We start from the raw sequence: 144,179 nt of genomic DNA, 5'->3' as shown, positions 1-144,179 counted from the left end.
ATCATTCCTGCTTCTCCAGATTTACAGATTTTGTCATTCAGGGAAATAGAAATTCAGTTCAGGGTTAATATTTGCTACCACCATATAGTGGATCCATTCTTTTCAATCCGTTGACATTTTTCCCCCCTCTTTTTTGACTGCACCATCGGCATATGGAAGTTTCCAGTCCAGGGATACAACCCATGCTGCCACAGAGATAATGCCAGACCATAAACCCACCACACCACAGTGGGAACTCCTCAATCCATTGACTTTTCTTCAAGAGCTGGCTTAATTAAAACCTCAACAATGAAGTTCTGAAAGGGAGTGGTATTTCCAGGTTGTTTGTGCATACAGTAACCCTTCCTGTTCTTGGCTGCTTGCAATATTTATTTATTTATTTATTTATTTATTTATTTATTTATCTTTTTGCCTTTTCTTGAGCCGCTCCCACAGCATATGGAGGTTCCCAGGCTAGGGGTCTAATTGGAGCTGTAGCCACTGGCCTACGCCAGAGCTACAGCAACGCAGGATCCGAGCCACGTCTGCGACCCACACCACAGCTTATGGCAACGCCGGATCGTTAACCCACTGAGCAAGGCCAGGGATCAAACCTGCAACCTCATGGTTCCTCGTCGGATTCGTTAACCACTGCGCCACAACGGGAACTCCTACTTGCAATATTAATTGTTCTTGGTCTGTTGGCATTTTTATGATGCCATGACTCAAATTTTACAGCTGTTTTACCAGGCTAATTTTCTTTTCTTTTTTTTGTCTTTTTGGGGCCACACCTGTGGCATATGGAAGTTCCCAGGCTAGGGGTCAAGTCAGAGCTACAGCTGCTGGCCTACACCACAGCCACAGCAATGAGGGATCCGAGCTACATCTGCGACCTACACCACAGCTCATGGCAATGCCAGATCCTTAACCCACTGGGCAAGGCCAGGGATCAAATCCGCATCCTCACGGATACTAGTCAAGTCTGTTACTGCTGAGCCACAACAGGAACTCCTTATCAGGCTAATTTTCCATGCTGGATTTTGTCAACCCATCCCAGACACAGAACAGGTTAACTCTGAGTCACTAGTGATGTGAACTGCATCCCCTCCACCATCCAGGAAGCCTCTGCAACTCTGCTATTCTGCAGCAGTCTGGAAACAGGGGTCCAGGGGAGAAAAATGCAACACAAACAGTTCTCCCGAGGAGTTCCCTGGTGGCTCAGCCAGTTAAGGATCTGACATTGTCACTGTGGTGGCGCAGGTTTGATCCCCTGCCCAGGAACTCACATGTGCCACAGGTGTGGCCAAAAGAAAAGTTCTCCCAAATCTTTTCTCATGTAATTACTGGGAGATGATAATTCTGGGTAATTCCTTTTAATATTTCTAACTGTTATGACAGCTATAAAGAGTACCTATAACATGAATTGGATAAATGTTGAATCATACACCAGCTCTCCACCGTAATAAGTTAACATGGCTGAATTAATATCCTTCCCTTCTCTGATAAAGGTCCTTCTTGAAATTGCATTGTAATGTGGCTCAGATCGAGGATTTTATCTTCTGTTAGAGAAGCAGAAAGGACTGTGATATTTAGCTATAAAATATTTCTCTTGCATTGAGAACTGGAGCCACCTCTTCTTTAATGTCCCCAAAGGCAAAGAATTCTTTTTTTTTTTTTTTCCTTTGGCCACCCCATGGCATATGGAGTTCTGGGGCCAGGGATCAGATCTGAGCCACAGTTGCAATCTACACCACAGCTGTGCCAGCACTGGATCCTTAACTCACTGTGCCAGGGCCAGGGAGCCAATCTGGGTCCTGGTGTTGCAGAGATGCCACCAATCCCATTGTGCCACAGCAGGAACTCCAGAACTCATTTAAAAATTTTTAAAAATATCTTATTATAGTTGTTTTATAATGTTCAGTCAATTTCTACTGTATGGCAAAGTAACCCAGTCATACATATAATCATTCTTTTTCTCATCTTATCTTCCATCATGGTCTGTCACAAGAGATTGAATATAGTTCCCTGTGCTGTACAGCAGGACCTCATTGCTTATCCATTCTAAATGGAATAGTTTGCATCTACTCATCCCAAACTCCCAGGCCATCCCACTCTTTCCCCATTCCCCTTGGCAACCACAAGTCTGTTTTCTATGTCTGTGTCTGTTTCTGTTGTGTAAATAGGTTCATTTATGCCATATTTTATTTTATTTTATTTATTTTTTTAATTTTAATTTTTTGTTGTTGTTGTTGTTGTTTTTTGTCTTTTATCTTTTAGAGCCACACCCGTGGCATATGGAGTTTCCCAGGCTAGGGGTCGAATTGAAGCTGTAGCCACTGGCCTACGCCACAGCCACAGCAATGCCAGATCTGAGTCACGTCTGCAACCTACACCACAGCTCACGGCAACGCTGGATCCTTAACCCACTGAGGGAGGCCAGGGGTTGAACCTGCAACCTCATGGATACTAGCTGGATTCGCTTCCACTGTGCCATGACGGGAACTCAACATTTGTGCCATATTTTAGATTCCACATGTAAGTGATATCATGTGGTATTTATCTTTCTCTTTTTGATTTACTTCACTGAGTATGAGAATCTTCATTTGCATCCACGTTGCTGCAAATGGCATTATTTTTAAGCATTCATATATTTTTAAGCCGCGCTCTGATTTGACCTTTCACTGTAACCCTGCAGATAAACCAGGTTGGGCTCCTTCCTTTGAGCATCTTTTTTTTTTTTTTTTGGGTCTTTTTGCTATTTCTTGGGCTGCTCCCACGGCATATGGAGGTTCACAGGCTAGGGGTTGAATCGGAGCTGCAGCCACTGGCCTAGCCAGAGCCACAGCAACGCAGGATCCAAGCCGCGTCTGCAACGTACACCACAGCTCACGGCAACGCCGGATTGTTAACCCACTGAGCAAGGGCAGGGACCGAACCCGCAACCTCATGGTTCCTAGTCGGATTGCTAACCACTGCGCCACGACGGGAACTCCCCTTTGAGCATCTTAAATCCTGTTGCCTTGGCCGGCAAGTCCTCCAAGTGGACACTGTGTGCAAGGAGCACGATCTCTCTGTGTCTGAATATGAGAAAGCTGAACACCAAAAATTCTCAACCCAGGGATGCCCAACATCCAGTATGACTGAGACCACTCCCCCCCATCCCCCTAACAGGGGGCTTTCAGGGCTGACACTGAGAAAGTGCCAGGACAACTAAGAGGAGCTGGATCCTTAATGCCATTAGGTATCTTGCAAATCAATTGCACTCTGCCTTTCTTGGGGCGTCCCCATAATAGAAGTTGAAAAAGGAATTCCAGAACACAGAAGGTAGGCCAAGGAGGAATATAGAGGTGTGGGCCCTTTTTTTATTTGTTTTTTTTTTTATTACTCAAATGAATTTATCACGTCTGTAGTTGTATAATGATCATAACAATATGATTTCACAGGATTTCCATCCCAGAGCCCAAGCACATCCCCCCAAACTGTCTCCTCTGGAGACCATAAGTTTTTCAATGTCTGTGAGTCAAAGAAGTTCAGTCTGTCCTTTTTTCAGATTCCACATGTCAGTGAAAGCATTTGATGTTGGTGTCTCATTGTATGGCTGACTTCACTTAGCATGATAGTTTCTAGGTCCATCCATGTTGCAAAAAATGCTGGTATTTCATTCTTTTTAATGGCTGAGTAATATTCCATTGTGTATATGTACCACATCTTCTGGATCCACTCCTCTGTCAATGGACATTTAGGTTGTTTCCATGTCTTGGCTATTGAAAATAGAGCTGTAATGAACATAGGAGTACATGTGTCTTTGCGAGTTGTTTTCTCTGGATAGATGGCCAGGAGTGGGATTGCTGGATCAAATGGTAGTTCTATTTTGAGTTTTCTGAGGAATCTCCATTCTGTTTTCCAGAGTGGTTGCACCAATTTACAATCCCACCAACAGTGAACTAGGGTTCCTTTTTCTCCACTTCCTCTCTAGCATTTATTGTTTGTAGACTTTTGGATGCTGGCCATTCTGGCTGGTATAAGGTGGTACCTCAGAGTGGTTTTGATTTACATTTCTCTAATAATGAGTGATGTTGAACATCTTTTCATGTGTTTCTCGGCCAATTGTATGTCTTCTTTGGAGAACTGTCTGTTTAGATCTTCTGCCCATTTTTTGATGGTTTTTTTTTTTTTTTTGGTATGGAGCTGCAGAAGGTGTTTATAAATCTTGGAGATTATTCCCTTGTCAGTTGATTCACTTGCAAAGATTTTCTCCCATTCTGTGGGTTGTCTTTTTGCGTCGTTTAGGGTTTCCTTTGCTGTGCAGAACCTTTGAAGTTTGAGTAGGTCCCATTTGTTTATTTTTGTTTTTGTTGTCAAAACTCTGATAGATGGATCTGAGAAGACGTTGCTGTGGTTTATGTCAGAGAGTGTTTGGCCTATGTTTTTCTCTAAGAGTTTTATAGTGCCTGGTCTTATATCTAGGTCTTTAATCCATTTGGAGTTGATTTTTGTGTATGGTGTTAGGGAGTGTTCTAATTTCATTCTTTTCCATGTGGCTGTCCAATTTTCCCAGCACCACTTAAGAACAAGCTGTCCTTTCTCCATTGTATATCCTTGCCTCTTTTGTCATAGATTAGTTGGCTGTAGGTGCGTGGGTTTAATTCTGGGCTTTCTATCGTGTTCCACTGATCTATATTTCTGTCTTTGTGCCAGTACCATGCGGTTTTGATGACTGTTGCTTTGTAGTATAGTCTGAATCCCAGGAGCCTGATTCCTCCAGCTCCATTTTTCTTTATCAGGATGTCTTTGGCTATTCTGGGTCTTTTGTGCTTCCAAACAAACTTTAAAATATTTTGTTCGAGTTCTGGGAAAAATGTCCTTGGTAATTTGATAGGGATTGCATTGAATCTGTAGATTGCCTTAGGTAGTATAGTCGTTTTGATAATATTAGCTCTTCCAATCCACGAGCATGGTATATCTTTCCATCTATTTGTGTCATCTTTGATTTCTTTCATCAGTGTCTTATAGTTTTCAGAGCACAGGTCTTTTGTCTCTTTAGGTAGTTTTACTCCTAGGTATTTTATTCTTTTGGATGCAATGGTAAATGGGCTTGCTTGCCTAATTTTTTTTTCTGCTCTTTCATTGTTAGTGTATAGAAATGCTATCGATTTCTGTGTATTAATTTTGTATCCTGCAACTTTGCCAAATTCGTGGATGAGCTCATAACAGTTTTCTGGTAGAGTCTTTAGGATTCTCTAGGTATAGTATCATGTCATCTGCAAATAGTGATAGTTTTACTTCTTCCTTTCTAATTTGGATTCCTTTTATTTCTTTTACTTCTCTGATTGCTGTGGCTAGGACTTCCAGAACTATGTTGAAGAGTAGTGGCCCTTTTGTTTTTGAACCTACACTGAATGATGTATCAAGAAAGCCTCGGGTACTGGGTCGTTGTGCTGTACAGCAGAAACTGGCACAACATTGTAAATCAATTGTACTTTAATAATAACAATAAAAAAGGCGTTTCCGATGTGGCTAATATCCATGAGGATGCAGGTTTGATCCCCAGCCTTGCTCAAAGGGTTAATCTGGCCTGGCCATAGGCTGTGGTGTAGACCGGCAGCTACAGCTCTGAGGACCCCAGGCCTGGGAACTTCAATATGCTGTGGGTTTGGCCCTAAAAAAAAGAAAAGGAAAGTCCCTGTCTCACCCAATGTCCTCGACAAGGTGACTGAGAGCAGGAAGGGACATTGGATGGTTACCAGCTTGTCTGCTACTGAAGTCCCTCCAATTTTGAGGCTTCACACAAAAATGGAGTTAAAATTCTAATCTACATTCTCACATTTTTTTTCTTTTTGACAGCTGCACCTGCAGCATATAGGTCGAATGCGCGATGCAGCTGGGGCCTGGGTCTAAGCTACGGCCACGGCTACACCAGATCCTATGTCGCAGCTTGTGGAAATGCCAGATCCTTAATCTACTGAGGGAGGCCAGGGATGGAACCCACATCCTCACGGACACTACTTCGGGTTCTGAACCTGCTGAGCCACAGCAGGAACCCCTTGTTTTAGTTTTTAAAAAATTTCTTTCATTAGAAGTTCCCTGGTGGCTCCTTGGGTTAAGGATTCCAGTTGTCATGGCAGTGGCTCAGGTCACAGCTGTGGCTTGGGTTCTATCCCTAGCTTGGGAATTTCTGCATGTTGTAGGCATGGCCAAAAAGAAGGAAAAAAAGTTACTTTCTTTTAGCATATGTACACATCTAAACAAAGCCAGAAGCCAAGGAGGAATTTAATATGGCTTATGGCTGGGGTCTACCCTCACTGGTCTTAGGACCCTCTGGGCTCCAGCCATATGGTCCTGGAAGAGGAAGTTTTTCTTTTCTTTTTTTCTTTTTGTCTTTTTGCCTTTTCTTGAGCCGCCCCCCCTCGGCATATGGAGGTTCCCAGGCTAGGGGTCCAATCAAAGCTATAGCTGCCGGCCTACGCCAGAGCCACAGCAACGCCAGATCTGAGCCGTCGGATCCTTAACCCACTGAGCAAGGCCAGGGATCGAACCCACAACCTCGTGGTTCCCAGTCGGATTCGTTAACCATTGCACCATGACGGGAACTCCTGTTTTTGTTTTGTTCTTTGTCTTTTTAGGAATGCACCTGTGGCATATGGAAGTTCCCGGGCTAGGGGTTGAATAGGAGCTGCGGCTGCCGGCCTATGCCACAGCCACAGCAATGCCAGATCCAAGCCAAGTCTGCAATCTGCACCACAGCTCCCAGCAACGTTGGATCCTTAACCCACTGAGTGAGGCCAGGGATTGAACCTGAACACTAGTCAGATTCATTTCCACTGAGCCACGACGGGAACTCCAACGAGAAGATGTTCTAATCAAGAGTTTCTGACTGAGGAGTTATGAATGTAACACTTAATACCTCTGAAGCCTGTTCTCTTTGTGCCTACATTTGGACTGGCCCAGATCAGCACAAGCTTATTAATATTCTGACTCACAGACTTTGGTTCTAAATAATAAATGGTCTTGAACATTTCCCAGGTAGTTTTATTTTGTATCGTATATTTTATCCAAACTTCTTTGAATTATTTAGTTAGAATTTTCAAAGGCAGTAATCATGCCATTTACCTCTTCTGATGTTCTCACTCAGCAGGATCCTAAATTATTCCAACATTTTGCATCAACAACAGAAAGACAGTCCTATGTAAAATTTAGGTCACATCAAAATTTTCTGACCCAATAAAAGAGTTAGTTCTTGAAAAAAATCCTTCCGGGCAATTATAAATATGTCAGAGTAATGTAAAAGTGTGGCATCTGAAATGGAGTCCAGAGTAAGCATTTAAAAGTGGCTGTAAGTTATTATAGTTACAATGAAGTGTGTGCTTACATATAAATACTCCTGTGTACTCTGGCGAGCTGACACAATCACAACCCCATTTTGAGAAGTTCTTTAGAGATGAGAGCCACAGCGAGTGAAGCAAGGTTTTGAAAGGGATCAGGAAATTAATAATAATATTGAGAATACGAGTTTGATTGGGTTGCAGGAGAAGATGGAGAAGCGTGAACTTCTTCCTGCTCCTAGTCTTGAGATTACACGATTTGTCAGCCCAGTCTGTGATGCACTTGGATTTATTTATTTTTTTCCTTTTTCACAGCCTCAGCTGTGGCATATGGAAGGTTCCGGGCCAGGGGTGAAATCGAAGCTGCATCTGTGATGGCCTTGGCCACTTGTGGCAATGTCAGATCCTGAACCCAGTGAGCGAGGCCAGGGATCAAACCCGCATCCTCACCGACACTATGTTGGGTTCTTAACCCACTGAGCCACCATGGGAACGCTGCACTTGGATTTTATATTTACTATTGATGGAGGTTAGAAAGACGACTATATAAAATAAATAAGCTACAAGGATCTATAGTACAGCACAGGGAATATAGTCAATATTTTATAATCCCTAGACATGGAGTATAACCTTTAAAAACTAAATCGCTAAGGAAATTTTAGATAACAAGTGTACATCAACTATACCTCAATAAAAAAATCATTAAAAGGAATTGGGGCCCCTAAAGTGGGATAAATCAAGAAATTGTCACTATCGGTACATTTCAGCATACAGTGGATGTTTTATTTTACGTGAGCTATATCTCTATGACCCTCATGGGTCAATAGCAAAGACTTTAAGGGTCATAGTTTGTAGACACAATTGTTCACTTGTATATGTTTATTGAACTTTCTTATAAATACAATTGAACTAAAACAAAACTTTTTCTCCACTGCCCCCTGACAAATGGGTTGAAGACCTATGGATGCTCAGGCAACACATCACTCATTCCTATGAGTCGACTGGGGCAGGGTCCAGGCATGGGAGAAATTTTCAAGTTTGGGTGCAACAGCTAACATCCACCCAGGGCTGAGAACCACTTCCAAAGGATGGAAGTTGTGTTTTGGTTCCTCTGGCAAGGAAAAAAATCTAGAAATAATAGATTTCTAGGTTTCTTTCCTAGAAATCTGCATCTTCCTTGCATGGGAGCATAGAGAAGTCTGCGTGCTTGGTGGTAGGTAGCTGAGTTTTCCCTGGAAGAGAGGATTCTAGGTGTGCCACTGAGGGAGGGGGAGCCAATTTATTTATTTGTTTGCTTGTTTATTGATTTTTTTTTTTAGGGCCACAGCCTCAGCATATGGAAGTTCTTGGGCTAGGGGTTGAATCAGAGCTACAGCTGCCCACCTACACCACAGCCACAGCAACTTGGGAACAGAGCTGTGTCTGCAGCCTACACCACAGCTCACAGCAATGCCAGATCCCCAACCTGCTGAGCCAGGCCAGGGACCAAATCTACATCCTCATGGATACTAGACACATTCATTTCCACTGTGCCACAACAGGAACTCCTATACTATGTGTTCAATAACTCAATCTCTGCCGTCATTTATAAGTGAAGGCCAGATGTCTGTTCAGAAACTCAACATCAACATGACAGGGACCCAGAGCTGGGAGCAGAAGCTGAGCTTGGGGTCCTCCTTCGAGCCCCAGACGACTAGCAAGGATGCCTGGGCTCCAGGAGACCCTGTGCTCTTACAACGGAGGTGTTACAAGCAAAGATGTTCCCATCTGGCTATGATGAGCCACCACTCTGCCAAAACCTAATAGTGCAAAAGGCCAGCATGTTGGGCTCAGAGGAAACAAGTGTGTTTGATTACAACAGCCTTCTGTCAGGGATCCAGGGATTTCGTCTGGTATGCCACCTGCTAAGCTGAGAGAGAACTGCTGGGCCACGGGGCAAGTCCTGGATGGGGAGGGAGGACACACAGTATAGGAGGTGATGCTGGGCCACAATGCATGGGGAGAGGGGGTCAGTGGGTTGTGGAGCTGGAAAGGAGGATAGATGTAAAAGGCAGATCTGCTTAGCTCCAGATCCAGTCTTTTTTATGGCTGCTCCCGTGGCATAGGGAAGTTCCTGGGCTAGGGGCTGAATCTGAGCCTCAGCTGTGGCAATGTCAATTCTTTTAACCCACCATACTGGGCAAGGATCAAACCTGTACCTCTGAAGCAACCTGAGCCGCTGCAGTGGGGTTCTTAACCCACAGTGCCACAGTGGGAACTCCTGCAGAACTAGTCTTGAGTATCTGAATAATGTGCACCACTCCATGCTTTATTGAACTCACTGAGACACAGAGAATTGAGTTCTCCAGCTAAAACACCAAAGGAGGTCCCTAGAGACCCTGTGTCCCTGTCAGGCAGGACCACCAAAAGGACCTATGATGGACAGATTGTGGGACTTAGGTAGGAGCAGGAGATCATGCCATTTAGAATCATCCACTGATGCTGTGCTGTGGGCATCCCATATCCAGACCAAAGCGGTCCCTCTCCTTAGCACACCGGAAAGTCCCAGAAACTCTGAGATTGTTCTGTGTGAGTAAGAGGTAAAGCAAACTTTCCTCAAAGGGTGCACCTAGTGAAACCTGGCGGGGTGAGACCATGCAGTGGTCTGGTTCCTGTTTCTGTGGCTCAGCATTAAGTCAGGCGGATGCTGCTTAAGCTTCCGGCCAGGGGGCAACAGGTGGAGTGAGAGTGTGGGTGCACTGGGCCAGCCTCACCATCACCCAACCCTGCCTCAAACCTTCTGAAGACTCTGCCCTGGTTTCCCATTTTTATTTACTTCTTATTTTTTTTTTTTTTAGGGCCACACCTACCTATGGAAGTTCCCAGGTTAGGGGTCGAATTGGAGCTGCGGTTGAGGCCTACACCACAGCCACAGCAACACCAGATCTGAGCCTCGCCTGTGCCCTACACCACAACTAGCAGTAACGCTGGATCCTTAACCCACTGATCCAGGCCAGGAATTGAACCCATGTCCTCACGGACACTATGTTGGGTTCTTCTTAACCTGCTGAGCCTCAATGGGGACTCCTAGTTTCCCATTTTTAAATGCCACCAAGACTATTCAGGTGATGTTCTTTCTCCTGATGCAATAAAGTCCAAAGTACATAACTGCGCTCAGTCATCATGTTATTGTCAGTCCTTCTACTGTTGATACACAAGGGAATCCTTCTCTGCTTCAAAGTCTTTACATGCTTGAAATGACACAGATGCCAACCCAGAGAGCGATTTCAAAAGGGCACAGATAGGCGTTCCCTTGTGGCTCAGTGGGTTAAATATCCTGTGATGTAACTGTAGCAGCTCAGGTTGCTGATGTGGCGCAGGTCCGATCCCTGACCCCGGAGCTTCCACAAGCTGTGGACACAGCCAAGGAAGGAAAAAAATAAATAAAAGGGCACAGGTAACAGGTATCCTAAAGGAAGGAGGGGGGAGAGCAGGTGGACTGGAAGCCTTGATGTCTGGATTTTGATGACCATGAGCATGGAAATCTATGACTACAGGTGAAAGCAGTAAAACCAAGTGATGGAAAATAATCATCATGAATATTCTCTTCATTTGGCCAAAATTTGGGGAAAAAAAAGAAGAACCCCATTGGGTTCCACTGTCTCACGCAGTTGATGTTTCTTGGAAGTCCTTATTTCATTTTTGTTTCAAAAGAAGTTGCAGAAATTAACCCCCATTTTCAAGTAACATGACAAGGACATTTGTAAAAGCAAATTTACCGAGAATTATATTAAAAGGTTGAAATCATTTTTCTTCTTGTAGTCAGGGTCTGAGTTATTTTCTATTTATATGCAAATGTAAGATTCCTGAGCCTATTTATTTATTTACTTTTGGCTGCACCTGAGGCAGGCAGAAGTTCTAGGGCCAGGGATCAAACTTGAGCCACAATAGCGACCTGAGCCATAGCAGTGACAACACTGGATCCTTAACCCACTATGCCACCAGGGAATTCATATTATTATTATTATTATTATTACCTCCCTGTGGCATATGGAGTTCCTGGGCCAGGGATCAGATCCCAGGCACAGTTTGACCTAAACCACAGCTGCAGAAATGGTGGGTCCTTTAACCAACTGTGCCGGGCCAGGGATGGAACCCATGTCCCAGCACTGCAGAGATCCTTCCGATCTCATTGCATCACAGCATGTAATCTCATTTTATTTTTTACAGTTCTGGAATAGTATTTATTTCTTAAAAGCTTAGATGAATGGAATCCTGATACGATAGTGAAACTATTCTGATTTCAGATTTAGAAGGTACATTCCCGACTCCAAATGGCCACAGACCCGACATTTGTTCATTTACATATTCAGATATGATACATTATTCTATTTTTGCCCCAAGAATAGAGCGATGTATTGATTTTGAAAACAGCATTGAATTTTATTTTATTTATTTATTTATTTTTGCTTTTTAGGGCCACACCCTCGGCATGTAGAAGTTCCCAGGCCAGGGGTCCAATCTAGCCGACCCACACTACAGCCGTAGCAACATCAGATCCGAGCCGTGTCTGTGACCTACACCGCAGCTCATGGCAACTCCAGATCCTTAACCCACTGAGCGAGGCCAGGGATTGAACCCGAAACCTCATCGTTCCTAATCGGCTTCGCTTCCACTGTGCCACAATGGGAACTCCCAAAACGGCACTGAATTTTAAAAAGAAGCATTTGCCTCTTAGCAGCAAAGCTAATGGGCAGACTCACCGATGTTGTCTTTTAATTACCTGCAACCTTCTGTCTGTTTAATGACTTTTGAGTGAGCATCCTTTCTTAGTCAGTTAGTGTTTTCCCTGGTAACCCTTGAATCGGACTTTGCTTCCATTTGTGCTGTATTTTAAGTCCTTACTGAGAGAGCAGCTTCCAATTAAAATGATTGCTAATTGCAGGTTGTTAATTAGCTGCTGCCTAAAGAGAAATTACAAAACAATTTGGTCCCTGCAGAGAGATGAGTGACCAGAGAACAACTGCTACTTAGGGACAGTGTGGTTTTTCTTTAACTTCCCTCCCACATACAAGAGCTCCAGTGATTACAGCCTGTTTAGAATGAGGCAGGATAGAAACAGGAGAGAAAGCAAGGCAGTGGGGTCTCCTAGTCTTTCACCTTCAGAAAAGACCAGAAAAATCAAAGAGGGGTCCGAGACTTCTGCTGAGGACCAACCCCAACCCAGCCTGGATCCGGTCAAAAGCATCTTAGAAACTCTTCAGAACAAGAGCCCCCAGGGACACCCAGTGACTGTGTCCACAACTCAAGCCTAGGTCACACTGGAAGGCAATTATTTGACCCCACTGGTTTTCAGGGCTGCTGTTTTTTATTTTTATTTTTTCCTTTTTTTAAAATAGCTGCATCTATGGCACATGGAAACTCCCGGGCTAGGCAATGCTGGATCTGAGCCTTAACCCACTGATCGAGGTCACGGATTGAACCCACATCCTCACTGACACTATGTTGGGTTCTTAACCAGCTGAGCCACAATGGGAGCTCCTACTTATTCTTTATTAGAGTATAGTTGATTTACAATGTTGTGCCAATTTCTGCTGTACAGCAAAGTGACCCAGTCATACATACATATATACATATATGTTCCCTTTCATATATAATCTTCCATCATGTTCTATCCCAAAAGACTGGATAGAGTTCCCTGTGCTGTACAGCAGGACCTCATTGCTTATCCATTCTAAATGGGATAGTTTGCATCTACTAACCCCAAACTCCCAGGCCATCCTAACCCTCCCCCTCCCCCTTGGCAACCACAGTCTGTCCTCTACATCCGTGACCTGTTTCTATTCCGTAGATAGGTTCACTTGTGCCCTATCCACACATAAGTGATATCATATGGTATTTGTCTTTCTCTTTCTGACTTGCTTCACCTACTATAATCATCTCTAGTTGCATCCATATTGCTGCAAATGGCATTATTTCGTTCTTTTTTATGGCTGAGTGGGGCTGTTACTAACACCACCTGAATTTGCTTTGTTCTCCTTCCCCTTCTCCTTCCTGGCCAGCCTTAGTTCTCATCAGCCAGAGTTCTTTCCAGCAGATGATAAATGAGAAGAAAATCCATTTGAAATGAAGGAACATTATCAGGACATGTGTACTTAGTGACTTGCCTGCAAATGTCATGTCTGTGTGTGCAAGGAATTCATTATAGCGCTCATTTTAATTTAGTCTGATAAATGCAAGGATTCACTCCCAACACACACAGGAGATCCCAGGTGAAAACAACAGCGCACCAGAGGCCAACATAGTGCCTGACTCTCCAGAGGTTGCCCCCTCTTTTGAACTTGCTTACAGATGCTTCTGTAAAAGAACAACCTAGAGCATGCTTTCTGTCTTACTATTATTTTAATAACTGGCTTACGAAGAAGGTATTATACGTCAATACCAGAATCATCAGAAGGCTTGGGAAAGCAAAGACCCTAGAGTTTCTGAGGCGGTGGGTCTAGGACCTGAGAATTTGTATTTCAAACAAGATGCTGCTGGCCCAGAGACCACGCAGAAATCCATTGCTCTAGGTTATGCTGGGCATTTCTGGAAAGCAAATACTTCCATTGGAAGATATGGGAAGTTGAAGCTAAAAGTGTTTTTCATTGTTGCTTTCAACACTGCCTGATATAAAAGGGTCCTTTGCAAGCCCCTGTGAATAGAATCTGTTTGCACGGGATATAAGCAAGGGAAAGGACAGCAACCCTGCTGTTTCTCATAGGAACTCAACTTGAGAACTGGGAGTGACATTGGAGGAGAAGGGACTAAAGCCCACAGAAGGAGGGATGAGGCTAGGGGGCATTTAATTATGGAAATCATACTCATTCCTTTGAGAGATGATTTGAAAAATAAATAAGTAGAATGTAGTAGCATCCCAGCCTTTGGGGTCACATTGTCTCAGGATCCTGGCTCCATGACTCAGCTGGCCTGGTGACCTTGATCCAGGTCCTTAAAAAATATAAGCCTTAATTCTTTTTCCAAAAAAAAAAAAAAAAAAGAAAAATGGAACTAACAACAGTACTTATATTGCAGAGGTGTTGTGGAAATTGAAGGGACCACTTGGCTGCCCTTATAGCCAGAGCTCAAAAGGTGTTGGGTACCATCATCGTTATCCTCGCCTTCATCATCACCACCATCATCACCACCACTTCCATCTTCTTCACCATCATCATCTTCATCAACGTCATCGTCATCCGTCTCATCATCACCACCATCCAGCCCTCCATCTGAGCCGATTTTCCTTCCCCATCACCACCATATCATCACCATTTTCAAGGTATTAGCAGGAAAATACAGGTGAATTTATGTATAACCTTAGGAGTTAGGAAGCCTTTCAAATATTAGTGAGGGAAAATTTTGCTATGAAAAAGAAGAAGTCTATTCTAGAATAGAAAGAAAATTATTTTTCAAGTAAGATTTTACTTAGTTGTGACATAGCTACTCATTTACTTATTTAATGATTCTTTTTAATCAAATAATCATGCTAATGAGTGAATATGTATAAAAAGAGATGTGTTTCTTGGGGTAAAAAAAAAGAAATGAGGTTGTTTGAGCAGATATAACATAAGGAAAATTGCCCCACATAGAGGGCTGGATTTTCTAGAGATAAAGTACAAAGGAAATGAGATTCTAGGGGTGGCACTCATGAGAAATCCCACCATTTGATGGCAAAGCACAGGATGGTGAACCTACAATTGAGCCTGATATTTTGTGACCCCAAAATTAGGTCATAAAATCCAGTGGAGAAAGAGGAGGGTGTAAAAAATAAGTCAGTCCCCATTATCCAAGACTCCCAAAGTATAGTCTGCAATCTCCTCTCCCCACTACACACTTCTAACTTGCCTGGAGTTTAAAAAAAATTGTTCAGCAGAATATTTTCACCTTTGCACCTTACTTTGTTTCAAACCTTCCTGCTATCTTGAGCATCCTTTACTGTTCCCCAATTTGCTCTCCTGTAAAATGCAGATAATAATACCTGCCCTTAAGTGTGTTGAATAAGGCATCTGAATATGCCTGGTTTATCGTAATGGGGTACAAAGGCTTGTGGCTATGGTTATTATTACCTTCTCCATGATCCGCTTCAATTGTCAACTTCCTTGTGAAGCTGGCAGCTGCAGGGGAATGGTCATCTCCTTCCTTGATGTGATGGAGAGTATTGACCAGAAAGGTAATCTACAGAATGGAAGGGGAGAAAGAGTATTGTTATATAAAATGAGCATATCAAAGTGGTTTGGTTATCATTTTTGTAACAATGCAACCATAGAGAAGGTATTTTGAATCTTCTCTTAAAACCTGAGAAGTGTTACATAAAGGAATGCAGCAAAAACATGTATTGCGCAGAAAGATATTGAAAGAAATCTGCGGCAGAAAATAGAAGGGCTGGGGTTTGTCTGGGTTGAGACACACCCAGAAGCTTCATACCAGGTTGCCCTGGCAACAGGCATCTCCTGTTATCATAAGAAAAAGGGCTACTCAGAAGTGACAGTGATCGGGGGCAGGCGGAGGGGTGGGGGCAGGTGGTGCAGAGCAGCACGTGGTCTGTCAGCTCCAATTTAGGGACAGTTTGAGAGGGGGTTTCAGAGTAGTTTTCAGAGACGATGAAATTTACAGGGTCTGGTGAACAATGAAATTGTTTGATGACATCCCTGGGCTGCCACCTGCTCATTAGGTCTCTAGAGCACTGAGGATGATCCCACACGGTTGCCCCTGTCCTGCCTACATCAGTATGAACAGACCCCTTTGGCTCCAAGTAATGACACTTGCAAAAGGCATCTGAATTATGAAAGCCCAGCCCTTTCTTGATGGGTACTACATAACATAATGGAAAAGTTTTTCATCATCTCACTGATTGCCTAGTTGTTTAATTCTTTGGCTTCCTAATGGAGCCAGCATGGAATTTTATTGCCTGTACTTCTGTATTAGATAATAAAAGGGACAGGAGCCTCTGATGGCCACATCAGATTAAACAGGTTGATTTTTCCATATATATTAGCTCTTATTAATGAAAGACAGGATGTCTACTCTCAACAGGTGATGGCTCTCCACAGCTGAGCTGCAGAAGCTCAGAATATGCTTTACATGGATTCGGCCACTGGTTAGTAAATTGTGGTCTGAAGGTCAGTCCAATTTGCCACCTAGATCTGTATGATACAGGAACAAAGAAGGATTTTTCCATTATTAAGTGGTTGGAATTTAATCCAAAGAACACAGTATTTTGTGACCTTTGAAAGTAATGTGACATTGACATTTCAATGTTCATAAATAAAGTTTTATTGGAACAGCCATGCTTCATCATTTAGGGATGGTCTATGGCTACTTTCATCCTCTAAGAGCAGCCCTGAGCAGATGCAACAGATATCTAAGCTTTTGACTATATGACTCTTTATAGAAAAAGTCTGCCAACCTAGATTGGGGAAATGGCTTCTGAAATCTCACTTCCTTTCATTTTCAGGAGTAATTTCCCCTCTTCTTTACTGATTGATTAATTCAGAAAAATGTGAAGGATCCCTGGTTTGTTCCTAACACTGGGCTCAGACCCATGCCTTCATGAGGAGACAGTGATGAGCCCTGATGATGAAAACTATAGTCGAGGACCAGGTGAATGAGCATCCAGGGCGCAGGCTTTGATGCATCCTCATTGTCGTTGGAATGCACCCCTCTACTCACACACTCAGCCAAGTGGTCACACCACCAGTATTAACCAGAACTGCTTGTCCTCATTAACACAGCACTTTGGGGACACTTGGAGAATATAAGAAGGGAGTAAGACAGTCCCTTCCCACGTGGCACTGGCAGTCAGCTGGACAGTCCAGTGGTGCAAAATTGAGATGAGTGATGCAAGATCATTGGGTAATCAGGGATTTAATCATGTCTTTATAAAGAGTAGGGAGGTCTTTAAATTGTGTCTCAGCTATTAAGTGTTCGCAGCACTAAAGAGTCATTCGGTGATTAGGAAATGCCTGTGGTCCCCTGAGGCACCATGATCTTTTCATTCCTTATTTCTGGACTAGAGGTCCTAATTTCTTTGCTTGGACCATGTCGGCTCAGTATAGGCATTCTTTACCCTGAGAATTTCCCGCTGACCAGCAGAGTCTGCATTAAGACCTCCTCCTTTAGGATCTCATAGCTCTCGGGTCATTTGTCTGTGAGACACTCATCACTGTTGGGTCGACCATTGGCTACATCTTTCATGACAGATGCTGCATTCTTTGAGGAAAGGGTTGAGTTCTCTTCATCTTTGCATTTCCAGGACTTGGTAGAGTCACGACGATACAGGAATAAGTAGTTAAACTGTTGAGGAATGAACGTGACAATGGGGTCGCACATCTGGAAGTTTTCAGGGAGCAGGCAGGACACACACAGAGTGAGCGGTCTGGGTGCAACAGATGAGAGAGAGTTCTGGGGAGGTGAGTGAACAGCCCCACTTAAAGGGGCAGTGGCTTTTTGACCCTAGCTGGTTGCCGCCAAGAGGCCAAGTGGGCCTTCTAGGGTCCGACTTTAGTACCAGAGAGAGACCTCCATTTACAGGGCAGCACTGACCTGGCAACATAATCATCCTCTCCATCTCTCTCATCCACGTGTCCAAATAAAAAGCCAGGGTAGGTTCCCATTAAACGTATTTGACTATTAGTATTGCTTTACTTCACCTTCTTTGGAAATACCATTTAAATTACAGTCAGTTTTGTAGTTCCCACTGTGGCGCAACAGGATTGGTGGTGTCTTTGCAGCACCGGGACTCAGGTTCGATCCCTGCCTGGCACAGTGGGTTAGAGGATCCCGCGTTGCCACGCTGCGACATAGGTTGCAGCTCTGGCTCGGATCAGATCCCTGGCCTGGGAACTCCATACGCCCGAGGAGCAGCCACAAAAGAAAAAAAGATTATAGTCAATTTTATAAAGAAGGTGGGAGGTGAGGTAAGCCCAGAAAGACAAAGCAAAGAGAAAGTCTGACAGTGGTAAAGTTTGGACGTTGCCAAATGGATGGGCAAAGGGTAGCTGACTTGGCCAGCCAAAGAGCTGAAACAGATCTCAGCTCTGGGGGCAATCCAGAGAAATTAAGTTCCCCCAGCAGAGCTCCCCAAAGTCTCAGGTGTTTGGGCACCGTGAGCAATTTTTTTTGGTCTTTTTGCCATTTCTTGGGCCACTCCCGCAGCATATGGAGGTTCCCAGGCTAGGGGTCTAATCGGAGCTGTAGCCACTGGCCTACACCAGAGCCACAGCAACATGGGATCCGAGCCGAGTCTGCAACCTACATCACAGCTCACGGCAACGCTGGATCCTTAACCCATTGAGTGACACCAGGGATCGAACCTGCAACCTTATGGTTCCTAGTCAGATTCGTTAACCACTGCACCACGACGGGAACTCCACCATGAGCATTTATTAATGGAGACCTGGGTGCACCTGAAAACAGGAGGATTATCCGAGTGTCTCTAGAATCTCATGGCAATGTTTCCTACCCTCTCCAGCAACCAAGAAGCTGCCCTCCAACTCCCCAGAAAGAGACTCCAAGTGTCTCCATGGAGACTTCAAGCTAATGGTGAAATCAGACCCCAGGCCATCTTGTGGAGGGGGCCTCACAGTGAAAAGAGAGCTTAGAGCAAATTGGGCTCCTCAGTGAGGACATCCCAGTGCCCCCAGCACCACCGCCACCCACCAGAGCTCAGCTCCAGAAAGCAGGGAGCCAGGCTCACCAGTTTTTACTTGAACTGTGCCTTAAGAATGATAAGAGAGTTGCTGATGATGGAGTTCTTGTGGCTCAGGGGGTTACAAACCCTATTGGTATCCATGAGGATGTGGGTTCGATCTCTGGCCAAACTCAGTGGGTTAAGGACCCAGTGTTGCCATGAGCTGTGGTGTAGGTAACAGATCGGCTTGGATCCTGTGTTGCTGCGGCTGGGGTGTAGGCCGGCAGATGCAGCTCCGATTCGACCCCAAGCCTGGGAACTTTTATGTGCCATGAATGAGCCTTAAAAAAAAGAAAGAGAGTTGCTGGTGAGAGAAGGGAAATGTCATTGCAGACAGAAGGAAGGACATGGGCAAAGAGACCAGGACATTGATGGGAAGAATGAGCGTGTGGCCTTGGTGGGGACAGCATGAATCTGTCAGGGTGCAGAACCCAGATGGGAAGAGATGACCTTGAGACTGAGTTCAGGGTCTTGGCTGTTGGATGCAGAACCCCCATGTCTCATTATCTCTAGGCTCCATGTGGACAAATAGTCACCACTGTTCCTCTAGAAAGTCCCATGAGTGGGTTCAGTGTGGGGTCACATGCTGACCCCTCTGGGAAGGACGTGAATCAGCAGTAGAGAAACACTTTGCCTCTGGTCTGATGGCCGAGGGTCAAATGTGAATGACCTGAACCTGACATTTCAGTCCTAAACGCATCTGCTAAGTGGATTTCAGGAAGTTAGAATGTCTGATGAGAGAGAAAATTGTCATTTTGCTAATGACTCATAAGTGAGCCAAACATTACCTTTCACCTTTTCGGCTGTCTTCAAAGGAAATGCTGTTAGTTGTGGTCAGAAAGGAAGAAATTCCAAAAAAGGAAAAAGAGGGAGTTCCCGTTGTCTCTCAGTGGGTTAAGAACCTGACTTATCTCCATGAGGATGTGGGTTCAATCCCTGGCCTCGGTCAGTGGGTTAAGGATCTGGTGTTGCCATGAGCTGTGGTGTAGGCTGGCAGCTATAGCTCTGATTCAACGCTTAGCCTGGGAACTTCCATATGCTGCAGGTGTGGCCCTAAAAAGACCAAAAAAAAGAAAGAAGAAGAAAAAAGGAAATAGGCACACACATGCATGTGAGCATGCACTCATACAGACACACACACACACACAGGCACACGCACACACACGCACACACACAGGAGAATGGCTCTGGCCCTGGAAACCATAGGAATCATGCTGTTTGCACAAAGACAAACAAAGGGTATAATGATATAAGGACATCTCTGACATGGATGCTGATGGTTCGATGAGATTAATCTCATTAAGCACAGCCTGCTGGATTTGGATGTGCCTCCTGCCTTCTTTCCTGGCAAAGACAATTACCAGGGAGTGGGCACAGGAAGATCAGCAGTGTTAATAAAATGGTTTATTCCCTTGCCCTCTGCTGGCTTCAAAACGAGGAGCTGTCCAGCCTCAATTGCTTCCCTTGGCTGGGTGGAGAAGGGAGCGCCAAGGAAGGAGCACGGCTGGTCATGAAGGGGACTTCAGAGGCATGTGCTTCTTGCTTCCAAGTCAAAGCACTCTTTTCAGCCCAATGGGCCATATTGCAGCAGAAGGGTAGGCTGGCACGGCTGATGTCTGCTCTCCACGCCTGCTCAGCGCCATTTACCCTTCCCTCGCCTCATCCCTCCCCTCAAGTTCCCTAACAGGAGATGCAGAGACTGCCACGAGAAAGTACATCTCATCCAAAAGGGACAGTTGCTACTCAGTGGGCATGAGGTCCCCATGGTGCCGCAGCCCTGATTTTCCGAAGCAGAGATCCTGAAATTGAAGCCCATGCATTGGAGGGCTGAGCCAAGAGTGGGTGAGAAAGAGAGACTCCTGTCCCTGCAGGAGCCTCTTGATCCAGCAGTGCCTAAACCCAATTTCAAAACATTTCAGTTACAGAGCCAGTTAATATCCTTGTCTTTTTTTTTCCTTTTGATTAAGCTGGTTTGAGTTGCTTTTCTGCCTTAGCCACACAAAAGGGATGCTTTTCTGTCTCTAGCCACACAATCCTGACGTCAGGGTGATGAGAGCTCAGTATGGTAGGCTGAAGATTGAGACAGCCAATCAAACCCTGGGGACAGCCAGGGACAGGAAGTCTTCAAGGGAGTGGTGGCATTTGGCTTGGATGGGGCTTCATCATAGAGAAGAGGCATCCAAAGAGAGTGAACAGTTAGAGTTAAAGCAGGGGGTTAGCAAAGCCAGCTTACCAGGATGTTTATATAACTCATTTTGCTCCAGACAGTCAGGATACACATCTGCTGTCCTAAGATGGTATTAACAGTACCCCTCCCATTGCTTAGGATGAACCCAGGTTCCTGATGCCCTAATTCCCCACTGGCCCATATATAGGGTGCAGCTTTCTCCACATGATCACCATGCTGTGGGTTCTCAGCTCTATCCAGGAAAGCCAAAGAAAGAAGGAGAGAGGAGTTCCCACTGCGGTTCAAGGGGATCACCACCAGGACGCAGGTTCGATCCCTGGACCTGCACAGTGGGTTAAGGATCCAATGTTGCCCCAGCTGTGGTAAAGGTTGTCGCTGTGGCTCAGATGTGATCCCTGGCCTGGGAACTCCATATGCTTCAGGAAGGCCAAAAAAGAAAAAAAAAAAAGAGAAAAAGAAGGAGAGAGAAAGGGAGAGAAAGAGATCCTTAAAGTGAGCCAGGAATGAGCTCATTGTGGAACTAGATGAGGGAAATGTGCCTTCCTGAAAATAGCAGTGCTCAGAGGGCAGGCTGTGGATGGAAAGGATGACTCAAGTTGTGAGCGGCATGCTGGCCAGAAATCTGCCTCTTTGAACTAATTATTGTCTGCCGCTAAATGACAAGCATTAAAACAATAAAAGTAAACTCCGTTCAAGGACACATGTCAAAATGGAGCAATTAACATTCTGAGAGGTCCATTAAGTGCAGGAGGTTTGGGAGAAATCTTTTCTTGTAAACTCCTAATCGCATTCGGCATTTCAGAGCCAGGGTTACGCGTCATAGGTTGGCTAATGGCTGAACAGCACTCGGTGAATACAGTGTGGTCCAAGAGGCCAGGGTCAGTGCTGGGGACAGTGTGTGGCTCTGCAAAATATATGCTTCCTCAAGCTGTGTGTGTGTGTGTGTGTGTGTGTGTGTGTGTGTGTGTGTGTGTGTGTGTGTGTGTGAGAGTGTGAGATAGAGAGAGAACTATTATTTCACTCTGTGCATGAACATATGTCATTCTGTGCATGTGCTGTTTTCTTCTAAAGAAAGGTTGTACTGTGCAGGATAAATGTGTAAAACATCATTTTAATCTCATGATGAATATAATAATATTGCAATCCAGGGTGTTTTAAAAACAGCCTGAAACTATCTTCTAAGGATTGGTGTGCTTCTTCAGAAATATCGGTGAGTACCCTGCACTCTGCGTAACTGAAACAAATTATTTTTTTTCTTCCTTGGATTCCAATTCCCTGATTCTCAAAATAGCACCCTGATTTTCCATGGTCAGATGGCCTCTGTCACACAGGAACTCCAAATGCCCACCTCTTCACCTCCCCCCCAACCCACCTCACCTCTGACAGGGTGGAACGTAACCCAGGAAGAGCCCATCTGTGTAGTCCATCAAATGGGCAATTGTGATTGGCTCCATGTGATCATGTGACTCAGCAGAGTCCCATTTGTTCTTCTAGGACCACTTGCCAAGGGATGAAGGCACATGGGAAATAAAGCATCTCTCTACAACCACAGGCCTTGCAGGAGTCTGCTGCCATATGGGAATTTCAACCTGCTCTTGGCATTTGCCACAACCCAACTATTACAGAGCTTAGCTCATCCAACTTAGGTTACAAGCCAATTCCTGACAGAACAGGCAATGAAGGCTCAAATGCAGATAATGTAAAGCCTTGCATTCGCATGAAGACTTAATTAATTGCACCAACATTTCCAGCATTGATTTTTCCTACTGAAAATCAGTTCGTCAATTAGCAATTCCTTGCCAGGCACAACTTGGAAGGCAGTGTCCTGAACAGACATAGGAGAGAATCAAGCAGTTCACTGAAACCCTCTCTGGTCTAAGGAAGTGTCCCCTAGGTTTTCCTGTTGGATAAACACACCTTAAATCTGGAAGAGAGAAGAAGCAAGGTCTCTCTGCATAAAGCCTCAGTTTTGTTTCTCTCTGAGATTTGAGCCTGGCCCAGTGGCTTAAGGCAACTGGCATCCATCACAACAACCCTGAATGATCCACATCCAGGCACAGCCTGAGGCTGTTTCCCCTTAGGGCAAGGTAAAGAGCTTCTCCCGTCTCGCTTCCCCCAGATCAGAGCCCTCGAAGGTTGCTGGAACCCTCTGAGGCAGGAAATGGCTTCTGCCCCAGGGAACCTCCCCTCAGGATGAAGTTTGCAACACCATGGTGTCCTCTCAGGTGGGCTGTCTTAAGAGAGCCCGGGACCGTGGTAACCAGAAAAGAGGAAAGGAGAGCATGGCTAGAGCCAGAATGTGTCTAAACTGTGGAATGTTCAGTTTCAGGGGCCAAACTTAGTGGGTAGTCTATTTTCTAGAGCTAAACCATGGATCAACTCTTAGTAAGCTATGCTTTAAGAGACTTATTCATCTATCAATTTTTTAAATACATGGAAGAGACTTTTTTTTTTTAATCACGGTATATTCTTAGAATAAAGGTACATAGTTTTCTAAATATAAGGTACATAGTTTTCTAAATATAATTTTCATTGAAATTATGTATGTATATATTTACGTGTGTTGCCAGTTCCACTGTGAAATGCATTTCTCCTTGTGGATTATGATAAAGAAATTAGAAAAGCATGAGACTGACCAGATGCTCCAGTCCTTTGCTTTCCTTCCTTCCTTTCTTTTTTTTTTTGCTTTTTTTAGGGCCGCACTCTTGGCATACGAAAGTTCCCAGGTTGGGGGCCAACTCAGAGCTGCAGCTGCCGGCCTACACCACAGCCACAGCAATTTGGGATCCAAGCCACATCTGCGACCTACACCACAGCTCACAGCAATACTGGACCCCCAACCCACTGAGCAAGGCCAGGGATCGAACCCGAATCCTCATGAATACTAGTCAGATTTGTTTCTGCTGCGCCACAATGGGAACTCCACCTGATCCAAACTTGGTCATCCTCTAAGATCTAGACAAAGTCTTGCCATTTCCAGCAGCCTCCCTTTCTGCTCAGGCTCAGATTGGCTCCTCTGAATGTTCTGAACCAGCCAACTTTTTTTTTTTTTGGCCACGCCTGTGGCACATGGCGTTTCCCCGGCAATGGATCATTGAACCTGCGTCACAGCAGTGACAACACCAGATCCCTAACTCTCTGCACCACAAGGGGGCTCCTGATCCAGCCAATTTAAAGCCTTGATTTTATATTTCCGTGTGTGGGTTTTTTTCTCTCAGCCTAAGTCTTCCATCAATCATCGATCAATAAGAGTGTTTCCTCTCCCACATGACCATTCCTCCTTCTAGCAGCTCCTCTGACGTAACAGAGCCTGGTGGCAGATGCTGAAGCAAAAATAACCTCAGGCCAGGCTGGGAGGCAAAGGAGGGGAGAAGAAAAGACCCCTGTGGCACAGACACGAATTGCCCATGAGAAGTGAAGGAAGGGTTGTCATTTCCACAAAGACATCCACTCCCTTCCATTTTGCTTCAAACACATGGACCGCTCGTTTTCAAAAAAATGTTCTCACTTGGATAGTGACATTGACACATGGAATATTGCAGTCTTCTCTTAGCTCTGCTGTAAGAAAATAACACCTCGAGTGGAGTGATAAATGGCACTGATGCTCAGCTTCTATGACAGGGAACAACAGGGAGAGACGGGGACTGTGACAAGGTAGAGAATGCATGACTGCTGTTACTCAGCGGGCGTGGAGGACTAGGGGGATCATGCATCAGCTTTCCCAAGGAGGCCACCGGGATGTCCTATGAGCTCTAAGGGCCTGATCCCTGCTGGGGACGTGCAGAATCGATACTGACCGAAGGGACAGACTATAACCCAGGGACAAACCCAGGGTGAAGGCAACCTCTAGGTTTTTGCCTGGGATGAAAAGTGTCCTATTTCAGCAGTATGTGTGCCTGAGGTGTCCTAACTCCTGCTTTGATCAAAGATATGTTGCTTCTTAAAGAAATCCACCCAAGCAAAGCAGACTGCTCTTACCCAGGGATTATATGAGCTCCTGTTAGCATCTGACTGTATCCAGACCAGATAATTATCTGCATATATATATAGCCTTTTGTCCTTTTTTAGGGCCACACCCACGGCATATGGAGCTTCCCAGGCTAGGGGTTTTTTTTGAAGCTACAGCCGCCAGCCTACACCAGAGCCACAGCAACACCAGATCTGAGCCGCGCCTGCGACCTACACCACAGCTCACGTCAACGCTGGATCCTTAACCCACTGAGCAAGGCCAGGGATTGAACCTGCAACCTCATGGTTCCTAGTTGGATTCGTTTCTTCTGCGCCATGATGGGAACTCCTATCCGCATATTTATTCTCATCCTGGACACTGCTTATGTTATGTTGTCAGGTGCAGTGTCTTAGTCTCCTTCCTTCCTAGTTATATGAGGTCCTTTCAAGGTTGAAAGAACAGTTATTTTCCCCTCTTGCCCAGCTCTATTCTAAGCAAGTTCTGGAGGTACTGGAGCTTCCTTACCAAGTAACAGAGGCCTGGGCCGCATCCACACTCTCCCTGTAGTGTTGGACATTGATAAATCCAGCCATTTATATCCAAGCTTCACAGCCTTCAAAATTGCCACAAGGTTTTTTTGGAGGCGTCGGGGGGCACCTGTGGCATATGGAAGTTCCCAGGCTAGGGGTTGATTTGGAACTGCAGTTGCCGGCCTATGTCACAGCCACAGCAACTTGGGATCCAAGCCACATCTGCAAACTACCCCACAGCTCATGGCAATGCTGGATCCTTAACCCACTGAGTGAGGCCAGGGATCGAACCAGAGTCCTCATGGATATTAGTTAGGTTCGTCACTGCTGAGCCACAATGGGAATTCTGCCACAAGGTCCTCAAAGACCAGTCCGTGTAACTCCCTTTGGGCATGGGGCATTTCCTGGAGGAAGGTGAAGCTTTGGAATGGAGAAGTGTCCATTCCTGGTACAACCACTATGGAGAACAGGATGGGGGTTCCTCAGAAAACTAACCATAGAACTACCATATGATCCAGCAATCTTACTTATTGGCATGTATCAGGCAAACCTACAATTCAAAAAGATACACAAACCCCAATGTTCACAGCAGCACTATTTACAATAGCCAAGATATGGAAACAATCTAAATGTTCATTGACAGGTGAATATATTAAGAAGAAGTGGTATAGATATTCAATGGAATATTACTTAGGCATAAAAAATGAGATAATGCCATTTGCAGCAACATGGAGGCAACTAGAGATTCTCATACTAAGTAAAGTAAGTCAGAAAGAGAAAGACAAATACCATATGATGTCACTTATATCTGGAATCTAATATATGGCACAAATGAATCTATCTACCAAATAGACTCACAGATATAGAGAACAGACCTGTGGTTGTCAAGAGGTGGGAGGTGAAGGGAGTGGGATGAATGGGAGTTTGGGATTAGTAGATGAAAACTATTCCATTTAAAATGGATAAGCAATGAGGTCCTGCTGTACAGCACAGGGAACTCTATCCAGTCTCTTGGGATAGACCATGATGGAAGTTAACACAAGAAAAGGAATGTGGGGAGTTCCCTGGTGTTAGGATTTGGTACTTTTATCCCTGTGGCCTGGGTCCAATCCCTGGTCCAGAAACTGAGAACCCACATCAAGCTATTGCACACTGCAGGAAAAAAAAAAAGAAAAGAAAAGAAAAGAAAAGAAAAAGAAAAAAAGGAATATACTATGTATGTACAACTGGATCACTTTGCTGTATAGCAGAAATTGGCATGTTGTAAATCAACTAATTAATACAAATTAAGTAAATGAATAAAAATAAGTGTCCATCCTACATGGTGTGTTGCACTGGGCTCTCCAATCCCTCTTCTGATGCCCAGTAGGTGAGAGTGTAACAGAAACAAACCTGAGCCATCATGGGACCTATTCCTTTAGCTCTATCTCTTGTGCTCTGTTGCCTGTGCATAGTCATGCTGCCTCTGCCCCTTTGGTAAAAGAATGTTGCCTAAAGCCTGAAATATACAGGCGAGCCCATTCTCAAGGCTCTGACCTATGAAGGTATAACACTTTCCCACATAGAGATAGAAAATTTCAGAACATAATAGTGGTCTCATTGGAGGTTTATGGGAACATGGTGGATAGCTGCAAGAACAAAGGATTCCTGTACCAAGAAGTCTGCAGCCAACCAACCATGCCCTTCCCTATTAGTATAAAAGAAACTTGACCAGCTATCTCCCTACCCACCCACCCACTCATCTACACATCTATCAACCCTCCTATCCACCTATCCACCAATCCAACCATCCATCCATCCATCCATCCATCCATCCTCCAACTGGTTATTAATATATACAAAGCTCAGGATATAAAGATGAACACCTTAATTTCTGTCCTCAAATTGCCCACATTCATAGACTTTAAACATGTAATTACATAACCAGGATGGTAAATATTAGTCACATGCTCATTCAAGAAACCTGAATTCTAACATTGGTAAGATGGTTCTTTGGGACACTACCACCATGTTTTCAGTCTGGTATCTTTTTTTTTTTTTTGTCTTTTTGTCTTTTAGGGCTGCACCCACGCATATGGAGGTTCCCAGGCTAGGGGTTTAATCATCGGAGCTACAGCTGCCAGCCTACGCCACAGCCATAGCAACGCCGGATCCTTAACCCACTGAGTGAGGCCAGGGATCGAACCTGCAACCTCATGGTTCCTGGTCAGATTCATTTCCACTTTGTCATGACAGGAACTCCTCAGTCTGGTTTTTTTTGAATGAAGTCACCATCCCTTGCCAATTTCTCATCTCTCAATTTATTGTGCAGCGAGCTGTCCTAGCTTGGCCTGGGTACCAGGAGCATCCTTTTTCCCAGATGCTGCCTTTGTTTCTCACCCCTGGTGGCCTCTGTCATTACACACCAAGCCTTGGAGTACAACATGAACCAGAAGTGAGACACTGTTTTCTGGGCAGAATTACTGAAAAGAACTATCATTTTGGTGAAAGTCCCTAAGTTCATCGGGGCCTCCCCTTGGAAAATAAATCTGGGTGCCCAAGCTTCACTTCAGAGAGAAGCTGGCAGGAACATTTCTGTGGGAGGCTGATTGGGGTCCTAACTGTGAATTATGGCTCAAGAGAGGGGAAGTTATGAGACTGGATCAGATGCTGAAACCACATGCTACTGCTTTTCCTTATCAGCACAGCCCCCGGACGCACATTACCCAAGAAGCAATGATGCAGTTCCTTCCATTTTTCTTACTTTTACCTCGTCTTGGGGATTACGGTATTAATTCAGGCATGAAATTTGAGGCGTGAAAATCAACTTAGGGTCAAATTTGGTGACCCAGGGATCAATATCCCATTTGTTCACTGCTCATTGTCATTTGGTTTGGTGGTGCCTTCTTTTATTTATTTATTTTTAATTTTTTTGTCTTTTTTTTTTTTTTTTTTTTTTTTTTTTTTTACTTTTTAGGGCCGCACCCGCAGCATATGGAGGTTCCCAGGCTAGGGTCAAAGTAGAGCTGTAGCCTTGGCCACAGAAATGCCACAGCCACAGAAACTCCAGATCCAAGCCACATCTGCGGCCTACACTGCAGCTCATGGTAACTCCAGATCCTTAACCCACTGAGCAAGGCTATAGATCGAACCCGTGTCCTCATGGATATTAGATTCGTTTCTGCTGTGCCACGATGGGGACTCTGGTGTTTTTGTTTTTTTTTTTTTTAATTAATTCAAAGGAGCCTTTTTTTTTTTTTTTTAATGGCTGCACCAGTGGCTTATGGAAGTTCCTGGACAAGGGACTAAATCCGAGGCTTAGCTACGACCTATGCTGCAGCTGCAGCAGTGCTGGATCCTTTAACACACTGTGCTGGGCTGCGGTCGAACCTGCTCCTCTGCAGTGACCCCAGCCACTGCAGTCTGATTCTTAACCCACCGTGCCTCAGCAGGAACTTCTCAAAGGACATTTCCGAAAATGACAAAATCACATATATTCACTGGGAAAAGATTAAATTAAAACTAAAACAAAACAAAACAAAAACAAAAAAGGAAGAAAACAAAACCCTGAGAAAAGACTACTTAAAGATAGTAGAGTCCTGATTAGCCAAACCCCATCCCTGTTTCTTCACAAGTACAGGCAAACACACACACACACCAGCTAGAGTCAATCTGACCTTTGATATTTAGCTAATTAGCTAATCCTCCTATTCCACGTCTTTAGGAAAGTTCATTATCTTCACTCCAAATTTCCATGAATGCGAAGGGAATTAGATTTCATTATGTTGAGTCACTCCATGATGTCTTTGGGGTGCCTAATCTGAGCTAGGTTCCCGTCCAGGCCCTGGGGTATCCACAGCGGGCAGAAGAGACCTTCCCTCCTGGGTCTTTCCCTGCAGAGGAGATGTTCTGGCGATTTCCAATGCTGTGTCCTACTGGCCTCTTGGTTTCTCTTCTAACTTCTATTCTTGTTTCGCTCTCTACTGATGTTCACAGGGGACAGAGCCACTTTGACTTGATTTCTGTGCCAATTGTAATTTGCTTCCCAGCCCTAAATTCACCCTTTGGGCTTGGCCTATGTGATGGCTAATGTGATGTGTCAACTTGATTGCGCTAAGGGGTGCCTGGATAGCTGGCAAAACATGATTTCTGCTGTGTCTGTCTGTGAGGGCGTTTCTGGAAGAGATGAGCTTCTGATTCAGGAGACTAAGATCACTGTCACCAATATGGATGGTCCTTAGCCTCTCTGCCGAGGGCACAAATAGAACAAAAGTCAAAGGAAGAGCAAGTTCTCTCTTCCAGAGATGGGACCCCACCTTCTTCTGCCCCCAGTCATTGGAGCTCCTGGTTCTCAGGTCTTGAGACTTACGATGAATTATGTCACCAGCTTTCCTGGTTCGCCAGCTTGCAGACAGCAGAGAGTAGGACTTCTCTGCCTCTGTAACCAGTGGGGCCAAGTCCTATACTAAATCTCCTCTTCCAGACATCTCTCCATATATTCAATGGGTTCCATGTCTCTGGAGAACCCTGTATAGTGGTGTCTGCAAAAACAGATCTGGGCCCTTAATTTTCTTTTTTCCCTTTACCAGCTGACTGAAGCTTTGTCCATAGAGGGCGCTGGAGAGACACTGCAGAAGAAATCCATATTCCTTGTTTACAGGAGAGAACAGCAGTAGAGGATGAGGGGGCAGGGCAGGCCCTTCCAGTGCGAGATCAGGAAAGGCTTCTGAGAAGTTTTTAGCTGGAGGAACAAGGTGGCAATATAGGGGCAGAGAGCAATAGCAGTTGACCATCATGTTTCCTTTTGCAAAATGAAAATGAAAGTTCCCAAGTTGTCTAAATTCAGTGTAATTAGCTCTCTAGGGTGATAGTTTGTGTGATTACATAATTTAAAAACTGTACCTCTTGGGTCATTCCAGAGAGTGGATAGTGTTACCATTTATGTACTTTTTTTTTTTTTTTTTTTTTTTTTTGGTCGAGCCCGCAGCATGTGGAAGTTTCTGGGCCAGGGATCAAACCTGCCCCATAGCAGCTACCTGAGCCACAGCAGTGACAATGCTGGGTCCTTAGCCCACTGAGCCACCAGGGAACTCCCAATGTTTAATTTCTACTGTCTTCCCTGGCAGTTCTCTTATTGGTCTGGGTCAAAAACAAACAAAAAAACAACAACAAAAAAAACAAACAAACAAACAGGAGAGGTGGAGTTTTTATTCAGTCTTTTTAACCTGGTGGAATTTACCAGAGATAGATTTGTGGGGTCAGAGGTTTAATTATCCTTGAGTTAAATCAACCCCCTTTGGCAAACCTAGTTTATATCATTCAATTAAACAAAGTTGTTTGTTTTCCAAACATACTGTCCACCAAATAGCGTTTTCTAATAAAACTTAGGTTTAAAAATCAATAGTCCTTCTCTTCATGAAATGAATCGTCAATATTATAGGAACATTATCTGCTTTTTTGGGGGGAATAAACTCATATGAATGATGACATGCTATAGAATAAGAATAAATCTGATTTAAATGTTAAGGTAAAGGTAGAATATAAATATTTGCTAGCATTTTCTTTTATTTACCTGACCATTCACGTCAATAGCTTCTTATTGTTTTAAAGTTGTTAGAAAATTCTGTGGCTTTGCCTTTCCTTTTAATCGGGGCTGATTTAAGAAATTTGTAGCTGACATATAATTATTGTCCCAATATATTTGTTTATATTTTGTTGCCAAATCAACCTTTCTAATCAAATACTTTCACCTCTGTCATTAAAATTGTGACATGTTTCCTGGCTTTTTCCCAAAAGCAATCCTCTGAAAATTACTGTATATCCAGGCAACCTATGTTGTAGGTTGAAGGCCAGTATTTGCTCCTGCCTTTGGTGTGAGCTGGAGAGTGGATTTTAAGAAAATGTAGCTAGTCCCTAACAGCCAAGAATGGAAACCAAAAACATGAGAGTAAAGAAAGGAACCCCACATCTTAGGGTGGTTTGCTTCCCACAAATAATAGGATACCCAGACAATTATAGGTAGTGTTGGGGTTATTTCCTGTCTATGTTTGGTTATATTTATTATTGCTGCAATGTACATCTCAAAGAGTAATAGAAATTCTTGTGAGTTCTTTTTTTTTTTGTCTTTTTGCTATTTCTTGGGCCGCTTCCACGGCATATGGAGGTTCCCAGGCTAGGGGTCGGATCGGAGCCGTAGCTGCCGGCCTACACCACAGCCACAGCAATGCTGGATCCGAGCCGCGTCTGCAACCTACACCACAGCTCACGGCAACGCCGGATCGTTAACCCACTGAGCAAGGGCAGGGACCGAACCTGCAACCTCACGGTTCCTAGTCGGATTCGTTAACCACTGCGCCACGACGGGAACTCCTCTTGTGAGTTCTTAATCAAGTTGGCTTTTCATTTTCTCCTCTATTGCCTGTCCTCTACTAATTGTCCAGGAAATGTATATGTATATAAATATATATATTTGGCATGCATGAGCATGGCCTTAGAATTTCATCAAGTTGTTTCCCCCAACCCGATCTTTTCTACTGAGATATTAATTTTTTCAACATTAATCTGACAACGTGGGTGAGAATTCATTCAAAATTTCTGTTTTTGCTGTTTTGTTGCTTGATTTACCATAACTCCAAGTATGGCACAGAAATTTATGCTAATGTCATTTATTTTATAGTGCACCTTGCTTTTTAGTGACCAGTAGTCTATGAACTACCATACATACTGGCATTTGTTTTCATAATGATGCATATAAGGAACAGGTTCAATTTACTAGCACATTTGTGGTACTTCTGCTGTATTCAAGTAATATTCACTGATGTGATAGATTTCTTTTAACCATGTGACTTTATAATTTTTCAGCACTAGTTGGCTATTACTTCAAATCCAGAACTATTTCCTTGTATAGACTATACAGCATATTGTATTTACATGAGCAACACTACATATTTTTCCTACAAAGCTATTTTAAAATCATTTCCCATCCATGCATGATGTAAAGTAGTTGGATTTTCCCCCATAAATATTTGTCTTAAAGAAACAGGAGTGTATTTCATACTTGGCGATGTATTACAGACTAGAAAATAAATGACTTCTGCAAGGCATACTAAATGAATAAAAGGAAACTAGATATTACTAAGCATGCAAATTTTGTAAACTCTTTAGTTAAATCCTCGACTAGGATTGCCAGGTAAGATATAGGGCAGCTAGTTAAATTTGAATTTCATAAAAACAACTTTTGTTTTAGTATAAGTATATCCCAAATATCACACGGGATATACTTACCCTAAAATTGTTTGTTATTTATCTGAAATTCAAAATGAACTGAGGGCCCAGTATTTTCTTTCCTAAATCTGGCACTCTGTCATCGGGCATCAGGCAACCCTGTTTGGCCCCAACTTGCAGGGGGTAGAGGGGTTGTCTTTTTTTCTCTTTACTCCCCTTCCATATCCATTGTCCCCACTAACTAAGACATTTCTTTGGAGAGAGTGGGGAACTTGCAACAGCTTCCAAAGTAGAGACTTGGAAGCTTAAAACTGACAATAAGGTTATTCATAGCATTACCCCTTATATCTGAAAACATGGCAAAATAAAGACTATCTTCACTTTATAGAGCCTCGGATGATTGACTTCTAAGTTAGGATAATAGAGGGCTCATGCTGGACACAATCTGGAGCGTCTCTTTATCCAACGAGTTTGTTTTACAGATGGAGGGCACATGCTCAAGATCCCTGTAACAGCAGGCCATCTCAGTAAGGAGAGTGGTTTTTGCTAAAACATAGTACATGTATAGTGTGTGAAATAATGTTTAGGTGACATGCTGACAAAAGAGAAGGCTACACAGGCTGAGGCCAGGCCAAGAGCCGGGTTGTGGGAAGGAAGGGGAGAAGGCAAGAGAAAGTGGTGGTGGCAGAAAACCTAAAATAGTGTTGGTGGCTTCTAGACCCCTGCGGCGGGTTTCCCATGCTCTCCACCCATTCTTCCACTTTTTTTGGGATTAACACCAACAACCATAATAAAGCTGGTCTCATTTTGCACAGCAAGGGAAACCATAAACAAAATGAAAAGACAACCTCGAGAATGGGAGAAGATATCTGTAAATGATGCTACCGACAAGAGATGAGTTTCCAAAATATACAAACAACCCATACAGCTTAATATTTAAAAAAAAAAAAAAAAAAACCTGATCAAGAAAAGGGCAGGAGACCTACATAGACATTTCTCCAAAGAAGACATATGGACGGGCAAGAGCCACTTGAAAAGATGCTCAATATGGCTAATTATTAGAGAAAAGCAAATCAAACTACAGTGAGGGACCACCTCACACCAGTCAGAATGGCCATCATTAAAAAGTCTACAAATAGTAAATGCGGGAGAGGGTGTGGAGAAAAGGGAACCCTCCTACACTGTTGGTGGGAATGTAAATTGGTGTTAACTGCTCGGAGAACAGCGTGGTGGTTCCTTAAAGAATTAAAAATAGAGTTATCATATGACCCAGCAATCCCACTCCTGGGCATATATCTGGAGAAAATTCTACTCTAATTAAAAAAGATACTCCCCAGTGTTCATTGCAGCACTATTTACAATAGGTAAGTCACAGAAGCAACCTAAGTGTCCATCAACAGATGAATGGATTAAGAAGATGTGGTACATATATACAATGAAATACTCCTCAGCCACAAAAAGAATGAAATAATGCCATCTGGAGCAATATGGGTGGACCTAGCGATGATCACACCAGTGAAACTAGTTAGAGAAAGACAAGTATCATATGATATCACTTATACGTGGAATCTAAAAAATGATACAAACGAACTTATTTGCAAAACAGAAAGAGACTCACAGACATAGAAAGCAAACTTATGGTTGCCAAAATGGACAGCAGGCGTGAGGGAGGGATAAGTTAGGAGTTTGGGAATAACATACACACGTTATAACCAACAAGGACCTACTGCAGAGCAAAGGGAACTATGTTCAATATTTTGCAATAACCTATAACAGAAAAGAACATGAAAAAGAATATATATACATGTATGTGTGTATATATATCTGAATCACTTTTGCTATATACCTGAAACAAACACAGCATGGTAAATGAACTATACTTCAATTTAAAAGATGGTTAGGACTTCCCATCATAGCTCAGCAGAGATGAATCTGACTAGCATGCATGAGGATGCAGGTTTGATCCCTGGCCTTGCTCAATGGGTTAAGGATCCGGCATTGCCATGATGGATGTGGTGTAGGTCACAGACATGGCTCAGAACTGGCATTTCTGTGGCTGTGGTGCAGGCCAGCAGCTATAGCTCCCATTTGACCCCTAGCCTAGGAACCTCCATATAGCACAAGTGCAGCCCTAAAAAGACAAAACAAAAAACAAAAAACAAAACAAAACAAAACAAAACAAAAAAATGATGGTTAAAAACATAAAGGTCCAGAGCAAAGAAAACAAAATGTCTGGTAGAATCTACCTGGGGGGAACGTGTTGGGGAGGAGGTCCCTGGGGACAGGCCTTTCTTTAATATCTAGGTTCTTTTCAAAGAGAAGCCCAAAGGCATTTTATGTCACGGGCACATCCTTCGGCCACTGGGATTGAATTTTGATGAATCTTATTCTTCTTTTTAAAATTAACAGAAAATACCACCCCTGCTGTTGAACCTGCAAGGCAAACCTAACATTTCAGCTGTACATTTCCCATGCTTGCACAAGCCAGCTTTTAAATCCTGTTCCGCTCCAATCAAAGTGTCAATATCCGGCTAGACTTTTATAGCTCATGATCTGTGAGCAAACATAACACTGTGGACCGCGAACACTGAGAAGGAAGAAAGGGAATCTTTTTGGTCATGTGAATAAGCATCACAGTGTTTATTAATTCTCCACATGTAAGCGTTCGCACTTAAAGTCTTGTCAAAGTTGGGCCCGGCTGGGGAGTGATTCATCTTACTGAGCACATAGGCTCCCTCGAGACTAACATGGTATCTCTAATCCAAGCATCATTACAATTGAACATGGCAGCAAGTAAGCTTGCAGGAGCCTAGAATGGAATACAGGAAGCACACATCCAGAGCCTTAAGAGGGCTTTCTGGGTTGGTGGAATGATTTTTTTTTTTAAATAAATTAAAATGAGACAGACGGTTGGTTGCCCAGAATCTGATCCCAGCCTCTGTGAAAGCATTTGGAGATTTCAAATGAATTTCCCAGCACATCCCCTACTGATGATACTATTACAAGCATCCCTTCTTATTTATCTCAATGGAGGGTTATTCCCCAAGGACACGTGGACCCAGTTTATCAGTGCTTGTGTTACAGAGGTCTCTTCTTTTTTTCTTCTTTTTCTTTAAAAGCTCTGGATAGCAAAAAAGAAGAAAAAAAAAAAACTTTTTTTTTCTTTTTTTTTAAAAACAGGTCTTTGTTTTAGTCTGTTGAAAGGCAAAACCCCAGAATATTCTGTGAAAAAACAATATGCACCATGAAGAAGCAGGCATTTTATCAGTTTGTCTTCCCGGAGGAGATCTGCATAGAAATTTTAATCCATTAAAATAGCTAAATCCTCAGGGTTCCTGCTATGGCCCAGTGGGTTAAGAATCTGACTGTACCAACACCCGTTCCTGTGGAGGTGTGGAGGTTCAATCCCAGGCCCGGCACAGTGGGTTAAAGGATCGATGTTGCTGCATCTGAGGCTCGGATTCAATCCCTGGCTGGGGAATTTCCGTATATCATGGGTGTGGTCATAAAATTAAAAAAAAAAAAAATCTAATTCCGATCACTACTACTCAGTTTCGGGAGCAGTCACCAAGCTGCTAAAGAGAACATTATTCACACATTAATCTCAAAGTCCTCTTATGTCTTCCTTAAAAGGTGATGAAGGAGTTCCCATTGTAGCTCGGTGGTATCCATGAGGATGTGGGTTCGATCCCTGGCCTCACTCAGTGGGTTAAGGATCCGGTATTGCCCTGAGCTGTGGCATAGGTTGTTGCCATGAGCTCTGGCATAGATTGCAGATGCAGCTTGGATCCTGAGTTGCTGTGGCTGTGGCATAGGCCAGCAGCTGCAGCTCTGATTCAACCACTAGCCTGGGAACTTCCATATGCTGCAGGCGCGGCTGTAAAAAGAAGGGGAAAAAAGAATTTAAAAGAAAGTTGATAAAAAACACTTGGCTTATATCAATATACCCAGATTTCCCCTTGAGCTATATCCCAAAGGCAACACTTATGGAGGAAACGGGATCTGTATGTATTTTTTAAAAGTGGACGATGGCTATCTCAAACCACGATTTAAAAAAAAAAATAAATAAAATAAAAATAGGTCAAAGAACCTGATGTAGAGGAAACCAGAGACTGACCTTTGTGGACTCTCTTGATTTTTTACTTTCAGAGTCTCCTGGTGCCAGGGAGTCGGGGTGAGATGGAGGTGGCTCCGGGTGCAGGCATGTCAGTTGCTCCTGGAGCACTTGAGGATTCTGTTCTCTAGCTGGCAGCCCCTCTACATGCCTCACTCCAGAAGAAGCACACGAGGTTTCAGCATTCAAGGTGAATGGCGAAAGACCATTGGAGCTGTTTTTCCTGGTTCCCTCCCTTCAGGTCACTGGGAGTGTCCTGCGTCCTTCTGCTGACAGCTTCTATCCAATGGCCCCATCCCTGTAGCCATTGATTCCTGGTTCTAGAAACCACTCATTCTCTTCTTCTAGAGGCACAGGTGATGTCAGCTGAAAGAAAAACACACAGCACGAAAGTTACGAGTTTCATTTTATTCAGGATCTTGCTAAGAACTATAGCCTAGGAGAAGCCTCTCAGTAGCTCCAGAGAAGCATGGTTTTCAGCACAGATTTTTTCTTTTTTTTTTTAAATACTTAGAAGGGTATTTTTTAATACTTTAGAAGGGTATTTTTCTTCTAATTTTTTATTGGAGTTGATTTACAATGTTCCGTCAATTTCTGCTGTACAGCAAAGTGACCCAGTCATACATATATGTATATACATTCTTTTTCTCACATTATTCCTCATCAATGTCCCATCACAAGTGGTCAGATGTATTTCCCTGTGCTGTACAGCAGGATCTCATTGCTTATCCACCCCAAGAGCAAGTTTGCTTCTACTAACCCCAGATTCCCAGTCCATCCCACTCCCTCCCCAAACCCTTGGCAACCAGTCTGTTCTCCATGTCCATGAGTTTGTTTCTTTTCTGCAGACAGGTTCACTTGTGCTGTACATTAAATTCCAGAAATAAGCGATATCATATGGTATTTGTCTTTCTCCTTCTGACTTACTTCACTTAGTATGAGAATTTCTAGTTCCATCCATGTTGCTGCAAATGGCATTATTTTGTTCTTTCAGCACAGTTTTGTGCCTTATGAGAAAAAAGAACAGCCAGCATAAGGGGGTGGGGGGGCAGTCCTTCAAGTTTTCAACAGAGTTAGCACATACACAGTGGGTCAGCATGACCATGACCTTAGCATGTGGGAAAGAAACTTATTATTATTATTACTATTTTTTGCCACACCTGAAGCACATGGAAGTTCCTGGGACAGGTATCAAACCTACGCCACAGCAATGACCTGAGTTGCTGCAGCATGGCAGTCACAACACTGGATCCTTAACCTGCTGCGCCAGAGAAGAACTCTTGGTCACCTTATCTTCCAAGGCATCCTGGTTTTGATGTCACAGCAAGGGAGGCATTTATCCCTATCTTCAAAGTGGACGTTCTAAATAATCTGGTAAATGCATTCTTTTCTTGCATGGTTAAAGCAGAGGTACAATGTATGATAAACAGGCCACAGGATGGGCTGTTCTAACTCGACGTTCAGGCCAAAGCACACACAAGCCAGCACGGCTTCCTTATGCTCCAACGTGTGAAAATGTCTTCCACCAGGAGATATATAAACTCCCTGCTCTCACTAGCCCTGGGATCTATAGTTACTTGGTTGTGTTCAACATGGCTCCTGTCTTTTAACCAGTTTTGTTTTTGTTCTTTTTCTGGCCAAACCTGTGGCATCCGGAAGTCCCCCGGCAAGGGGTTGAATTGGAGCTGCAGCTGCAGACCTATGCAACAGCCACAGCAACAGCAAAGCCAGATCCTTAACCCACTGAGGAAGACCAGAGATTGAACCTACAACCTCAAGGAGACTATGATGGGTTCTTAATGTGCAGAGCTACAACAGGAACTCTGGCTCCTGTCTTTTAAAGGATGCCTTTATTTAACCATCTTCAAATTACTCGGTTTGAATGTACATAATTTTCTACGGGGACCCTGACTGTTAATACATTAGGGAAAGCTTCTTTTATCCTTTGTGCATTTCTATGATAGGGGATAAGGCAGTGACCAGCACTCCTCCCAGCCCTGAAGGGGTGGCAGCTCTGGGACATCTGTAGGAAAGACCCCAGGAACTCTCCTGCTTATGTTTTCGATTCCAAAGCGTCATTTTCTTGCATTTCATTTGTTTCAAAAACCTCAGGGAGCCTCGCTTCCTTCCTGGGCCCAAATCAACACACCTTCGTCCAAGTATGATGTTCAAGCTCTATATTCAGCCAAGTTTTAATTGTTCTCGCCTGTTGGCAAGTCCTCACGGGCTGTTGGCCAGAGGCATCAGTTCCTTGCAACGTGAGATTTGGCACTGGGCAGCTGAGGGCATGGCAGCTTGTGAGATGGCAGATCTTCTTCAATCAGGTCTTGGGATGACTGGAACCCTGGACCACAACTTGGCTTCAGACTCATCAAAGCTCTCAGGCCATAGGCCACCCATCAAGCTGTCCCACAGAAAGGATGACGTGATAAGTGACTGTTGCTTTAAGCCTTTGCAATTTGGAGAACTTTCCCCCCATCTCAATGGAAGTATAATTAACAAAAAAAAGTGCATATCTAAGGTGATGTTTTTATATATATCTAAAAACTGTGAGATAATCACCATAATCAAACTATTTATTCGCTTCATATATTCATCAATTCCTTCCTTCCTCCTTCTCCTCTTCCTCCCTTCATTCCTTCCTCCCTCCCTCCTTGGTTTCTTCCTTCCTTTCCCCTTCATTCTCTCCTTCTTTCCTTCCCCTCCTTTTTCTTTTCTTTTCTTTTTCTTTTTTCTTTCTTTGATAATGGAAACACTTAAAGTCTACTCTTGGCAAAATTCCCAGTGCATAATACAGTATTGGTAGCTATAGTTGAACTCTTGTACATTACAGTCCCTCAAACTTATTCACATCTTGCATAAATAAAACTTTGTACTCCATGACCAAATCGATTTCCCCTCCTCTCAGACCATGGCGCCAATACTCTATTCTCTGTTTCCATGAAACAATAACAAAATGAGTACTTTCATCCCTGTAAGTGGAATGAAGCCCCAACCAAAACCTAAGAAATCTACCCTTGAGCAATGGACAGAGTTTGTGAGGATTCTGAAGTTTGTTAGAGAAAGCTTAGACGTCCTGCGTGGGCTGCTGTAGAAATCTGGTTCCGGACTCTGAGAACAATGGCAGTAGGGGTTCAAAAATAAGCAAGGGAGTTCCCATTGTGGCTCAGCATAATGAACCTGAGTAGTATCCATGAGGATGTGGGTTCGATCCCTGGCCCCGCTCAGTGGGTTAAGGATCCAGCGTTGCTGTGGCTGTGGTGTAGGCGGGTCGCTGTAGCTCCAATTCGCCCCCTAGCCTGGGACCTTCCATAGGCAACAGGTGCAGCTCTAAAAACACAAAGGCTCACACACATAAGTGAGGAACTGAGTAAAATCTGGAAGAGGGAGCATCTTGTTAGGTTGTGACAGAAACTTAGCAACACTACCCCTTGCAGTGATACAGAAAGTAGAAAATCTGCCTAATGATCTCGGTGACCTAGCTGAGGAAATTCCTAAGCAAAGTGTGAAAGGTGCAGCTTATAATGTAATGTGTGAGGAAAGAGACTAACCGAGGGGAGAACTCTTAAAAAAAATGGAAACAAGAGTCGATGGTTTTGGAAACTTCTCAGCCTCTCCTGATGGCCCACAATGTTAAAATTAAGAAATGGTTCCCATGAAAAGAAGAAACCCAGGGCGCTACAAGGAAAAAGGTTTCTCCGGTCTTTTTGGTAGGGCCTGGGACCTTTAAATTTGAGGCTTTTGCTCCATTCTGCAGGATTGCAGAAGACGTCTCCAGAGTGGTCCCAGTCTCAGAGTTCCTATTCCATGTCTATGAAAATAGAAGCTGTCAAATATCCAGAAATCCCCAGACCAGAGCCAGTGGAGATGAGAGAGGACAAAATCTTGGCAGGAAGACATACGATTGCTCTAGGTTTACCCATCCCCACTGTGGGGGTCTGGATTTCCATTATGATTCATGTCTGTGGTCAGGGTGACGGTAAATGTGTATGTGACTTGAAGAAATACCATAGGATTGAATTTATGGCTTACGAGTTCAAACACTCATTTTTTGTTTTTCTTTTTATGGCTGTATCTACAGCATATGGAAGTTTCCAGCTAGGGGTCGAATCAGAGCTGCAGACCCATGCCCTACCACAGCAACACCAGATCCAAGCTGCATCTGTGTCCTGTGCCACACCTTGTGGCAGTGCCAGATCCTTAACCCACTGAGCAAGGCCAGGGATCGAACCTGCATCCTCACAGAGACATGTCAGATCCCTAACCCGCTGAGCTACCATGAGAACTCCTCAAACACTCATTTAAATTACATAGACATGTCCACCAGAGCATCACACCTCTTTTTATTATGGAAAAACTAAAAGCAATGGGTCTCATTTATAAAGGCCCCGATAAAGTATAATTCATCTATCTAATTAAATCAATCGTGTTCTGAGTCACATGTCCAGGACTTACGAATTGCATCATCTGGCCATACTGATCAGATGGCAATGACCTGATTGGATTTAGTGCTAATGAGAATTATTATATAGAGTCCTGCCTCTATGCAAGAGGCAAGTGGATGCTGGGCAGACAGACTAGCACTGAATTTTCTTTTTTTTTTTTTTTGTCTGTTTTTGCTATTTCTTTGGGCTGCTCCTGCGGCATATGGAGGTTCCCAGGCTAGGGGTCCAATTGGAACTGTAGCTACCGGCCTACGCCAGAGCCACAGCAACGCAGGATCCGAGCAGCGTCTGCAACCTACACCACAGCTCACGGCAACGCCGGATCGTTAACCCACTGAGCAAGGGCAGGGACCGAACCCGCAACTTCATGGTTCCCAGTTGGATTCGTTATCCACCGCGCTACGACAGGAACTCCCCTGAATTTTCTTATTATGACTCTGTCTACTTGCAAAAGCAGGAGCTTGACATGGGGACTGGGAGCCTTGCTACATGTCAAAGTCTCAGCTGGTTCATTTCTCATCAATTCAAACATCTTGGTCTTATGATGTCTACATGGGTGAACATTTTACAAATATGGTGAAATCTGAAAATGCATGTAGTGTGTCAAATTTCCTCTCACAAAGTCTTAGTGAAAGGCCATTCTTCACCCTCTCAGTTTGGGAAGTAACAAGATTACCAGAGTTCCTGTTGTGGCGCAGTGGAAACAATCCGACTAGGAACCATGTGGTTTTGGGTTCGATCCCTGGCCTCGCTCAGTGGGTTAAGGATCCGGCGTTGCCGGGAGCTGTGGTGTAGGTCACAGATGTGGCTCAGATCTGGTGTTGCTATGGCTCTGGCGTAGGCTGGCGGCAACAGCTCCAATCAAACCCCTAGCCTGGGAACCTCCATATGCTGAGGGTGCAGCCCTAAAAGGACAAAAGACAAAAAAAAAAAAAAAAAAGAAAGAAAGAAAGAAGAAAGATTACAGGTGTTGGCATTCAGACTTGGGTTCCAAGTTTTGCTCAGTCAATGTCTAGCATGTGCCTTTGGGCAAGTGACTAAACCTCCATGGGCCTTGGCTATCTTACCTGTAAAATGGGCCAAATAATAACATCTGGTGGAGTTTCTGCTGGATTAAGGGAGGTGTTTTGTTTAAAGGGACCAGAGGATACCAACTGCTCCCTCCAAGTAATTGTCACCAAGTCAAGTTTGCTGCTAGGAGAATCCAATGCTTTAATCCTTAAAGACCAGATGAATTCAACTTAAAGAGATAAAATTTTTTTTTTGTCTGTTTGGCATTTCTAGGGCCGCTTCTGCAGCATATGGAGGTTCCCAGGCTAGAGGTCTAACCCGCAACCTCATGGTTCCTAGTCGGATTCCTTAACCACTGAGCCACGACGGGGAACTCCAAAGAGATTAAAATTTTAGAACTCACAGATACTTGGAGATGGTCTGGGGCTAATCACTTAGTTTACAGACACAAGAAAAAGAGAGCCAGGGAGGACTCGGTGGCATTAGCATCTCGAAGGGGGAGAGGGTGGTCCTGTGGGCCTGAGCCCTTTCCATGTGGACTGTGATGTTATTCCCAGGCAGATCATGTCAGAATCGAACAGAATCATAGGCATGGATGAAAAATGTCACCTGCCTTGGGAAAGGAATCTGAAAAAGAATGGCTATGTGTACATACATAATTTTTTTTTTTTTTTTATTACAGCAGCACCCGTGGCATATGGAGGTTCCCAGGCTAGGGGATCCAATCGGAGCTGTAGCTGCCGGCCTACACCACAGCTCACAGCAACGCCGGACTGTTAATCCACTGAGAGAGGCCAGGGATTGAACCTACGTCCTCATGGATACTAGTCAGATTCATTTCCACTGAGCCACGATGGGAACTGAGTAATTTTTTTAAAAAAGGAAAATGTCACTTGCCGTAGCAGTGACTAAAGGAAGCTGCAGCCGCTAACCATCATCAGCTACCGCAGCAGCCCCTGAGGTGATTCAGGATGGAGCAAAACAGGATACTGGCCCCAAATAGTTAAGGTACATTTCAAAGGAAGGATTTCAATGAGCCAGACTCTTGCATCTTCCTATACATAGAAAAGCACTAAATTCATTAACTCAGAATGTCTGGTTTTGCTTTAATTCACAGTAATCTTTTGATGTTCCAACTACATAATTTTTAATGCAAAAACTGCTATATATACTGGTTCCTCCCTTACCTCTTCAGGGCAGTCCTGCAGAGCCATCCGAGAGGCTGCCTCCCCAGCTTAAGACCTCAGTTTTGTCTGCTATATAAAACACAACTCTTGACTTTAAGTTTGTTTGTTTTTTTTTTTCCAGTGGACAAGGACATCTACTTGGTGTCTTCAGAAACCTGGAGAATTTCTTCATGGGGAAAACCCACACACCTGGTAGCCAGAAGAATTCAGTGCATGTGAGAATAAAGGAAAACATGGGGAGAGCATTTTTTCCAACTCAGATACCATCTTTTTAAGGAAAGATGTGGAGAGACAGACAGGTGAGACAGTTTGAAATGTGAACTCTACAGTCAGATTGCCAGGATTGTAAATTCCAAGTCTTGGAATTACTGGTTTCTATAAACTAAACACCTCGGTGTCTGGGTTCCCTCCCCTTCAAAAAGGATTAGCAATAATAGTCACCTGATGGGGTTGTTGTGAGGATTAAGTGGATTAATACTTGTAAAACCAGCTCAGAAGGAAGGAGCATAGGAGTGGAGGTTTTTACTATAATGTGTGCAAATTGAATAAGAGAATGTCAGTGTGATGAATTAACTCCTTTTGTAACCAAATCTGAGCGCTATTTTGCAAATTTGGACACTAAATGGGTGGTTTTCTGGGGCTGAACCCAGAGCAGTAGGCTAGAATTCTACCAATGAACCACCGATGTTAACTGTTGAACCCGGAGTGGGAGGTTGTTCGTAGACAATCCAGGCTGCTGACAGTCTGCCTAAACCTCTGCTTCCAGCAGTGACCAAGGGGAAACAGGTTGAGGACCAAAAGTGGGTGACTGGGCACCAATTATAAAAGGAAATGGCATGGGCAAAAATTCCCTTCATCCTTATCCAGGGAAGCTGGGTGAGCTCCCCTGTGGGCATGGTGATATCCACAAAGGCTGACCTCAAGGTCAATGTCAATCTGTGCTAACTTCTTCGGGGGTGCTTTCCCGTGCTGATCAGTATCAGTGACATATCAATGTGTCTTCTTTTGTTTAAGGGAGTGAAATTGTGTACAAGCCCCCGTTATCCTTGCACTTTGAAAGAAAAGGCTTTTCCTTTAGCCTCCCAGGCCTCCCCTCAGTCTCAAAAGACTGAGTCAAGAATGAATGATTAGGAAATACTGATACAACTAAAAATGAGTTAAAACTGTCTCCATGATGTTACATCCTGCCTTGGTCCACGAACTTACTCTAACCAGCTTTTCACAAATGGTTTCTTCCTTGCTTCATTGCTCTCTTTTACTAATGCTTGCTTTCTGGTTAGAGTTAATGGCACCTGGTGTTTTCTTTCCCTTTGAAACACTCCCCACACCCCCTTCCTTTTGGGAGCAACCTTCACTGCAGAGAGAAGGTCAAGATGCGATAACCCCAAAGACCACCAGAAAACATGACCGGACCCTCTGACTCCAGCCTTGATGACTTGAAATGATCTACGGGGGGAGAAGAAGGCAGGCACCCTAATTCTTGTCAACAGCCCTGTTTTTTCAAGGTAAACCTATAAAACCCCTTGCTGTCCCCTCTCAGGGAAAGACACAGTTTTGAGTGCGTTAGCCTGCTGTGGCCTCCTTTGCCTGGTAAAGCAATAAAGTTGTTCTTTCTGCTTCACCCCAAACTCTGTCTCTGAGACTTAACTGGTGCCAGTATATGGAGGCCACCTTTTGGCTACAGAAGGAGGAGGTTTTGACCCAGGAAGGTGAGTCAACACAGGTCATCAAGACATCTGGTGTGGAGTTCCCATCATGGCTCAGAGGTAATGAACCCGACTAGTATCCATGAGGACTTGGGTTCAATCCCTGGGCTTGCTCAGTGGGTTAAGAATTCGTTGTTGCCATGAGCTGTGGCATAGGTCACAGGTGTGGCTTGGATCTGATGTTGCTGTGGTTGCAGTGTAGGCCAGCAGCTGCAATTCAGATTCGACCCATAGCCTGAGAACTTCCCATATGCTGAAGGTGTGGCCCTAAAAAAACAAAAAAACAAAACAAAACAAAACAAAACAAAAAAAGACACCTGGTGTAATGGACCAATGCAGCCAAATAAGGAAAACAAAACTATATTTTCTGACAGGAGGAAGGAAAAATAAGGAAAACAAAACTATATTTTCTGACAGGAGGAAGGAGGGTCAATCAGCCAATTCCTCAGCTAGGAACAGCAGAATGTGTTTTATTTCCCACTGATCTTGAGAAGCTTAAATAGTTAATATGATTTTTACAATTCTTCAAAAACTATAATTTGAAAAGACACATGGACCCTTACATTTACAGCAGCACAATTTACAATAGCCAAGACATGGAAACAACCTAAATGTCCATCAACAGGTGAATGAATAAAAAGGATGTGGGGTGTGTGTGTGTGTGTGTGTGTGTGTGTGTGTGTGTGTACTACTCAGCCATAAAGAAGAATGAAATAATGTCATTTGAAGCTACATGGATGGACTTAGAAGTTTTCATACTAAGTAAAGTAAGTCAGAAAAAGGCAAATACCATATACTTACGTGGAATCTAAAATAGGACACAAGTGAACTTATCAAGAAATAGAAACAGACTCACAGACACAGAGAACAGACTTGCTGTTGTTCTCTGGCGGTGGGTCAGGAGACGTGGGGGAAGCAATGGACTGGGAGTTTGGGATTAGCAGACATAAACCATTTCACAGAGGATGGAATAAAAACAAGGTCATATACTGTACAGCACAGAGAACTATATCCAGTATCTTATAATAAACCATAATGGAAAAGAAAAAAGATTTCTCCAGCCCTTTGGGCTGCAAAAAACAATAGTCCCTGCTGCTATGGGAGGCAGCCCAGCTCCGCCCGAGCGTCTTCTCCTCTGGGTCTTGTCTACAGTGTCACATGAAGTGGAGAACTGGGGAATTAATACAATTCGTTTAAAACTGAATCCTCTGCTTGCACCTGGAACTATCAGAATCAGTATTTTTATGAAACAGTAAGTTAACCTTTTTGGGTGGAAGAGTTTTGTGAGCTGCTCTCCAGGCTGTCACGTACAATGACTTTTTCTCCAACCTCAACTACTAAGGAAACAGCTTTAACACACACACATTTATATCTTTACCCCACTCTAATTCCAAACATCTCAAAGGCAGAGTGTCCACCATCCTCACCCACGTCTCCAGAAGTGACTGGTGAACTGGATCAGAACTCACCAGGGCTACGATGCAGAGAGGTAAGGCAAGAAGGTGAATAACATAGGGTTTAGCGTGAGAGAAGCGAATTTCTCAGGGCCTCTTACAGAAACTGCTCCTCGCTCCTGTTTTCTTTCTCTCCCTAAGTTTCCAGCGGCCTCCAGGGATGCGCTCTTGTGTTGAGCGCCCTTTCTCAACCAGCACCTCGGGGCGGGGCCGGGTCACGGCCAGGGCGGGGCCCAAGTGGGCGGGGCCTGGTTAGGGGAGGGGCGTGGCCTAGGTCGGTGGGGCGGGGCCTCAGTCTTGACGGAGCTAGGGGTCCATGAGCACCCGGAGCCGCAGAGGCAGGACAAAAGTTGTGAGTATCCAAAGCTCGGGCAGCTGGCAGCAGTGGAGCCGCCGGGGCGACGACCACCATGCGGAGACCGGCGCGACCTTTTGAGACGCAGCTGGACCCGCCCAGTTCGGCGCCCGGGTCATTCCAGGGTCTGGGGCAGCGGCGGGGGCCGCGGGCGGATGGCGTGAACCCAACCGCTGCAGGATGCCCTCCAAACACAGGGCCCCGGGGCTGTGCGCTGCTGAGCCGAGGTAAGTCAGGCGTCGGCGTCTGTTGTGCGGGCCGAGGGGCGTGGGTAGTTTGAACTTGGGGTTTGTTGGGGAAATCTGGCGAGGACGCCTCCGCCACCAGCAGCGCCTCTGCCGGGAACCCCTTCCCTGGCTGGGCAGACCCTGGGGCAACCATGTAGGGAACTGGTCAATTTGTCCCTTCCGGCATCCTCAGAAACTCTACCTGAAACCATTTGAAACATCTGAAATCAGGCCATGTTCTGTTTCCCTGAAGTGAAGAGGGGGGCTTGGCTGAAAGAGAGCGCTTACTGTACCCCAGGCCGGTTTCCCCATCCCACAGCGGACACTTTGTGGCACTTAAGAGCCAGGAAGAGGGAGCAGGTTATGTGAGCCCTCTTTCTGCAAAGCATAGGATTGCATTCTATCCCCCATGTGTACCCTCAGCTTGTAAACTAGGGAGCTCAGGCGCATAGCCTGGCTTTTTGCATCCCTTCTGCCCAACCCCAGGTCCTAGAGCTGATCTTAGATCTCCGGGGACGGCGCGCTCACAAAGCAGCTACAGCTTGGCAGAAATCTGGGACTCCCTTGACACCCCAGATTAGGTCCGATGTGCTTTGGGAGTTGCAGGCTTTTCAGGCTCAGAGACACTGTGTCTAGGACGAGGGGTAGAGTCTCTAGAAGAGAACTGGACTTCTGGGGTGTCTCATACCTGAAGCCTTTCATCCCAGTCCCCTCTCCACAAGGGGAATGGAGTGGAGGGGATTTAATGGAAACACTGCACAGCCCAGCGCCTGGAGCGTTCATGGCAGACCAGCTGGTATAGTGACCTGTTATTTTCATTCTGTACACTTGGGGCCCGGGGTCACTGCGCGGCCTCCGCGGGTGGGGCGGGAAGATTGGTCTGCAGGAACCGTGAGCAGCTGGCATCAAACACCTTTTCTCCCCCAGCACAGGCTCCTGTGGCCCTGGGGACAGGCCAGGGACTCCGCAGGGACCGCAGCTGCAGTGCACAGCTTCCACCAGTGCCCTGGGGTGCGGCTGCATGAGGAGAAAATGCGGAAAATGTGTTTTCTTGCTGCCTGCGCTGTAGTGAAGACAGAGGCACACTGCCAAATGATGTTAAAAGTTGCATTTGCTTTTCAGAAGTCATTATGCCCAATCTGGAATGCCAAAGAAATCCACCTTCCTTGAAATTTGAAATTCTCCTATCAATATTGAAATTTGAAATTTGAACTTGTCTTGAGACAAGTTTCCGTTTCTGTGTGTGTATGTACACTTTGTGTGCCTGTGTATGTGTAGGTTTGTTTTTTAAATTTTATCAATTTATTTATTTGCTTTTTAGGGCCACAGTGTATGGTAGTTCCCAGGCTAGGGGTCCAGTCAGAGCTGTAGCTGCTGGTCTAGGCCATAGCCACAGCAATGCCAGATCCCCGCCGTATCTGTGACTTATACCAAGGCTCATGACAACGCTGGATCCTTAACCCAGTGAGTGAGGCCAGGGATGGAACCTGAGTCCTCTTGGATGCTAGTCGGGTTTGTTACCACTGAGCCATAACAGGAACTATTTATTTATTTATTGGCCGTGCCCACAGCACATGGAAGTTCCTGGGCCAGGAGATCAAACACTTGCCACAGGAGTGACCTGAGCCACAGCAGTGGCAATGCTGGATCCTTAATCGTTGACTACCAGCGAACTCCTATTTTTATTTTTTTCAGTGTGCCTTATCTCACTCCATCTAGAGATGGGTCAAAGAAACAATAGTCTGACACAACACTGGAGAAAAAGCTGGCTATTCTGGACTTGTTAGGAGGTAGAATTGTTCTCCTCTTTATGGGCAATTTAAGGTGGTTTTCAGGAGTAATTTTGGTTCCATACTTACAGACTTTAGAAATTGAGCTCCATGTCATATGAGAAGAATGGATTTTAACAAGCTGTTTAAACAAACTGGAGCATGTACTGTCCCTGTAATTTATCCGTTAAGCAAGTGCTTCCATTACAGAAACAAAGGTGCCAAGGTCAGGTGAAACATAAATCTTCTGCTATCTGCTCTTTGCAAGAATCACTCCACAACTGGGCCAACACAACGCATAAAACGGTCCTCGTTTTAAGAAAGTTCTTTCTTCATCACTTTTCTACACCGTCCCACCCCCTGCTTCCAGTGCAGATAGATATTCTTATTCAAGAATAAGGAGACTGCATAGAGAAAAATACATTGAGAGATTCTATTTTAATTCAACCAGGAGTCTATATCAGAGGAAATAGCTGCATAACTGGAACAAATATGCCAAGTGTAATTATCACAATGGAGTAGGGGTGAGGAAACGCATGTTGAATGGAAGTATTGCTAAACAACCTCAGCTCATGGGACTCCGTGTGGTTTATTTAGAATCAAACATCTATTATCCAGAAAAGCATACAATGAAAAGCAAAGTTGTCCTTATCCATTTCTCTCTATTTCTAGCCTTGCTCTCGGGGGTGGGTACACAGTCATTTAAAACTCTAAAGGTTTTTGTTTTTTATTTCTTTGGGCAATTACCTCCTTGTAGGGCTGTTTATTAGTGTGCCCAACTATTACTTTACCTGTAACCATTTTCCTCTCTTCTTCACTTTGAGAACTCTCATTGTGTTTGCAGCCCAGAATGCCCAGCTTAGATTAAAAACACCACCTTTCCCAGACACCCTTGCAGAAAGGGATGGTCACATGATATCGATCTGGCCTATGAGATGCAATATTTGATTCCGGGGCGGGGCTCCTGGAAGCCTGGATCCCGGGTCTTAGATGGCAGGGGGGAGGATACACTTACCCTGGGGAGGCCTGCTCTTCACCCCAGGGCCTGGGAGCAGGCTGCAGGTGCAGGGGGTGGGTTTGTCTCCCTTCTGGTGTGGGCTCATCTGGATGGCTCAGAAAGCTGCTCCAGTCTTGGTCTCTCAGCTTCTTGTGTTAGCATCAAGTTTCTTCCTTAGAGCGAGTTTCCCTTCCCTATGGGACATCTGGGGCTCCCAAGTTAATTCCTGTGATCAAAATAGGCTGACTTTGGCCAAACTCTTGTGCTCCTCAGTCTTTAGTGGATCCCAGCAGAGTCTAAATGGGCAGAGACCTGAACTCTGTGGCAGATTGACCGGAGGATAGAGAAGGGGCACGAGAGTTAAAAGGAAGTGATGTGTGGGTCCAGGGTCCTCACAGAAAGTGAACTCTGCACAGAGGGAGAAAGATGTAAAAGACCTTTGGAATACATTTTAGCCACATGCAAGTTATCACTTGTGCAAATTCCACCTTACACTCACAGGCGGCAGGCTCTCTCCAAGGATGTCGCTACATGACTCTTGTTCCATGGAGAGTCATTTGCTGACAAATTACAGAACAAACTTCTTTCACATATATATGACATTGCTAAGGAAATGCAGCTCTGATTTCTCTACCTCATTCTGGCCGCCCTGTGGCCTGTGGATTTCCTGGGCCAGGGATAAGATCTGAGCTACAGTTGTGACCTACACTTAAGAGGCAGCAATGCCAGATCCTTTAACCCATTGTGTCAGACCAGGATTGGATCTACATCTTGGTGCTGCAGAGATGCTGCCGATCCCCTTGTGCCACAGTGGGAACTCCTTTACATCATTTGTAAACTGCTTTTTGATCTAACTAGACATCTTACTTTTTCTTTCCTTCATCCTCTCACTTAGCCATAGAAGACCAAGAAGGCCACTGACATCATAGACAGATTGCTCTTACTGTGAACTCTCTTCCTGTGACATGTCACATCCTCAGAGCAGAGGTCGCCCTCCTGGAAGAAACCAATGTTTTGTGAGGCATTCAAATTCACAATCCAGAGGTGAGTCATTGTTTATACTCAAAACTAATGGACTGCCCATATTCAATGTTAGCCATACTTAGGGGCTTCCATTTGTCCTTTGGAGGAAAGTTGTATTTCTGAGATGAATGTCTGTTTTAAAACTTAAAGCAAACATATAAGGCTAATTTTCACTGGCCATCAGAAGCCCATATGAGGTATATGATTTGCCTGAGCTGATCCAAAGTACAGGATTCTACTTTACATGGTGGAAATGGGTTAGGGAGACCAAGCATCGTGGGAAAATTGGCTCTGCTTTTCAGGGATGTCAGAATGTGTCCTGCGATGGGAACTCCTGTTCAAAAGAGGAGCCTAGCTCCCATCCAGAAGGTTCAGTCTCTTCACAGAGGTTGCTTTAAGATGTCCGTGGGCCTATCAGAAGGGAGTCTTGAAGGCTCTTTCCCAAATACAACCGTGTGGTCACTGCGTCATCAGTGATGTTAGGATGGGTGGTGCCATCGACTCCTTGGTCCACCTGCAGAGGTTGGCACCCTTGGCCGCGGTGGGGCCCAGGAAATTTCTCCGCTCAGCAAGTTGTGGTTGGACACAGTGTTTTCATCAGGGCATCTGTCCAAGCCGAACAAGAATATTGGACAGTACCCACGTGACTGCCACCTGTTCATCACTGATTTGTTCATCCTGAGGTCGGCCAGCAGTTGGAGGCATGAGATTTTGTATGGTGCTTGGGAGACGTATATTCTAGAAGAGAAAAAACAAAACAAAACAAAAAAAACTTTCTGATGTCAGGAAGCCTTTGGCATAATACCGAAGGACAAATCATGTTCGTGCACACAAATACATTTTAAATCTAAAGGAAGGGACTGGGCCAGAAAGGGGACCAATATAAATACAGTGACATGACCGTATAGAGCTTATGTTTTCTTTTCTTTTTTTTCATATGGCTGCACCTGTGGCATATGGAAGTTCCCGGGTCAGGGGTTAAATTGGAGCTGCAGTTGAGGCCTACCGCACAGCCAGGGTAAAACCAGATCTGGGCCACATCTGCAACCTATGCCACAGCTCACAGCAGCGCCGGATCCTTAACCTACTGAGTGAGGCCAGGGATCGAACCCTCATCCTCATGGATACTAGTTAGGTTCTTAACCCTATGAGTTATAACTCCTATAACAGTTCTTGAAATGACAGATATAAACAGCTGGAGAGGAGATTATTGGCCACTGAGAATCAGGGCTGGTGGTGAACTGTTGAATTTTGGAAGGTCATAAGTGTGGTCCTTGAAGCTCTCTCTGGGCCTCCCCCATTGCCTGGGTATCTTGGCAGGACAGGAGATCTTCACCCCCAAGCTCCTCTCTGCCTGGTGCAAATCACGGGCTCTGGCTGTCTTTCCAAAACTGCCCTGAGTTCTCTCTGGGGCTCCGAGTGAGAGTAGTGACGAGACCATTGTTTCAACTGGGCCTCACAAAGCTCTTGCACTCTTCTCAAAGGATCCCCCTGCTGCCATGGAGCGCTGAAAGCAATTTCGGGAAACACTAGACTGAATACAGCTTCGTTTCTCATTCGGTACATGGTCGTCGGTTGTAACACCCACTGAAGGGAAAAAGATTGATGTTCCTAGGTTGAATTTTGAGATTAAACAGAGGGAGGCTGGCTTGTCTGGGCACAGAGCATCTATCAATACACGTCCCTGCAGCTTCATAACATGTCTCTGGATTCTGATATAGCATTTTGTGGTCAGCTGGTTCAGGGACAAAATTGAGGCCTTGGCCGCTGATGTTTATGACTTTCCATATAAGCTTTCAGACAGAATTTGTCTTACATTTTGCTTGAGGTATGCTGGGACTCAAGAGTAAACCTCCTGGAATTCCCAGAGGAATGTGTCACATGAATCAAGACAAAGGACACAGCCTGAGATTTCTTGATGAGTTGGTATTTGGAAGATGTACTAAACTGTGTCTATAATGAAAGGAAGCTTAAGATTTGCCTTTCCTATAATTGCCTTTTCTGTGTTTGAAATGCAAGGAGAATATAAAGGTTTACTCAGAAGATTCAGTCTGAATGTTTCACTCTCAAGTCTGGCTGGCTGTGTGTCCACTCACTTCAAATAGAGAATATTCTGGTGCTGCACCGGGGGTTTTAAGACATGTTGCCTAGCCCTACATTTCCATCTCAAGGTCTCAGCTCTAGATGTGCTGGTTGCTTCTGAGGTATCATTGTGCTTCAGCCGACTTAGTGCAGAGAGCTAGGAAATGTACACATATGCACACTAACCCTTGTATCCATGTATAACACATCCATCCGTATCTATCCATCCATCATCCATCCATTATCCACCCATGCATTCATCCATCATCCACCCACCCATCCATCCATCCATCCATCATCTACCTATCTATCTATATCTATTTTACCATCTCTCCCTCTCAAACATGATTTATATGTTTTCCCTTATTTTTAACTTCTTTTTCTGACGGTGAGAAACTTGGTTCTCATGATCTCGTCAATGTTTAAGCATTTCTTCAATCCTAGTGTAAGTGGTTTCAGAATTGCCAGTTGTCTTCAAGCCTTACACTGTCCAGTCAGAAGACAGTTTCTAAAGTTACTCAGGCTAGATCTTTTCTTCCTTGTTTCCTTTAGGATGGCTCTGTTATTCATTTGTAATATCGTTCGATTCACTATTACCTTTAATGTTTATTTATACCATTGTGGTTTCTTCTCCCACATCCCGATTTTCAAAAAATCTTGTGTTTCCTATTAGGATATCTGAAACTCTGCTGTGGTTCTGAGTCAAAGTTATATAAATTGTCTGCTCAGGGAGGTGTGCCTCCCTTTTCCATCCCTATCCACCCCCTTTCCCATCTCTTTATTTGCACATCTTTCCATGCCATCCCCAATCTTTTTAGTTTCTGGTTTCTCCTTCCTATAATTATTTTGCACCAATTAGCAGATACACGTGCATTTTCTTAGACCTTCCTTCTGACAGGAAGGAGAGTGAGTTATAAATCCTCTTTTGTACCCGTGACAGTGTAGGTGGAAAGTCATCCATTTCAGTCTCTCATTCTTTCCCCCACTCCCTTTTGTTTATTTATTTATTTTTTGTCTTTTTAGGGTTGTGCCCATGGCATATGGAGGTTCCCAGGCTAGGGGTTGAATCAGAGCCTACACCACAGCCACAGCAACGCAGGATCTAAGCCACATCTGTGACCTACACCACAGCTCATGGCAACACCAGATATGTAACCTCACTGAGTGAGGCCTGGGATCGAACCGGCATCCTCATGGTTCCTAGTCGAGCTCGTTTACTGCTGAGAATGAGAACACAACGGAAACTTCCAAGGATATTTTTTTTTTTTCTCTTTTTGTCTTTTTGTTGTTGTTGTTGTTGCTATTTCTTGGGCTGCTCCCGCGGCATATGGAGGTTCCCAGGCTAGGGGTTGAATCAGAGCTGTAGCCACCGGCCTACGTCAGAGCCACAGCAACATGGGATCCGAGCCGCGTCTGCAACCTACACCACAGCTCATGGCAACGCTGGATCCTTAACCCACTGAGCAAGGGCAGGGACCGAACCCGCAACCTCATGGTTCCTAGTCGGATTCGTTAACCACTGTGCCACGACGGGAACTCCCCAAGGATATTTTTTTATTTCCGATATTTTGCAGCTACAAATAGTGCTCTAAGGAGCGAACACATACACATGCATTTTTACATATTTAGAGGAATATCTTCAGAGTGTCTTCCTAGAAGTGGGACTTCTGGGTCAAAACATAAGTGCCTATGAAGTTTTCTGAAGGGTTGTCAAGTTTCTCCGCAGAAGAGCTGTGCCAGGCGGGACTCTCACCAGCCACCTAGGAATACCCGTTTCCCTGCAGCCTCGCCAGCAGGATGTGTTGGCATGCTTTTTAATTTTTGCCAGTCTTTTGGGTGAGAAATGGTATCAGCCTTGTTTTGATTTTCATGTAGTTAGAGTGAGCCTGAACACTTTTTCGTATGTTTGAGAGCCATTTTTGTATCTTGTGAATTTTCTGCTCACACGGTGGTTACATTGCTATTTCGGTTTGGTTTAGAGAAGTGCTAGTTTCAGGGGGAATTCAATTTCTTGTTCAAAAACATGTCATTGGTTTCAAGTTAAACACTGGTGTCAGGAGTTCCCCTTGTGCCTCAGTGGGTCAGGAAACCGACATAGTGTCGGTGAGGATGTGGTTCCATCCCTGGCCTCGCTCAATGGGTGAAGGATCCGGCATTGCCACAAGCTGCGGTGTAGGTCGCAGATGTGGCTCGGATTTGGTGTTGCTGTGACTGTGGTGTGGGCTGGCAACTGCAGCTCCAATTCAACCCGTGGCCCAGGAACTTCCATATTCTGCAGGTGTGGCTGTAGAAAGAAAAAAAAATATCGGTACCTAATCTGATTGTGCCTCGAGAAACCTTCAGCAGTGTCCGTAAGGAGGCAAAGAAGGAGGACCAAATTCAGGCTACGTGGATGCCAATGCCAGTTACCCCCGAACAACCTGTGCAGCCTGGGGCTGGCCACATGGCCTCTCTGTGGTCAATGCATATTTGTTGCGTGAAGAGTGAGTTTAGAAGTAGTCTAGGACGTTGACCAGAAATAAAGCACGTGGGATTGTTGACACTATAAGAAGGGTGACAGAGCAAATAAAAGTATAGTGAGCATGGAAAGTTAGGACCCCTAGAGGCATTTGTCTAATTCTGGAAAAGGTTTCCTCCACTTGCCTGTCATTAGAGGTGATTTATTGTTTCAGATACACTGATGTGGTTTGTTTTGTGTTTCTCTAATGCCAACCATCCACCATTTTGTTGATTTCGTTTTTATGCCGTATTAACGGTGGGCCATCTTTATGAGCTTAACCGTGATATGCACCCTGTACATAACCATTCAATTACAATTTGTCTTTAGGTCAACTCACTTAAAAAAACAAAACAAAACAAAAAAAAACCTAAGAAGCATATAAGTTCATCTAAAAAGGAAACTTGACATCCACCACCATACACAGAAAACTGGGAGTTCCCGTTGTGGCGTAGCAGAAACAAATCTGACTGGGATCCATGAGGACGCAGGTTCGATCCCTGGCCTCACTCTGTGGGTTAAGAATCTGGTGTTGCTGTGAGCCATGGTGTAGCTCACAGATGTGGCTCGCATCTGGCGTTGTTGTGGCTGTGGTGTTGACCTGCAGCTGTAGCTCTCATTTGACCCCTTAGCCTGGAAACTTCCATATGCTGCAGGAGTGGCCCTAAAAAGAAAAAATGTAACTTTTGAGTAAATGAGTCCAGAAATAAATATTCTGGCAGAATTTCACATTCCATTTTAAGAATTATAGAATGAAATGAAGCAGTACTAATGAGCTTCCACAGAGGGCATCAGAATTTTCTGGCTGAACCAATGACTGTAAACCCAGAGGAAGGGATACTCTGATTGGTAATCCTGGTCACGTGTCCACACCTAGAACAGGTGGGCTCCAGTCAAACCAGTGGCCTGAGTCAAGTCAGGGTGGCTTCTCAGAGAGAAATTAGAGGACTTTTCCATCAGCAGGGGGAGGATACCTAGATGGTAGTGATGAGAAGCCACAGAAGTGGCCTCCAAGCTCTTTCTCATTCCCTGAAGTTCACCCCAGCCTTCCCTTTTGCCCCAGTTATTAGGGAAACACATTCTGAACCAGAACTCATGGCTCTGCTTGTGTTTGTTGGGCTCCTGGCTTGTGATTTCCAGAAAGAGCAGGTCAGGAGGGCTGGGCTCACGTGAGACGTAGAAGGCTCCCTTCACCTAGGTGATTTCTTCTGATGTTCTAGTTAATCATACCTATGCCTGTGCCTGGGACATGTCCAAGGGCAGGACGGCCCATCTGCTGCAATGCATTCATGACAGGGAAGCAGGGAAGCTAATGCGCTATTTTTTTTTTTTTTAATGGACACACCCCTGGTATATGGAAGTTCCGCAACCAGGGATTGAATCCAAGCCACAGTTTCGGCAGCACTGGATACTTTAACCCACTGTGCTGGGTGGGAGCTGGGGGTTGGAACTCCGCAGTTGGATTGTTAACCCACTGCACCACAGTGGGAACTCCTACACTGTCTATTTTGTTGTTGGTGGTGGTGGTCTTTTTGCCTTTTCTAGGGCTGTTCTTGCGGCATATGGAGGTTCCCAGGCTAGGGGTCGAATCGGAGCTGTGGCTGCTGGCCTACTCCAGAGCCACAGCAATGCCAGATCCAAGCCACATCTTCGACCTACACACAGCTCATGGTAACACTGGATCTGTAACCCACTGAGCAAGGCCAGGGAATCGAACCCACAACCTCATGGTTCCTAGTCAGATTCGTAAACCACTGAGCCACGATGGGAACTCCTACACTGTCTATTTTTAATGTTCCTGGCCTACCAAGCAGGTTGCAGCTCCTCCTTGAGGCCATCTGTTGCAACCCCTGCCTTTCTCTTTACAAGTGTACCCTTATCGATTTACGAGTCTCCCCAAATATGGACAAGCCCTATCATCTAGGCAAAACATGATATTCCCTCTAAATCTGTCTTAGTCCTTTGTCCCTGCCATAACAAATGACCATAGACTTTATGCCTTGAAACAACACAAATTTCCTGCCTCACAGTTCATTCAGTAGGTCAGAAGTCCACTGTGAGTCTCAACCAGGTGTTGGCAGTGCTGCATTCTTTTATTTATTTTTTATATATTTATTTATTTTTGTCTTTTAGGGCCATACCAGCAACACATGGAAGTTCCAAGGCTAGGGGCGGAATTGGAGCTGCAGCTGCCAGCCTATGCTACAGCCATAGCAACTCCAGATCCGAGGCATGTCTGCGACCTACACCACAGCTCTCGGCAATGCTGGATCCTTAACCCACTGATCGAGGCCAGGGATTTAACCTGTGTCCTCATGGATGCTTGTTGGGTCTGTTACAGCTGAGCCAAGATGGGAACTCCTCTTCTAATTAAAAAAAAAATTTTTTTTGGGTCTCATCAGCAGTATGAGGAAGTTCCTGGACTCAGTATTGAACCCGGGCCACAGTAGTGGCCCGAGCCATGGCAGTGATAACACCGCCTCCTTAACACTCCAGGCCACCAGGGAACTCCAGCAGCACTGCATTCTTTCTGGAGGCTTTAGGGGAGAATAAATTTTTTGCCCCAGTCAGGTTGTTTCTCGAGGTGATGGCTAACTGTCCACTGTCCCCAGCTTCTGGAGGACGCCCACATGCCTTGGCTCAGAGTCCCCTTCCTCCGTCTTAAAGGCCAGTCATTGTGTGGTGGCCCCTCCATGCTTCCAATCTCTTCTGCCTCTATAGCTGTTGCATCTCCGTCTGACTCCTTGGCCTTCCTCTTCCACTTTCAAAGGTTCACATGATGATATGGAGTACAGGGGTTTAATCCAGAATAATCTCCCTAGGTTAAGGTACCTCACCTTAAATCCATTAACAAAGAGCTTTTTGCCAAAGGATGTAACATCGGAGTTCCCGTCGTGGCACAGTGGTTAACGAATCCGACTAGGAACCATGAGGTTGCGGGTTCGGTCCCTGCCCTTGCTTAGTGGGTTAACGATCTGGCGTTGCCGTGAGCTGTGGTGTAGGCTGCAGACATGGCTCGGATCCCACGTTACTGTGGCTCTGGTGTAGGCTGGTGGCTACAGCTCTGATTGGACCCCTAGCCTGGGAACCTCCATGTGCCGCGTGAGCAGCCCAAGAAATAGCAAAAAAAAAAAAAAAAGATGTAACATCTTCACAGGTTTCAGTGTCTAGCTCATGGGCATCCATGTGAGGACGTTGGGTACCACCAAAGCTAGTCTAGTCGAAGTGCTAAAGTTGGCCAGGATTGGGGTGGAAATTTCTGAGGTCACGGTGTCTGCCCTCTGATGGGACCTTCTGAGCTCCTGACCTTGTGCATGTGTACTGGGAACCTGCTGCTAACAGAGCTGGGGTATTTCTATGCCCCATCCCTTAAGTGATGGAAAGAGCCCAGCCTGGCCCGGGCGAGGCCGGTGACCTAAATGCTCTGTGTGTACCTTCCCACTTAGGTGTGCAGCCTGCTGCTGAGGACCACCTGGGGTCTCCAACTCTGAACAAGCCACCTAACTCCTCAGCCTTGGTTTCTTCTTCTGCCGTGTGGGAGTCTCCAGGGCTTCCTCTGTTTAAGGCTCAGTGCCAGGCCATGTGGATGTAGCCATGATCAAGGCCGACCAGGTCTACCTCGCAAGGTGTTTACCCTGTAGTTCAAGGGAAAGTCAACTTTAAGCACAACTGTACAGAAATCCACAGGCTGCTTTCAAATGGGAGAAAGTGGTTTGAAGACTAAATCTTAGTAGTAAGTGATGCCATTGTTAGCAGGCCTCAGGTGGGGAGGAGGACTTGACAGAAAACCTCATCTAGGGAGGAAAGCTTTGTTAAGAGATGCAGCAGAGGAGTTCCTGTTGTGGCTCTGTGGAAACGGATCCGACTCATATCCATGAGAGTGTGAGTTTGATCCCTGGCCTCGCTCAGTGGGTTAAGGATCCAGCATTGCTGTGAGCTGTGGTGTAGGTTGCAGACGTGGCTCAGATCTGGCGTTGCCGTGGCTATGGCGTAGGTTGGCAGCTGTAGCTCTGATTTGATCCCTAGCCTGGGAACTTCCATATGCGGCGGGTGTGGCCCTAAAAAGCAAAACCAAAAAAAAAAAAAAAAAAAAAAAAAAAAAAAAAAGAGCTGCGGCAGAGAGCTGAGCAGCAGGAAGGCAACAGGCAGGCATGGAGAGCTCCAGGGAGAGACTGACCAGCTGTCATGGCCCTGAAGCAGGAATGTTTCCCAAGAGATCCGGGTGAGGGTGGTATGAAGGAGGCTCAGAGCACAGAAAAGGACCAGGTGTTCCCTGCTCCTGAGAAGTAGAGAGAAACCCAGGGTCTAGTTTGGATTTAGTTTTTTGTTTCACAGTTGCTGGAAGAAACCTGCCTCTGTGCAAAAGCAGAAGTGAGGCTCTGAATTCCAGAGTCTTGGAGGTAAAGACAGGGCTGTTTCCTTAAATCCTTAAAAGCACTTCTCAGGGTTCCTTGTGGATTTCCAGGAAGCCCTTTTTTGGCTCATTTGAGAGTTTTTAAACTTAAAAACAGAACAATACGAACAACAAAAGCCTGTTGTCTGCTTAGTAGATCTGTTACTACTAAGCATTTAGTTCACATGTACTTGGCTGATTCTATTTGTTTCTCCCACTTTTTATCTTCTCATGGTTGCTTAGCGAAGATTTGTGCAGTAAACAATCTAAAAAAATTTCAAGAGACAGCGCTAATCAGGCATACACGGCCTATTTTGTGATTTTTTTTTATCCTTTTTAGAGGGGTATTATTTGGTGACAATTGAATTTCTTCTGTAAATGGAATATACCTTTATCTCCATTAATTTCATTAAACCCCTCTACTTCCCTTGCGTTTTAGGTTGACTATTGTTGTCACTTAGATAATGACTTTAAAGACCACTTAATTAGCAAAAGCAAGAAGAGAATGGATTACATACTATTATAATTTATAATCCATAATTATGAAATTAGATATTTTAATTATGCAAATTGGCGTGGTTTTTGAGCCGCATAGTCTAAAGCTGCAAAGCTCTTCGCAAATAATTATTCACACTCTCTTCTTTGTTCCCTTTATACTTTATTTGACTTCCTATTTTGAATATTGGAAATTTTGCTTCAGTGTCTAATGGAGAGGCCAATGTTTCCTCTGCCCACTGGAGAAAGATTTGGCTGCAGGTAGGTGAGTCGTGGCAGAATATGAGGAAAATTCTAACCCAGTGCTCACAAACTCAAATGCTTCTCCAAACATTGTGAACTTTCCCTACTTTCTCTGAACCTACCACCCCTTTGCTCCCGTGTTCCAGCCACGGGGACCTTCTGTGGGTTCCCTGAATCACCAAGCCGGTTCCTATCTCAAGCCATTTTGTTGTTCTTGTTCTGGTCCATGCACAGGTTGGAAAAGAATTTCCTGGGTGTTCTTGTTGTGGTCAGTGGTAACGAATCTGATTAGTATCCATGAGGATGCAGGTCCAATCCCTGGCCCGGCTCAGTGGATTGAGGATCTGGCGTTGCCGTGAGCTATGGTGTAGGTTGAAGATTCAGCTTGGATCTGGCTTTGCGGTGGCTGTGGTGTAGGCGGGCAGGTGCAGCTCCAGTTCCACCCCTAGCCTGGGAACCTCCATATGCTGCGAGTGCGGCCCTAAAAAATAAAAAAATAAAAAAAAAATAAATGAATGAATTTCCAGACTCAGGGCCAGGTGAAAAGAATGATAAGTTTATTGAGACAAGAGATGCTGGTAGTGCAGCAGGACAACATTCTGATAATCAGGGAGAGCCAACCTCCAGGAGTGCATGGTCCTGTCTGTTTTTATAGCCCAGGGACAAAGGAGAGAGGGAAGGTCTCATGATACACTTGCTGGTTGGTTGGGAGACTTTTAAGGCTCCTATATGGGTGGGGTGAGGAGTGGGCCACATGCCTTTCCTAGTAGGGGGCAGGCGGGACTGGGGGAGGGGCTCAAGAACTCTGTAACAATTGCAGTGGGATGGAAGGGTGCCAGGGTTCTAGTAATTTTTATCCAGGCCAGAGGCTCTTTGAGGTTTTTTTTTTTTTTTGCTTTTTGTTTTTTTTCCTTTTTATGACCACACTTTTGGCATATGGAAGTTCCCAGGTTAGGGGTTGAATTGCAGCTGCAGCTGCCAGCCTATGCCACAGTCAGAGCAACACCAGATCCAAGCCGCACCTGCAGCCTACACCACAGCTTGTGGCAAGGCCAGGGATGGAACCCACATCCTCACAGACACCATGTCAGGTTCTTAACCTGCTGAGCCACAATGGGAACTCCCAAATAGCCAATATTTTATACTAACTATAAATAAAGTATAAACTTTAAAAATTATGAATCCCTATATTGTACTCCTCTGACCTATATAATATTGTACAGCAATTGTACGTCCATAAAAATAAAGAAATAAAGCAGCAGTTCTCAGTGTGGGCTCCAGGGGCTCCTGGAGTCCCCAAGACTCTTTTATCAGTATCATCAGCAGCATCAAATTGTTATTTTATTTTATTTTATTTTTTGTCTTTTGTCTTTTTGTCTTTTTGTTGTTGTTGTTGTTGTTGCTATTTCTTGGGCCGCTCCCGCGGCATATGGAGGTTCCCAGGCTAGGGGTTGAATCGGAGCTGTAGCCACCGGCCTACGCCAGAGCCACAGCAACTCGGGATCCGAGCCGAGTCTGCAACCCACACCACAGCTCACGGCAACGCCGGATCGTTAACCCACTGAGCAAGGGCAGGGACCGAACCCGCAACCTCATGGTTCCTAGTCGGATTCGTTAACCACTGCGCCACGACGGGAACTCCCAAATTGTTATTTTATTTTTCACTTTTGGCTTTTCATGTGTATACAGTGGACTTTTCCAGAAGCTACGTGATATATGATGCTGTAACTGAATGCAGAAACTGATATGACATTCCAACTGTCCTCTCTTAAGCGGGGTGTGAGATATTTTCAAAAATGCAAAACTGTGTCACTCTGATCACATTTTTTTTTTTTGGTTTTGAAACGTAATCTTTTTTTTGGCCTTGCTGGGGCATGTAGAAGTTCCTTGGCCAGAGATCAAACCTGAGCCAAAACAGTGACCCGAGCTGCTACAGTGGCAAGGCCAGATCTTTAACCCACTCTGCCACAAGGGAATCCCTGAAAAGTAGTCATTTTTAATTAAAAGATTATTTCTATTAACACTTAAAGGTTTATTGCTATTTTTTATTGAGTTAAGATATTTTTAAAAAATTTCTCCAAAACCTCTGCAATAACTTTCCAAACTTGAATTCCACTAAGGCACCAGGCAAGTCTCCAGAATTCTCTTTAGGATTTGTATGGTTCACCCCTCAGGCCAGCTCATCTTCATGTAGGATGTTTATTTCTCTCTGGAAACACAAGGCAGCGGGTCTCAAAGGTGCTGGCAACTTGGCAGTGCCTGGAGTTTGTCAATTCTCTGAGTCCCAGCCCAGATTGCCAGAGTTTATCCTGAAAACTGGGAGAGAGAAGGAAGATGATCTCACTGAGAAATAAAATGTTGCCTGCCGTGTCAGTAAACAGAAGATGTCACATGTCATCAGCGATTGCAGTCCCTTCCTAGGGTGACCGGTGAGACTTGAAGGAACTCAGGAAGGAAATGTCAACCAGAGTTAGACACTTGCCTTCGTGATTCACTGCAGCTGCCCACCCTCAACACCCCCTGAAAGGGCTCAGGGTGGAGACCAGGAGTGAGGCGCTCTGTGCTCTGGGGAATCTGGCAGAACAAGTCTTCAGACAGTTAGAGATTTTCAGAAGATTTGATGAGCCCAATTCTTGCATCTCCTCGTTTCTAGAAAAGCACTAAACTCCCTCCGCTTCTGCAGAGGTGACATCTGCTCCTCACGACTAAGAGTGACCTTCACGAGACCAGCAGCGACCTTCTGTAAAATGTGTGCTGGTTGCATGGACCTTCCCCTTCACCAAACTCACACATATACTGACATGTCCCCCCTACCTCTTTGGAGCGGTATCACAGAGCTCTCTGAAATGCTGCCTCCCGGGCTATAGTTACTCATTTTGCACCAAATAAAGCTTAACTCTCAACTTTTAAGTTGTGCATATTTTTTCCAGTCAACAGAAACAAAGAATACGTGCCATCCACCAGCCATCAGAATGTCTGTGGGGGAAAAAAAAAACACACAAAAAAAAACCAACAAAAAAACTACACACACACACACCCCTGGCCCCAGAGGGAATGATTTCACTGAGCCCAGACCTTGCATCTTCCAGTCCTCAGAACAGCGCTACATTCCTTTACGTGAGCTATCTGGGTTTCTGTTACTAACAGAACTCTTTTGTTCTGACCACCTGCCCTTGGTTTCAAAACTTCCACGTATCCCAGCTCCCCCCTCACCTCTTCAGAGCAGTTTTCTCAGGGTTACCTGAGATGCTGCCTCCCAGGCTTAAGTCTTCAGTTTTGTCCACCCAATAAAACTTCACTCTCAACTTTTAGGCTGTGCATTTTTTTTTAAGTCGATATCACAAAGGAAGTTTTCTGGGCTATTCATCCCAGACTTGGTAATGCAGCTTCTACAGATTCCCTCCCCGCCCCCCTTTTTCTGGCCTAGACATAATGCTGTTGGCAAGTCTTTTGAAGTGTTAATTGATCAACTTGTACCCGTTTGTGCTCCTGGCCAGTGATCATCGTGTGCCGGAATGAGGGGGAAAGAGGAGAACATTTGTGGTTTGATGAAAAATGATACTGGATATATTTGCTGACCATAAGATTTATCAAGGTCCTCAGCACCAAGTGTATGCTCTTTGTATGTAAATTTCTCATCTAATGGCTATTTCGGCAATTTCAATTAGAACGCAATGCACTGTAATAGTTGAGCTAAGATCCCCCCAAAATGAGACAGCTGGCAGATAAATGTGCATATGAAAACCTCGGCTCATTCTTGATTGCTTTAAGAAACTCCATCTCCGATCGCGAATCTCTGATCGCAGTGGTTGAGCTTGGTTAAAAATACTGCAGTTACTCAGAGTCTGGGAGGTAGGGAATGAACTTTCAGTGGCGAGGAAAGATCTAAGCCTTGTCTTATTAATAGCTCTTAGAAGGCAGCGCCAATGTGTGTTTTATCAGTGATTCCTCCAAAGACTGAAAAGTGCTGTCTGTGACTGAAGGGCAGATATTTTTGGAGTTAATTATAGCTAGTCACAGAGTAAAGAATCCTTATTCTTTGCTTTCTTGGTAAATGGGCTGACCCAAAAGATCGGGATTCAAGTGTGTTGCATGTCATTTTGTTATGTAATTAATGAGTTACAAAATTTAGTTCGGTAATTAATGTCAGGAGAGGAAAGAGCAGCCAGGGGCTGCCTCCTCTTTTGAAGTATTGATCGTGCTCCATACTACATCATTAATAGGTTTTCCTTGCCGTAGCCGAACTATTCATAGTAACGGTGGTGGAGGAACAGAATGTGATAGGCGCACTTTTAGCGAGGGCAGCGTATAACTCAAAGCGCCTTCTGTTGTCATCATGTGTTTTCATCTCTCCTTCCTCCTCCTTCTTCAAGTCACCAGATTGTGAATTGCCTTAGAATTTGTTTCGGTGCTCCTGGAGAGAAGAGATATCTGATCTTTTTAATTTCAGTGGATAAAAAAAAAAAAATCTCAGAATTTTGTGATTATCTTAACCCAACATACACTGCTCATGCCTATCAGAAATGCTTTCACTGCAAGTAAGAGAAAACTCAAATAGCCTAACCTACTTAAGATCGTGCTCTCTTTTGCTTGCTTAGCAAGGCATCCGGATCTAGGCAGCTGCTAGTGTCAGTGTTTCAGAAATATTAGACCTGTGGTCTATGTGCTGGGCTCTGACTTACCCTTATGATCATTGAATGGCTGCTGGAGTCCCAGGCATCACAGCCATATTCAAGGCAGGAAGTAGCATGGAAAGAGCCAAACCCTGATGTTTGTCTCATTTACCTGGAAAAGTAAGCTGTCCCAGAAGCCTCCAGCAAGTGCCTGATTTTATCTCATTGGTCAGAGCTACTTCACATCAGCATCTGGCAAAACGCTCAATTATCCAGAAGCAGTGGGCCTCTCGGGCTCACTCTGAGGAGTTAAGCCAGCCGTGACCAGGAATACCGCACGTGATGGGCACCAAAGCTGAAGGCTGGAGATAGGGTGATGATGGAGACAAACATTGTCCTTGATGTTCTAGAAATCAGAGATTTTTGAGGGATGCCAATATTAATGAGTTTTTTTTTTTTCTTTTTAGGGCTGCACCTGCACCATATGGAGGTTCCAGGCTAGGAGTAAAATTGGAGCTACAGCTGCCAGCCTACATCGCAGCCACAGCAGCGCAAGATCCGACCCGCGTCTGTGACCTACACCACAGTTCACGGCAATGCCAGATCCTGAACCCACTGAGTGAGGCCGGGGATGGAACCCGCAACCTCATGGTTCCTAGTCCGATTCATTTCCATTGTGCCACAATGCGAACTCCAGAGGGACACCAATAATTAAATAACCAAGTAGATGATGAAGTGTTTAACAGCTTGTTCTTAATCACACAGTGACAGCAAAGAGGGAGATCAGAACCCTATGGAAACACAGAAGAGGGCTTTCGGAGGGAGTTGATTGTTCAAGGATAATCAAAAGGAAACTGGTGCATTTAGGTCATGTCCAGAGACCTCTGTACATCGAGGAGGATGATAATTCAACCAATGGCTGCTTTGATGACAAAAGTGGTGCCATTGGGAGGGATTCAGCCCATTTAAACACAGGCTCTGGAACATTCTAAATTGCCCTTTAGGCGGCAAGACTGCATGGCTGAAAAGAAAGGTCCAATGTGACACTTCTGTTCATGGCTCATGAACTTTGGTTTCTAGAACATGATGGTGATGAGAAAGAGAGGTTGGAGGAGGTAGAAGGGCTGGTGATTTATCAAGACACATCCTACACCAGGACCAGAGGGGATGATGTAAGAGTCTGTTTAAAGACCTACAGGGAAAAGTTTCCAGCAGAATTTGGAAAGTACCTTAGGAAGACGAAACATCCCTTGGAAAAGTTTAATTAAATCAGTGGGTGTTTGGACTTGCCAGCTCCCACACAAGAGCATTGATTTATGGCCTGAAGCACCTTTAAGAGTTGCCAGGAGAATCCTATGGCCCAGAAGTCTCTCTCCCAGTGCTCTTCAGAAGACTTTAAATTCTGCCGCTGAAGGTTTATTTCTTAGAGTCTTTGAGGTGTTTCGACCTTGACAAATCTCTTTCCTACTTTATTTTTTTTATCTTGTTTCATTTTATTTATTTTTATTTTTATTTGCTTTTTTCCTTTCTTTATTACGCAGTGGATTTTATTACATTTATAGTTGTAAAACGATCATCACAACCAAATTTTATAGCATTTCCATCCCAAACCCCCAGTACACCCCCCCACCCCCAAACCTGTCTCATTTGGAAACCATAAGTTTTCCAAAGTCTGTGAGTCACTATTCTGCAAAGAAGTTCATTGCATCCTTTTTTTAGATTCCACATGTAAGTGATAGCATTTGATGTTGGTTTTTCACCATCTAACTGACTTCACTTCGCATGATAATTTCTAGGTACATCCATGTTGCTGCAAATGTCATTATTTCTTTTCTTTCAACGGCTGAGTAATATTCCATTGTGTATATGGAACACATCTTCTTTATCCACTCCTTTGTAGATGGACATTTAGGTTGTTTCAAGGTCTTGGCTATCGTATACAGTGCTGCAATGAACAGTGGAATACACGTATCTTTTCGAGTCATGGTTTTCTTTGGACAGATGCCCAGGAGTGGGATTTTATTGGTTTTTAGGGCTGCACCCAGGGCATATGTACGTTTCCAGGCCAGGGGTCACATCAGAGCTACAGCTGCCAGTCTACACCACAGCCGCAGCAACACAGGATCTGAGCTGCCTCTTCAACCCATACCGCAGCTCATGGCAAGGCCAGATAAAATCGGACTGCCCGAAGTGGTGCAATGGGATCGGTGGCATTTTGTGAGCACTGGGACCCAGGTTTGATCCCTGGCCTGGCACAGTGGGTTGCAGATCCAGTGTTGCCTCAGCTGTGGCCTAAGTTGCAACTGTGGCTTAGATCTGATCCCTGGCCTGGAAACTCCAGATGCCGAGGGGTGCCCCCCCAATATATATATATATATATATATATATATATATATATATAAATGAGAGATACAAAGATGAGAAATAATAAATTAAAGGAAAAATCCTGGAGTAATCATTTCCAGGTTGATAACTGGAGAGTTGGATCCAGCAGTTGGTGTGTGAATGGCATTATTTTCCCAAGAAGGTTTGATTTCCAGGTTAACGGGGGTAACGGGGGCCGGTGTTTGGTATAATGTCTCCACTCTAGGCTGAGAGCTCCCTTTTATTCTTTCACATGCCAGTTTCCTGCTTTGTGTCATTCCTTTGGATGTATCTGAGACCAAGGATACCTAGAGCTTCACTGGACGTTTCTGGTGAGCCCGCAGGCCTCTGGGAAGCAGAGTGGGGTCTGGTACCTTCACAGCCAAGCAGGTGCTGACCCTCTGCTACATTAGCTCCTATCCTGGGAGAACTCAGTGTGCCCTTTGGGGGTGACCTACTCTTAGTTAAGGCACAGCAGGTGGAGGGGTGCTTTGCTACCTTGCAGTATGTCATTGAGGAGACATTCTGGTTAGGAGCAATGCCAGGATTGTTTTAGGAGTGGGGGTAAAAGTGAGACACAGATTTTGGAACTCTGTGAACTAACCAAAACTTTGAGCAAGAAGAGTAACAGTTACTGAAGAAAATCTAGGTAAGAATCTGTTGTGGTATTTTATCTTGGTCCCATCTTCACACCCTAGATTGGCAATGGCTTTGAAGATACAGCTCCCATTGCCCATTTAGGTATCTGTACCAGAATGGACTTTATTTACAAATAATTGTGGTTTTATCCTTGTTTTTCAATAAATGTATCCATTTAATGTAAAAAAAAAAAAAAAAAAAAAAAAGTGAGACACAGTCCAGGCTCTTGCTTCTTAAAGGTGGCAACCTCTGGTTTCTTGGACTCTTGCTCTGGAAAATGAGATTTGAAAACTTTGCACTGAGGAGTGATGGACTGTGGACAGGTCTCCCAAGGATGGTGTGGATCTGCTGTGTCCTCCCCATGGTGTGGTCAGCTCAGCCCACCTCTCATTCAGTCCCCTAGGTGGTGCCATCTCCTGGGCTTGCGTGGCCCCTGCAATCTCTCAGACCTTCCCACCTTGAAGGGACCCTTCCACCTCGAGGGGACCCTTCCTCCATCTCCAGGGTATGAACCAGCCCCGCAGATCCCATCCACTCCTGTCAGACATGTCTGTCTCATCTCCATCACTTTTATTTATTTATTTTTTTATTGGCCAGCACCTGCAGCATTTGGATGTTCCCAGGCCAGCAGGTGAACCTGCACCACAACAGTGATTCCCAGGCTACTGCAGTGGTGCCAGATGCTTAACCACTAGGCCACCAGGGAACTCCCCACCTTCCTGAAGCAGAGAGGGGTCTGGTTCCCAACAAGATTAAATGGAAAACACACGTGGCAAAATGCTGGGGCTCGGACTTCAGAGTGTTGGTAAATAAAAGGATACTTAGTTTTCAAAGACAAAGCATTCTAGATCACCTTGTGCATAACTCCAGAGAAAACAAGGGACAGAAGACTGCCTTTCCCCAGGGCCCAATTCTTACCTCACAGTTCATGGTCTATTTAAGACTCAAAGCTGTTTGGGTAGATTTTCTGATTATACTGAAGGCATAGGAATGGAGACCTGGCTGGGAAAAGCAGCGGCAAAGACCAGTGGGAAGTCCTGGGAAATAGAAACGAACTGCAGTTAGAGGACACCTTCCTTAAGTGTAGCCCAGACACTGAGAACAGCTGAAGCCCTCAAGGTGGCAGGAAGTGCCTGCGAGACCCAATAGCAAAATAATGAATCACTGTGCTTTTACAGCCTGGTGCTCCACAGCGGAATAGGGGATGTGCCCTGTTTAGCTCATCAGCACAGCTCAGTCCTGCAGCTCCGGAGTATCTCCGTTGCAGATGTGTGAGCCTTTTATTCTTTGTGCCTTTTGTATCCATATGACCTAGTTAGATTTAAGGTGGTGAGAGTTACAAGGGTTCACATTTGTCATAGGAAAGATTTTGATAGCAATACACACACACACACACACACACACACACACACACACACACACACACACATTTTGGTCTTTTTAGGGCTGAACCTGTGGTGTATGGAAATTCCCAGGCTAGGGGTCAAATCAGAGTGGCAGCTACTGGCCTACACCACAGCCACAGCAACGCCAGATCCAAATTTCCTCTGCAACCTACACCACAGCTCACGGCAGTGCTGCATCCTTGACCCACTGAGCGAGGCCAGGGATCAAACCTACATCCTCCATGGATATTATTTGGGTTTGTTACCTCTGAGCCATGTCAGGAACTCCTTGCTAACAATGTTTTAAAAAGATTTTTATTAAAGTCTAGTTGGTTTACAATGTTGTGCTAATTTCTGCTGTATAGCAAAGTGACCCAGTCATATATATACATTCCCTTTCTCTTGTATTATCTTCCATCATGGTCTATCCCAAGAGACTGGATAGAGTTCCATGGGCTATACAATAGGACTTCATGATAGCAATATTTTTTTTTTTTTACTGTATCCTTCTTGTTATTATTACTAGATTTTGCCGTACAGAGTTGAGGACTGAAATAAGTAGATGCAAACTATTGCATTTGGAAAGATAAGCAATGAGGTCCTGCTGTACAGCACAGGGAAATATATCCAACCACTTGTGATGGTACATGATGGATGATATTATAAGAAAAAGAATGTATCTATATGCATGACTGGGTCACTTTGCTGTACAGCAGAAATTGATGCAACATTGTAAATCAACTATAACAAAATAATTTTAAAAACTAAAAAAATAAATGATGCTGTAAGGGGGAAAATGAAGTAGAGAAATCAGAAATATTCAGAGAGTCGAGAGCAAGATGTCCATTTTTACATGCGAAGTTGGAGTGGCGCTGGCTATGGAGTCCTTGGCCTTTTGTGTTTAAATGAGTCACCTTGCATCTTGAATTCCTGGGTACATCCTGGCTCTTCACTGAGGCTGAAAACATCTCATGACTTCAGAATAGTAACCCAGGTGGGCTTAGCGTTTGTGGTTGGCATCCTTTCTTCTCTGTCTTGAAAGTCGTTCTTGGAGGTGATGGGGCTCACCCGGAAGCAGAAAAAAAGGTCATTGACAGAGCTTTGCATCAGTGAATCCAACAGGCAAAACAAGTTGTGGTCCTTGTTGCAAATACCATCTTCTGAATCCACTTGTCTTTCCTATTCATTGAACACACATCTCCCAGGGGCTACTTAAGTGGTCAGATCAGTGGGCCCCTCTGGACAAGGCCGTCCTCTGTTTTCAAATCACTGTCCACTCACAGGGCGTTCAGTTTGGGGTTTGGTGCTCATCTCCATCTATTTTATTACAATCTGTGATCTGCTTTCTCTAGACCATAAAGACTTTTAAATTCCCAGTGGTGGAGACAAAGTGATGATCATTAAACTATTTTGCATGAATGAATGAATAAGGAGTTGCTTCATGGGCTAGAGCTTGCCTTTTCCAGGGGTGTTAAACCAAGACACTACATACTTGGAAGACTGGAGCAGCTGTTCAGAGCTGTCTTCTGCTTCCTTTTCAAGTTTAATTTCAAAGTGGCCAAGCAATCTAATGCCTTATATTTTAAGATCTATATCCTGGTCAGCATTCATTACAGCTACCGAAAGAGACTAGGCATCTGCCACCCCATTTAAACTGTGATACTTCTGGAAATCTCTTTTGGCTGAACAGTTTCAAAACTCAAGTGAAAAAATACATGGGAAAGAGCCCTTACTTCTGTAGCTTACTTTCAATTACTTACATAAGATAGAATGCCTACTTAACAGTGGCTGAAATGGTAGGGTTGTTTTTTGTTTTTGTTTTTGTTTTTTTAATCTCTTATAATAAGTCCAGAGTTAGTTCCATGGTTGGTTAATTCTGAGGCAAATTGTGTCACCCAGAGGCTTTCTTTAGCTTTCCATTCAACCACATCAGTAGGCTGATCCTTTATGATCTCAAGATTGCTGCAGAGCTTCCAGCCATCACAAACACATGGCTGTTTCAGCAGGAGGAGACCTTGTCTTCATGCATTTTGTTTTAATCATGGAAGTAAACATCCTTTTATCTAACATCTAGCTGCTTTATTGTTGATGAACGTTCTGCTATTCTGGCCTCGATTTTTTTTTTTTTTTTTTTTTTTGCTTTCTAGGCCCACACCCCCAGCATATGGAGGTTCCCAGGCTAGGGGGTCCAATCGGAGCTACAGCTGCTGACCTACGCCAGCCACAGTGACATCATATCCGAGCTGAGTCTGTGACCTACACCACAGCTCATGGCAACGCCGGATCCTTAACCCATTGAGTGAGGCCAGGGATCGAACCCTCAACCTCATGGTTTCTGGTTGGATGAGTTACCACCGTGCCACCATGGGAACACCCAGAAAAATTTATTTAAAGGCAGAAAACATTAGAATTATGGTTGACTTTTGGCTCCCTTCCTGTAAGGAACTAAGCCTTTTATCGCAGTGTAAAGGGCCATTCTGGACACATGCTGGGAGGTAGCACTGGGAAGCACTTGTAAGAGCTGGGAAGAGGTCACAGGCCATTCCCACAGTTGCTGGCAACCCAAGTCAATTTGCAAAGGCCACCACACCAGGAGATTATACCCTACTGTCTCTTTTTTCTGGCTGTTTATTTCCCATGCTACTTTGATATCAGGCAGAACAGATGAGACAATGAAGATACACAAACATTTGGGTTAGGAGGTTTGTTACATAAATGATCCAAAGACGGCTCCTCTATATTGGTGCCCTGTCATTTACTTCTTCACCAGCAGGCTGAAACCCATGAGCTAAAAAGCCTGTTGGTCCCTGAATCAGATTTCTGTATGTTCATTTGTTTTAGATATAACCCAAATACACAGAATCTTTGAGCCACTTGGCATAACTCACAAAACTGCAGTCAACATCTGCGAGCCATGGATATGCTCCCAAGCCATTGCTGCCCTGAGGAGCTCTTTGATTCGGATTCCCCACGTGGCACTGAGAGACCTCACCCAGAAGTGTGAGGTCCTCTGCAGCTCCCCTTCCCCTCAGACTTCTCCTTCTGGCTGGTGGGCAGGAAGGTCTCATGCTGTGAGGGACTTTGCCCACCTGCAATCCTCTCCAAGCAGCACCCAGAGCAATTCACTTGTGTGCTGCTGCCATCTTGGGCTTATATATGGATCAGCCCCTAAAGGCCTAGAACCCCCTACAGAGATAGATGCAGAGTTACAGAGCACAAGGCTTTGTTATGGTCCCTTTTTGATGAACTATTGACGGGGCTCTGCTGAGAAGTTCGCCCTTCATCTGTTGCACGCTCTCCTCCCAGACACCTCCCAAGACTCACCAGGCTTATAACTTACTTCCATCATGACCATGAACTTGGGTCAGTGTGCTGGTGACCCTGCAGTTCAGGTAGATGGAGACTCGTTCCACATTTGGGTAAAGCTTCAACACTGTTCTTGGCTCACAACACTCTGGAGGTGGTGGTACTGCAAACAGTCCATAGCTGTCTCCTTGTCTTTGGGTTCTTTCAGTGCCTCACCAGCCAAGAGTTAACCTGCAAGATCCTTGAAAACTTGTTCGTTTTCTTTTCTCCTTAAATCAAACCCATAGTTCCTCCTCTAGTACAGTCTGCCTTGTTCTTGGACAGGAGCACTCAGCCATGTCTCCATTTCCACCTGTCCACCTTATAGCCACAAGCTGACAGTGAAACAGCAGTTGCAAGGTGATTCCAAAGCTTCTTTGGGGCCAGTGTTATTTGTCAGTGTTTTCATTGGCATAGGGCTTGAAGGCAACTTCTGTTAGGGTCAAGCTGCTTGCTTCTCACCTGCAAGTTATTCACCCAGAAAGAACTGGACAGTTATTTCAATAAAATCAATTTAGATCTCTTTCAGAAGACCTTCACGTTACCAGTAATTTAAAAAGCTGTACTGGAGTTCCCTGGTGACCTGGTGGTTAAGGACTTGGTGTTGTCACTGCTGTGGTGTGGGTTTGATCCCTGGCCTGGGAAATTCCACAAGCCACAGCCTCAGCCAAAAAAAATTTTTTTTAATTAAAAAATAAAAGCCTTAGAAGTAAATGAACAATAAACATATATATATATATAATATATATATATTGTATATATATAAAAGGCTGTACACACCACATTGCAAGTCAACTATACTTTAATTAAAAAGAGGAAAAAAGTCTGTCCTGATGGGAAAGGTAAACAGCATTGATGTGAAACCAGTGGAACTCATGACCTTAGGGTATTCTAGGCTGGGGAAGAGACGGGTTAAGCTTGTGTAGATGCAAAGGTGATGGAGGGGCTGACTCAAGCTTTCTTTGGACTCAGAATATCTGTTGTCTCCTTGGTAGCGTCATGTACCTCTTTAGCTTTTGGATTTGGAGGAAAAGCAGAAGTTAGAGGTGGCCTAAAAGATGATTATGCTGCTTGTCTCAAGTTGATGTTGTGACTTTTTGTAAATGCCCTTCAACAGACAAACCTCCCAGCATCCTGGGTCATTCTTCCATCCCTACCATCTAGCCTAGAGGCTGGTCCAGACAAGGTGCTCAGTGATCATTGAAGAATTAACCACGGTCTGTTTTTCAGAATTAAATGCAGTCTAAGTATATCTCTGCCATCCTTCATATTTTACGGCCTGCTGTACACTGGGTCATTTTGCTGTTGCTCTAATATCTTCTTGTATAAAGCAGTCAATTGCCCTGAGTGTGGCTCAGAATATATTGCTCATTAAATTGGGTTCCAGACAAGACTGCAAGGGTATTAGCCTGATGTTCTAAAGTAGCACGAAGCCTCAAGGGCATATAGTGTGATTATTCATTAGCTAAATAACACATACACACAATGGCTTAATTATAGTATTTTGCAGCGAAACAAAATCGTGGTGATTTCCACATCAGAGTGTCTCATTAATGAGATTTGCTAACTGTTATTGGCAGTATTCTGAAATGCCCTTTTGTTTTCAGTCGTTTCCTAAATGGCTAATGTCCTTTGTGGGAGAAGAAGTTTCCTGAAACCTCTCCTAGGGGTGAAATGTTAGTGATTCAGAAAATCCTGAATGTTAATTTCTTCCCCTGTAGCAAGATAAAAAATGCAAAAATTAAATGCATATGTGACCTCTCTCTGTGTCTCCACATCATGAGCACTGAAGTTATGGCCAGCATCAGGGCTCCAAATGAAAGAAAGAACCCAAGTGTGAGGATTCTTTCACCAAGAGGTCACAATCACAAGCATATTACAGGCTGAGTGTCATGCCTTTGTATCCCTTCCCTGTCACATGTCACCTGTGTAACTCTGGTCAGGATGCTTAACATTTCTGGGCCCCTGTCTGCTCATCGGTAACACAACTAGGTTCATTGACGGAGTCAACAAATATTTCTTGACTGTTCCAGACTCTTCTAGGCACTAGGAATATAGCAGCAAACAGGATTAGACAGGGTTCCTGATTTCCAGGAGCTTGTATTCTAGTAGAAAAGAAAGATAAGAAGCTTGTAACTGAAGACACCTGAGTTAGTTCGAGCTAGGTATGACTTTAGTATGCAAATGAAATTGGGTAATTCCATTGAGAAATACTTGGGGTTCCTACAGTGAGAAAGATGGCCAGGGAAGTTTGCTTGAGGATGCTGGCCTACTAGCAGGAATTTGAACCATCAGGAGTCGGATTTTGAGGTTTTGGAAGAAGACTCTTCCTGGATATGGGAATAACGAAGAACCCTGGAGAGGTGTTCTTTGAGCTCTTAAAGTGACATCAAGCAATCAAAATTCAATGGTTTCTACGCAGGGCATTTTAAAATAGTGTCTCATCTTTTCCCCAGATGAGTCAGCGATATCCTACATTATCCATTTCCATGGGTCTTACTTCTTTGTCTTTATCTGGGCTTAGCTTTTTCATTCTGAGGTGTGTGTGCACACGTGCACGCATGCCTGCCCAGGCGTTACAAGTACAATTTCCTGGACTGCATGTACGCCATTCTTTAGCTGGCAAATCCACCCATCTTAGTTACTCATTCTGACCAGAACAAGAAGAGTCTTCCAGTGAAATCTTCTTTTAGATTTCCATTTCTTTATTTCCTCCTAGTAACTTGGGATGGATGGAATTTAAGGGATGTCCTTTCCGTATTATATTGAGTCAGTTCTGAATGCGACACAAGCAAAACTTGGTTTCTGATTCCTCATTGTTTCAGACCCGATTGCTCGCTGAGCAGTTCTCTCTGCTTGCCCACCCATGTTCGTGAAGCTGTGTTGGCCCCTTCAGGGCCCATGCTGGCTCATTCCACTGGCTAATCCTGATCTTTGGAGGCACGTGAAAGAGTGTGTGGAACGTTGTGTGCACAAGTCAGAAAGAGCTCCCCCTTTCATCCTGACTGTTCAACCACGAGCCCTCTAATACCACACAGTTCGTTAGTTCATTGACTGATCCACTCATTCATTTATACATTTATTTATTTGTTTTTCTCCTTTTTAAAAAAATTAAAGATAGTTGATTTACAGTATTTTGCCAATTTCTGCTGTACAGCCAAGTGACCCAGTAACACATATAAATACATTCCCTTTCTTATATTATCTTTCATCACAGCCTAGCCCGAGATTGGATATAATTCCCTGTGCTATACAGCAGGACCTCATTGCTGTGGGGTTAGTCATATTTTAATCAGCTTTTACAATATGAAAATTTGTTGTGAGTTGTTTTCAAAATCTAAAGTAAACATTTATTTCTATGCCTGATTTTTTTTTTCTTTCACTTTTTAGAGCTGCACTCACGGCATATGAAAGTTCCCAGGCTAGGGGTTGAATCAGAACTGCAGCTGCCAGCCTGCACCACAGCCACAGCAACACTAGATCTGAGCCTCATCTGCGCAATCTACACCATGGCCACAGCAATGCCGGATCCTTCACCCACTGAGTGAGGCCAGGGATCGAACCTGCACCCTCAAGGATAGTAGTTGGATTCATTTCTGCTATATCACAGTAGGAACTCCATCCATGCCTAATTTTGTATTCATACTTATATATTATTTTTCTGACAGAACACCCTACCCCCTAAAAATGTATAAACTCAGGCCTGTAAAAGCTGGATTTGCCCTTCCTGTGATTACTTGCTCTCTGGGTAGGATGCACTCAGCGTAGAACTATGAGATGGGCAGAAGTTCTCTCTTGCTTCCCTGAGCTGCTCAGAGCAGGCTTTGGCAAGCCTAGCAGAATGACAGGTGTGACCAGCAAAGCCCAAAAAACCATTCAAAGCAGCAGGTCTTTTCTGAGAGGCCTCAGGGGGAGACTGAAGCATTCTCGGAGCAGAACGGACCATCTCCTGTTTCTTCCATCTTTAGGGAATCCTGGTGTGGACCAGGCGAGAGAGGAAGCAGCCTGTTGCCCTGGGATCATGGGTCATCCCTGACAGGTGACCTTCCAGTGATGAGCCGGGGATCTTGAGCAAACGATTCCTGAACCCCACCCTCCACCAGTGCTATACGAGGTGGGGGGATGGTAACAATCTCCTCCGTAGGATGATGGTTGTAGGATTGTGGTGTGATAAATCTCACAAAGGGATGCGTTCTTTCCCCCCCACGCCCTGGCCCCAGTGTTGTCAAGGATCTTTTTTTCTCTTCCTCCCTCCTTTCCTGACCATTGACTTAAAATAGCTGCCCTGACAAATGACTGTGTAGCTACTGACACTTCTTTCTACTGCATCTTTTTCATGGCATTTGTCACTTCCAGACCCTGGAGGCCTGGGTGTGCTTAGATTTCCTTGCTCCACAGGAAAGCAACCTCGGTAAGAGCCAGGGCTGTTTCCTTCACTGCTGTATTCTAGAACCATCAATGTTTGTGAATGAATGAGCCTGAACTTCAGACCCCATTATGTTTCATGGTGGTATGGCTGGCTGATGCCCTGTGGGAGGGCTGGACTGCAGAGCAATAATTAATAGAAATTATCTCACAGATAATTATTACATTCTTTTTTTTTTTTTTTTGCTTTTTGCCCCAGCTTTGTTGAGATATAATTGGCATACCAGTTAAGTTTAAAGTGTACAACACATGACTATTTTCTGTTTTTTAATCGAAGTGTAGTTGATTTACAATGTTGTGTTAGTTTCAGGTATATGGAAAAGTGACTCAGTTATACATGCATTCTTTCTCAGATTTTTTTTCCCACTATAGGTTATTATAAGATATTGAATATAGTTCCCTGTGCTATACAGTAGATCCTTGTTGGTTATCTATTTTATACATAGTAGTGTATCTGTTAATCCTGAACTCCTAACTTATCCTCTTCCCCTTTGGCATTCATAGGTTTTTTTTTTTCCATGTCTGTGAGTCTGTTTCCGTTTTGTAAGTTTCTATCATTGTTTTAGATTCTACCTATAGCAATATCATATGTGATATGTAATATGATAGGCTATCACATTATGCTATCATATATGCTAGCATATGATATGATATGCTATCATATTATGATATGTGATAAGATACAACACAGTGATTTTATGTATGTATATATTGAGAAATGGTTACTGCAGTATAGTGTTTAACACATATATCTTGACATCATCACAGTTTTTTTGTATGTGGCAATAACTTTTACAATCCACTCTCAAATATATAATGCAACATTGTTAGCTGAATGTTACATGCCCAGCCCGCATGCTGTTATAACCAGAAGTTTGTACCTTTAGCGCCCTTCAGCCATTTCTGTCCCCACCACCTCCTCCCCGCTGACATCCACCTGTCTGTTCCCTGGTCTATAGATTCTTAGATTTCTATAGATTGGTTTTTATAGATTCTATGTATAAGTGGAATTATCTAGCCCAGAGAAGGCAGGAAATCCTGCCGTTTGCTACAACTTGGATACACGCTTTGTTTTTTTTTTTTGCTTTTGTTTCTCTTTCTTGTCATTGGTTTTGCTGATGAAGTCAGGTCAGGCATGTGGATCTGTGGTAGGAGCTCTAACAACCTTCCTTAACTTATTTCATGAAAACTGCCAACGAAACTTAATAAAGTCACATTTCTGATAAATGGGTTTCTTAACAACTTCCATAAAAAGGAATGAGTTTAATTGCCTCAACTTAAAGAGGGGAAATTTAAGGGGCTAGGATCTAATACATTTGCAGTAATTTATTCCTGCCCTGTGAATTAAAAGCATAAAACAACTCGCTTGATCATCCCTTGAGAGACTAAGAAATGAGAACCAGATTTTTTTTAATTGAAAATTGATATAATTAGAAGTTATTAACTTTTTCTCACACTCCGACATCATGGAATAAGTAAGCCACAGGGGACCTGTCCTTCCAAATAATTAAATTTCCAAATTAGATTTTTGGTTTCAGAATGATCTGATATAATCATTTCATTAAGTTGAAGTATAAAACTGAATATTTGGAGGTCTGTTTCCTGTTTTTATTTCCCTCCCTGTAATTTTGGGAGCTCCATGCACCCAGGCATTACTAGGTGCTACTATTACTGAGTAGAAATTTGAAGTATTTATCATTTACAGGTGGGAAACCTGATGCACTGAAAGTTGCAGTTACTAACAGCCTTGGGGTTTGAATTCATGTTCTTAGGTTATTCCCTACACTGTTCTGACAAAGAAATACATAAGCAAGTAGGAAGATAGAGAATGGTTATTCAGCTAAACCTCAGGCATTAAGAACCAGGATCCTTGAAAAGGGCTGAATGGAGTGGGCCTTGGCATTCCAGACTAATTCTTCAGGTTGCATTATAGCCAAAAATGTGGTCTCTATACGGTGGCACCAATTAAGTCTCAGAGACAGATTTTTTGAGGAAGAGAAAGAATAGCTTCATTGCTTTGCCAGGCAAAGGAGGCCATAGCAGGCCAACGCCCTTAAAACTGCATCCTCTCCTTAGAGGGGATAGCAAAGGGTTTTATAGATTTAACTCAGAATACAGTTTTTTTTTTTATTTTTTATTTTTTTGTCTTTTTGCCATTTCTTGGGCCTCTCCCATGGCATATGGAGGTTCCCAGGCTAGGGGTCGAATCGCAGCTGTAGCCACTGGCCTACGCCAGAGCCACAGCAACGTGGGATCCGAGCTTCGTCTGCAACCCACACCACAGCTCACGGCAACGCTGGATCCTTAACCCACTGAGCAAGGCCAGGGATCAAACCCGCAATCTCATGGTTCCCAGTCGGATTCGTTAACCACTGCGCCACGACGGGAACTCCAGAATACAGGGTTATCAATGAAGGTGTCTATATTAGTCTTCATCCACAGATCATTTCAGAGTCATTAAATCCGGCATCAGTCGGTCCAGTGATGGTTTCTGATGTCGCCCCTTGACCTTCTCTCTGGAATGAAGATGGCTTACATGGAAGCGGGTTTGGGGGAGTGTTTTAAATTCAAAAGAAAACAGTAGGTTCACTACAACTCTAACTGGAAATTAACCATTAGTAAAAGAAAGCAATTAATCAAGGAAGAGATGTTTGTGAAAAGCCAGACACTAGGTGCAATAGAACTCTAACTAGAAAGTAACAATTAGTACTAAGTTCGTGGGCCAAGGCAACATCATGGAGACAGTTTTAACTAGCTTTTAGCTGTAATATCATTTCCTAATCATTAAGTCTTGAGTCAGCTTTCTGAGATTGAGGGGAGGCCTGGGAGGCTAAAGGAAAAGGCTTTTATGTCAAAACACAAAGATTTAGGGTCTGGGACACAGTTTTAGCACCTCTAGGATTCCATCAACAAATGCTCTGAGACCACTGGTGCAAGCATCTGAGTGTCTTTGGTTTTTCTTTTTTGAAGATGTTTTTTAGGGAGACCTTTCTGTGGTTCCTCATCTTGATCCCCTCAAAGGGGTGCTGGTGACAGTGTGACAGTGCCTCAGGTGACAGGGATGGGGAATTGCACCCAGTTTCATGAACAGGTGGACCTAGGTGCCCAAGGAATGTTTTTGGGATTTTTGGCTTTCTGTCTCCAGCTCTGAGCTCTGCTTTCATTTGTGTTGCCTTCCTTTTAAGTAAGTTTCCTCATATGTTGAAAGACAACCCCAGCATCTGTGAATTATCTTCCACCAGCTTCGTATCCGGGAGAGAGAATATATCAAAAGCTCTACTAAATAGCTGGGTGGATTTCACTTCACATTCATTGTCCAGGGTTAGGCTCTGCCTCCTGTACTGATGTGTGTCGGGCGCCTGCGGTACCATCCTTGACCACCCTTGACAAATATATAAATATATTGTACAAAGCTATGAGTCAGGGACCAAATCTCACTGGTATGCTCTCCCTGTTTTATCTTCTTTATGATGAAATGTGGGAGTTCCTGTCATGGCTCAACAGAAACAAATCTGACTAGCATCCATGAGGATGCAAATTTGATCTCTGGCCTCGATCAGTGGGTTCAGGATACGGTGTTGCTGTGAGCTGGGGTAGATCGTAGACGAGGCTCAGATCCCACATTGCTGTGGCTGTGGCGTAGGCCTTCGGCTACAGCTCTGATTCGACCCCTAGCCTGGTAACTTCCATGTGCCTCTGCTCCAGATCTAAAGATACAAAAAAAAAAAAAAAAAAAAAAAAAAGGTTGTTTTTTTTTCTTTTTTTTTTTTTGGTTTCATCTCATGTCATTTATAGTAGAAATACTCCAACTGCAACTGTTTAATGAAATAGCTGTCTGGATGTTGAGGAATTTGTGCAAAAGTGAAAGGCACGCATTGTCCTTTCTTTTATTTCCATTCGGGAATTGTGTGGGAATTGGTGCCAAGAATTCAGCATCACTTACTAGGCCTTACAGATGTGAGCTTTTATCCACGTTTCCCAGAAGAGCTTCTGTGTAGTCAGTGTAGCCAGATTTGCTCTGGGAAACATTTTCCAGCAATAGTGAGTAGCTAAGACAGGGATGACTTCCTAAGTCCTCAGCATTAAAATACAATTGATTTTATCTTTCAATCGCTATTTCCAGAAGGCACACAGAAGTTAAAAAATTCCCAGTTTGCTGGTTAGAGCTGGAAACACCCCATGGCAGAGTTACACTCCTGTGAAATGGATTGTATAAATGGATCTAACTGCAAAATTCTTTGTTTCTCCTCTAATCCCTGGATATAAGCTACTGCGTGAAGGCTCTTTATGAGCTTTATTTTAAAAGCATCTTTACATAGAGAACAGACTTGCAGTTGCCAAGGGGGAGGAAGGGATGAATTGGGAGTTTGGGAATTAGCAGATGCAAACTATAATCTATAGGATGGATAAACAGCAAGTTCCTACTGTAGAGCACAGGGAACTCTATTCAATATCCTGTGATAAACCATAATGGAAAAGAACATGAAAAGACATGTAGTAAATTATATATATATATATATATATATATATATATACATATATAATAACTGAATCTCTTTACCGTATAGCAGAAATTCACACAACATTGTAAACCAACTATACTTCAATAAAAAGTAAGTTAAAAAAAATTTGCTATAGTTCCTGTTGTGGCTCAGCGGATTAAGAACCTGACTAGTATCCTTGAGGATGCGCGTTCAATCCCTGGCCTTGCTCAGTGGGTTAAGGATCTGGCATTGCTGTGAGCTACAGCATAGGTTGCAGATGCTGCTTGGATCTGGCGTGGCTGTGGCTGTAGCATAGGCTGGAAGCTGCAGGTCCGACTCAACCAGTAGCCCAGGCACTTCCATATGCTGCAGGTGCTACCCTTAAAAAAAAAAAAAAAAAAGACATCTTTAATTGTTATTAAAGTTTATAGGGCAAGAAAGAGCAGAGAGAAATTATAAATACAATGTTAGTTAATGTCATTTTGAACTACGATGATGGGGTCTTTTCTGGAGAATTAGCTTCTTCTCTAGATTTACTAAGTATTTATAAGGCAGAGAGAATGATTTGTGTCCTTTGACAGCTGTTAAGTTTACAGGTTCCTCTGGGAGAGGTTTTGTGTTTGTTTTTGCTTTTGGAAGTCAGTCTCCCCGTATGATTATAGTCAGTTTCTCTAAATGCTCCTTTTCTTGGCGAATGAATTAAAGAGGAAAGGTATTCTTATCCAACCGGCAGAACACTGAATGGAGGACCCTTCTTCTGTGCCGGTCAGCTGTCAAGCTATTTTCCTTGCGGTCCTGACTAGAAGGTAAAAGCTACAGTTTGTAGCTATTTCATCGGTGCATGGCTGTGCCCTGGTAAATATTTTGATGCTTTCCCTACTTGGAGGTGAGGCTGAATAACATCCAAGGGTCTGAGGGTGACAGGAAGTTCTTGGTCATTTCTCTCTCCCCCTCCTCTGGTTCCTTTGAATTGGTGGAACGTTTTCAAGTGGGATGTCTCTATGAGGCAAATGGACCATCTTCCTTTGAAACTGAGAGTAGACGTGGCTGCTGAAGCCCCTGGAGCATGCGCTAAGGGCAGGGTTGGTTCTAAGGAGGGTTTCACACATGAAGCTGTGTGAACCTTTTAGGCCAAGCCACGTGCTGTCTTACTGTTCACCAGCTCAGGGGACCACAGGGTAAATCCATACCTGGTACGTTCCAGGAGTAAGTGTTCAGAAGACCCCTTTTTGGCAGAAGGCACAGGAAGGGGATTTTATTTTTTATTTATTATTATTATTATTTAGATTTTTATTTTATCCTTTTTAGTTGATTTACAATGTTCTGTCAATCTCTGCTGTTCAGCCAGGAAGGTGATTTTAGAATTAGAGTTGCTTCTGCATTTTCTACCGCATAGCATAATTACAATTCAGTCATTCCATTCCCTGTACACTCTGGGGCTTGGTGAGTTCTGCAGACTAATCATCAGAGAAACAATACCTCTTAGGTTAAATTTGGGGAGGGTAACTAAGTAGGCCCACATTCTATATAACTCTTCACTCAAACTGGAGCATAACAACATACCCTTTTGTGCCTTATTTTGGGTAGAAATCATCATGGCACTAACTACTGGGAATGTACCACGAGTCGATGGATACTTTTGACTCCTGGGCTGCTTGACTGTTAGAGCTTATTTGGCTTGGCTGGATGATTCTTTAGTGGATCTCATCATTATATGTGCAGCTGGTTGCTTATGTTGAAATTATGCACAAGGGGAAAATTCTACCCTATACGATTTTTAGAAGACATATTTTCTGGTCTACATTTTGCTCAGGGCATCACATATGTAATTCAATTGAATCCTACAACCACCTACTAAGGCTAACATTAACCTTATTCCCATTGCATAGATGTGGAAACTAAAACTTAGAAAGTTAAGCACCTTTTCCAAGGGCACAAAGGGATCAGGTAGGGTATTGGAGGTGAGATTCAAAGCCAAGTCTGACTCCAAAGGTCATGCATTTTACTACGGCTATATGTATATGTATGTGTATATACATGTGTGTATGTTTATATATACAACTACACACACACACATATGACTAGGTCCAGCTTACCTTCTTGCTACAAGCAATGAGAAAAAGAAACAATGTATGTTATTAGGAAAATATAAATGAAAACCACAGTAAGATAACACTACACAGTCATTAGATTGCCTAAAATTAACAGATTGACTGTGTCAAGTGTTGTCCAATATGAAAAAGGGCAGGAACTTTCATAAGCTGCTGCTGGGAATATAAAATTCCAAAACCACTTGATGAATAACTATGCACAACATGATTAATATAATGAGCACAGCTGTATGTTACAAATGAAAGTTAAAAGAGTAAATCTAAAGAGCTCTCATCACAAGGAAAAAAATATTTTTCTAAATTTTCTTTTGAGTCTATAGGAGACGATGGGTGTTCACTAAACTTTTTGGGGTCATTTCATGGTGTTTGTGAGTCAAATTGTTACACTGTATGTATACCTTAAGCTTCCAAGTCTGTATGTCAATTATATCTCAATAAAACCAGAAAAAATAGGGAGTTCCTGTTGTAGCTTATCGGGTTAAGAATCTGACTAGTATCCATGAAGATTCAGGTTCAGTCTCTGGGCTCGCTCAGTGGCTTAAAGGATCCAGCATTGCTGCGAGCTGCAGATCCAGATGCGGCTTGGATCCTGCATTGCTGTTGCTGTGGTGTCAGCCAGCATCTGCAGCTCTGATTCACCCCTAGTTTAGGAACTTCCATATGCCACGGGTGCAGTCTTAAAAAGAAAAAACAAACAAATAAATAAAAACCCAGAAAAAATAAAATGGTTTGGTAGTTTCCTAAAATGCTAAACCTAATGGAATCCCATAATGTTAAGAACATTATTCTAGTTTGCAAAAGATCTACGTAAAAAGTTTTTAAAAACATAATTAACTACCTTAGCATACCCTGCATTACAAGATCAAAGAGGAAAACTAACGCCCCCAAATTCATGCAAGAATGTTTCTATAAATAATGATAATGTCAAGGATGGAGGACTATTGGGAGGAAGACAACAGCAGGAAGGAGAGACACCAACGTTCCAGTAAGGTGGACTGATGGTTTTCCGTTAATAGCTTCCTTAGTAGCTCGGAGGACTGATGAATTCCTATAAGTGAATCTGTATCCAGGATAGTTTCCAGCCAGTGGGTCCCATTGGTGGAGGAAGTTCACAGGAAAATCAGTCACAAAGACCTGTACCAACTTTGCAGAACCTTCCACAGGTAATCCCTGCATTACTGACAGTAAAGAGGACCTGTGCTGGAGTCTCAAACAATCAAGCTGTCATTAAAAGTCTCTCTCGCTCTCTCTTCTTTCTGTGCAAGCCCAGACTTTCATCAAAAGGTGGAAGACAAGTTGGAAGAGATGAATTCACACTGATTCTGCCAGGCATCGGATGCTTCTAATTAGCTGTCGTAAAGGCATAAAAGAGTATTTGGAGGATGCTGCAAGACATGGATAAAAATTTTAAAAGCAGCCATTGGAAGGGATGTCATAAGACAGATGAAAGAGGCAGCTGCTATCACAGCATCTTAATGGGCCAAATAACAGTTCTGATAGACATGCCAAAGAAAGTCTTTCTGTCCCCAGTTCTGGGTCAGGCGGAGAGGGGGGAACAGAGGGCTAAGACCACAGACCTCAAATAGAAGCAACCGAAAAGCTACTTTCTTTAAAAAGATGACAATGGGAGTTCCTGTTGCGGCTCAGTGAGTTAGGAGACATAGTGTCCCTGAGGGTGTGGGTTCGATCACTGACATCACTCGGTGGGTTAAGGAGCTGGTGTTGCCATGGCTATGGTGGAGGCCTGTAGCTGTGACTCCAATTTGATCCCTAGCCTGGGATCTTCCATACGCCTCAGGTGCAGCTGTAAAAATAAAAATAAAAATAAATTTAAAAATAAATAAGAAAAGATGACTGTGCTTCGTTGACTAATTTCCACCCTTTCTTTCAACTTTCTGCCCTCTGATGTATTGACTTGACTTCGAAGCCATTCCAAGAGCTGCCCTTCAAGTTTTCCTTTTAGCTGAACTCTTGGCCCGAGAGAAGACCATCACATACTGCAAATTAAGATAGTTCTGCTTTAAATATTGTATTTATTTTGCCCAGAATGGCCTCACGGAGAGAGAGAGCATCAATCTGATGCTTCCTCTCAAGGATTTGCTTAGAATCATGTGGACTGCCACGGAAACACCAGGTCATTATTAAAAGCATAGTATCAGAGGAAGGTCAAGGAATTCTCTCCTCTTGGTTTCTGGAGTTAGGTGTACTTTGGGTTTAGTATGACAACTTTTGATTTCATAAGTGAGTCCGCTCACTTGGTGATAAATGCTATGCTTTGCTTTCAATTAGTGTGATGGGCTTCTGTTCTTCTTAAGGTAACAAACCCTTCCTTCCTTCTTCCTTCCTTCCTTTTTCTTTTTTTTGCCTTTTTAGGGCCACACCTACAACATATGGAAGTTCCCAGATAAGGATTAAATTGGAGCTGCAGCTGCTGGCCTACACCGCAGCCACATGGGATCTGATCCACGTTTTCAACCTACACCCCAGCTCATGGCAATGCTGGATCCTTAACCCACTGAGCGAAGCCAGGGATCAAACCCGAGTCCTCATGGATACTAGTTAGGTTCGTTACTGCTGAGCCACGATGGGAACTCCAACAACCCCTTTCCAGATCAGAGTCAAAGCTGTATTCAGATCTCTGGTCAGCAGGGCACACAAAAGCCAAATCCATCCTATTCACCTTAAACAGAAGCAAATTGGGGTTCTAGCAGGTTAAGGATCCAGTGTCATCACTGCTGGGGGGTGGGTTCAATCCCTGGCCTGGAAACTTCAGCATGCCTTGGTGCAGCCAAATAAGTAAATAAATAAGATAAAAAAAAGCAAACTAAAATCTCAAATCCCCAGTTAATTATGTTTAAATTTTACCAAGCACATCAGTAGCAAATGAGTAGTAACTGAAACTGAAAGAATTTAAGTTTCCCAAAGCTAAATAAAATGTGTTTCTGTAAGAACTATAGTTAAGGTCCTAGGGGGAAAAATGTGTCTGTTTTACTGAGAAAGAAAAAGAATAAAGAATAATCTCCCTTAACAAAATAATTCTGCTGAATTCTCTCTCATAAGGCCAGAGGGCGGGTTAAGTGAGACCCAAAGATAAATCTACATGATAATTCAGGATAATTGTATCACTTGGCTATTTGGTCAGCCCCCCTTTTTTTCTGATAAACTTTAAAAAGGAGGTTATGATTGTTTTTTAAGTTTGAAACTTTTTTTTTTTTGTCATATGGAGGTTCCCAGGCTATGGTTCTAATCAGAGCTGTAGCCGCTGTCCTACGCCATAGCCACAGCAACATAGGATCCGAGCTGCATCTGCAATCTACACCACAGCTCATGGCAACACCGGATCCTTAACCCACTGAGTGAGGCCAGGGATCAAACTCGCAACCTCAGGGTTCCTAGCAGGATTTGTGCTGCACCACAATGGGAACTCCTGAGTTTGAAATTTGTTGTAATTCATTCTCACACCTCTAAGTGAAAGCAAAATATGTAGTATTTTTAAAAGAAGGGTACGAATTTGAGGTTGATTTGAAACAGTGGGAAGAAGTGCCTTCAGGCCACGAAGATACAGGTACCATTTGCATGGGGTAGATGAGAGCTTGATTCAAATAAAGCTGGCATGGGATCAGAATTGCCCCGAGTCTGATTTTTTTTTTTTTTTTTTTTGTCTTTTTGTCTTTTTGCTATTTCTTGGGCCGCTCCCGCAGCATATGGAGGTTTCCAGGCTAGGGGTTGAATCGGAGCTGCAGCCACCGGCCTCAGTGCCACCAGTGCCACAGCAACGCTGGATCCGAGCCGCGTCTGCAACCTACACCACAGCTCACGGCAACGCCGGATTCTTAACCCACTGAGCAAGGGCAGGGAATCGAACCCACAACCTCATGGTTCCTAGTCGGATTCGTTAACCACTGCGCCACAACGGGAACTCCCCGAGTCTGATTATAAGTGCCCAGCTATCCTCTTCCCAAACACCCTCAGCAGTCCACATAGAGTCAGCTCTCATCCGCCCTCGAATACAAGATGGCGGGATGAGGAAGATTGGTTTCGTGAGGTTCCTCATGAATGATTTCACACCATTTTGCCCAAGTCACAACATGATTTATGAAATTACAGTAAAATTTTAGATTCCTTTCCACAGTTACATGTGTGAGAACGTCAAGCTTGCAATAGCAGTGGTTCCTAGGAGACAGATGTTCCAACTTGTTACTGCTTTCTGAATTAAGCAACTATTTTATTACTACTAAAAAGTCTTTTATTCCTTTACATTGCACATCATAGATATATGTATTTGAGGTTAGGGTACGCTTGTTACTTCTTATTGCTCCTGTTCATCATCAGATATGACCATTGTCAGTCATTATAAAATACTTGTTTTAATCATTCAGGGTTTCTTAAGTGGTTTTTCATTTTATTTAAAAAAATTTTTATTATAGTTGATTTACAGCACATGAAAAAATGCTCAACATCCCTGATTATTAGAGAAATGCAAATCAAAACTACCACGAGATACCACCTCACACCAGTCAGAATGGCCACCATTAATAAGTCCACAAATAACAAGTGCTGGAGGGGCTGTGGAGAAAAGGGAACCCTCCTGCACTGTTGGTGGGAATGTAAGCTGGTACAGCCACTATGGAGAACAGTATGGAGACACCTTAGAAATCTATACATAGAACTACCATATGACTTAGCAGTCCCACTCTTGGGCATATATCCGGACAAAACTTTAAAAAAACACATGCACCTGCATGTTCATTGCAGCACTATTCACAAGAGCCAAGATATGGAAACAACCCAAATGTCCATTGACAGATGATTGGATTCGGAAGATGTGGTATATATACACAATGGAATACTACTCAGCCATAAAAAAAGAACAACATAATGCCATTTGCAGCAACATGGATGGAACTAGAGACTCATACTGAGTGAAATAAGTCAGAAAGAGAAAGACAAATACCATATGATATCATTTATAACTGGAATCTAATATACAGCACAAATGAACCTTTCCACAGAAAAGAAAATCATAGACTTGGAGAATAGACTTGTGGCTGCCCAGGCAGAGAGGGAGGGAGTGGGAGGTAGTGGGAGGGATCGGGAGCTTGGGGTTAATGGATGCAAACTGTGGTGCTTGGAATGGATTTACAATGAGATCTTGCTGTGTAGCATTGAGAACTATGTCTAGATACTTACATTGCAACACAGCAATGGGAGGAAAAATTATGTATATACATGTATGTGTAACTTGGTCCCCATGCTGTACAGCGGAAATAAATAAATAAATAAATAAAAATTTTAAAAAAGTATAGTTGATTTACAATGTCGTGCCAGTTCAGTTTTTTTCTGTATAGCAAAAGCAATCACATTTTTTACCCCTTTTATCATTTTCCCCCCAATATAAACTAAAACGCGTTATGGTATAATTACAGCATGTGCAGAGTTGATGTTACATCACATTAGCAATTGATGCCACCTTAAAAATCAGCATGAGGGAGTTCCCGTTGTGGCGCAGTGGTTAACGAATCCGACTAGGAACCATGAGGTTGCGGGTTCAGTCCCTGCCCTTGCTCAGTGGGTTAAGGATCCGGCGTTGCCGTGAGCTGTGGTGTAGGTTGCAGACGCGGCTCAGATCCCACGTTGCTGTGGCTCTGGCGCAGGCTGGTGGTTGCAGCTCCGATTTGACCCCTAGCCTGGGAACCTCCATATGCCGCAGGAGCGGCCCAAGAAATAGCAAAAAGACCAAAAAAAAAAAAATCAGCATGAGTTTTGCACCAATTTTTATACCCAAAGGTGTACAGAAGCAACAGTAGCAACAGTAGCAAGCAAAGCTTAACCAGTGTTTCTGATGATACCCTCATGCTCCAGAGCAGCCCTGACCAGCAGGACTTTCTATAATGACGGTATTGCTGTAGACCTGTGCTGTTGAACATGGCAGCCAATAGCGATGGAAGCTTACCCTTTATCTTATAGCAGGAGGGGACTTAACTCATAACCATCTGGCCCAGTGCCCCTCAGGTTTAGGCCGATCTGGTGTCCCACTCTCCTTTTCATGGGGAAGTCTGGTTCCCATCATGAAGCAGCATGAAAGGCCTTGGTTCAAATGCCCAGACCCTTTGGATGATGCCTGGGAGCCATGAAGAGGGTGTCCTGCCTGTGTGTAACCTGGGCTGGCGCTGGGATGCAGGCCTGTGGGGTGTGTTTAACATCCAGGTGGCCAAAGCCTCTGGGATGCTACCTGCAAAGAGCATCATGCGTGGCCATGTTCTGCCTTTGTCTCTGATGTTAAGAGTTCTGTGTTACACTGAGCAAGGATATTCTTATTCTTCCTTGAAGAGGATGAGACCAGGCTGAGTGAGGTCTGGTGACTCCTCCGAGGTCACATGTGTAGTTTCTGACTAAATCACATCTAACACTCCTGTGATTACAAATGATAGAAAAGCCAACTCTTTAATGGCTTGAGTAAAAGCCATTGATCATTTTAGGCCGATGGAACTAAACAAGCCCAGACACCCAAATGAGTTGAAAACTTAAGTCCTGGGAATTGCCGTTGTGTCTCAGCAGTAATGAACCTGACTAGTATCTGTGAGGATGTGGGTTCAATCCCTGGCCTTGCTCAGTGGGTTACAGCGTTGATGCAAGTTGCAGCATAGGTTGAAGATATGGCTTGGTTATGGCATTGCTATGATGATGGTGTAGGCCAGCAGCTGCAGCTCCAGTTCGACCCTTAGCCCTGGAAGTTCCACATGTGGTGGGTACAGCTGCAAAAGGAAGAAAAAAAAAGTAAAGTAAAACCCAGGCATAAAAGGTCCAGGAGTCAAATATTGGATGGTAACTTTTTCACCCTCTCTGGGCTGTGCCTCCCGTGTCTCTGGGAAGACTTTCTTCATATACCAACACCTGGCAGCTCCAGGTTCTCCCTAGGGCTCTAAATCCTCAAAGAACAGAGAGGTGCTCTTTACCAACAATTAAAGTTTATAGTAATGTCCTGCTCGTGATGCTCTCTTCCCCTAGGGTTTCAAGGGGTTCTCTGTGCAGGTGGCTGGGGTGTTCTAATGGGCAGGTCCGAGGCCATAGGTCCCCTTCTGTATTGGGAAGCCAGGTCAGCTCCATCCACGCTATGCGGAAAAGAGCAGGACTAGGATTAGAACTGTTCAGGACCTGCAATAATGCATGTGCCTGACTCACCATTTATCAATGAATATACTTCTAGTGGAGACCAGTTTCATTCCTGACACCTGCCTCCACCCCGGAAGAATTTGTCCCCAGATACTCAGGAACCGTTTGCTTATCATGATGAGTCTAAACAGAGACCCTTGAGAGTTCTGTAGGAAGATCGCAGTGGTGAGGTGCTTTTGTTTGCTTGTTTGTTTTAATGGCCGCACCTACAGCATATAGAAGTTCCTGGTCCAGGGGTCAAATCTGAGTTGCAGCTGCTGGCCTATGCCACAGCCACAGCCATGGCAACACAGGATCCGAGCTGCATCTGCAACCTATGCTGCAGCTTGCAACAACGCTGGATCCCTAACCCACTGAGCAAGGCCAGGGATTGAACCTGCATCCTCATGGATACCATGTCAGGTTCTTAACTCACTGAGCCACAATGAGAACTCCACAGTGGTGAATTTTTATATGAACCTGGGCAGGTGCTTTGGAAGGAGGACCTGTCAGTTAAGCTGTCCATTTGGAGGTGGGTGTTTTCTAGTTAAAAATATGGTATGGTGACCATTTAACTAGGAAGTGACTAGTTTGCAATTTCTAAACTATTTTCAAAATGTGATCTTGGAAAGAAATAAAAAAATAGGCTTTAGCAGAATGTTTCCTTGTTCCCTCCAGCAATCATTTCGACTTCTCAACAATCAGTGTATTTTAATTATCCCTATGGTAGCAACAATAAACCTTTCCTTTTGGTGGATGGGAGTGTCCTGGTCAAATGGCTGGAAACATGATCAGGACAATAAATACAAATTTAATTTAAATTAGACTATTAAGAGTCAAAGCCTGACACTTACAATTTAGCATGATTAGTTATATGTGTAACGAACCATCGCATGAAAAACAAAATAATAGATCAGCTAGTGTAATTTAAAATACCCCATTTACCCCATGTGTGGTTTGCAGCGCCCCTCTCTTGCTAAGTCTGTGAAGCATAATAGCCATTCTTGGCTGGTGGTGTTTAATCATGTTTTAAATATGATTATCAGCGTGTATCAGCAATAAATGGAAGGAATTTCCAACAGAGAAATGGCTGAGATTAGGCCATCTGTGTGCAATTTTTTTTTTTTAACCCTGTGATGAGTACATCAGCCTGGCTGGACCTGGGTAGAGGAGCTCAGAGTGCAGCATTCAAGGTTCATATTCTAGTTGCTAAGGCTAAATTGCCTGTAGGAGAAAGAAGAGCTCTAGAAGGCACTCATCATTGCAGAAAGGCAAGGCTACTTCACTTTGAGGTCCAGTCCAGATGCTGAGTTCAATGCTGTGGAGATGTTGGCATTGGCATCCAACTGGATTAACTCTAAAGGAGGCTTGACAGCAACTCACAGGCTTGTGAGCATATTTCCTGAGAAGGTGAATACTGTTTTTGGCTTGAAGCACCTTAATCTGTATTGTCAGCATTTGGAGACTCACTGGCATCTTTCCCTGAATGGACTATGTTAGGTTGACATTTCTTATATTCTGCGTGAACATGGGCACATGCCCTATGAAGGTTATGACTGCATCATTTAGATGCTCTGTGTTTCATTTTTATACATCCACTCACATGGGAACTGCAATGACAAGAGTTTGGGATGGGAGCAAGGGGGCTGGTCACCCAAAGATCCGTGAGATCAAAGTTATCTTGTCTTGCCCTTGGGGAATGTCTTTAATCATAACTCTATAACCAAGATCAAAATATCAAACAGGGTGGACAAGGGAGACATTTAAGGTCAGGCTATTCTGGAATGTTTTAGAGATTTTTCACTTATTTTTCTTTCAGTGCAGCAACAATTTTCATCTATTCTGGAGTTAGTGCATTCCTGGGACTTTGGAGAATGGCTCTATCAGAGGGAAGGGGTGAAAAGTTGCAAAGCACTGTTAGAATTACTGCACATGGAAGGAGGTTATGCCTACTAGTGAGGGATAGATAAAGCAACGGGTTGAATTTATCTGAAAGTGTGCAGATCCTATGTTGTTTTCGGCAGTGCCAGAAAAGTGAGCCTCCAAAGCCGATACAGCTCTAGGGAAGAGGTAACCTGGAACAGTAGAAAGAACCTGAATTTTGAAGTCACAATTGTTTTGAGGCTTGGCTCAACTACTTATTGACTGAGATAACCTTGAACTCCTCACTTCACTTTTCTAATTCAATTTCATTTTGTGCCATGTAATTGTGATAGTAGCTTCCTCAGAGGGTTCTTTTGAGATGTAAATGTAAAAAAAGGCGTCTGACCTGGCTTCTTGGAGGCTCTCAAAGGGAGGAGATTTAAGACACTAAGTTTCAGGACCATGGTCAGAGTTGTGAGCGGGACCCTCTTGAGGAAAGCAGCTTAATTTTCTGTTCTTTAGTTATTTTAGTAGTTAAGATGAATCTTGCTCTTAATTTATGCCATTGGTCAATTAGAACATGTTAGATCTTTGCACCCAAGGAAGGACCACCGCTGAGTGTGCTCTCTGGAAAATGCAGCCAATGCTTGGATGGTGCAATATTTTAGCAAACGGACTTAATCATCAATGGACTGGATCTCCTGGATGTGTCTTCAGGGGCTCCACAAGGCAGCCCTCCTCATCCCCTGCCTTCTTCTTGTCCCTTTCCCTCTGAGTCTTTGCATAAGGGTGTGCATGTGTGTATATTGCTTGCACATGACATGCTGTTTCTACCCCAAGGACCTTTGCTATGCATGTTCCCATGTCTCCATCTGAGATTGCAGCTCAAAACAGCAGGCTCTCAGAGAAACGTTTTGTCAAGGCTACAAATTATTCTTCTCTCCTTCACATCTTTGTCTTTGCATTATCTCTGTGTCAGTTAGACAGAGGACTTAATGCTGAGATGTCAAACAACCTTAAAGTCTCTGCAGCTTTAAATACAGCCTTATTTCTCACTCATGTCAGGGGGCCATCTTCAGATGACTTCAATGGCTGTAGTTGCCCTGCAGACTAAGCTGCAGTAGCAGCTGCCATACTGAATGTCACTGGTCCTCAGAGGGTCTTGTACTGGCAACAAAGTTTCCTGCCTACGAGGGGGACACATCGCTTCTGCTCATGACGTAGTCAAAGAAGCAGCCACAGGGCCACCTACCACAGAGGCCAGGAAGTACACTCCTGCCATGTGCTGAGTGGACTGAGAGCTGAGGATACTGAAGAGAAGGGTGCCCATGCCCATCACATTCACTACCTACTCATTATCTCCTTTACTATTTGTCTTCTGGCTACTTGTCACCTCCCCCTTGCCTTGTTCACTGCTATCTATTCAGCACCTAGGATAGAGGCTGACACACAGTAGCTTTCCATTTTGGCCATATGTCACCTGGATGTGTGTGCGTCCAAGGTACATGCATGGATAGACTGGCTTTGGTGATTGTAGGTCTTCAGTGTCTTGTTTCATCCCAGGTAGGTTGGCCTGGACTTTCTAGGACTTTCCTAACTTCAAGTATTATGCTCCTTTAATGAGGTAACTCCTAATAGACCGCATGTTCTAATTCTGTATTCAAAGAATGTGGTCTTCAGACTCTAGCTGCCATCATGAGGATGAGTTGGCCCCTCTAGATCAGAGAAAGGACACAGGTTTGCTCTAGGATACAACAATTTTCCAAAACACTGGCTCTCAGGGCTCCGGCCTTGAATGTTCAGAGCTGGAGTAGAAATCAGCTCTTTGTTGACATTTGGTGTCTGAGACCCAACACCGCAGGAGGCTGTGCTTATTTCCAGAGCACTCTCGACCCTTCCCTGAGGCAGGAAGTTGGGCAGAAAGTGGAGGCAAACTCCTCATGGCAAAGGTTGATCTCCCCAGTGACCATCACATGGCCCATAGCCCCTCATTAGTGCAGGATGGGTGGAGTCAGGCCATGTCAACCATGAAAAAGGATACATCTTTCATCCTGGAGTCTTCATCCTCCAGAGGCTGGCCTGGGTCTGACTCTCATCTGGATGTTGTTACTACCTGGAATTCTCATCCTTTTGGAAAATGCACTCCTGATGCTGTCTCTGAAATCCATCTTTATCATGTCTTTTCTGTGTTCTGGAGCACTGAGTGTATTCATTTTCACCTCTCCTGGGGAAGAACAACTCCTCAAGTAATGAACATATAGCCTAATCCTTATCTTGAGCCACTGTTGTTTTCATATCCCATAACTGGACCTATGAGCAAGTATTCAGGGACAGTTACCACTTTTTATTACCATCTGACATTGCCTCATACGTGCATGTCACTCATAATTACTCAGAACAAGAAAAAATTTCCCTAATAAAATATTGCAGATGAACATTTGGGCACAATTCCACCTGTGATATTTCAGGAGTATTTGAATAGATCTAACCAGCAAAGGACAAGTAAGAAAAGTTATACCTCCGTAATCCTTTCTAACTGTGTATTTAGATCAGATTACTTTAGAAGTATCATCTTAAGTTGATGGTTTTCCCAAGGGGGTATTTTGTCCCCAAGAAGGTGGTGGAAAATCTGTGGATACATTTTTGGTTGTCATGCTGGGATGTTTTTGGCATCTAGTGGGCAGAAGCCAGGAAAGCTGCTGAACATCCTACAATGCACAGGGGAGCCTCCCCGCCTATAAAAAATAGTAACCTAGTCTGTCATATCAATAATGCCCAGATTGAGAGGCCCTGTCTAATAAGAATGAGTTTAGGGCTTGTGTAATTAACACAGTGAGCCCAGTAGGAGATATGACCAAATTATCTGCTCTTCATTAATTGGAGACAGAGTATTTTCATCTCCTCTGAGAGCTCAACACTTAGGACTATTTACATACTTTGGGTTTACAAGAGCCAGCAAATCCTTTCCATTGAATTTCTGCCCAGAAGAGAAGTGCTGTAGAGACCCCAGGTTAATTGAACATTATAAGAGTTTTGATTTGATTTCAGACTCAAATGGCATTCAGAACACCATTCCACTTGTGAGCTAATTGTAACTCCCTTACTCAGTCCTCAGACTTCTTGGGGATAGAGGCACTCTGCAGGTTCGTCTTTGTAACCCCAATGTCCTTGCACTTAGAGGATGCACAGGACATGTCCTTTCTTTGAACCACGGTTTTTGAATAGTTTATTCTATTCTTTTTCTCCTGGGTATATGTATGTATGTACTGATGCACGTGTGTTATACATGCAGGGGTATATGTGTGCATGTGCGTGTATGCATATGTCGGTATTCGTGTGTATGTGTATATATGTTTTCTTCTCTTGGTCTTGAGTTCAGTTTCTCTCTTTGCTCAAGTGACATTTAAATAATCACTGGTGGAGTTTCCATTTGTGGCTGTGTGGGTTAGGAACCCAACACAGTCTCCGTGCAGATGGGGGTTTGATCTCTAGCCTCATTCAGTGGGTTAAGGATCCAGTGTTGCCACAAGCTACGGTGTACAACGCAGATGTGGCTCAGATCCCGTGTTGCTATGGCTGTGGCATACTCCTCAGATGCAGCTCTGATTCAACCCCTAGTCCAGGAACTTAAATACACCTCAGATGCAGCTCTAAAAAGGAAAAAAAAAAAAAAAAAGAAAAAGAAAAAGAAAGAAAAAGTCACCGGTGATTACTGGTATTTCTAAGGTGCTGTGAGCTCTAGATTTTTTGGAGAAAGCTGATGATCCCAGTTACTTGTGATAATCCATGGGGGAAATATATATTTATAAAATATAATTATATATAATATTTATGTATATAATATTTTATTTTAATGAAATTAATATTTAAAATGTTTGAATATATTTATTATATACATTACATACAAAATACATAATAATAATATTTTTTATATGTATATATATATATATATATGTGTGTGTGTAGAGAGAGAGAGATGCTGGCTTCTATGATACCTCCATGTTTATGGACATTCTCAATTGCTTTCCAAAGTGGCTGCACCATGTTAAATTCCCGACAACAATGTATAAGTTTCCACTGTCTCCAAATCCTCACCAATGCTTGTTATTGTCTATCTTTTAAACTGTACGTCTGCTAGTGGGAGTTAAGGGAATCTCATGTGGGTTTTTTTTGTTGTTTTTTTTTTTTCCATTTTTGGCCACCCTATAGCATATGGAACTCCCGGGCCAGGGTTCACATCTGAGCTGCAGTCACAACCTTAGCTGCAGCTGTGGAAATGCCAGATCCTTAACCTGCTGTGCCAGACCAGAGACCGAACCCGAGTACCAGCACTCCCAAGACACCACTGATGCTGTTGTGCCCCAGAGGGAACTCCTGTCATTGTGGTTTTGATTTACATTTCCTGATGGTTAGTGACACTGACCATTTTTGTATGTCATTATTGGCCATTTACGTATTTTCTTTTGAGAAACGTCTTTTCCAGCACCATGCCCATTTTGAAATTGAATTGCTCGTTTTTATATTTTTGAGTTTTAACAGTTCCTCATGTACTTTAGATGTAAGTACATTACTACATATTTGATTTGCAAAAGTTTTCCCCATTCTGTGGCTTGTAGTAATACTAGGCTTTTATGTATGTTTCTCGGGTGGAATTAACAGGAGTCACTGATGCCCACCGTGAGCTACTAAGGAAAGGGGTGGGTCAAAGATGACAGAGTTTCAGCCTGGAAGGATGGAGGGGTTGTTAACTGAGGTGGGGAAGATTATAGGAAGAGCGCACGGTGGGTGGAGGTGGTGAAGAAGAGGATTTCAGTCTTGGGCATTTCAAATTTGAAATGCATGTCAGATATGCAAGTGGAGATGCAAGTAGAGCAGGAACTGGCTAAAGGTTTTTGGAACTCACAGAAACGTCTAGGCTTCAGGAATGAGCTCTTTTTCTTTTCTTTTTTTTTTTTAGGGCCACACCTGCAGCATAGGAAAGTTCTCAGGCTAGGGGTGGAATTGCCAGCTACAGCTGCCCATCTATACCATAGCTCACAGCAACACCAGGATCCCTAACCCCCTGAGTGAGGCCAGGGATCAAACCTGCATCCTCATGGATATTAGTTGAATTCTGAATTCATTTCCACTGTGCCACAATGGGAACTCCAGGAATGAGCTCTTGAACCATTTCAGTCTATCTCTTTGTCCCAGTGCAATGAACACCCCAAGGCAATTGCAGTGAGATGTCTGTGGTCCTTTATCCATGCACACTTTTGACCTATTACTCTACCGCCAGTCCATCTTGGGCCTGATCGTGGCCATCTCAGCCGTGAACAAAGCCTGTGCCATGATTAGAGTTTCCTGAGTGGAAACCACAGTGTCATCCTTTATGTGTGAAGATCTTGTTGCTGAGATGCCAGGGCAAGTCAGGAAAGGGAATGCATTGATGCAGCTGCTACTTGGTCCCCTGGTGGCCAGCATAACCTGTGGATGGCTGGAGTTTTGATCATCCTCCAGGGCCTCCGCAGAGAAGCTAGCTTAGTAGCTTGCACAAGGTGTGGAATTGGTACCCTGGCCTCATTTACAGCCGTTCTTATCTGGAGAAGCCAGCTTGCCCTCAAAGTGGTAAAGGCACCATAGCTAATGAGGTTCTTCCTAATGCAGGGCTGGAGCAGCCTCGCTCAATGCAGCAGAGGTTCTGCTTCATGTGGATGCAGAAGCTTTTGGAAAACTTGAAGGGGGAGTTCTCGTTGTGGCTCAGCAGGTTAAGAACCTGACATAGTTTTCATGAGGATTCAGGTTCAATCCCTGGCCTCGCTCAGTGGGTTAAGGATTCAGTTTTGCCATGAGCTGTGCCATAGGTTGCAGATGCGGCTTGGATCTGGTGTTGCTGTGGCTATGGTTTAGGCCTTTAGCTGCAGCTCCGATATGACACCTGGCCCAGGAACTTCCGTATGCTGTGGGTGTGGCTGTTGAAAAAAGAAAGAAAAAAAAAAAGTAAAAAAAAAAAAAGTTGAAGGCTCTTTGCTTCCTTAGTTGCATGTCAAAGATAGGGTCAGGGTCTCAATAAAAAGGAAAAATCCATGAAACAATGATGAGAGTTACGATCAGATTCTGAGTCCTTGAAGCAGAGTGTTGATCCTGGATCTCCTAAGCTCGATGTCTTCATGTTAATGAAGCTGTTCACCAATCCTCCTTGGTGTTTTCACTCCTGAGCTAATGGTGGCATTGCACTGTTGGCTCCTCGTGGTCAGAGGGGGCATGCGGCTGCTCTGGCCAGTGAGACTGCAGAGGAATTGATGGGCATTACTTCCAGGCCACGGCTTCCCTTGGCCCGTGTGCGGAACCCCTAGGGCACCTTCTACCTTTGGGCCAGACAAAGGTGTTACAGACATGCTCAGTCAACACCCTTGTTTTATTTTATGTTTTTCATCGTTAAGTTTTATCGAAGTCTAGTTGATTTGCGATGTGTTAATTTCTGCTGTGCAGCAAAGTGATTCTGTTATGCATATCCACATATCCACTCTTTTTCAGATTCTTTTCCCATATAGGTTGTCAGAGAATACTGAGTAGAACTCCTTGAGCTCTAAGCAGGTCCCCATTAACCGTCCATTGCATAGACAGTAGTGTGCATATTGCCAGTCCCAAACCCCCAACACCATTATTTTAGATGCATTGACTTTCTCTGTCAGACTCATAAAGAAATTGATGATAACAACACTGTTGACCAGAAGGGAGAGGGAGTAGGGGATCTAAGGTACAGGAGCAGGAGGCAGAGTTTTCCCTGTACACTACTTTGTGAGGTTTCTTTTTTCTTTTTAGTGCCACGCCCACGGCATATGGAAGCTCCCAGGCTAGGGGTCTAATCGGAACTGCAGATGCTGGCCTACACCACAGCCACGGCAATGCCAGATCCAAGCCACGTCTGTGACCTACACTGCAGCTTTCGGCAAAGCCGAATCCTTAACTTACTGGACAAGGCCAGGGATCGAACCTGCATCCTCATGGATATTAGTTGGGTTCTGAACCTGCTGAGCCACAATGGGAACGCGACCATGTGAAATATGTTATTTATTCAGAATGTCATGAAACAAATCAGAGTGCAAATTCTCTAGGTCCTGGCTCAGACGAATCCAAAAACGTCCACCCCAGGGACAACGAGGAGAATCATGGAAGACATACCCATTCATTGCGGATATTGTCAGGTCTGTCACATTCTTTCTAAGCCAATAAGCACAGGTTTCATGTTTTACATTAGAAGACTTAGAAGGAGCACGTGTTCACAAAGGATATTTAAGTTATGCACGATACGAGTGTTCATTTTGGACATTAATGTGGAAAGCAGAGAGAGGAACAGCTCCTAAAAGCTGCCTTTAGAGAAACAGCATCAGTTACTTTCTGCACCTCCATTTCCTAGAAAGGGTTGGAGATATTGTCAGAGACACAGAGAAAGAGGGAAAAAACTATATAATTGGGTCAGTTGTCTTAGCTGTCCCCGGACGTGTCATGGTGATTTCCACAAAATCAAGTGAGCTGGCAGCTGGGATGAGCTATTAGTATGAGAAATAGTTGTAGATGTGGCAGCTGAGAAAGCTGAAGCCCCTGCACCTTCGCTCATTATCGAGATTTATTGTGTTGAGCTCTGAAGAAGTGTTAGGTAAGCAAAAATAAGGTCACTCAAACCAATACGCAAAGTAGATGCTGCTTTTATGGAGAAAAAAGGAGAAGAAAACGTAAAGGAACCTCCAATAATTTTTCTGTGGGTTGTGAAATGGGAGTCACAGTTTGGTTTTAAAATTATGAGATGAATTAGGAGTCAGGGAATTTCTTGGAGCATTTCTGATAAAAATAGGTCATTGAGATTCGAACAACAGCAGTGCAATCGCTAAAGCACAGAGGGCTGGGATGATAACTTTCTATTTTTAAATACAGTATTTCTGGTTTACAGAACATTAAAGACTTGAGTATAACAAACACCCATGGACCTATCATTTGGTTTGTCAAACCATAATATTTTGCCAAATATCCTGTAGTTTCTTTAAAAGAGAGAAAACACAACAGAGAAAATTGAAACCTTAACATACCAATTCCGACCACATTTTCTTTTCTCCCTCCCAGGAGGTAGCCATTCCTCTCAATTTAGTTATTCTGAGGAATTAAAAAAAATTACATTCACACACACACACACACACACACACACACTTACTGGAAATATTGTACCTATAAATAGAAAGCTATCATCCCCACTCTATGGTTTGGTGGATATATATATTATTATTATATTTATTTATCATGGTATTATACTATTATATTATAAAGGTCCATTTGCAATTAGCCTTCTCTTTTCTAAAAGTTTTAAAGCTTTATGGCTGCATCTATGGCACATGGAAGTTCCCAGGCCAAGGGTCAAATCAGAGCTGTAGCTGCAGGCCTACACCACAGACACAGCAATGCCAGATCTGCGCCACATCTCTGACCTACACTACAGCTCACGGCAACGTCAGACCCTTAACCTGCTGAGCAAGGCCAGGGATCAAACCCACATCTTCACAGATACTATGTCAGTTCTTAACCCCTTGAGCCACAATAGGAACTCATCGCCTTTTCTTTGAAATTCTTATGTTTCTGTGTGTGCACCTGTATATACACCCTGTGTCTATAGACATAGGCATGGATCTGTATGTATACACACACATGCATATCCCCACACACATACACTCAGGAGCAGGCTTTCTGATTTCCAGGGCAAGAACAGCATCAACTTTACTGGGTATTTCTAAATTGTTCCCCCAAAGCCTTATGCCAATTTACATTCCCATCAGCAATGTATGAGAGTTTCCATTCCCTAGAGTGTCTCCAGAAATGCCTGGTTATTTTCATCTTGGCACAATCTTGGCACATGCTCACAACTAAATCCTCTTTTGCATGCGTCCTTCTGGGTTTGGGCTGACCTTTGACACATTTTAAGCTCCTGGGAGGGGGCCAGGCGGGGCTGGCGGGGCTCAGTAAGCAGAGCCCTCCAACACCAGGCTTTCGGAGGTATTCCTGTTCCAGGGGGAAGCCTCTCCTGATGACATTTCTGCCACAGAGGATCAAACTCCTGTCACTAGCAACGCCATCCTCTTTTACAATGCGTCCCAAAGGCTTCCCTTACAGAACCACGCTCCTGTTTGCTGGGTTAATCCTCATGGGTATAGAAGCTGATTGAAGTGTTAGTCACCCAAACACAGGGAGGCAGGAGGACAGAACTGGGAGGGAAGGAGCCTGTGAACCTTTGGCAGAATGAATGAAGCAGACCTTGAGTCACCATTAGTAGGAAAGACGAAGGGTGATGAACAAGACCAAGATGCTGATGCTGAGGCCAGCTTTTTACACAGACCTAGGCATCTTAAGACCTCACCTGTCTATTTCTTAAAGTGTCGGGTACCTGGGCAAGCCCCAGAGAGTAGAGTAGGGACTGCACATGTATGGTCGTGTTTCCTCTGTGACATCGTTGACAGGTAAGGGCCACCCAGGAGGTAGATAGAAGGGAGAGCTATCTCCCTTCACACCCCAGCCCACGACTCCTCCCCTCTGGTGTTTCAGGTGCAGCTGTCTCCTCTGGGAAGACCCCTTACAGGTACTCTTCTCACTACTCTGGTTTCTGTGGCTACTGGAACCTCCCTACCACCCCTCTGCCCCCAACCAAAACCAAGCTAAGCAGAGAGAAGCTAGAAGTTTCTTGCCAGGGCACAGCATTGCTGGTGGCCTTAATCACGGTGTCCTTACAAATGCAGCTGGTCAGCCGGGCACCACTGAGTCTTTTGGTTCACCTTCAAAACTGGCAATAGGAAGTTCCTGCTGTGGTGCAACAGGATTGGCAGCATCTCTGGAACACTGAGATACAGGTTCAATCCCCTGCCGAGCACAATGGGTTAGGGATCCAGTGTTGGCACAGCTGCAGCATAGGTCACAACTGTGGCTTGGATCTGATCCCTGGCCTGAGAACTCCATAGGCCACGGGGCAGCCAAAAAGAAAAGAAAAGAAGAAAAAAAAACTGGCAATAAATGGCTTTTTTTTTTTTTTGGCCAAGGCCATGACATGTAGAAGATCCTGGGACAAAGATTGAACCTGTGCCACAGCAGCAAACCTAGCCACAGTAGTGATAGTGCCAGATCCTTAACCCACTGAGCCACCAGGACAGTCCAATAAGTGACTTTTTGGAAGACGCAATTCTTTTCACAGTAGCTTGTTTCCATTTTTAATGTTTTTGCTGTTATGATGTAGACTTTTTTCCTTTTGTCAATAATACTAACTATTGCATTGTTCATAAAATAAAAAATATTATAAACAATTATTGATTTTCACCCACTTTCTAGTGGTTCTGTTGATCAGACTTGCATTCATATGATGAACTATGAATTCAGTTATCCAAGAATCACACATTCTGAGAGTATAGTGTTAACTTAAAACAATGAAAATACTTGTTTATTTTACTAGCAAAAGGAGCTAATTCGGGAACAGTGAAGAACTGCAATTCAGGACATGGAAACGTATTGAAAACACAAATAGCCCTGATAAAGCAGAGGAGGTGAAACTCTTTTAAAGAGGAACAGGGGAAGTTGGGAGGGGCTATTTTAAACAAAAAGCCCATTGGAGGCAACAGGGAGTTTAACTATAGTGGTTTTTCATTGGCCGAATTGTGATGGTGATGGTCTCTCATTGGCTGAGCTGTTGTCAGGAAAAGAGAAAAATGTTCTTCCTTGGCTGCAGGTGGTATAGCAATGCCACTTCTTGCTGGAGATGCAAAATATTCCTCTTCCTCTTGAGATCTGTCTTGAGATGCAGTGGTTTATGTATGAGAGCTCCCCTTTCTGGCCCCCAGGCTCCATTTTAATGAGGTTTCCTTTTATGAATTTTTGCAGTAGGAAATATGAAAGTTTTCTCTGAATTACAGAAATATATGAAAGCATTTCTTCTTTTTAACATTTCCGAGCTTTCTAAGTATTATGCCATGATGATCATTTTCATAATTTAAAAATTAGGTTTTAAGGTTGCTTTATCAGTTTACTAACCAGAGTTTGATGAGTTTTTTGGTGCCACTTAGCCTATATTTGTGCTCTGGAAGCTGAGAATGATGGATGATCTTTTTATTATGATTTTTTTCAAGTAAAATTGGAGTACTGAGCACATATTTAATGTGTATAATTTACTAAGTTTTGACCTATGTAAACACCCAAAATTACATCATCAAAACAAAGATAAGAAGTATCTATCACCTCAAAACATTCCTTTTTTTTTTTTTTCTTTTTAGGGCTACACCCATGGCGTATGTAAGTTCCCAGGCTAGGGGTTGAATTGGAGCTGCAGCTGCTGGCCTACACCATAGCCACAGCAACGCAGGATCCGAGCCACATCTGCGACCTACACCACTGCTCACGGAAGCACCAGATCCCTGGCCCACTGAGCAAGGCCAGGGATCGAACTTGCATCCTCATGGATACTAGTCAGGTTCATTTCCACTGTACCACAATGGGAACTCCCTCAAAATATTCCTGATACCTATTTTCACCCATCCAGCCTCATCCCCAGGCAGTCACTGCTATGTCACTAGAGGTTAGTTTGCTTTTCCCATATTTTTATACAACTGGGCATTATGAAATCCAATTTGCATAACTTCTTTCACTCAGTATAATAATTTTGAGGCTTGTCCATGTTTGTTCTTTTTCTTACCAATCATACTTCATGATGTGGACATTCCAGATTGTGTTTTCCCACTCATCTATCAATAGACCTTTGAGTTAACTCTAGTTTTTGGTTTTAAAAATAAAACTGCTATGAACATTCGTAAACAAGTCCTAGTGGGCATATGCATTCTTTTGCTACCTAGAAGAGGAATATCTGAGTCATATGCTATATATTTGCTTAACATTAAAAAGTGCTAATCTGTTTTCCAAAGGAGTTTTGCCATTTAATATTTCCACACAGTTCATGAGAGTTCCAGTGCTAGGTATGGTCAGTTTGTTTTGTTTTGTTTTGTTTTGTTTTATTTTTGTCTTTTGTCTCTCGAGGGCCACACTCACGGCATATGGAGGTTCCCAGGCTAGGGGTCGAATCAGAGCTGCACCTGCCAGCCTACGCCACAGCCACAGCAATGCCAGATCCTTAGCCCACTGAGTGAAGCCAGGGATCGAACCTGCAACCTCATGGTTCCTAGTCGGATTCGTTTCCACTGTGTCACGACGGGAACTCCCCAGTTTGTTTGTTTTAAAGTTTAGCCACGAGAATGGGTTTGCTGGGTTATCTCATTTTGATACTAATTTGCATTTCTCTATTGTCTCATGATTTTGAACATCTTTTCATGTGCTTACCGAGGACTCATGTTTCTTGTTTATAAAGTGTCTTTTCAAATTCTTTGTCCATGTTCATATGGCACTGTTTGTTTTCTTGTTGATTGTAAGAGCTCTATCAATTGTCTTTGTCTGGGATATGTGTTGTGAACATTTTCTCTAAATTTGTTGCTTGCCTTTTTGTTTTCTTTCTTTCACCACACTCTTGGCATGTAGAGATTCCCAGGCCAGGGATCCAGCCTGCGCCACAGCTGCATCAACACCAGATCCTTAACCAGCTGCACTTCAAGGGAACTTCTGCCTTTTTGTTTCGTTTTCTTAATGGTATTTTTCAAAGATCAAAACTTTTAAATTTGTATGAAGTTTAATAAATTATTTTTTGGGGATTCAAATATTTAGTGTTTTAACATTTCCATAGTCAAATTTGCCCCCCAAATGCCATATTTTCTCCTAGAAATTTTATAATGTTACTAGATTATATTTATTTATTGGCAATTCCTGTTATGTTTTATCTGTGGTATGAGATAATGGTGATGTTTTTAAAAATATGGACATCCAAGAGTTCCCATTGTGGCTCAGTGGGTTAAGAACCTAGCATAGTGTCTGTAAGGATGCAGGTTTGATCCCTGCCTCATTATGTGGGTTAGGGATCCAACATTGCTGCAGGCTGTAGCACGGATCACAGGTGTAGCTCAGATCCAGTGTGGCTGTGGTGTACACCTGCAGCTGCCGTTCCGATTCAGCCGCTAGCCTGGGAATTTCCATATGCCACAGGTTCAACAGTAAAAAGAAAAAAAAAAATAAGATAAACTGTAGATATCCAGTTGATCCATCACCATTTGTTGAATAACATTTCCTTTCCCTACTGAATTGTCTCGGCACTTTTGTCAGAAATCAAGACCATGCATAGGTAGATCCATTTCTGAATACTCTCCTCTGCTGTTCATGTTTATATTTACTTTTTTCAAATGTATCTGTCCTGAGTAGTGTAACTTCAGAGTTAGTCTTGACATCAGGCGAGTTACGTTCTCCAACTTTGTTCTGGTTTTGATTAATTTGTTTGGTTATTCTAGGTTGTTTAAGTTTACATGAAAATTGTAGGATCAGGATACGAATTTCTCCCAATAGTCTGCTGGAATGTATATGTGGGTTCCATTGAGTTTATAGAACAATGTACAGAGAATTAATATCCTATTCATACTGAGATTTTCCATTTGTGAACATGATATGCATTTTTACTTATGTAGGTCTTCTTTAATTTTTCTCGGCCGTGTTTTGTTGCATCTAAATCCCAAATGCATCTGTTATATTTATTCCTAGGTATTTTATACTTTGGACCTTCTATGACTTTTTAAAAACTTCATTTTCCAACTGGCTGCTGCCAGTAAATCCAACTGATTATTTTTTAACCTTGTATCCATAACCTTGCAAAAATCTTTTTAAAAAATTTAGTAACCATTTTCCAGATTTCCTGGGATTTTCTATCCCCTGTAAATAGGGACAATTTCAGTCCTTCTGACCACCAGACCTATTTTCCTTATTTTATGTTACAATATTTTATTTTATGCTAGTTTGTATTTTATGTTGTTATGTTATTCTAGTCTATTCCATTCCAGAATTAATAGAATAGTCCTTTTTTTTTTTTTTTTTTTCTGCAGTGGCTAAGATCTCCACTGACTAAAATTAGTTTCTGGTTTCAGAGGGGGAAAAGAAACCCTCAGTCTTTTATTGTCAAGTTTGATGTTTACTAAGATTTCACATAACTGTCCATTTCCCTTCGAGGGTGCGGGGGCCTCCTAGCCTATTCCCACTTTCTTAGGTTTTTTATTATGGATGGTACTAGGAACAGGTCCATTTCTAAGAAACCCAGAAAAAAGCTCCTATGGAATTCCAAGCAGATTTGTCAACCTTCCCAATTTCCCCTGAACCATCTCTGGCCCTGGAACATTTCCACCCTTGGCTGATCAAGCAAATCATCCTAAGTGATGATTATAAGGTCCTGTTCTCTCTCCAAGGGAGGAGGAGAGCTTGCAGATGGAAGCAGTAAATTAGCTCAATAATCTACTTTGGCAGGAGGAAACCTAACGGGACAGAACACAATCTAATCTCCTAGGATGGAACCGGCCTCCACATTGTGATTTTATGTCCACATCAGAGTTTCCCACTGAGGCCCCCTTATGAGCCTATTCAATATTGATGTTGCAGATGCATCCATGCAAAACCAGTGGAGACTTCTGAGTAGCAGGGTGAGATGGGGTGCTGTCCTTGGTGCTGAATCCCAAGCTGGCTCTAACCTTCCTATTCCTTTGACCTGCAAAGTTTTGAGGAAACAGTCCCAGACCTCTAGCCCCCAGGTATGGCTGCATCATCAACCTCCACCTCTCTGAGGATGTGCTGACTGACCCCTCCTCAGAGAAGTGGCGAGTCTATGGTAGAAGTTCTCTCTTGTTTTGTTTAAATTCTTTTTTCTTTTTTCTTTTTTGCTGCATAGGCAGTATGCAGAAGTTCCTGGGCCTGGGATTGAACGTGAACCATGTAGCAGCACCCAAAGCCATAGCAGTGAGAAGGCAGGAGCCTTAACAAGCTAGGCCATCAGAGAACTCTCTATGGTAGAAGGAAACTGCAGTTAACTTAAAAGAGGGTCTTCAGGGAGGACCTGCCATTCTGAATTTTCATATTGTAAAGAGAAGGAAAACTCAACTAAGGAGGAATGCTGTAGATTTCCAAGACAGTCATTTGACCTCTTGTACCATAAGCTCCCAAGGGCATGACTATGGTCAAAGGTTTGTAAAACTCTCACAGTGCTCAGGACAGGGCTTCACATACCATCAATCCAAGAGTCTTAGGATAAAATATCCCGAGAATCAGGCTTGTGATGGGGATGTGTGAACAAGATGAGGTGTAAGAGAAAATAAGGAGGAGCAGAGACGTGACCTCGAGAACACTTTACTATTTAAATAAAAGAGGCCCTGGGACTGGCTCCAGCTGAGGGTTTCCATGTGGGGATGGGAGTTCAGGATGGCCAGAACCTCTGATTGCTGGCAAAACAAGCCAAAACCAACTGGCCATTTTGTAGAAAGTCAAGCAAACAAGCAAGCAAACAGACACAAAGAACATTTGCAACCTCTGTGGGTGGTGATTCATCCATCAGAACCCTCTTGGAGAGTACAAGCTACATACCGCTTATTTGTTTGTTTTTACCTCTGACACCTCCAGAGCTGCTACCCAATGCTCAGTGTAGGGACCAAAAGGACTGGGTCTGGGTATCCCCATGGAGTGGTTGGCAGGCCCCTTGCAGCATCTGTAATTGTGTCCAAGGCCCTACCGTGTTGCTTTAAAGTCCTGTACAAGTGGGATCTGGTCTGGCTGAGACAATGAGTGTTATTTACCCCATTGACCAAGACATTGAAACAGGGCATTAGAGCTGCCTCACAGTGATCCGCTGAAAGGAGGGTGTGAAGTAATCTCTGAGTCCAAGGAAACATGAGTTGATCCCAAGATGTTATTTAGAGGATGCTGGTGGGCGGATCCATGCTGCCTCCTCCCTGCCCAGCACCTTGCTGAGCTCAACTTTGAGGATAGTTGTGGGGAAATCATGAGACAGACTCAATATCCTGGGATGGGCTAACAGATTGCAGAGACTGGACCTTCCTGATATTGGACCTTGTGGATTCTTCCAAAGATAATGCCCTCTGTGGATGTGTATTCTGATAAACTCCTATAGCCTCAGTTGTATTTCTTAACTGGAGTGATCTGCCCCCAGATCAGGTTTAGCGATGTCTGAGGACATTTTGGCATTCTCCCTGAGGGTCAGGGTGCTGCTATTGGCAGTAGTGGGTACAAGGCCAGGCCACATAAGCATCCTTCCCTGCTTGGGACAGCCCCTCATGACAGGAAATCATTTGGCCCTTGATGTCAATAACACCTAGATGGAGAAAGCCTGCTCCACTGATCCCAAGGCCATGTTATGTCATGGTCACTCTGGTTAATTTGCACACAGTGGCCCTTAGTAAGTTTCTTCAGGTTTTTAAGCAGAACTCAGTAAAGACAATTGACTCAGTCCTTTGATAAGAGAGAGAAAGAAACTCTTTGGTCATTTTGTTTTGTTTTATTTGTTTTTGGCCACCCTGCGGCATATGGAGGTGTTGGGCCAGAGCTGAAGATTCAACCTATGCCGCAGCTGCAGCCGTGCTGGATCCTTAATCCCACTGGGCTGGGCTGTGGATCGAATCTGCGTCCTAGCAAACACTGCCGATCCTGTGGCACCACAACGGGAACTCCTCTTTGGGTCATTTTGTACATGCATTGACTGGAGTTAGTCTGTGGACCTCCAGTTTGTATGTGCTGCTTTCTGCATGGTTTCTTACACAGAGGACTGAGCTGCCTGGAAAATCCCCCTCCTTAGTGTAAAGATATTTTCATTGAGCTCCAACACGTATCCTGTTCTCTGGGAGAGAGGACACCCACGGCCTGGTTTTGGCTTCCATAGCTCTGCCAATTCCCATCTGGTCAACACTGTACTAAATTCCTTCAGCCACTCCACCTAAACCTGGACCACTTTTCTAGCCTAGAGAGGTTAAGCGCACAGACAACCGACCACCACTTACTAGGTTTCTACCGTTGGAGAAGCTACTAAATGCCTGGGTGTTACTTCTCACATCTGCAAAATGGGAGCAGTATTAATACCCAGTTCATCTATTGGTTGCAGTGATTCCATTAGTTAATCCACATCAATGCTTAAAACACTGCAGGAGGAGTTCCCATCCTGGCTCAGTAGTAACGAACCCGACTGGTGTCCATGAAAATGCAGATTCGATCCCTGGCCTTGCTCAGGGGGTTAAAGATCTGGTATTGCCATGAGCTGTGGTGTAGGCTATAGATATGGCTTGGATCCAGCATTACTGTGGCTGTGGTGTAGGCCAGCAGCTGCAGCTCCGATTTGACCCCTACCCTGGGAACTTTCATATGCCACAGGTGTGGCCCTAAAGAGACAAAAAAAAAAAAAAAAAAAAAAAAAAAAGAGAGAGAGAAGGAAAGAAAGAAAGAAAGACAGACAGACCACTGCAGGAAAATGCTCAGTATATGCTATTTACCCATCATCATCTTCTAAAAGCCAGTTCTTTAACAGGGGAATTGCTTGCAAATAGTAAAAAAATCACAACAAGGTAAAATCTAGCTATTATGTTGAATTTCTTAAGATTGTTGGGCAGATCCATGGGCATTGTCCACTGTGAAGTGCTTGAAGGGAGAAAGAATTATTTATTCTCTTACTTTGACACAGATGAGGGCCTACTTTGTAGAGCCCTTTAAGGAAGGCCATGTCCTTCTGGACACAGCTAGATTTTGGGGGGAGAAAGGAGATATTTCTTCCCTTTTCTACCAAACCTACCACCTTCTGAAAAGTATAGACTTAGGACATAATTTTAAGAAAAAATTATTTGCAAAAGGTGGCTCTGACAAGCTAACAATTTTAATCCTTTAATGACATTTTCTACACTTAAAGGAGGTTTATGGAGTTGCTGCTGTGGCATCGTGGGTTAAGGATCCAGTGTTGCTACAGCTGTGGTGTAGATCACACCTGTGGCTCAGATTCAACCCCTGGCCCGGGAACTTTTATATGCCACAGGTGCGGCCAAAAAAATTAATTAATTAAGGAGGTTTATAATATGTGCTTGGGGGAGATTATAAAGAAGAAGAAAGTGCAGTCCATGCCTGCAGTTTGCTGGGCTCCCAGCCCTTACATGCAAATAGCAGTTAGAGGATCATTAAAAGGTAGGGCAGAAGAGAATGAGAATCTGTTAGTGTTTTTACCTTTTGGGACTGAACACTACTTTGGCAATGAACAAGTGTCCTGCTAAGAATGAGTCCTGGAAAGGCTCCTTGTCTCTCCAGAGACGTTTTCAGCTAGCAGCCCTGAGTCCATTGCTTTAATGAGAAGCCTCTGGTTCCCTTTTAATACTCTCTCCAGCCAACTCTGAAGATGAAGAAATGATTTTTTTTCTGTTGGCAGGCACTTAACAAGGCAATTCCCACCAGTGACCACTGACCCTTACAGATGAAACCTCAAAAGAGTGTGTTTGGTTTTTTTCAAGGAGCATGGAAAAGCCAGAACTCAAAGTAAGTAATGAGTCATCAGAGTTCCTATTGTGGTTTAGCAGGTTAAGAGCCCAACTAGTATCCATGAGGATATGGGTTAGATCCCTGGCCTCGCTCAGTGGGTTAAGGATCAGGCATTGCCATCAGGTGAGGGTTGAAGATGTGGCTCAGATCTGGTGTTACTGTGGCTGTGGTGTAGCCGGGCAGCTGCAGCTCTGATTCGATTTTAAGCCTGGCAACTTCCATATGCTGCCGGTGTGGCCCTAAAAAAAAAAAAAAGAAAGAAAAAAAAAGCGATAAGTGATTGTGAGGTCTATTGAGAAACTACAAAAAACAGTGATATCTCTGTTGCTTTTAGTTCTTTCTATGAAGGAAGAAGAGATGAGGGAGAGAGAGAGTAAAGATGCCCATGCAGCCTCAGGTCCTAAGAGCATCATCCAACAAGATGAACAGGATCCGCCCCTCCAACGCCTTCCTGGGACAGTCCAGCAGGACAGCAGGTGAGGGTGGGAAGTGGTACATTCACAGTCACTCCATATGCTCGGTGCCAGTTCACTGTGTTTAATTAAACGTGATTTCTGTATGTAGCACATGGATATATACAAACCCAAACAGAGATGTCTGTAGGGGAAACAACAGCTTTTACTTAATACCTCGCAGGCGCATTGCCAGCACAAGCTGCTGAAAACTTGGGTATTTCCTTCCTGGCTGTTTCTGTGAAGGTGGGAGGCAGGTGAGGAAGCAGTTACCTCTGCCTGGGGCTGCTTAAGGCCCAATGGAGGCATCTGTCCGTTGTCACGTAGGCTGCTGTCTCTGTATCTCTGTGCTGGGCAGGCTGAAGAGTAGATACACTGGAGGAAGTTTTTGACTCCTCTTAAAGAGAATGGTTTTTACACTCATGAAAATCTAGCTTCAAGTCCCTGGGAGTTCCCGTTGTGGCTTGGCATTCCCATTGTGGTTCAGCGGGTTAAGAACCCAACTAGTATCCATGAGGATGCAGGTTTGATACCTGGCTTTGCTTAGTGGGTTAAAGATCCCGCATTGGCATGAGCTGCCGTGTAGGTCAAAGATGTGGCTTGTATGGATCTTGCATTGCCGTGGCTGGCAACTGCAGCTCCAGTTCAACCCCAAACATGGGAACTTCCATATGCTGTGGGTGTGGCTGTAAAAAAAATATCCCTGCTTTACCCCTTATAGGCTCCAAGCTCTGGGCAGTTCTCTCCATCTTCCTGAGCCCCAATGTCCCCACCTGGTTATGAGGGTGACACTGCCTGGGTCAAAGGATGCACCAGAGCCCCAGATGCTTGGTAAATGAGATGAATGGGAGAAGGAAACTTGCCGTGGCCAGGGACACACTTAACACATATGCACCTGCTTTCCTGTGGAGGATGCAGATTTCAGGTTCTTGGGCTCGGGTGACCTGCAGGTGTTCTATTTGGCCCACTCAGCATAGTTACATCTTGTGTGTTCATTTTCAAGATTGGAGTTTAGGAATTTTACTTGAGGCTGAGATTTCTGACTTAGGCTATTTGAAGATCTGGCAGCTCTGAGCTCATTGACTCCCTGTCAACAAACAGCCGGAGCTGAGAAGACTCTGCTTCCCTTAGGCTGGGCATGTGCCCCTGTTGGTCGCAATGACACTGATGGCAGCAACAAGCACTTATGGAATATTTACTGTGGACAACAGCAACCTCACAGGGTGGGGACCAATAATATCTCCATTTTACAGATGAGGTCGTTGACAGGGAGATACAGAGATGGATGATAGATAGGTGGATAGATAGATAGATAGATAATAGATAATAGATGACAGATGCAAATGATAGACATGATAGATAGATGGTGGATAGATACCTAGATAGATGCAAATGATAGGCAGATGATAGATAATAGATGATACATAGATAAATAGACAGATGATAGATAACAGGTAGATGATAGATAGACAGTTGATAGATGACAGATAATAGATAGATGACAGATGCAAATGATAGACAGGATAGATAATAGATAGACAGATGATAGATGATACATAGATGGTTGGTAGAGAGATAGATAGATAGATAGATAGATAGATAGATAGATAGATAGATAGATAGAAATAGATTATGTGGAATTGGCTCACATGATTATGGAGGCTGAGTAGTGCCATGATCTGCTGTCGGCAAGCTGGACACCCAGGAAAGCTGGTGGTGTAATTCAAGTCCAGAAGTGTGAGAACCAGGGGAGTCTGATGGTGTAAATTCCAGTCCAAGGGCAGGAGAAGACAGTTTACCCAGCACCATCAGGCAGGCAGGAAGGGGATAGCTCCTTTCTTCCTCTGCCTTCTGTTCTATTCAGACCCTCCTGAGACCTGCCCCCCTCAGCCACCATTTCAAATGCTAATCTCGTCTCACAGACCCACCCAGGACCGACTTTTAATATGGGCACCATCCAGTTTGTCTGGAACCAATTTGAAGCTTTTCTGATGCAACTTTTAATATTAAAGATGCCATCACAGTCCCACTGCTTCTCCAAATCCATGCAACAAAGTATGGCCCGATTTTGGAAACATCTGTGCTGCAAATCTTTTTAAAGGCTGCTGTCCCCATATCACATGATGTCACCACGGTCTGTGCATGTAGGGCTCACCTGGCTTTCTAGCAGATGGAGCCACCAGGTTCTAGTTTGAAGTCAATGGCTGGACATGTGGCGTGTGCCCTTTGAAGGATGTCTTTCTCTCCAAATTGCCCTGAACACTTAGACATCTCAATAAGCAATGCCTGACTGACTCCCTTGGAGGTGTGTTCCTTTTGACCATCACTCAGGAACTGAAAGGACCAACTATTTACATGTGGCCTGGGGCTTTCTAATTGTGTTGTTTGTTGAAAGTCTCCTGGAGAATTTTGATTCCGGGTTTTGGCAACGACAAGGATTAACAACAAGGGCAGAACTTAATGGGAGACTGTTGATCTCAGGTAAAGGCAGGGTAGGTGGCCAGTTACTAAAGCCACTTTGCATTACTACCAGGACTTCTAATTTCCCAAGGGCCTTAGTGATACATTATTTTTATTTTTGATTCTCCCTTATCAAGAGGGTGGAGAAGAGGTGATGATCCTTTTACTGGAACGCACACCAACATTTAATAGAGCTGATAACCAGATCCTTCTTTAAACATTTCATTCACTTCCCATCTGGGACAGTCCTCTTTTTCTCAGTCCTTTAAAAAACATTCTGGGGTGGAGTTCACATTGTGGCTCAGCGGTAATGAACCCAACTAGTATCCATGAAGATATGGGTTCGATCCCTGGCCTCGATCATTGGGTTAAGGCTCTGGCGTTGCCGTGAGCTGCGGTGTAGGTCGCAACCGAGGCTCAGATCTGGCATTGCTATGGCGTAGGCCAGCAGCTGTAGCTTCAATTCAGTCTCTAGCCTGGGAATTTCCATATGCTGTGGGTGCAGCCCTAAAAAAAAGCAAAAACAAACAAACAAACAAACGAAAAACAACTTTTAGGAGTTTCTGTTGCTGCTCAATGGTTAACGAACCGGACTAATATCCACGAGGACATAGGCTCAATCCCTGGGCTTGTTCAGTGGGTTAAGGATCCAGCATGGCTGTGGTATGGATCCCAGATGTGTCTTGAATCCCACATTGCTGCGGCTGTGGTATAGACCAGCACCTACAACTCTGATTCGACCCCTAGCCTGGCAACCTCCAAATGCTGTGGATGCAGCCCTAAAAAGAAGAAGAAGAAAAAAAAAACTTTTACCTGAGTTAAAGTAAAAAAAAAAAAAAAAAGATGCAACCAAATAAATGTAAATAATAGTACTTGCCACACACAGTGATGGCAGAGCTGTGCAGGTGGTACTAAATTTAGGCTGTAGTTTGGGAAGTGCTGCTGCAGGCAATGGGGAGCCAGTGCAGGTGGCTGAGCATAGGTGTGGCCACTTCTCTGGGGTGGCCTGCTCAGGAAAGCCAGGCTCTTCCCCAAGCTTCTTCCCCAGATGCCACCTCCAGGGTGACCCTGGCCCTAATCTAGGCAGTGGTTCAGCATCTTTCTCGCCAAGCTCTCTGCTCTTAGAAGAAGCCCATGCAGGAGGCACTGCTGCTCTGAGTGCCAGTGTCCTCCAGTAGGGTCTGACCCCAGCCCAAGGTGAGCCATCCAGCCCTGGGGGGCAGGGCAGGGGGTCACAGAGGATAAAGCTTCATCTGCTCAGGTGCTATAGTAGACATCAGGCAGCCATGAGAGGTCCTGTTTTGGAAAGGAACACATTACTTAGCTCAGAAATTTGGAGGGTGTGAGGTCACCAGGCTGGTGGCAGAAGGAGGCTGTGCCAGATTCACCTCGAGTCTGTTTTTCTCTTGTGACCAGCGCCTCCCTTAGATCTGTGTTCCTGCCTGCCTTATCATGTAGTCTTGCGGGAAGCACTCCCCATCTCTGGGCTTCTGTTTCTTTGTCTGTTGAAATGAGAGCTTTTTTTTTTCCCTTAAACTATGCACAATTTTTTACAAGAAATTTTATTGGAGTATAATACAAAATTTTAATGGGGTGTTAGTTTCAGGTCAGATGATTTGTTTCTTTTCATCTGTTGTTGTTTTTGTTCTCCCAGTTTTTCTCTATCCCCCCATATGCAGTATATCCCATCCTATGTATATCCTTCTATGGTTTTCTTATGTCTCTAGAAATATATGCAGATACACGTATTTACAGGGTTTCATTGCTTCTGATATTTAATTGAATAATAATAATTAGTAGTAGTACTAATATTTTACAGAAGTGGTGTAGAGAAGCAGCAAAGATGGCAGGTCCAGGCCCATTTTTTTTTTTTTTTAATGACCAGGTAATTTGAACATAAGGCAAGTGGTCCTCACCCTCTAAATCACTAGGTTGGGTGGCATTGCCTTGATCCTTCAGTCACACACCACCTGCTTCCCAAGACCCAACACAAGTCTTTAAATTGAAGTATCAAGTGAGAGCATGGATTTTTTTTTCCTGTCCAGTAGCAGGATCAGCTCGAATCGAGGAACTAAAATTGCTTGTCTCAGGTCCTCCTTTCCGATGGAATTGACCAGAGTTTGTGTCCGTGGACTACACACTTGACAGAAATAGCCAAACTGCTTTTGGCACCCTGCTCCCAGTTTATTATATTTCTTCTCATTTCCATCTCCAAAGAAGGCTGGCACTGCTGGCATCCACCCCAAACACAGGTATTTAAAATTTTCCATTCCTAGAGTTCCCATCCTGGCTCAGTGGAAATGAATCTGAGCTTCCATGAGGACTCGGGTTCGATCCCTGGCCTGGCTCAGTGGGTTAAGGATCTGGGGTTGCTGTGACCTGTGGTGTAGGTTGCAGACGCGGCTTGGATCTGGCATAGCTGTGCCTGTGGTGCCAGCGGCTGCAGCTCCGATTCGACCCCTGGCTTGGGAACCTCCATATGCCACAGGTGGGGCCCTAAAAGGACAAAAAACAAACAAACAAAAAAAAGATTTTGATTCCTGTTGACCCCTGCAACCCAGCTGGTGGCCTCCTTTTAGAGAATGGTGTGCTATTGTCAGTATTGAAGTAGAGAGAATTACTGCTAAGATACTGCTAAATTCATGGTACCATTTGCTTATAAAAGTAGGCAAGCATCCTATTCCAGGGTAGAAAAGCAATAGTAAAATCTTTCAGATGACTAAAGGTTTGTAAGTTGCTGAATATCATGATTCCCATTTACAGAAAAAAAGGCACCTACACTGGACAATCCATCCTTCTGCATTTTAAGACTCCTTCATGAAATAAGAAAAGCAAGCAACAACCAACCAACCAAAAAATGGTTTCTTCCTATGTTGTTAAAGAATGAGAGAGATTGAGGTATTTTTCTTTCTGTTCTGTCTTGGATGATATCTACTGATCACATGTGGCTAGTTACATTTAAATAATTTCAAATTTTAGTTTCGCAGTCATTCTGGTCACATGTCAAGCGTTCAGTAGCCACAACGCTGCATTGATCACCAGCTCACAGAACATCTTCATCACTGCAGAAAGCCCTCTTGAGCAGCACTGCTCTAAGACTTTAGAAACGATGGAGTTGGAGTTGATGTGATGTGGGAAAATGAAAACGGCTTTGCAGCGAGAAGGTCCATTAATATGTATTTATGTCCTGAAATATTATGTGTAAATATTAGACAAGCACATCAGAATTTCTTTGACTCATAATAATTTGGCAAAGCATCTGATTTATACATTAAGCTGGCTTACTTGATTAATATTGATTTACTTTTCTATCTGAAGGAAAAGGTGGTGAATAATTTATCACACAGAAAGAAGTACTTGTCATCATTGTCATCATAATTTTTATTTTTAAATGAGGCATTAGAAGAAGTCTCTCTGAGTATCTCTGATCCGTCAGGTTCCTCCTGACTTTACTGGTTCCTTCTGGTGCGTTCACTGAGGAAGAAATAGTTATATAATTTATATACAGAATTATATATAATTTATACAGAGTCTAATTTTCAAAGGATCCTATTCCTTGTTCTTTTTTCTTTTTTTTTTACAGCCTTATTAAAAAGTGTAAGTGGCCTGGTTATTCTACATCATGTAAGGTCCTTATCCTATTCAAATATTCACCCATTCCAAAAAATCAAATCTCACATCTATTTATTGTAGAAGAATGTGCAGTCTTTCAAGCTTTGGGGCCAATATTTAATCCATCCATTCTTTTGTTACATGTACTTTGATTTTCTCTGCTGGAGATGGTTTTATCTTTTTTCCCTGGAATTTGATAATTGTGTGAGTCCATTAAAAAGTATTAGTGGGAAATGTACACCTCTCATCTCCCATAGCCTAATAGTTACATTTATTTATTTATATCTTCATTTGCTTATTACCTTTTGAACCCTCTTCTCCCACCCCAGACCACCCCATTGCTGGCAGCCACCAGTCTGTTCTCTGAATCTATGAACTTGTGATTGTTGTTTTTGTTTTTGTTTTTTTTAACTATGTTTCTTTTATAGGGCCACACATGTGACATACAGAAGTTCCCAAGCTGGGGGCTGAATCAGAGTTGCAGCTGCCAGCCTACGCCACAGCCATGGCAACACTGGATCTGAGCCACATCTATGACCTATGATGCAGCTTGTGGCAACACCAGATCCTTAACCCACTGAGTGAGGCCAGGGAACAAACCTGCATTCTTCTGGGCACTGTGTCATGTCCTTAACCCTCTGAGCCACAATGGGAACACCCCCCCCTTTTTCTTTTTTTCTTTTTCTTTGTTTTTTTTTTTTGCCATTTCTTGGGCTGCTCCCGTGGCATGTGGAGGTTCCCAGGCTAGGGGTCCAGTTGGAGCTGTAGCTGCCGGCCACAGCAACTCGGGATCCGAGCCGCGTCTGCAACCTACACCACAGCTCACGGCAACACCGGATTGTCAACCCACTGAGCAAGGGCAGGGATTGAACCCGCAACTTCTTGGTTCCTAGTCGGATTCGTTAACCACTGCACCACAATGGGAACTCCCCCCCCTTTTTTTATTTTTAGATTCTATGTATAAGTGAGATCATACGAAAAGTATTTGTTTTGGGTATTTTTCTTTATCTGTGTGACATTTCATTTAATATAATGTCCTCAAGTTCCATCCATGTTGTTGCAAATGGCAAGATTTCATTTTTTATAGCTGAATAATACCCCACTGTGTGTGTGTATGTGTGTGTGTGTGTGTGTGTGTGTGTGGTGCACATCTCCTTTATCCATTCATCCATTGATGGACACTTGATGTTTTCATATATTGCCTATTATAAATAATGCTGCTGTGAACATGGGGGTAACTCTTTTTGAGTTAGTGTGTTTGTTTCCTTTAGGTATATTCCCAGAAGTAGAATCACTAGACTCTATGGTAGTTCTATCTTAAATTTTCTGAGAGGGGTTCCTATTGAGGCTCAGCGGTAACAAACCTGACTAGTATCCATGAGGTCTTGGGTTTGATCCCTGGCCTTACTCAGTGGGTTAAGGATTTGGCTTTGCCATGAGCAGTGGTGTAGGTCACAGGGGCGGCTCAGATCTGGCATTGCTGTGGCTGTGGTATAGGCCCGCAGCTACAGCTCCGATTCGACCCCTAGCTTGAGAACCTCCATATGCCATGGGTGCAGCTGTAATAAATAAATAAATAACCTTTCTGAGGAAACTTCAAACTGCTTTCCATAGTGGCTTCACCCATTTCCATTCCCCCCAACAGTGCATGAGGGTTCCCTCTTCTCCACGTCCTCACCAGCACTTGTTATTTGTTGTCTGTTTGATGACAGCCATTCTGACAGGCATAAGGTGGTATCTCACTGTGGTTTTGATTTGCCTTTCCCTGATGATTAGTGATATCGAGCACATTTTCATGTACCTGTGGGCCGGCTATCTCTATGTCTTTGCTGTTTTCTTTTTTAAAAGAAAGAAATTAAATCGTGAATGAAAGAAGTCAGAGTTCTCTGTCAAATTTTCCCGGAAGGGCATTGCTTTGTTTTTGTTTTGTCTTCTTTGCTTTGCCTTTCTCCTGTAGTTTATTCCTCAGATGCTTTTTTTTTTTTCTTTTGGTTCCTTTTTAGGGCCATGCCTGCAGCATATGAAAGAAAGTTCCCAGGCTAGGGGTCGAATCAGAGCTGCAGCTACCAGACTATGCCACAGCTCACAGCAACCTAGATCCTTAACCCACTGAGTGAGGCCAGGGATTGAATCCTCATCCTCACGGATACTAGCCAGGGTCTTAACCCGTTGAGCCACAATGAAACCCCCCCACCCAGATGCTTTTTAATTGTTCACCACCTTCTAAGATGCGTATGAGATTCTTTGGCCACTGTGGCAGGTCCAGGTTTAACGGAGGGGATAGAAGGCTTGTCCTCCCCCAAGTCACCTTCATTTAATACCTCAATCTCAGACAGTTGAATCCATGAGAAGTGAGAGGCTGCTGTGTCATTTTGTGTTTTGTTTTGATACACCCTTTTGGTTTCAGGCCCTTTACTGCCCTCTGACTTACAACCTTCATTTATACCCATTCTTTACCATGAAGGGGTTCCCAGTACAGCCCAGAGGCAGACAGAGATGGGACCTCTAAGAGGGATCGAGATCTCTACCCAAGACCAGCCATGGCATCCATGTGGCACCGACCAATTTACAGTTTCTGCTATTCAAATAAAGTCTTTATTTCAGGTTGATTTTTCACAGTTTTGCGCTTCCCCCCCTGGAGTGTTTCTCTCTGTAATACCACTGAATCAAGTTTAAATTTTAATTAAAATTTAGTCCGGTGGCAACCTGATGTTTTATTAAATTTTAATTTAGCCCAAGCCGGATAAAGAGATTTCTTCCGACAACAAAGGAACCCTGTTAACAGGGTTCAGTTATGATGAAGCAGAATTTGTTGAATTGCTAAGAGATTCGGGTACGGGGAAGAAGTGAAGAGGAAGCACTTGAATAATTTTTATTAAGCAGGGGAGCAGGGGTGTGTGACGTGAAGGCCAGAATGAACTGGAGGAAGCACAGGTCAGAGGACCCCAGATGATCTAGACCCAAGTTTACACTTGCAAGTTCTCTGCCTTCCTCTGAATTCGTTTCCTTCTGCTTCACGTCTCTTTCTCTGCCTCTAAGCATCTTTGAGCATCTGTCTTTTTTTGCTCTCTGTCAGTCTGTAGCTGGTTTACCTACAGCAGCTGTTTCCTCCTTGTTCGGCCTTCCCTTTCCTCTGTCCAGGGTCCTGATCTGAGCATCCCAGGCTCCTGAGTGCAGGAGGCCAAGCTGACCACACCAAGGAATGAGGGATGGCAGGGACTTGCTTGGGATCAGGAGGAGGCTGCAAGGGCAATGCTGCTTCCCTTCCCCATCGGAATAGACATCTTGCTCATGAGCAGAAAACACCCTCGCTGGGGATAATATTTTCTGAAGTGCATTCACATACCACCTTCACAGTTCTTGCCAACTGCATGTAACATTATGCCTTTATATACTGATGATTATTTTTTTAAATTAATTCACCTCTTATTTTTGAATTGAGGTAGAGTTGGTCTGCTGTATTATGTAAGTTTCAGGTGTACTACATAGTGATTCACAATTTTTAAAGGTTATATTCCATTTATAGTTACTATAAGATACTGGCTATATTCCCTGTGCTGTGTAATATATCCTTGTAGCTTATTTATTTTATACATAGTAGTTTGTACCTCTTATTCCTCCTCCACCCCTAACTTCCCTCTCCCTCCTTCCCTCTCCCCATTGGTAACCACTTGTTTGTTCTCTGTATCTGTGGGTTGACTTATTTTTTGTTATAGTCACTTGTTGTTGGTTTTTTTTTTTTTAGATTCTACATATAAGTGATAACATATAGTATTTGTTTTTATCTATTTGACTTATCTCACTAAGCATAAGACCCTCCAAGTCCATCCATGTTGTTGCAAGTGATAAATTAATTCACCTTTTAGGTGTAAAAAAAAAAAAATCCCTAAATTTAGCTACACTTCAAGTCTACACTCCATGCAGACATGAGTTTTATGTGTGTAATATTTCATATACACTTTAAAATGTTAAAAGTCAAAAGAACAAAAACGAAGACAAATTCAACTATGCATTACCTAAAATAATTTTAAGTATTACCAGTGTCAAAACTGGCAATACTTAATAGTTTGGCAATACTTAAACTGGCAATACTTAATAGCTTCTTAGAGAGCACTTCTGCTTTTTGTTTGTTGGCTTGTTTTAATTTTTATTTTTCCTCTAATTCTATTTGGCCAGGCTTATGAATCTGCCAGAATCCCTTCCGTGGCTCTGTCATGCTATTTGCAAGGGTCTGGTTGAACTCCAAATCTATTGTTTCTGGATGTTTTTAACACATTGGTTAGAGCTTTCCTTTTGCCCTTCAAAGATCTGGGAAAAGTATTAAATTCTCAGGATCATCTGTCCTCCTAGAAGTTGTTAAAAGTATCTCAAATTCTGACCTATTCATTCATTTTAGGAAAATCACAACAGTTCTGATTTCTGTTACCACAACTGATCCATCTGCTCTGATATAGCAGTGGAGCTGAGATTCAGCTCAGTTGTAGTCAAACCCAATCTTTAAAATAGAAATAGGTGTTCCCATTAAGGTGCAGTGGAAATGAATCTGACTAGTATCACGAGGACTCGAGTTTGATCCCTGGCCCTGCTCAGTGGGTTAAAGATCCGGTGGTGCCATGAGCTGTGGTGCAGGCCAGCAGCTGTAGCTCCAATTTGACCTCTAGGCTGGGAACTTCCATTTGCCACACCTGTGGCTTAAAAAAGTAAAAATAAAATAAAATAGAAATAAAAGCCTAATTGAAGCTTTTTTTCCTGCAATAGATCTGGGAGAGGTTTTCTTCTTGTTTCAACCTACTGTTCAGAAAGGAAGCGTTTGAAGACGGCTGCACCTTAAACCAGAGACAACTTTGATAGCCAACATGTGTAGATGGTCCATTTCAGACAGAACCCTTGATTTCTGTCCCTCTTGAGAAGCTTAAGTTAGGTTCCCATTCCTACCTGGTGACAACTCCCCTGGGACGGAGCAGCCACCGAGCCTGTTACACAGCACCTGTGGTTTCCAGTTACCCTCAGTCCCCAGCACACCCTCTTGTGTCTCCTGCCCAAAGGCTCAGGGCTGCAAGTCATTTCACTTCCCACTTGTACTGCTTGTTTCCTGATAATAGAGTTCATAGAAAAGTGGAAACTCAGTGTACCTGGTGTCTATAAAAATGGGGAAAAAATGAATAGCCCTCACTCTGCCACTCTGTCCTAGAATTCTCTCTCTCTTTTTCTTTCTTTCTTTCTTTCTTTTTTCTTTTTTTTTTTTTTTTTTTTTTTTTTTTTTGCTATTTTAGGGCCACACTCACAGCATGTGGAAGTTCCCAGGCTAGGAGTTGAATCGGAGCTGCAGCTGCTGGCCACAGCCACAGCCACAGCAACACCGGATCTGAGCTGCCTCTATGACCTACACCGAAGCCACGGCAATGCTGGTTTCTTAACCCACTGAGCGAGGCCAGGGATCAAACCCGCATCCTCATGGATACTAGTTGGGTTCATCACTGCTGAGCCACGACAGGAATTCTTAGAATTCTCTCTAATTCCAGGTTACAAAAGTTGCACCGGGAAACTAGACCTTGCTCACCTAAAGGGTGGTCAGGGGCCAAGGGTCCTTGCAATCAGATTACCCAAGGAACAGCTGAAGGAAGTACACGTCCTTAACCAGGTGGGGGGAAAGAAAAAGAACCCAGGGGAGAGTGATGGGGAGGCACGAGGGCTCTTTTCTTTTTTCCTTTTTTTTTTGGTCACACCTGTGGCATGTGGAGGTTCCCAGGTTAGGAACCAAACCAGCAGCAACAATGCTAGATCCTTAACCAGTAGGCCACCAGGGAACTCCTGGAGGCTCTTTTTAAATGCTAAAAGAACCGCTATGTACATAGTGGAGGGTAATTGTTCTTTCTTTCTGGGTCTCTAATGAAGGAACTAAAAGGAAACCAACTTCAGCTTGTTATAAAGAAATAGAGATTTCAGAGTCAGTGTCTTCTGATGGCTTAGGTTTTTAGACATTGGTTCGAATGTGACTTCATTGCTTTCTAGCTGTTTGACCTTTGGCAAGTTATGTTAACTCCTGATATCTTAACTTTGGACGTATAATGTGGAGGTGATAATGATCTAGCGGTTTGTAACTTATGCAGAGGTTAGTCTAAGTCAGAGAGCTTACGGCCAAAACTGCCAATAATCGTAATGAACCTTTGAAATTCCTTCAATTAAACTTAAATCACAAGGACTTGGGCTCTTTGAAACTCAAAATCCAACAGCTAATTTCTTTTCTCTCCTCGCACTGGGCTGTTGCTTTATTTCCTTGGGCCTTCATAGGTCAAAGTTTAGTTTAAAAGGAGGAAGCACAGGTAAGTTTTTTTTTTTTTTTTCTCACTTTCTTTTATTCTCAGCATACTTAGTTGAATTGTCACATGTTACATGTGAGAATAAGGCATGCATTTAATGCCATTGGGGGGAGAATAAAGTAATCGTGGACGCGGGTTCAATCCCTGGCCTCGCTCAGTGAATTAAGGATCTGGCGTTGCTGTGAGCTGTGGTGTAGGTCACAGATCCCCCATTGCTGTGGCTGTGTGGTAGGCCAACAGCTGTAGCTCCGATTTGACCCCTAGCTTGGGCACCTCCGTATGCCACAAGTGTGGCCCTAAAAAGACAAAAAAAAAAAAAAAAATGAAAAGAAAAAAGAAAGAAATGTGATGGGACCTCTAGATGCAAATGAGTTTTCATTGGGTGGAGATTGGACCTAAGTACTGATATCCTGTGATCTAAGTTTTCTTTGCTCTCATGGGATGCACTTAGTCCACAAGTATTCACTCAACATCTACTACGTGCAGCATAATGCTTATAAAATGTAGAGAGCTACAAAATGGAATCCTCTGGTTTATAATGTGGATAATGGAGCTAAATTTTATTATTGGCCAAACACTATTATAAGCACATTAACAGTATCAATGTATTTATGCCTCAAACAGGACTTTCGGAGAGGTAATTATGACTTAAATTGAGGTGGGAGGGCAGGGAGGGGGTCCAAGCTATGGGGTTTAAGGTTACAAGGATGTATTTTGCAACCCAGGGAATATAGCCAATATTTGGTTCTATTTTTGTAATAACTGTAAATGGAGTGTAACCTTTAAAATTGCATGCACAATAAAAAAATTAATTAAAAAAATAATAGATGAGGAGGAGTTCTCGTCGTGGCTCAGTGGAAACGCATCCGACTAGCATCCATGAGGGTTCGAGTTTGATCCCTGGCCTTGCTCAGTGGGTTAAGGATCCGGCGTTGCCGTGAGCTGTGGTGTAGGTCGCAGACACGGCTCAGATGCCACCTTGCTACACCGCCGATTCGATCCCTAGCCTGGGAACCTCCATATGCTGTGGTGCAGCCCTAAAAAGACAAATAATAATAATAATGATAATAATAATGATAGATGAGGAATTAGAGTAGTAAGAGAGTAAATAACTCCCCCAGGATCCCCCCAGCTAGTGAGTGGTGGATATGGGGTTCACACCCATGAACCGGCTCTGAACCTGCACCCTTAACCCCTGTGCAATATTTCTGTGTCAGTCTTCGAGATTGTGGACCACATGGCAAGAAGGATGTCTTAGGAGCAAAGTACTATTCCTACTGCTTCTCCCTCTGAAGGGTCAGTTGGTTGATAACGAGCTTTTCTGAATTTTATAACACATGGTTGTTTTCAACCGCTTCACTTAAAAGACATGTTTTCTTTTTTTAAACTGTTTTTTTATTATAGTTGATTTACAGTGTTGTGCCAATTTCTGCTGTACAGTCACACACACACATATGTATATATGTGTGTATATATATATATGCATTATTTTTCTTATACTGTCTTCCATCATGTTCTATCCCAAGAGATTGGATATAGTTCCCTGTGCCGTACAGTCAGACCTCATTGCTTATCCATTCTCAATGGAACAGTTTGCTAACTAACTCCAAATTCCCAGTCCATCCCCCTCCCTCCCCTTCCCCCGTGGCAACCACTAGTCTGTTCTCTATGTCAGTGAGTCTCTTTGTTTTGTAAATAGGTTCATTTGTGCCATATTTTAGATTCCACATGTAAGTGATATCATATAGCATTTTTTGTTCTCTTTCTGACTTATTTCTCTTAGTATGAGAGTCTCTATTTCCATCCATGCTGCTGTAAATGGCATTATTTTGTTTCTAAAAGGCATGTTTGCTTCTCATCGTCAAGCTTCTTTGAAGGTTCTCACAGGAAAGATGAAAAATACATTTCCAGAGTGGTCATCGTTTTGTGTTTCTCTTTCTGATGCAGTGATGGGTTTATGCTTTTATGGACTAGTAATTATGTTGTTTGTGCATAAACTGTAGCTTCCACGACCCCAGAATCCTGTCTCACCTCATTAGCAGGTGCTTAGTGATTTTCATTCTTGAAAAAGAAATAGAAATAAATCCATGCTGGCACAGAAATAGTGCCCACCAATTTATCTCTCCAAAAATTGTGTCCAGGCTTCTGGTTTTGACTGGACTAGGCATGAGTGGACTGCTAAAGACCTACTAAAAAGATGTTAATATTTTTAAGACTCCTCTGCTTCGGGAAGTATTTTGTGAATCTGGCTTAAGGCACCGTATCTTCTGATGGATGTGCTGTCATATGGAAGTTTCGAATTGTCCTGTTCCTGCTTAGAAGTGTGTAACAATCTGGCTTAAAAAATAGAAGAACACTTTTTTCTTTCCTCTTCTTTTTTTTAGTCTTTTTAGGGCCACACCTGCGGCATATGGAGGTTCCCAGGCTACAGTCAGAGCTGTAGCTGCCGGCCTACGCCACAGCCACAGCAATGCCAGATCCGAGCTGAGTCTGCGACCTGCACCACAGCTCACTGCAATGCTGGATCCTTAACCCACTGAGCAAGGCCAGGGATCGAACCTGCAACCTCATGGTAGCCAGATTCGTTTCCACTGTACCACGACGGGAATTCCCAGAAAAACACTTTGATTTTGAAACAGCATCTGCATTGCCTGGATTAAAGCACAGCATCTAAGCTTTCCTGAAGGGAAGTGCTGAGTTTCCAGAGAGGATAAGATGGGGTGAGTGGCATGTTTTCTAAACGGGAGCCTCTAGAGGGGACCCTTGGAACTGCAACAACAAAGTCAAAGGCATCATTGAAGGTTTAGGTCAAGGTGTGAGGAGGTGTGTTGGGCAGCAGGATCTGGCAGTTCTCACACACATCCCTACACTAATTACTCTTTTGGTTATACATGGTGAAACCTCAAATCAGGTTTTGCTAAGCCAAATAGGCAGTAGTTGGATGATGAACCCAAAAAGGGCTCTTATAGTTGGTTGAAAGGTTGCACTGAGGGCTTCCTTAGAACTTGGTTTCTTTCTGTTTCTCAGGGCTGATTTCCTCTGTGTTGTCTTATTTCCCAGGCAGACTCTGACTGTGGGTGGCCCTTAACCGTTTCTGGGTTTAGTCTCTTCTAGTGTCAATTCTGGCAGATGGAAAGATCTTATTCCCAGACAATTCACCAAGAATCCCCTGACTGAACAGACTTGGTCCTTGTGCCCAAGCCTGAATGAGCAGCACCGTGGACATATTCTGGGATATGTGAATTGGCCAGATTTACTTTGTGTATCCAAACATGGAACTGAGAGTGACAGTTCAAGCTCTTGGTCCTTGGGGCAAAATTGAGAAAACACCAAATAAAGGCCTGCAGACTGGGCAGTCAAGGAATGACTTTATCTGTTAAATCCCCCATGAAGGCTTCCTGTGAATATTCCCTAAATTTTTTTTTAGGAAGAATGAAGTTAAGAGTGTTGATAGGAAGTCTGCCATGAGGAGGGCACCTTGACACATCTCCAGAGACATCTGAAAACTATTGGAGAAACACGTTAGCCACCGATTACTTACTGGGTGTCTAATTGTATACCTTATCGATTGCTACATTACCAATCACCCACAACTTAGCAACTTAGAAAAATAAGCTTGTATTAAATTAAACTTTTGGAGTTCCCACTGTGGCTCAGTGGGTTAAGAACTTGATGTAATCTCTGTGAGGCTGCTGGTTCAACCCCTGGCCTCACTCCGTGGGTTAAGTATCCTGCATTGCTGCGGCTGTGGTATAGGCCAGCAGCTGCATCTCTAACTTGAACCCTAGCTTGGGAACTTCCACAGGCCCAGGGTGCAGTGGTAAAAGAAAACAAACAAAACAAACAAACAAACAAAAGAAGCCCCATGATCTTCCATCTGCAGGCTGGAGCTCAGGGAAGCTGGTGGTATGGTTCCAGTCCAAACCCAAAGCCTTGAGAATTTGGGGAGCCAATGGGGTCTGTTCTTGTCCCAGCTGGAATGCCCACAAACCAGGAGGGCTGAGGTCCAAGCACAAGGAAAGATGGATGTCCCCACTCAAGTAGAGGGAATGAACTTGCCTTTCCTCCTGGACATTTAAGTTCTAATCAGGCCCCCAACCTATTGGGTGAGGCCCACCCTCCTTGGCGAGGGAGGTCTTCTTTATTCAGTTTGCTAGTTCTAACGCTAATCTCACCCAGAAACACCCTCACAGACACACTATAAAAGAAGGTCTTACCAGCTCTCTGGGTACCCCATAGCCTGGTCAAGTCAATGCATAAAACTAACCGTCACAACAGTGCGTTAAAAAGACCTGGAGTTCCCAGTGTGGCTCAGAGGGTTAAGGGCCTTATATAGTGTCTGTGAGGATGCAGGTTCAATCCCTGGCCTCACTCAGTGGGTTAAGGATCCAGTGTTGCCATGAGCTGTGGTATAGGTCACAGACATGCCTTGGATCTGGCATTGCTGTGGCTGTGGTGTAGGCCAGTAGTTGCAGCTCCAATTCAACCCCTAGCTTGGGAACTTACTATATTGTGGTGCAGCCCTGAAAAGAAAAAAAAAAAGTTATTGGGTCTTTAGATGCTTAGCACTCCTAGAATGCCCTCTGGGTGGGCTGTTGCATGGGAAGGTCATACGAACTCTTTATAATGAGTAATATTGTCTCTGTTTCATGGACAAGGAGCTGAAGGCTCAGAGAAGTTTCATGTCTAATGGAAACGGGTCTTGATTTTGGATTTACCTTCCTCCAATATATGGGATCTATTGGGTGTGTGATGCTGGCTGTGATATATTCTGTAAAACTTATGAAAGAGTTCATGGCTCTTGGGGACTTTTCACTGGAGTTGAGAGCATCCTTTGAGGTAAGGAGGTAGTGGGAGGGATCTAGCAAGTCTGGCTGAACAACAGCCAACAACGAATGCTATAGTGTGGTACCCATATGCGCTATGATGAATCACAGCTCTAGAATGAGACTTTGATTCCCTCAAAAAGATGGGGGAAGAACAAACTTGTATATTGGATCACACCCAAGACAGAGTTCTTCTCTTCATAGGGCAATTGCATTTTACTGCTTGGCTGAAATGAATTACATGGAAAATGAAATAGAGCCATTTCCTTATTAAAGGGGGCATCTCTTTTGTTTGAAATAATGGGAGTTTATTTGCATTCTGCATTGCTCACTGGTTCACTAGAAAATCAAGTAATTGGTGATTTGTACCAATCCATAGAACTTTAGTGACCGATGCTTCTGAGACAATACAGGGCCTGTGGACTGCAGAAAAGTAAACATCCAGTCTAATCGAGGAATGTGATATTTAAAGTTGAATCAATAGACCCACATTTCTAAGCTGAATAAAACATTAATCCTTAATAGAGTTATTCCAGAAAGTCAAGTCTAATGGTCCCTGTAGTTCACAGATTTAACTCTAAAGATAGGGTTGTAATGACTACATGAATAGGAACAAAATAAGGGGATGAAAGGAACACATTTGACATTTGCTCCAGTGTAGGCCACGCGCAAATGAAAATCAATTTACTTGAAGCAAAATCGCCCCCTTTTGTAATATAGATACCGTGGGGTGCCAACATTTATGCCTCACGATGTGGATTCTCCTCCCTAGGGAGAACAGGGCATTCAGCCTCAGGGCATGACCCTCAGAATTACAAGTAGAAGTGGATTAATCCACTTTCCTAGTAATCAGTAGAGGTCAATTTAACCACCTCCCAAAACAAATGGACAAGGAGGAATATATTCACTCACCAAGCAAATAGAACATCCAGAGGCCTTCATAGTGAGAGAAGAAAATAATCCGCATCAGATGCTTTCTGGGGAGTTCTCGTTATGGCTCAATAGGTTAAGAACCCCAGTAATATCCATGAGGATGCAGGTTCAATCCCTGGCCTCACTCAGTGAATTAAGGATCTGGTGTTGCTGTGAGCTGTGGTGTAGGTCGCAGATGTGGCTCAAATCCCTTGTTGCTGTGGTCGTAGTCCAGCAACTGCAGTTCCGATTTGACCTCTAGCATGGGAATTTCCATATGCCACAGGTGTGGCCCTAAAAAGACAAAAAAAAAAAAAAGATGCTTTCCAGATTGTTGTTTTTGTTATTATGGTTTTGTGCCAGATTTTCATTTCCCCAGAGAAACTTTTCCACAAGGAAGGGATTGAGGCTGAATACAGACCCAGGCTCACATTTTTACAGTCTTGTAATAAAATTTTCTTACCAGTTTAGTTCAAAGCTTCCTAAAGAAGAGCTCTCTCCTACTTGGGTTGCCAGCCTAACCATGAGGAAGGTTGCTGTGGTGGGGGAAGCAGGGGGCTTACTGAGGGACTGGTATCTGGCTCATCCTTCTTGGGTCATTTGTCCATTCTTATAGGTGAGATGGTTTTAGAGGATGCCAATATCAGTTTTTAAAATAATGCTTGGGTCATTGCTTCAATATATACATTCACTGATGACTGCTTTAATGTTTAGTTAAAAATCATGAAGTTAGGAGTTTCCACTGTGCCTCAGTGAGTTAAGAACCCAACATAGTCTCCCTGAGGATGCCAGTTTGATCCCTGGCCTCGCTCAGTGCATTAAAGGTCTGGTGTTGCTGCAACCTGCAGCGTAGGTTGCAGAATTGGCTGGGATCTTCTATTGCTGTGACTGTGCTGTAGGCCTCGGCTATAGCTCCAATTCGACTCCTCACCTGGGAACCAACCTAGGTTGCAGGGGTGGCCATAAAAAGCAAATAAAAATTTTTTTAAAATAAAAATATAAAGTCAACTTAAAGGCAATTATTTTTTTTCCCACATGCATGGCATATGGAAGTCTCTGGGCCAGGGATTGAATCCTATGCCACAGCCGCAACAATGCTGGATTAACCCACTATGCTGGGCCAGGGATCAAACCCATGTCTCTGAAGCAGCCTGAGCTGTTGCAGCTAGATCCTTAACCTACTGCATCACAACGGAAACTCTGGAGGTTCTTATACTGTATTATTAAGTGAGTAATATTAAAAGTGGTTTAAGGATATGGAAAATTTCTTGAATACAGTACACAAATGCTTAAGGTTTAGGAATCCCCACAGTGGTTATATGGACTTCCCCTTCAAATCTGACAGGTGATATTAAAGGTTGTATTTTCCTTGTATTTTAGTTATAACCATTATTAAATTAAGGGAGAACTGAAAAGAAACAAAGCAGCAGAGATTTTAGTACTTGGTGGCAAACTCAGGATTTAGCTGTGAAATGAGTTTCCTTTGCCTCCTTTTGGCACCAGAAACTGTGCCTTTATTGACTAAAGGGAGTGGAATTCGAATCAGTGCATAGAATTTCTATGCCCAGGAGTTCCCTTTGTGGCTCAGCGGGTTAAGAACCCAACATAGTGTTCATGAGGATGCAGGTTCGATCCCTGGACTTGCTCAATGTATTAAAGATTCCGCGTTGCTGCAAGCTGTGGTATAGGGCACAGCTGCAGTTCCCATTAGACCCCTAGCCCGGGAACATCCATGTGCTACAGGTGCAGCCCTAAAAATAAAAAAAATTAAAAAAAAAAGAATTTCTCTGAACAGAATCCAGGTGAAGAACCCATTTCCTTAGAAAGCTTTCTCCGCATGTGTTCTGCGGGCTCTTCTGGGCCCTGAAGATGCCCAGCCCCTCTGCCTGCTGTGGCATTTAATTGGGTAACTGGCCTGGTTATGGCAAGCAGTGTTGCAGATTTAGTCCAACAAGCATACCTAGGAGCTATTAGGCCTGGGTGTCCATGTATTAAAAATCATTACTGTGCTTTTGGGTTGTACTTCTCTGGGATAAAGGGGGGGATCAATAACTAATTCCATTTGTAAAGGAATAAAAGGGGATTATGCAGGCTGAGGTCTTGTTAAAATCTAACTGATCTGCGTAGGGCATTAGTGACTGGTACTTAGGGCATAAGAATTGTGTGTCACACCATCTGTTTGAGCTGTCATCTGATGCTTCCTAAGGAGATGCTATATTCCCAGGGCGTCTGTTTAATCATCCATAAAATAGATATCCTCAAGTAAATGGCATCTTCAGAATGACTGATGGATCCACCATGTGAAGTGTCAAATGGTGAGCTTTCAAGAACAACTCACTTAAATTATTGTTTCCTCAAGCACGGTGCATAGGCCACTGGTTCATCATGGTTTTGGGTGATAAAGGGACAAACTTGGTTTTTTAAAAATGATCTAATAGTCATGCTTACTTGAATATGTGTTGGAAATTAATGCAAGGATAACACGAAAATGATGACTATTGGGTGGTATTGCTTGAATGACAGGTGTGTGGCCAGGTGTGGTCAGGGATGTAAAACGTTGGCAAGTCACCTTCTGCCACAGTGGTTAGAGGGATGGAGAGATCAGAGCATGCATATCACCGACAGAGTTTCTCACTTTCTTCTTTCTAATTTTTCTTTTTTATAGCCACACTTGTGGCATATGTATGTTCCCAGGCCAGTGAAGTCCACACAAACCAGAAGGTCAGAGTTGATTGTGAGGCCATGCAAGGAGAATGGTGGCTCATGCCCCCTAAAAACTCGAAATCCCTGAAGGGTTTTAGGAAAGTTTTTTTTTTTTTTTAAGTATAGTTGATTTACAATGTTGTGTCAATTTCTGCTATACAGCAAAAGTGACCCAGTCATATATATATATATACACCTTCCTTTTCCTATATTATCTTCCATCATGTTCTATCCCAAGAGACTGGATAGAGTTTCCTATGCTGTACAGCAGGACCTCATTTCTTATTCATTCTAAATGGAATAGTTTACATTTACTAACCCCAAACTCCCATCCATCCCACTCCCTCCCCCCCAACTTTGGCTGCCACAAATCTGTTCTCTAGGTCTGTGAATCTGTTTCTATTTGATAGGTAGGTTCATCTGTGCCCTATTTTAGATTCCAGATATAAGTGATGTGATATGGTATTTGTCTTTCTCTGTCTGACTTACTTCACTTAGTGTGATTATGTGTAGTTGCATCCATATTGCTGCAAATGGCATTATTTCATTCTTTTTATGGCTGAGTAGTAGTCCATTGAGTTTGCATACCACATCTTCTTTATCCACTTTTCTATTGATGGACATTTAGGTTGTAGGAAAGCATTTTTAAAGGCCAGGTGAGGGACTGGGGTCACAGGGTGTGTGATCAGCTCATGACAAGTCTGAGTGGCTGATGGTGAGGTATAAGGTGGTATCACAGGGGTTGTCATTATTGATCCTTAGGCTCCAGAAGGTCTGGGGGCTAAGGGTTCGTGACCCGTTGTGTAGTACATTACTTCCCTTTGGTAGGAGTTTTTAGCCCCTGAAAAACTCAGGAAATATGCAACAGATATTATTATCTGGGTACTTCAGAGAGGAGCTACAGCAGAGGTTATGGGGGAGGGCTCTGTCCTGGAAGACCCCATAGGGTCCAGCTCAGTTACAGACCCACAGGACCTGATGAAGTGGCAGCTAGGCTCCAAGGTGTATCAGCATCACACGCTTTTATTGTAACAAGAAAATAGTCAGGTCTTCTGCCTTGAGCTCTTATTGAAACCCTGGTTATCATTTACTCTTTACAATCCTGGACAGAGTAATGAGGTTTTAAATCCTTCAAATCCGCTCTAAAAGGCAGCTACCAGCTCTGTTAGTGTGACCTTTTCAGCGCCACATGATTTACGTGCTTGGCCATTTGTCTTCTTTCTTTTTAAATAACAGCCATCAAAGGGAGGGATGGGAGAGTCAGGAGGGTTGTTTCGTGGGGACAGGGAAGGTTCATGAATGTGTCACTCCCGCCCAACATCCTTTGGTGTTCAAATGACCGATCAAGTTTTATTTGATGGTAGGTTGTTTCCTGTGTAACTGCAAATCTAGGAAAACATCATATCCCATGCTCCTATGCTGCATCATTGACCTTGGCCTTTAATACCATTTATTCTTTTTTTTCCCCCTCTAGGGAAGAATTGAATTCTCTCTTGGATAGCCTTGAGAGTATTCTTTTCAAAAAATTTTTATTATAGTTGATTTACAAGTTCTGTCAATTTCTGCTGTACAGCAAAGTGACCCAGTCATACATATATGTATATACATTCTTTTTCTCATATTATCCTCCATCATGTTCCATCACAAGTGATTAGATATAGTTCCCTGTGCTATACAGCAGGATCTCATTGCTTATCTTTCCAAATGCAATAGTTTGCATCTACTAACCCCAAATTCCCAGTCCATCCCACTCCCTCCCCAACCCCTTGGCAACCACAAATCTGTTCTCCATATTCATGAGTTTTTTTTCTTTTCTGTAGACAGGTTCATTTGTACTGTATATTAGATTCCAGATATAAGTGTTATCACATGGTATTTGTCTTTCTCCTTCTGACTTACTTCACTTAGTATGAGAGTCTCTAGTCCCATCTATGTTGCTGCATGTGGCATTATTTTGTTCTTTTTTATGGCTGAGAAGCATTCCATGGTGTATATGTACCACATCTTCTTAATCCATTTATCTGTTGTTGGACATTTAGGTTGTTTCCATATCTTGGCTATTGTGAATAATATCTCCTATGAACATAGGGGTGCATGTGTCTTTTTCAAAGGAAGTTTTGTCTGGATATATGCCCAGAAGTGGGATTCCTGAGTCATATGGTAGTTCTGTATAAGTTTTCCGAGGAACTTCCAAACTGTTTTGCATAGTGGTTGTACGAATTTACATTCCCACCAACAGTGTAGGAGGGTTCCCTTTTCTCCACACCCTCTCTAGCATTTGTTATTTGCTGACTTGTTAGTGGTGGCCATTCTAACTGGGATGAGGTGGTACCTCATTGTAGTTTTGATTTGCATTTCTCTAATAATTAGTGATATTGAGCATTTTTTCATATGTCTGTTGTCTTTCTCTTTGTGACTTATTTCACTTAGTATGATCATCTCTAGATCCATCCATGTGGCTGCAAAAGGCATTATTTTATTCTTTTTCACTGCTGAGTAGTAGTCCATTGTGTATATGTACCACATCTTTGATAATATTCTTAGGAGGCACTGAATTTCCAAGTAATTGGTTTTTAAAAAGACCCCACTCTATTGAGCTATGACTAATATGAAGCACTGAACATACTGAGTGTATACCTAGATGACATTGATACCCCACTGAAACCACTGCCACTATCTGCAGCATAAACATGCCCATTGCCTCCAAGAATCTCCTCCCACCCTCCTTATTATTGTTGTATTCATTTTTTTTTTTTTTTTGTGATGAAAACACTCAAGAAATTCAGAGCCTCCTGACCTAGTAACTGCTGTTCCCTGGGGCTGTGCAGTAATCTGCCTAATAGGGCTCTTCCTGCCTTAATGCAAATTGTTTGTTTGGGAGGAATTCCTTCAAAGTTGTTGTTTATCTCTATACAATTGCCCCTTGAACAATATGGATTTGAACTGCGTGGTTCTTTTTTTTTTTTTTTTTTTCTTTTTTTTAGAACCACATGTGTGGCATATGGAAGTTCCCAGGCTAGGGATCAAATCAGAGCCACAGCTGCTGGTCTACACCATAGCCACAGTAACATGGGATCCAAACCACATCTGTGACCTATACCACAGCCACAGCAATGCCAGATCCTTAACCCACTGAGCAAGGCCAGGTATCGAACCTGCATCCTCATGGTTACTAGTCAAGTTTGTCACTGCTGAGCCAAGATGGGAACTCCTGTGTAGACCATTTATACATGGATTTCTTTGTAATAGTCAATACTATAAGACTACATAATCTATGGTTTATTGGATACAGAACCTTGAATACAAAGGAACAGAATGAGGATGGCTGACTATAAGTTACACATTGATTTTGGACTGGGCGGAGGGTCAGTGCCCCTCACCCGGGAGTTGTTCAAGGGTCAACTGTCACTGAAATTGCATCTTTTTTAAAATCTTAAGAAACCTCAGCCAATTTTTATGGCCATAGATTTGAGTACTTGAACTACTCCCATAATTAAATTCATTAACTTTCTACCTTATTCTCCAGTTCTTCCCCACATCTTTATGACAAACAGATGTAGAAGAAGGCCTAGATGTTAACTTTCTTCTGTGCCTGGCCCCCTGTCCCAGGTCCTGGTGAACAAGAATTAAGCACAGATCACAAAGCAGGATGCCTATAGGAGTAAGGCCAAGAAGATCATTTTCCTTGGCTTTATGCTTTATTTTATTTGGCCGTGCCCACTGCATGCAGAAGTTCCTGGGCCAGGGGTCAAACCCGTGCCACGGCAGCAACCTGAGCAACCTGAGCATTGACAACGCCAGATCCTTAACCTGCTGTGCCACAAGAGGACTCTGAAAGCTTTTTCAGAAGTGGGATTCAGTCCCATGCCTCCAGGGGAGACTGCAACTTGAACATAGCACCTTAGATAGCTTGGCCATCCTGACTACTGCTGTGTTCACATATTACACTGAGATCTATTAGTCACTTTATAAAGCACTGTGTTAACCCAACTTTTTTCCTTCTCACACATCCCTACCTGGGACTTCCCTGTACCTGAGGGGGTTATGAACACAGCAAACTCACGTGATGATAAACAACAACCCAGTGGTGAAGCCCCATCAGGGTCCCTTGACCCTCATGCTAAAACAAACAACATTATCCCTTCCAGCCACATGATACTTGTGGGGTCGTTGATTAGTTTCCAATTATTCTACTTTTTTCAAGAGACTCTAACATGTTGAACTTTTAAGCAAAAGATGCCAATTTATTTTTTTTTTTTTTTTTTTTTTTTTGTCTTTTTGTTGTTGTTGTTGCTATTTCTTGGGCCGCTCCCACGGCATATGGAGGTTCCCAGGCTAGGGGTCCAATCAGAGCTGTAGCCACCGGCCTACGCCAGAGCCACAGCAATGCGGGATCCGAGCCGCGTCTGCGACCTGCACCACAGCTCACGGCAACGCCGGATCGTTAACCCACTGAGCAAGGGCAGGGACCGAACCCGCAACCTCATGGTTCCTAGTCGGATTCGTTAACCACTGCGCCACGACGGGAACTCCCAAAAAGATGCCAATTTAAAAATATTTCCTCAAATACTTTTGAACTGCCCAGTATAAACAAAACGTAATACTGGGCAAGATAAATCTGTGGACCCACACACTGGCAGCTCCTGGTGCAGACACATTACCAAATATCTATGCATTTGTGCTCATGGAAGCTTATGGGTGCCCAGAATTTTATTTTGAACAGATTTCCAGTTACTTTTTTTAACTTACAATATGTCTGTATTTATCTGATATATAGAAGTCATATGTTAAAGACTATATATTCAAACATCTGTTAAAGGCATATATATGCATGTTTGTCTGTATAGTAATACATTTGATCATATATTGTCTTAACATAGAAGTGGGGTCAGGTTTGGTTCTCAAGAATATATGCTGGGGTTCCAGGTTTTCCCTGGAAATTTTCCTGAGCCAGGGATTGAATCCATACCACAGCAGTAGCCCAAGTCACTGCAGTGACCACGTAGGATCTTCAACTTGCTCTGCCACAAAAGAACTCTCAAAAGATACTTCCTGATGGAGTTCCCTGGTGGCTCAGCAGGTTAAATATCTGGGCTTGTCACTGCTTGCCACAGGTTTGATCCCTGGGGAAACTTCCACATGCTACAGGCAAGGCAAAAAAAAAAAAGAGTACATGCTTATTGGGCAGTTTAATTAAGTTTGGTGAGAATCTAAAATGAAAAGTGTATCAGGAATTATTTAAAATAGATTTTGTACCCCTGGCTAATATTTTTTTATTAGTCCTATCATTTCCTCATTTAGTAAACTTATTTGTTGCCTGTCTCAGACAGTTGAAGTGTCTTTAAGGCATCATTTTTTTCTGCAGGTATAGGAAGGCAAAAGCAAACTTCTACAGCCCAAAGAAAGTACAACTCTTTTCCCCTGAGGTGAGGGGTGTCAGTGTGTGTTACTGGCAAAAAGAAAAACTTCAGGGTCTAGGGGAAAAAGATAAGATAAAACCCAAATTACAGGATGTTATGTTTCCATAGCACTTGGAATTATTCAGCAACTTTGCCTCAGAAAGACTATTACTAACAGCTCCGAATATGTTTTTTGTTACTTAAACCGAACAGATTTTTCTCCTTGGAAAGAAACCTTTCAAGATGAGATTAGATTCAAACAATCCACCTTCAGTAAGGAGAGAATTATCTTAATTCGGTTTGATCCTAAAGAGTCTAGGCGAGTCTATTTTCTCTGTGCCCTGATGCTGCAGTGTTTAAGCATGTGATCTGGGAAAGGAGGGGCGCCAGACCATAGCACATCCTGTCAACTTCCCAGAAACCCTTGCGCTGGAATCCATCCTGCCTAAAAGATGTGCACTCAGGGGAGGGCCTTGCTTGAGTCCGGCCAAAGCCAGACGAAGCAAGATGATTGGCCAGAGGAAGCCCAGAAGGACTGCGCCCACACAAGTGTCTTAAACCACCTCCAAAGCATGCGTTGCTCTTTCTGTCTGTCTCTCTCCCTCTCCACCTTCCCCCACCCCCTGCCTGCCTGTGATTTCTCCACACTTATCTTCTCTCTCATTAAACACTTATTTGCCTCACCAAAAATAAAAATTTAAATTTAAATTTAAAAAAAAATGTGATCTAGCCTGAAAAGGGGAAGGATTTAAGAAAAATGGTTCTTGATTTTTTTAAAGACTCAATTTAAAATTTTTGATTCAAAATGAAGATATATATATATCGAGGAGTTCCCACCGTGGCTTAGAGGGTTGAGAACCCAATATAGTGTCCGAGAGGATGCCGGTTCAATCCCTGGCCTCGCTCAGTGGGCTAAGGATTCAGCATTGCCGTGGCTGTGGTGTAGACCTGCAGCTGCAGCTCTGATTCGACCCCTAATCCAGGGAACTTCCATATGCAACAAGTTTGACCATGAAAAGAAGAAAAAAAGAAAAGAAAAGATACATATATAGAGAGAATCTTGTTTTTACTCCATTTATCCCATTTTATGCTCTCCCATCTGAAAGGAAACATATCTATTAATTCATATATTGTCTCTGTTTTATTATGCAAATTAAAGCAAATAGAAATGTATTTATACATTATATCCCCGACCCCTGGTTCTTATACAAGATATATCATCTTGTATACTTTTCGGTCTGTTTCACTTAATATATATCCTAGCAAAGGAGAGGGATATAGCAGGAGTTTGGAATTAACGGATATACCCTACTATACATAGAACAGGTAAACAACAAGGACCTACTATATGGCACAGGGAACTATATTCATATCTTTGTATATATCCTGGAGATACAAGAACAAAGATTGCCATTGTGTCCTGCCCACTGTCAGCCACACACTGTCGGTATCCCTCCAGGACTTGCTTCCAATGTGTAAGCTCCCCCATCCATTAAGCCAGTGATGTCTCTGTTGGTGACTCCCGTCCTGAAGATGGGCAAGAACAGGGCCTTGGAGGCCTTCAGGATGCAGCCCAACCCGTACATTCGGAACCCTGGTCCCATAGAACAGCAGAGCCCAGAGAGGCTGCAGAGTCCAGAGATGGAGGAATAAGGTGTGGGTGGAATCCAGGATTCAGGCTGGTTTCCCAGCTGTTCCACTCGGATTATCATCAAGTTCCTGCATCCCCTTCACCCGGGGAACTGACCAGGAAGCCTGTCACCTTTGCTACAACCCGTCTTTCCCTGCAAGGCATCGCCTCAGGGTTGGAGGTAGGGTTACTGCATCCAGGAGTGTGGTTTTAAGTTTCATTTCTCATATTGCCATAAAACAACTTAAAGCAACTGAAATTCCCTCTTATTATAACAGCATTTCCACAATCATTGTATCAGAGAGCCTATAAAAGAGAGATGCATTGTAAACACATTAGGAATAAATGAAGAAAAAAATTCCCCAAACACCCTCAAATGTGTTTTCTTTGCTTTGGTTTTGGAAATCCTTATCTGTTCAAGAAATCAAATGTTTTGCAGCAATGAAGTCCTCAGCATGGGGTCATAATGAGAGAGGAGAGCCTGCCTTGGGGGCCGGTAGCTGATTTTCAAGGCAGGAGCCTATAAAACAGGGATGAAGCGGAGAATCTGCTCTCCTGTTGTGCAACGGCGGAGTGAATTAAATGAGAAACGTTTGGTTTTGAATAACGTCTTCAAGCTCCTTATTTGAACGGCGCTGTCTGAGAAGACTGAGTTTGCTGCTCACAGCCTCTCTGCTCATCCCTCAGCTTGGCAACTGCTCAGATTATAAAGAGAAAAAGAGTGAAGGGGCATGTTTTCTGATCAAGCCATTCCGGAGGCTGTGGGTGACGGGCTTCCTGCCTCTCTACAGATAATTCTGCTGCCTTTGGGAGGTGGTGTGTGACCAGGAAGTAAGGGCCATTAATGATCAAGCAAGGCTAAGACTTTGCCAAGAACTGGCCATGGCCTCTTTCTATGTGGTCTGTTTCTGTTAACGTATTAAGTCATCACGAGAACCTCAGGCGGTTAATATTTTCTTAGCCCCATTTTGCAGATGGGGATCTGGGGCAGATAGCTGAAATACTCTCCTCCAGTTCCTTGGATCAAAGGTTGCGAAGATAGATGTGAAGTTAATCTGTTTGGCAACAGCTTGTCCTGCCTCTTGGGAACAGACCTTTCCAGGGAGATCAGAGGCTTATTCATGAGCTCCCAGTTCTCAATGGTTTTTTGTTTGTTTTTTAAATCTCTCTTTCTGTTTCTTGGTTTTCGGGGGGGGGGGGGGGGAGGTCTGTTATTGTTTTTGCTTTTCAGGGCCGCACCTGTGAGTTCTCAGGTTAGGGGTCAAATCAGAGCTGTAGCTGCTGGCCTACACCATAGCCATGGCAACACCCGATCCCTAACCCACTGAGCGAGGCCAGGGATCCAATCCTCATCTTCATGGATCCTAGGGGTTCATTACCACTGAGCCACAACGGGAACTCCCTGTTTCATGTTCTAATGTTTCTCTGACCACAGATTTGCCTCTGGTCATGGTTCCCTAGACAGATATAGAAAATATCACTCAGCCTTTTCTGAAATTGCCTTTTATTCAGGATAGTCAAGAGGGAGCGGTCACAGTACACATGCCCCACTCTGAAGCTGATGTCATCTTGAGACTTATTTCATGTTTAAAATAGGCCTGGGAACACTCGGTTTCCCTCAGAGTCGCCATTTGTATTCAGTGTAACACAGTTTAGGAAAACTCATCTGAAGTAGTTAGAACTCTGATTGCAACTCAAGGAAATCCAGCCCATTTGAGCATAAGGGAAAAAAAAGAAAAGTTTAATCACCTTATGTAACTACACTAGGAACAGACAGGGCAGGTGTGCCAACAACTGGCTTCCAGGGCTCAGACGCCTTCAGAATCCTTTTTCCTGTCTTCCTCTCTTCCGATCAGCTTCAGTTACTGTGCTGCAGATGGATGTTTGCCAAACTAAAGGAAATATGACTTCAGGCAACCCTGGGCTCTCTGGAAAAAGGTTCACCTCTCAGGGAGGGAAAGAGGTCTTTCCATCAGCCCCAGATAGAAAGTCTCAGGGAAGGACTCTAACTGGCTCCTCCTGGAATACGTGCCCACCTTTGGACCAATCACTGTGATGCAGAGGACAGAATTCTGCAGATGGCTGAGTAGTGTGTATATCTGTGATCAGGACACTGGGTCTGTGTATTAGTCTCTTTTTGTTGCCATAACAAATATCTGCAACTGTGAGGGCTTAGAACAACGCTGATGTATTCTGTCACAGTTCTGGAGGTCAGAAATGTCCAAAATGGGAGTTATTGGGCTAACATCAAGGTATTGACAGAGCTGTATTCCTCCTGAAGTTTCCAAGGGTGGGTCTGTTTCCTTGCATTTTCTGTCTTCTAGAGACTTCCTGCATTCCCTAGCCCACAACCTCTTCCTCTGTCTTCAAAGCTGGGAGCATAGCATCTTCAGATCTCTTGGACTCTCACCATCGGCTTCTGTTATCACATCTCATTCTTTGACTTTCCTGCTTCCCTCTCTTCACTTACAGTGATCACTGTGATGACATGGAGCTCCCCTTGCTTAATCTAGGAGATATCCCTGTTAAGGGCTTAATTGTATTACCTGAAGACGGCTGTGTGGAGGGAGCCTTTGTGGATAAGAGAGTTGTCAAGAGCAATGCAGACATCAGCACAGTCACCATTTTTACCGCTAAAACTTGATCTGCTCAACGTGAAGAAACAGGCAGCAGGGCTGAAGATCCAATGAAAAATCAGTGGGAGATAAGGGTGACTTTTAACTAGTCTTTGAATCAGCATGGATAAAAATCACGCAGAAAGTCATTAAATGTTGATCTGCTCTAATTGTTTCCAGCTAATTTAATTAGGCATCCAATTTGTAGCTGTCCTTTTTTTTTTCTCCCCCAACAAGTCAATTTAAAACAAACAGGCATTGTGTCCTGAGATACCAAAACTGAAGTGGAAAAAAAGAATGTAAGATGGTCCTTTCATGTGATTCCCTGGGAGTCATAGCTCATTTTTTCCTAAATTTATCTAGGTTTTGAGTGTCTGAGCTGTCAAATTATTGATTGAGAAAATCGATTTGATTCTCCCCAGGCTGTGTCCTGTCTTTTCCACCGGATGGAATGACTTAGCCTAAGGCTGGGGCAGGTACTAATATTCATCTTTTGAGAGAATAGTCTTGAAAGGGCCAGGTGAGTAGTCTAGATGATAGAGGAAGACCGCACCATCCAAAATGTGGGAACAGGGGAGCCCAGATTCCACGGCCCAGAGATGCTGCTTTTCTTTTCTTTTCTTCTTTTCTCTTCTCTTCTCATCTCTTCTCTTCTCTTCTATTCTTTTCTTTTCTCTTCTCTTCTTTTCTTTTTTCTTTTCAGGGCCAAACCCACAGCACATGGAGATTCCCCGGCCTAGGGCTCAAATGGGAGCTATAGTTGCAGGCCTATGCCATAGTCACAGCAATGCCAGATCCCAGCCATGTCTGTAAGCTACACCACAGCTCGTGGCAACGCTGGATCCTTAACCCACTGAGGGAGGCCAGGAATGAACCTGTGTCCTCATGGTTACTAGTCAGATTCGTTTCCACTGAGCCACGATGGGAACTCCAAGATGCTGCTTTTAAACTGAGGCTTTTGGTTTTTTCCTTTTTGCCACCGTGAAGCACATGGAGTTCCCTGGCCAGGGATCAGATCAAAGTTGCAGTTGCAACCTACACCACAACTGCAGCAATGCCAGATCTTTAACCCACTGTGCCAGGCTGGATATCAAACCCACATCCTGCTTCAGAGACACCACTGATCCCATTGCACCACAGCAGGAACTCCCAGAGATGCTGCTTTTAGAAATCTATCCAAACATAGATGGATGGAGAGGTGGTGGCCAGAGGAAAGCATCAGAGTTTAAATTCAGAATTACATGCCATTGGAGACAAGGCAAATTTTGAACATTTTTCTTTTGGGGGAATGAACAGTATCTTTAGAAATTCACAGAAATGTGAAAGACTTCTTTTCCTTTTTTTTTTTTTTTTTTTTTCTTTTTGGTGAAGGATGTTAGGATTCCAGGAAAGACTGTGTTTTTCAGAGAAGTATTCCTTGTTCCAAAAACAGCAAATACATGTGGATAATTCTATCTAGAGTCTACACAGAATTGAGACAATGTTTTTAATTACCCAAATTATAATTCTACTCTTTCTTCTCTGTAGATATAGCACAAATGATTCTTAAACAAAGCAGACC

At 43.6% G+C, this 144,179-nt stretch overlaps 1 long non-coding RNA gene across 1 annotated transcript; it reads left to right on the top strand.

Annotated features, from left to right (window-relative positions):
• On the top strand, positions 47,107 to 112,645 carry LOC106505915. Its single transcript, XR_001300802.2, has 4 exons — positions 47,107 to 47,377; positions 51,039 to 51,187; positions 111,580 to 111,686; positions 112,024 to 112,645. It is a non-coding gene; the product is annotated as an uncharacterized LOC106505915 (long non-coding RNA).

The sequence above is a fragment of the Sus scrofa genome, chromosome 14 (assembly GCF_000003025.6).
Source record: "Sus scrofa isolate TJ Tabasco breed Duroc chromosome 14, Sscrofa11.1, whole genome shotgun sequence".
In the NCBI taxonomy this organism is placed as follows: domain Eukaryota; kingdom Metazoa; phylum Chordata; class Mammalia; order Artiodactyla; family Suidae; genus Sus; species Sus scrofa.
This window is presented reverse-complemented; position numbering and strand designations above follow the sequence as displayed.